Source organism: Phocoena phocoena, chromosome 2 (genome assembly GCF_963924675.1).
Source record: "Phocoena phocoena chromosome 2, mPhoPho1.1, whole genome shotgun sequence".
Classification (NCBI taxonomy): Eukaryota; Metazoa; Chordata; class Mammalia; order Artiodactyla; family Phocoenidae; genus Phocoena; species Phocoena phocoena.
Genome location: NC_089220.1, coordinates 53744 through 189757, shown reverse-complemented (window position 1 = coordinate 189757; position 136014 = coordinate 53744). Strand labels below are relative to the sequence as shown.

General features: G+C 60.7%; 5 protein-coding genes across 7 annotated transcripts; all 5 read left to right on the top strand.

Annotated features, from left to right (window-relative positions):
* Positions 1-28231: 28231 nt before the first annotated feature.
* Positions 28232-65617, top strand: MTA1 (metastasis associated 1). The gene is made up of 22 exons (XM_065872968.1): positions 28232-28271; positions 42226-42293; positions 46808-46901; positions 50041-50091; positions 50488-50614; positions 50827-50890; positions 53224-53341; positions 56349-56451; positions 57240-57339; positions 57868-58056; positions 59392-59466; positions 59599-59657; positions 60050-60165; positions 60407-60612; positions 60653-60842; positions 60937-61026; positions 61974-62126; positions 62257-62292; positions 64074-64085; positions 64907-64938; positions 65227-65378; positions 65467-65617. The coding sequence occupies exons 1-22, from the start codon at positions 28244-28246 to the stop codon at positions 65615-65617; spliced, it is 2214 nt and encodes a 737-aa protein (XP_065729040.1). The 5' UTR covers positions 28232-28243.
* Positions 65618-70116: 4499 nt separating this feature from the next.
* Positions 70117-75308, top strand: CRIP2 (cysteine rich protein 2). 2 transcript variants are annotated; one of them, XM_065871005.1, is made up of 8 exons: positions 70117-70202; positions 73155-73249; positions 73331-73388; positions 73745-73885; positions 73968-74036; positions 74116-74210; positions 74530-74587; positions 74670-75308. In XM_065871005.1, the coding sequence occupies exons 1-8, from the start codon at positions 70160-70162 to the stop codon at positions 74735-74737; spliced, it is 627 nt and encodes a 208-aa protein (XP_065727077.1). In that variant the 5' UTR covers positions 70117-70159; the 3' UTR covers positions 74738-75308. The 2 variants fall into 2 exon arrangements, with proteins under 2 accessions (XP_065727077.1, XP_065727078.1); XM_065871006.1 differs by lacking the exon at positions 73745-73885 and having other exon boundaries at positions 70160-70202; positions 73331-73398; positions 73975-74036; positions 74670-74737.
* A 6998-nt stretch (positions 75309-82306) lies between these two features.
* On the top strand, positions 82307-84041 carry LOC136118985 (cysteine-rich protein 1). Its single transcript, XM_065872365.1, has 5 exons — positions 82307-82539; positions 83443-83537; positions 83609-83666; positions 83747-83793; positions 83918-84041. The coding sequence occupies exons 1-4, from the start codon at positions 82500-82502 to the stop codon at positions 83785-83787; spliced, it is 234 nt and encodes a 77-aa protein (XP_065728437.1). The 5' UTR covers positions 82307-82499; the 3' UTR covers positions 83788-83793; positions 83918-84041.
* Positions 84042-87125: 3084 nt separating this feature from the next.
* TEDC1 (tubulin epsilon and delta complex 1) lies at positions 87126-95130 on the top strand. 2 transcript variants are annotated; one of them, XM_065872563.1, is made up of 8 exons: positions 87126-87272; positions 87370-87448; positions 87756-87958; positions 88250-88405; positions 89451-89549; positions 92743-92829; positions 93300-93467; positions 94801-95130. In XM_065872563.1, exons 1-8 carry the CDS (start codon positions 87126-87128, stop codon positions 95128-95130), a joined length of 1269 nt encoding a protein of 422 aa, XP_065728635.1. The 2 variants fall into 2 exon arrangements, with proteins under 2 accessions (XP_065728635.1, XP_065728636.1); XM_065872564.1 differs by lacking the exon at positions 89451-89549.
* Positions 95131-112386: 17256 nt separating this feature from the next.
* On the top strand, positions 112387-113343 carry TMEM121 (transmembrane protein 121). Its single transcript, XM_065872950.1, has one exon. It carries the CDS (start codon positions 112387-112389, stop codon positions 113341-113343), a length of 957 nt encoding a protein of 318 aa, XP_065729022.1.
* The last annotated feature ends 22671 nt before the right edge of the window (positions 113344-136014 follow it).

Sequence of the window (136014 nt, the reverse complement as noted above, 5' to 3'; positions counted from 1 at the left end):
CATGGAGTGGAGAGGGGCCGGCTGCCGTCTTCACGCATGGTCGTGCGGGCGGGGGGCGCAGAGCCTGGACCTTGGGGTGTGGCCCGGGGGCGTCGAGGTGAGGGGTCGGGCGTCACAGCGGTCGGGAGGAGGGGGACGGGGAGAGCTGGGGGGGGGCCCTTCTTTCTCGTCTGGTCGTTCCGCGCCTTCAGTGCGCCCCGCAGGCAGGGTCTTGAGGAGACGCACCTGGGCCGTCTGGGGGCACACGCAAGGAGCTGGAGCCGCGGTGGGAGAGGGGGCGTCCCTGGGGGAGCCTGCAGGAGGCCGAGCAGGGCGGCGGCCCAGCTGCTCCGGCCTGGCTTGACCATGTGGAGAAGAATGGCTGTAGGAGCTGGGGACCCAGGACACCCAAGGGGGTCGACCCTGCTGGGTGTCCCTGGCTGAGGCCCACCCAGCACTGTCTGGGCAGTGGCTGGAAGATGAGCCCCGCAGATCCTGACGCGGCCTCCCTCTGCCCGAAGGCCCAGGTAGCCGTGGGCACCTACCCCCAGAGCCCCAGAGGTGCAGGCGAGCCCCCCAAGGGGCTGGAGATGGACAGCGGGAAGCGTTTGTTTAAGGCCTTCCTGGGGAAGATGCCAGAGTCGCAGCCGTCCCAAGAGAACGGGCAGCCCTCGGCTCCACCAAGCCCAGCGGTGGCCCGGGGCCCGCCCGGGGCCCCGAGCAGCAGTCGGCAGGTGCTGCAGACTCGGGACCGGGTAAGCTGAAGCGGGCCGTGGCCTCTGGGCCCCCGGGCTCCTCTCTGGAAACCCCGGAGACTGGCCGGGGAGGTGTGGGTGGAGAGGGGCCTCTCGCGCTGAGGGAGGGCCGAACAGCGTCTCATAGGAAGCAGGTGCTGGGTTGGGGGCCCTGCAGAGCGTCAGCCTTCTCTTCCCAGAGCCCTGGGTGGGCACCAAGGTGGGCGTGGCCCCTCCTGTCCCCCACAGCTGTGGGCTCTGCCCCTCTGCCGGCCAACCCAACCCCGGGCACCACCGAGCGGAGGGATCCCAGTCAGGGGGAGCTCTGCCCCCAGAGCAGGGACGGTGTCTTGCTGACCGGGAAGGCGGGCAGTCGGCAGGGGGACCTGTCAACCGGAGTCTGGCCAAAATGTTTCTGGAGGCTTTGCTTTGAGACAGCCGCAGTCTGGAGGGGTGGGCAGTGGGTGGGCAGCTGCTCGGTCCCCGTGCAGCGGTGAGGGGACAGGACACAGCTGCTCTGGCCCCGGGGGCGCTTCACAAGCAACAGAAGCCACGCCCCCAGGAGTTCTGTATTGTTCCCTGGGCGTCAGGATCCGGGCTGTGGCAGGCCAGGCTCCGTGGAGCCCGTGGAGCTGTGCGCTTCGACCCGTCTGCGTGGGTGTTCCCGAGGTCAAAGGTTTACGTGAAAAGGTGGTGGAGAAGGAAAGCGGGCTCCAGGTGCCCTACCAGCTGTGCCCTTGCCGGAAACCAGCCGCCCCTCAGCTTCCATGAGGCCGACATCTCAGGATGGGCCAGCTAGGACATAGAACACACAAGCGTGTACCTGTCGGGGGCAAGGACTCCTCGGGAGGGGCCGGGGCATGGGGCCATCCCACCGCGCACCTGCCCATGGAGGGGCCGGGTGGCTCCTGGGCAGGGGCGACCTGCCAAGTTTGCAGTTCCGGGAGGTGGGGGCCCCCGTGGGTAAGGGGGGTGTGGGGATGAGGCTGGGAGGCAGGACGTGGCACAGAGGAGAGGGGCTTCTGGGGCGGTGGGGAAGGGGTGCAGACCCCTCTCCGCAGACTCCCAGCTTTCTGACTTGGGGGCACAGAGTCCCTGCAGTGTCCCCCACACCCTGGCCGCTCCTCCGGTGTCATCCTGCTTCTTCCCTCCACTGCTGCCAGCCCTTGGGCGATGTCAGCCACTTGCCGTGGCCTTGACGGGCACACCAGGCTGCTGTCTCTCTGTCCTGCAGGGTGTCCATCCTCTTTGTCCCCGCCTGGTGCACCCTCGGCACGGAAGGCTCTTCCCAGGGGTCTCCCCACACCTGGGCCTTGTCAGGCATCGTCTTTCAGGGACAAGCCCGGCTGGCACAGCTTGGCCCTACCAGTCCCTTGGTCCCTGCCCTTTCCAGCCCGAGTCCCACGAGAGCCGCCCTCATCTGTAGTGGTCACTGCAGGGTCCCAGCGCCCCACATGGTGGGGACACGTGCTCACAGAAGGGCAGCGACCTCAGGCTGAGGCCTAGGTCTAAGAAGACCTACCCTGACAAGGGTCTGCAGACGTGCAGCCTCACACAGAAAGCTGGGCAAACCTGGGCCTCTCTGCTTCTGAGGAGTCCCACCGAAACGACTGCAGAGGGCTCTGAGGAAGGCAAGAACCCACAGGGCAGAATTGGGCTGGAGGGCCGACCAACAGGAGGTGGCAGCCACATTCCAGTGGGTGGCCACAGAGTGGGCAGAGCTGGAGAGTCAGCTCCCAGCTGCATGGTTCAGGCCGCAGAAACAGGAAGCTGCCCCAGCTACCAAGCCCCAGTCTGCCCGCATTGATATCAACTATCAGTCCCTGCTTTCTTTTTCTTTTCTTTTCTTTTTTTAAAATTTATTTAGTTTTGGCTGTGTTGGGTTTTCGTTGCTGCGTGCAGGCTTTCTCTAGTTGTGGCGAGCGGGGGCTGCTCTTCGTTGCGGTGCACGGACTTCTCATTGGGGTGACTTCTCTTGTTGCGGAGCACAGACTCTAGGCACGCGGGCTCAGTAGCTGTGGCTCACGGGCTCTAGAGCACAGGCTCAGTAGTTGTGGCGCACGGGCTTAGTTGCATGTGGGATCTTCCCAGACCAGGGCTCGAACCTGTGTCCCCTGCATTGGCAGGAGGATTCTGAACCACTGCGCCACCAGGGAAGCCCCAGTCCCCGCTTTAAACACGAATTAACAGCCAAGGGCACCAGACATTCGGGGAAGATCTCTGTCATGAAGGAGAACAAAACACCTGGAAAAAAAGGAGTCAGAAGGACCACAGTGCCAGGCAGAGCAGAGCAGAGCTGGAGATGTGTCACCATCCGCGAGGTGACCTGCGCCATCTTGGAAACATTGGCCCACGCAGCCGAGCAAGAGGGGCGGAGAACGTGAGCAGCTGCGGAGGAGGTGACGCCAGCATCACGGGAGACACGTGACTGCGCCCCGCCAGCACAGGAGAGTGGACTGGAGTCCGTCCACAGCAGAGGGTTTGGGAAGAGGGTGCAGACAACTGCTCGGAAATCTGTAGTCTTTATAGATGTAAACAGACTCTAGAAGATAAATGAGTGAAAAAGGCACATTTGACAACAGGAATAAACTTAACAGGAAATAGTGCAAACCTGTTTGAGAGAAACTTTAAAACACTCCAGGGCGTTACCAAGAGACTTGGCGGTGGGAAGACACCATGTTCTTGGAGAGGAAGACTCACCAGCACAGAGGGTTCTCCCCAGGCGCTTCACAGCTCAGCGTCATCGACGATTAAAATTGCTAAACGCTCATCTTCCCTTGGCAATTTGGAAAACTGGTCAAATAGAAAAATAAGCAAGAATAGGTTCAGCTCTCACATGAATTCATATCACAAAGCTTCGATTATCAAGGCGATAGTGTCCTGTCATGTGATGCATGAACCACAGTGTGGAACAGGAAATGTGAAAACTGACCCACATGCCTGCAGACACTTAGTGTGGGCTGAAGATGGCACCTCAGATCCGTGGCTGTTGGGGAGAGGAGGCGGTGGTTTTGATTGACGCTGGGACGCTGTGCAGCTGCCTAGAAGAAAGTACGTTGTAGCCACACCTGTCACAGAGTACCAGGATGAGCATACCTGTCACAGAGTACCAGGATGAACATACCTGTCACAGAGTACCAGGATGAGCATACCTGTCACAGAGTACCAGGATGAGCATACCTGTCACAGAGTACCAGGATGAGCATACCTGTCACAGAGTACCAGGATGAGCATACCTGTCACAGAGTACCAGGATGAGCATACCTGTCACAGAGTACCAGGATGAGCATACCTGTCACAGAGTACTAGGATGAGCATACCTGTCACAGAGTACCAGGATGAGCATTTTAAATGTAGAAGAAGAAAACCATAAAAGTACGACAAGAAACCCTGGGCAGATCCCTTTATAACCGTGGAGTAGGGGCAGCCTTTCTAACCAAGCCTCAAAGTCCAGAAGCCATAAAAGCAAAGAGAGATACATTTAACCACATGAGAGAAACAAACAAACAAAAACCCTCCATCAAGGCAAAATATACACCATGAGCAAAGTCAAAATAACTGACACGGGCCCTTCTGCCACATGAAGACACAGCAAGAAGATGGCTATCTATGAACAAGGAAGCAGACCCTTACCAGATATCGAATATTCTGGAGCCTTGATGTTGGAATTCCCACCTCCAGAACTGTATAAGCTAGGTTGTTTGTGAATTACAACCTCACAATGGAAAATGAAGCAGCCTGGTTAATGTCCAACTCCAAATACCAACTCCTCCATCACCACACTTCTGCGAGTTCTCTGCGGCCAGCCTACCCACCAGCCATATCTCCTTGGGGAAGATTTGTTGAAGTTAAAATGAATGGCTCAGAACTACATTTATCAACATGGATAAACCTCACATAATGCTGAATGAAGATAGCAAGTTGCCCAAGCACGTGTTCAATTGTGATACCGTATGTAAAGTTCAAAAATATGGAAAACATACGGTATATAGTTAAGGGATACCTATATCTAATAAGTTTATGAAAACATGCATAGGAGTAAACTACACCAAGTTCAAGATAATGGTTCCTTCTTTAGACCAGGAGAGAGGAGTGATAACCTGGGAAGGGGGTATAGAAGGAACAATATTTGATCCTTGAAATGCCAAGCGTGTTCTGCCAGACCAGCAGCAGCATTTGGTAACTTGTTAGACACGTAGAACCTCAGCCATCACTCCAGACCCACCGAATCAGAGTCTGCATTTTCACAAGATCCCCAGGTGGCTCACGCCTATAGTAAAATTTGACGAGCACTGTTTTTGGTGGAACTGCAGTATTACTGTTAACTGTCTCAAGTGTGAAACTGATGAGTATGGCTGTGTCAAAATGCCTTAATTCTTAGGAGATGCATGTTGGAGTGTTCAGGGGCAAAGTGACATTGCTGTCTGCAACTTACATTCGAAACGTTCAGAAAATAAAAGTAGTTGAGATGAAGTAAAGGTGGCAAGATGCTAACAACTGGTAAATTGAGGTGAGGGGTGTACAAATGTTTATTGCGCTATTTTCATCTTTTATGTAGATTATACATTTTCACTATTTCAAATGTAGTATATGTTTAATGGAATTGCTTTGGATTTAAAAATCTACTTGGGGGGAAATTGACATCTTGACAATATCGAATTTCCTCATCTATGAACATGGTATGTCACCCCACATGTTCAGGTTTTCTTCTGTGTTCTTCAGCAATGTTGAACAGTTTTCTTCATATAGATTTTATTCATTTATTTTAAATTTACACTTACTCCTAGATATTTGACCGCTTTATTGTCACAACTGTGAATGGATTTTTCTGTTACATTTCTATCTGTCGCCAGTATATAGAAAGCTACTTATTTCAGAATATTTATTTTCTAATTTGTTATTATACTACACTCTTATTTTTCTAATAATTTACCAGCTCGTTTTCTTTTTTTTAAAAAAAAACCAAGTTAACCTTTTTTTAAATATTTATTTATTTTATTCATTTTTGGCTGTGTTGGGTCTCTTCGCTGTGGCATGCGGGATCTTTCGTTGTGGTGCACAGGCTTCTCTCTAGTTGTGGCGTGCGGGTTCCAAGCCACGTGGGCTCTGTGGTTGTGGCGTGCGAGCTCCAAGGCACGTGGGCTCTGTGGTTGTGGTGTGCGGGTTCCAGAGCACGTGGGCACGGTGATTTGAGGCACGCAGGCTCTCCAGTCGTGGCGCGGGCTTAGTTGCCCCACAACATGTGGGATCTTAGTTCCCTGACCAGGGATTGAACCCGTGTCTCTTGCATTGTAAGGTGGATTCTTTACCACTGGACCATCAGGGAAGTCCTCTCCCAGTTCATTTTCTTGAAATTTTTAGGAAGACAATGATAACATCTGAAAATAGTGAAAAGTTTGTCTCTTCTAATATTTTTAGAATTGTCTTTAGTTGGCCTACTAAATTGATTTCCTGCATGATTTAAATAGCAGTGATGGTGAGTATCATTGTCTTCCTGACTTTAATGGGATGGCTGCTAGTGTTTCACTGTTAATCTAATTTAATGTTGCTTTTAGTTTCTCTTATATTCTTTTTGTTGTAATACGCTAATAACTTGTATTGAATTAGAAATGCTTGTTAAATTCTATTATGTCCCCTTTTGACATCTTCGGAAATGACTTCATTGTTTTTTCTCTTATAATTTATGAATATAATAAACTTTTTGTAATACACGATATTTGCATCTCGGAAATAAAAAATAATAATAATTGACAAGGTTGCCAAGACTGTTCAACGGCAGAAGGCGTTTTTTTTGTTTTTGGGGCTTTTTTGCCCTCGCCACATGGCTTGTGGGACCTTAGTTCCCTGACCAGGGATCGAAGCCGGGCCCTTGGCAGCGAGAGCACAGGGTCCTACCCACTAGACCGCCAGGGAATTCCCTGTCTTTTCAACAAACGGTGCTGGGAATACTGGATATCTACAAGCAAAAAAATGAAGTTTGACTCTTACCTAATGCCACGTAAAAAAATTAACTCAGAATGGCTCAAAGACGTAGACGTAAGAACTAAACCTATAAAACTCCTAGAAGAAAACAGGGGGAAACATCCTGACGCTGGATTTGGCAATGACGTCTTGGATATGACACCAGTGGCACAGGCGACAAAAGTAAAAATAGATGAATTGGGCTTCATCAAAATTAAAAACTTTTGATCAGGGGCTTCCCTGGTGGCGCAGTGGTTGAGAGTCTGCCTGCCAATGCAAGGGACACGGGTTCAAGCCCTGGTCTGGGAAGATCCCACGTGTCACGGAGCAGCTGGGCCCGTGAGCCACAAATACTGAGCTCTGCGCGTCTGGAGCCTGTGCTCCGCAGCAAGAGAGGCCACGACAGTGAGAGGCCCGCGCACCGTGATGAAGAGTGGCCCCCGCTTGCCACAACTAGAGAAAGCCCTCGCACAGAAACGAAGACCCAACACAGCCAAAAATAAATAAATGAATAAATAAATTAAAAAAAAAAAACAAAAAAACCAAAACTTTTGATCATCAAAGGACACTGCTAACAGAGGGAAAAGGCAGCACGTGGAATGGGAGAAAGCATAATCGAGTCCTGAACAACTCGAGGGTTGGGGCACCGACCCCCTGCCCAGCAGTCAAAAATCTGAGTAGAACTTTATAGTTGGCCCTCTGTATTTGAAGTTCCACATCCTAACCCTAACCACTGCCAGTCCGCGGCCTGCTAGGAACGGGGGCCGCACAGCAGGAAGTGAGCAGTGGGTGAGGGAGCGAAGCTTCATCTGCCACGCCCCATCACTGGCGTTACTACCTGAACCATCCCCCCTCCCCACCCCGAGGGCAAAATTGTCTTCCACGAAAGCGGTCCCTGGTGCCAAAAAGGTTGGGGACCGCTGCTCTAGTACACATTTATTGAGAAAAACCCATGTATGAGCAGACCCATGCAGTTCAAAGCCATGTTGTTCAAGAGTCAACTGTATTTGCAAACCCATATCTGCTGAGGGATTAATATCCTTAATATATAGAGAACTCCTAAAACTCAACAACAGCAACAAAACCGATAACTCGATTCAAAAATGGCCAAAGGACTTGAATAGACACTTCTCCAAAGATCCACAAATGGTCAGCAAGTACATGAAAAGATGCTCAACTACATTAGTTCTAGGGCAACGCAAGTCAAAACCGCGGTGAGATAGCACTTCACACCTATTAGGATGTGGCTATAATGATAATTTAGAAAAAAAGAACAAGTGCCGGTGAGGGTGTGGAGAAGTCAGACCTCTGGCACGCTGCTGGGTGGGATGTAAATGGCACAGTCACCACGGGAGACAGAATGGAGGTTCCTCAAAAAGTTAAGCATAGATTCATCATATGATCCAGCAATTCCAATTCTGAGTAGAAAAAGAATCCAAGGCAGAGGCACGAACAGGTACTCGTAGATCCATGTTCACAGTAGCACTATTCACAATAGCCAAAAGGTAGAAGCAAACCAAGTGTTCATTGACGGCTGAGTGTGGTAAAAACAAACGATGGGAGTATAACTCCGCCCTAAAAGGGAAAGACCTTTCGACACATGACACAACGTGGATGGACCCCGAGGACATGATGCTGAGTGAAATAAGCCAGGCCCAGAAGGACAGACACTGTATGGGCCACTCATTAGGCCCCTAGAGGGGTCAGATTTAGAGGCAAAGTAGAAGTTCGGGTGCCAGGGGCTGGAGGAGGGGCGGGGAGTGAGTTTAATGCGGACAGAGTCTCAGTTTGGGGAAATGGAAAGTTCTGGAGATGATGTTGGTGGTGGTCGTACAACAATGTGAATGTGTTTATGCTAGTGAGCTGTACGCTTAAAAATGGTCAAAATGGTACATTTTACGTTATGTGCATTTTATCCCAGTAAAAAAACTATGTAAAAAGGGAAGAAAAAAAAGAAGGAACGGGAGATCCCTTGATGGAACGGGGCGAGGCAAAACAAATTCCAGGTCCCGGAAGTGGAGCTTCCTGTAATGAGTAGGGTCTGGCCTGGTCCCGGAGGAAGGGCTGGTGAGCACGGCTGGTCCTGGGTTAACCGAGGACACAGCCCCGAGAGGCTCAGATGAATCGCAGGTGAGCGCGGAAGTAGGGCTAGAGGCCCGGAGGGGCACTTCAGAACAAGTTCCAGGAGGACAGGGGAGAGGCTGAGCAAGGCCACGCTGGGCCTGGTGCTCCAGCCGCTGGCCCTGCAGGGCTCGGGCCAGTCTGGGCTGGACACCCTAGGCGGCCGGGAACAGTGGGTTGCACTGGAAACAGCGTGCACGCCAGTCACCTTCCTGAGGAAGCCCCAGGCCCATCCACGTCCCAACACCCACACCGGACAGAGTGCCAGTGTGAGGCCCAGAGGGGCACCTTACACACACATGCACACACACACACACCACAGACATCATGCACCACACACACGCCACACGCATGCCTGCAAGAGAGGCAGATGGTCCCCAGAATGCACAGTCCCTTCGCAGAACGGGAGTCCCCACTGGCTAGAAAGAAAACTAAAAGGTATTTGATGTCAGGGACATAAATGAGGTTCAACTGACAAAAACATGAGAGGCCAGAGTTCTGGCCAAGATGCGGGGCGCAGAGCCAGCACCCCTGCTGGTGGGAGCTCTGGGGCGGCCCCAGGCAGCGCCTGGAGAAGGCGAGACGCCAGCTGCCCCGCAGGAGCCCACGTGTCCAGCCTGCTGTCCCCACAGTGGGGGTGGTGAGGTAATCGGGGCTGTTGGTTCAGGTGAGGGCAGCACAGCAGTGACAGCTGATGGACTAGCCCCTGCAGGTCCACGGGGAAATGTCTCAAAAGCAGGTTAAGGGAGAAGCACGCGGAAGAGCACTCCGCACCCCGTGGCCCCGGTTACCTGCGTCAGAGACCAGCCTGGTGCCTCGCGTGGTTTGTGGCCACATCTGCTGGTGGCAGGACCGGAAAGCGGGGAGCAAACCTGGGCTCCCAGCTCACCTCCCTCACTGGGGGTGGAGAGAGGAGCCTTGCACGAGACCATATCAATACGTTTTATTTCTTGGGGGAAAAGATCGGAAGCAAGTACGGCATTGTTCATTTTGGGTAGTGGATTCCTGGGTTTTTTCATGTATTTTCTTTTGCGTTTTTCTCTCGTGGTTACCATTAGTTTTAAGCTAAACTGTGCCTAAGGCCGGGCTAAGGTGGGACAGCCCTTCCACGGAGGGGGCCTTGTGTGCAGGCCCGGGGGCTGGCTGCAGGGACTCCTCCGTGGTGGGCACAGCCCTCCCCTTGCCTGGGGTGACCCAGGAGTGCCCCAAACACAGCTGAGGCCAGTGGGACCCGAGCCCCCAGGGCCAGCGCCCACAGGCGGCGGGAGGCCTTCGCCGTGGGGTCTCGCCACGTGAGGAGCAAAGCAAGGACCCCGAACGGTGATGATCGGAATCCGTGTTACAAATTGATCTTCGAAAACCTGAAGAGACTGATAACAAAGGAAATTCTAAAGTGGGCCTGGATCTGCCCTAAGGAAGGATTTGTGGGTGGGCATCCCCAAGCAACTAAGAAACGAGTCCTCCCCGTCGACGAGGTTCACGCTGCCCAGGGCATCCCCCTGACACCAGTGCTGCGTGGGGAGGAGGGAAAGAGAAAAGGAACGGAGGGGTGCGCCATCTAACTGAAGCACAGGTCGAAAAGTCCTGAACGTGCAGGAGGTTAATCGAACCAAGCAGCAAACTGCACGACCACGAAGGGTCACCCCGTCCAGGACAGCAGGGCCTCTGCTCCTCACAGCTCTGTCCCCAGCGCCAGGAGGGTGCACGGCACGTCGGATGAACATACATTGAGGGGACGTCCCTGGTGGCGCAGTGGTTAAGAATCCGCCTGCCGACGCAGGGGACACGGGCTCGAGCCCTGGTCCGGGAAGATCCCACATGCCGCAGAGCAACTAAGCCCGTGAGCCACAACTACTGAGACCTCGTGCCACAACTACTGAAGCCTGCGCGCCTAGAGCCCGTGCTCCGCACCAAGAGAAGCCACCGCAATGAGAAGCCTGCGCACCACAACGAAGACACAAGGCAGCCAAAAATAAATAAATAATAAAATTAAAAAAATAAAAACCAAAAGCTGTTGATTCTTAACAAGGTAGGAAGAAATGGACACTTCTGTAACATGGCGAAGGGGAGCATCAAGAGCGCACAGTGGATGTGTTTCCTGAGGCGTCAAGCAGCGGGCAGGGCATCGCCATGATGATGAGACAGCGCGTGGAGCCTGCTCAGAGTCAGGAGAATGAAATGAGCCACGCATACCTGGAGCAGTCACCGTGTGTAGCCAGCATACTGTCTACCTAGAAAATCCACGCAGGACAATGAAAAGACCACTAATGAAAGAGGAAGGTTGGATACATGATCACCATTCAAAACTTAATAGTTTCCAGTGCACTAAAAATAACCAACCAGGAAATGTAGTAGCAAAAAGGATCCATTCACTTTAGCAACAGGGACTACGATGTCCTAGAAATAACTGTGTCTCGTCTGATGCCTATGTGAAGAACACTATAAAATGTGACAAATGGCAGAGAATTCCTAAGGGGAAAGTTGTATCATATTATCGGGTGGGAAGATTTAGTGTTTTAAACCTGCCGGATTTTCCCAAAATAAATAATTCACGGCAATCCTAATTAGAAAAAAAAAATGTTTTTCGTGAGTCTCGAAAATGTTATCTTAAAGGTACACAGCGTTTCTGGTAGTGTATTAGTTATCTGTGAGTGCATAACAAAAGTCTCCAGATTTCAGCAGCTCAGAACGATAATAAATATTTTTGTCCCAGTTTCTATAGGTCAGGAGTTTGGGAGCCGCTTAGCTGTGTGGCTCTGGCTCGGGGTCTCTCGTGAGGTTATTCCAAGACGCCAGTCAGAGCTGCAGTCATCCGGAAGCAGTCATCCGGAAGCTTGAAGAAGGCTGGAGATCGTGGTCCCCTCGAGTGGCTGGCGAGTCAGTGTTCTAGATCCCCGGCACTGGTTAAGAAGCCGGTGGAGATGGTTGTCAACCTCAGGCTCAGGTGGGCTTGGTGGGTTTTGATTACACCACAAGACTAGGAAGAGAACTGCCTCTGAACAAGCGGAGGGGGAGTGGGCTAGAAACAGCACCTGATCGAGCCAGAAGAGGAAGACAGAGAAAGACCCTAAAATAGGCAAGACCAGCAAAGCAGGAGACGCGGCAGAAGGGGAATTAGCACTGTCGGTTAACTCGGGTTAAAGGCAGCTGTTGTCAGAGTGGGTTGCAAACCACACAGCCCCTCGACACGCACGTGGAAGGGTGCGGAGAGAAGGGTGGAATATTCCCACAAGTGGGAGGGGGCATACTGTCAACAGCCTGGCATTAGTTCAGCGGTGCTCAGCTGCCACCAGCGTCCCGTGGGCTCTGGGGTCAGGGCGGGTGGACGCCCCTCCACACACAGCAAGGCGGCCTGGTGGGCGCCCTCCAGGGAGTGGAGCAGCAGGCGGGGCGCCCCTGCAGTGAGGGCAAAAGAAGACAGCGCATTTCTGCAGAGTGACAGCATAACTTGAAAAACTAGAGATCTTTTCATTTTTTACTTGCCAAAGAAGCCATGCAAGAGTTTTTTGTTTGTTTGTTTGTTTGTTTAAATATTTATTTATTTAGGCTGCGCCGGGTCTTAGTTGTGGCACTCGGGATCTTCGTTGCGGCACGCGGGATCATTAGTTGCGGCATGTGGGATCTAGTTCCCTGACCAGGGATTGAACCCAGGCCCCCTGCGCTGGGAGCGTAGAGTCTCACCCAGTGGACCGCCAGGGAAGTCCCCAGGCAAGAGTTTTAAAAAAGAAGAGCAGGGCCTCCCTTGCCTGCTCTGAGCAGTGCATGTTGTGTGGCACTGGGGCAGAAGCTGGCGAGGAGACTTATGACCTGCACAAACAGTCCAGAAATGGACCCTGGTTTAAATCTGGGAATTTAATTTCCGAGATTCTGCAGAGCAGTGGGAAACAGACTTCTCAATGAATGGTGTTGGGGTGATTGGCTACCCATTTAGAAGATCGTAAAGTAGATCCCCACCACTCATCACACACACACACACACACACACACACACGCGCGCGCGCACGCACGCGCTAAACATTAAAACCAAACCACAGAAGCACAGGGAGAATGTAGCAGCGTTTAGAATCCGAGTGGGAAATGCCCATTTTAGGCCAAATCCATAAAGGAAAATCCTGACAAATCTGACTGCTGTTTTTAAAGGCTAGTACAATCAAAGACACAAAAGTGTTACAGGACACTCTGGAAGAAAATACGTCTAATATATTAGAACATACAAATGTTCACCAACCGGAATCTGTGAAGAGATGCTTAATAGCAAAGAGAAAACAGTTTTTAAAACTGAGCAGAAAAGTGTGTCAAGTCTATGGACTTATAGTTCATAAAGGAGAAACGAAATGGGTGCTAAATGTGAAAAGATTGGCCAAAATGACAAAGAGAGACCCGGGCTGTTTGGCGGGGCTAACGGCGGACTCGGAGGGCTCACGCCAGGGAGTGCTCCCCGGGGCTTCCACTGCCAGTGTCCTCATCCTCACGGTGAGACACAGCGCACCCCGCCTCTGCAGGAGACCCTCCAACACTAGCAGATGGAGAAAATGAGGTCCAAAGAATGGAGTGATTTGCGAAGGAATTGAGTCAATGCAGTATGTGGAAGTCAACAAAAACTGATCAACGTAGTGCGATATTTGAAGACTCAGTGATATTTGGAAATTTCTGGCAAGGTTTCCGAAGCACTTCTTTTTCCATCCAAGATAAAGCCTCTTAGCCAGGCCAAAACATTAAACTTTGCTTGATGCAAAATCATTTGCTGGAGAGAAAGCGACACGGGGAAATTGATTGCATTTTGTGTAAAATAATTACCTTAACGTAGCATCTCCTGTATGCAGTGTTCACTTGGAAACAGAAATGGCTGTCAGAATGGCTCTGCCTCGGTTTGTTAGCGTCAGCTTGACCCAACTTAGTATTTGCCACATGCGGAAACCAGTGTCCAACAAAGACTCTGGCATCCGTCTGGGGCACTGGGCTTGCATCTCAGCCCACCTCTGCTTTGCTTCACTGAACAGATTTAGGTGGCTGGGTCATGACTGTGTTCTGCTTTAGATCAATGACATTTCTGGACACAGAGAAAGCATGAATTAATTAAAGTTTCTAGGTAGCTAGTATGGGCTAGGAGTTCTGCTAGGTGACTGGGTTAAAATGTACCTCTGTTCCCAGGAAGTCCTCAGCCTGGTTAGGGAGGCAGGCACAGTTACAATTAAGGCAGTGAGTGCTGCCGTACACACATACAAAGGGGATGGGATAGCGGGGCTATCTGGTAGAGCCTAGCAGCAGAGAGGAGAGCAAAGATGTGCTTCCAGAGTCTTAAAGGATGAGTAGAAGTTAGCCTGATGAGGGCCCGAGAGGGGGATGACATGGCAAGTGGGCAAAGAACTCCAGGGAGAGGCCAGTGAATGGTTTTGAACAAGGAAGTGATTGGTGCTCCAGGAAGATTGTTTCTGTTTTCAATATCTGTAACTCTGTTTCTGTTTTGTAAATACGTTCATTTATATGGTTAGCAAAGGGGAAACGTGTTGGCGGGAGGGATAAGTCAGGAGCTTGGGGTGAACGTACACACACTACTATATACAAGGTAGATAACAATCAAGGACCTGCTGTAGAGCACAGGGAACTCTACTCAATATCCTGTGATAACCTATGTGAAAAAGGATGAACATATGTATGGCTGCCTCGCTTTGCTGTGCACCTGGAACTAACACAACATTGTAAATCAAGCATGCTCTAGTAAAACTAAAATTAAAAAGGGAAAAAACGTGATAAAGACAGATCTGTGTGGAGTTGGGGAGGACACAAGGGAAGCAGTAGCTCTGTTTTACTGGCTTTGCAAAGAACCGGTTTGTGATCATTGCCCACTGTTTTTCCACTTTAATTTATCCACCAGCCTTTCCTGATTCTGTCTTTAAACTTTCCGTGAACTGCTTTTGTTGTTGTTTTCCTAGCTCCTTGCATTGTTTGCTTTGTGCCTCGTTCCAGGGCTGTTTTCTAATTTTCCAGCGTTTAAAGCTATCGCGTGTCTTCAGAGGGCGGCTTTGGCCACCCTCTTGGCTGGTGGGAGTCCTCCCTGGCCCCTCCGGGGACTGGGTTTCCCTTCCACTCCCCCATCTGCGCCCACAGGAGCACCTTGTTCTGGTTTCCAGTCGGGCCCACGGGGGAGTCTGTTCTGCCCGTGGCCTGGAGCCCAGCCGGTGTGCACGATGGTTCCTCTTGCTGGTGAGAACGTGGGTCCCCTGTGCGCGCTCTCTGTTAGGTCACTCTACTTAATTGCTTCAATCTGTTTGTAAAATTTTGTGCCAGTTTTATTACCACTTGCGGGCACATAATTGGGAACAGCAGCCCTGCCTGGCCCCGCGGGTCATGGCCCAGCTGCCCGCATCTGCCGGCTCCCCCCACAGGGACCGCGGGCCGCACCTGCCCCGAAGACACCTCCCCCTCCCCGGACCCGGAGTCGGCTCATCCTTTTACCTCAATCTGCTGCGAATGTCTGCTCCCCAGTGACCCCCTGGAAGCCTGCCGACAGCTGAATGTGGGGAAGTTTCCCTCAAAGTGACGAGGTTACCCTTCTCCCACCGCTTCTCTTTTTCCCTGGAGGTAATAATCGCGCCCTCCTGCCCCTTCTTCTTCATTTTCTGTGCACTGATTATCGATTCTTTCCCAAACTTTCCAGGGGAACTGTGACACTCGGCTCACAAACGACCCGACCCCTCAGGTCTGGGGGTTCCACCGCCCCTGCCCCTGTGCCACCCTGTGCCTGCCTCATCCAGGGACCCTCCCTGCCGCTCCTGGTTGGGACCCCAGTTCCTGGGCCCTGAGCGTCCCTCCCGCCGGCTCCCCCCTTGTCTGCTGGAGCCCCTCATCTCGCAGCTCCTCAGAAGGCCCTGAAGATACTCAATTTCCTGAGACTTTAAAGTTCTGAACATATCTTTATTCTGCCTGCACACTTGAGCGATACTTTGGTTGGGTGAAAATTCTCGGTGGCAAATAATTTTCTTTCAGGATTTTAGGCCGTTGTTGCATTGCTTCCACCTTGCAGTGGGGCTGCTTGGTGCCCTGGGCCCTGCGGACTTCTCCTCCTTGGCACGTGCCCTGCTTTTAAGTCTCTGGCAGTCAGGCTGTTTCTCCTCCTGCCCTGGTTCTGAAATATCACCACACTGTCCTCTGGTGCCAGTCTGTTCCCCTTCTCGGTCCTGTGTGAGCCCCTTCAACCTGGAGCCTTGTTCCCTTCGTGGCGTGTGTGCGCGTGTGTGTGTTTATCTTCTCTGCTCTGTCTCTTTCTGGAAACTCTGTAGTTGGATGTGGGCCCGTGCGATTGACTCTCTTTCCGGAAACTCTGTAGTTGGATGTTGGCCCGTGCGATTGACTCTCTTTCCGGAAACTCTGTAGTTGGATGTGGGCCCGTGCGATTGACTCTCTTTCTGGAAACTCTGTAGTTGGATGTTGGCCCGTGCGATTGACTCTCTTTCTGGAACCTCTGTTAGTTGGATGTGGGCCCGTGCGATTGACTCTCTTTCTGGAAACTCTGTTAGTTGGATGTTGGCCCGTGCGATTGACTCTCTTTCTGGAAACTCTGTAGTTGGATGTTGGGCCCGTGCGATTGACTCTTTCTGGAACCTCTGTTAGTTGGATGTGGGCCCGTGCGATTGACACTCTTTCTGGAAACTCTGTAGTTGGATGTTGGGCCCGTGCGATTGACTCTCTTTCTGGAAACTCTGTTAGTTGGATGTGGGCCCGTGCGATTGACTCTCTTTCTGGAAACTCTGTTAGTTGGATGTTGGCCCGTGCAATTGACTCTTTCTGGAACCTCTGTTAGTTGGATGTTGGCCGGTGCAATTGACTCTCTTTCTGGAAACTCTGTTAGTTGGATGTTGGCCCGTGCGATTGACTCTTTCTGGAAACTCTGTTAGTTGGATGTTGGCCCGTGCGATTGACTCTCTTTCTGGAACCTCTGTTAGTTGGATGTTGGCCCGTGCGATTGACTCTCTTTCTGGAAACTCTGTTAGTTGGATGTTGGCCCGTGCGATTGACTCTCTTTCTGGAAACTCTGTTAGTTGGATGTGGGCCCGTGCGATTGACTCTCTTTCTGGAAACTCTGTTAGTTGGATGTTGGGCCCGTGCGATTGACTCTCTTTCTGGAACCTCTGTTAGTTGGATGTTGGCCCATGCGATTGACTCTCTTTCTGGAACCTCTGTTAGTTGGATGTGGGCCCGTGCGATTGACTCTTTCTGGAACCTCTGTTAGTTGGATGTGGGCCCGTGTGATTGACTCTCTTTCTGGAAACTCTGTTAGTTGGATGTGGGCCCGTGCGATTGACTCTCTTTCCGGAAACTCTTTTAGTTGGATGTTGGCCCGTGCAATTGACTCTTTCTGGAACCTCTGTTAGTTGGATGTTGGCCGGTGCAATTGACTCTCTTTCTGGAAACTCTGTTAGTTGGATGTTGGCCCGTGCGATTGACTCTCTTTCTGGAAACTCTGTAGTTGGATGTTGGCCCGTGCGATTGACTCTCTTTCCGGAAACTCTGTAGTTGGATGTTGGGCCCGTGCGATTGACTCTTTCTGGAACCTCTGTTAGTTGGATGTGGGCCCGTGCGATTGACTCTCTCTCTGGAAACTCTGTTAGTTGGATGTTGGCCCATGCGATTGACTCTCTTTCTGGAAACTCTGTTAGTTGGATGTTGGCCCGTGCGATTGACTCTCTTTCTGGAACCTCTGTTAGTTGGATGTGGGCCCGTGCAATTGACTCTCTTTCTGGAAACTCTGTCAGTTGGATGTGGGCCCGTGCGATTGACTCTCTTTCTGGAAACTCTGTCAGTTGGATGTGGGCCCGTGCGATTGACTCTCTTTCTGGAACCTCTGTCAGTTGGATGTGGGCCCGTGCGATTGACTCTCTTTCTGGAAACTCTGTCAGTTGGATGTGGGCCCGTGCGATTGACTCTCTTTCTGGAAACTCTGTAGTTGGATGTTGGCCCGTGCGATTGACTGTTTCTGGAAACTCTGTTAGTTGGATGTTGGCCCGTGCGATTGACTCTCTTTCTGGAAACTCTGTTAGTTGGATGTTGGCCTGTGCGATTGACTCTCTTTCTGGAAACTCTGTAGTTGGATGTTGGCCCGTGCGATTGACTGTTTCTGGAAACTCTGTTAGTTGGATGTTGGCCCGTGCGATTGACTCTCTTTCTGGAAACTCTGTTAGTTGGATGTTGGCCCGTGCGATTGACTCTCTTTCTGGAAACTCTGTTAGTTGGATGTTGGCCCGTGCGATTGACTCTCTTTCTGGAACCTCTGTTAGTTGGATGTTGGCCCGTGCGATTGACTCTTTCTGGAAACTCTGTTAGTTGGATGTTGGCCCGTGCGATTGACTCTCTTTCTGGAAACTCTGTTAGTTGGATGTTGGCCCGTGCGATTGACTGTTTCTGGAAACTCTGTTAGTTGGATGTTGGCCCGTGCGATTGACTCTCTTTCTGGAAACTCTGTTAGTTGGATGTTGGCCCGTGCGATTGACTCTCTTTCTGGAAACTCTGTTAGTTGGATGTTGGCCCGTGCGATTGACTCTCTTTCTGGAAACTCTGTTAGTTGGATGTTGGCCCGTGTGATTGACTTTCCCATTTTCTCATACTTTGTTACCTTGCCTTTTTGGGCTTTGCTGCCCGTCCTGCTATTATTAGCATTTGCTGTAATGATGCCCTGTGACAAACAACTCCAAAATTTCCATGATTCACAACAGTAAACTTTTGTTTTTCTGTTCGCAGGTTGTGTGTCTTCCATGCCGCTTACCCTCAGAGGTCTTCCCAGGGAAGCCTGTGCTCGGGTGGACACAGAATCTCAGGAGGCCCACTCAGACTACACTGGGAATGCATGTGCTCTGTCAGCATCCCGTGGACCTGCCCAGCATCAGTGAGGCAGGAAAATATACTCTAGTGGGAACCGGCGTGACGTCACATGTTAAAGGGGAGGTGCTGGATTCGATTACAGGAAGGGAGTGACGAACTAGGGTCAACAGCCTACCCCAGCACCTGCTATAGAAGTTTAAATTCTGACGTCACATTTTTAACTCGAAAGAGCTCATCCCCGTTCTCTGAACAGCCCTTCTTCACGTCATCCTCTTCTTGTTTCATAGGTACATTGGATCCCCCCGTTCTCCGAACAGCCCTTCTTCACGTCATCCTCTTCTTGTTTCATAGGTACATTGGATCCCCCCGTTCTCTGAACAGCCCTTCTTCACGTCATCCTCTTCTTGTTTCATAGGTACATTGGATCCCCCTGTTCTCTGAACAGCCCTTCTTCACGTCATCCTCTTCTTGTTTCATAGGTACATTGGATCCCCCTGTTCTCTGAACAGCCCTTCTTCACGTCATCCTCTTCTTGTTTCATAGGTACATTGGATCCCCCCGTTCTCTGAACAGCCCTTCTTCACGTCATCCTCTTGTTTCATAGGCACATTGGATCCCCCTGTTCTCTGAACAGCCCTTCTTCACGTCATCCTCTTCTTGTTTCATAGGTACATTGGATCCCCGAGAACAGCAGTTACAGGGGGAGGTGGCCGCTTCCTTCCGCTCCCTGTAACAGCCCCCTGTCCTCTGAGTTCCCTCTGCCCAGGTTGGTGGTTTGGCCTCTGTGTTTCACACTGGAGACGTTCTCAGGTTGGGGGCGGGGCCGCTCTTGGTCTACACTGAAGAGTGGGGCACGCAGGGCTGGCTGAAGGCTCCGTGTGCCGGGGCCGCCTCACCAGCGGTCACGCTCTTTGTGGGGCGATCGGGCAGGTTTGGGCTGCTCCGCATTGGGCACCCCCCTCTCTTGGTGTCTGTAGGCCTCTTCTCTGGGGCTGGCCTTTCTCCCCAGAAAGGACCCCTCCCCTCTCCTGCGCAGAAGGGGAGCTTAGCCAGGCTGCCACCGTTCTTCGTGCAGAGTGGGAAGAGGGGCTGGGGGCTTCACTTTCTTTGTCTTAAACAACAGAAATGTACTGTCTCGCAGTCTGGAGGCAAGAAGTTCAAAATCAAAGCGTCAGCAGGGCTGGTTCCCTCTGAGGGCTGCGAGGGAAGGGTCTCTTCCAGGCCTCTCTCCTTGACTTGTAGACAGCCGTCTTCTCACATCATCTTCCTTCTGTGCATGTTTCTGGGTCCAAGTATCCACTTTTTTTTGGGGGGGGGCATCCTAGCCATTTTGAAGTGTACGGTTCAGTAGTGTTAAGTATATTTGCATCGTTGTGAACCCATCTCCAGAACTTTTCCAGCTTGCAAACCCGAAGCAGCACCTCGCCCTCGCCCAGCCCTGGCAGCCATCAGTCCGTGTTCTGACTCTACGGATCTGATGACCCTAGGTAACTCGTATGAGTGGGCTACAACAGCGGTCCCCAACCTTTTTGGTGCAGGTACCGGTTTCATGGAAGACAGTTTCTCCACCGACGGGGGGGCCGTGGGGGGCATGGTTCAGGCAGTAATGAGAGCGATGGGGAGGGGCGGATGAAGCTCCACTCGCTCGCCTCCTGCTGTGCAGCCTGTGGCGGGGGTGGGGGGAGCCGGGGATCCCTGGACTAAACAATATTTGTGTTTTCTGTGACTGGCTCGTTTCACTACACGTACTGCAGCCTGTGCCAGAACGTCCTTCCTTTTTAAGGCTGGATAATATTCCATTGTGTGGACGGACCACATCAGGCTTATTCATTCACCCGTTGATGGACGTTTGGGTCGCAGCCACTTTTTGGCTACGGTGCATAATGTGCTGTGAGCGTGAGTACAGAAATATCTCTCTGAGACTTGCTTTCAGTTCCTTTGGATGTATACCCAGAAGTGGGATTGTTGGATCATATGGTAGTTTTATTTTTAATTTTTTGAGGAATGGAGACTGAGTTTGTCTTAATCCTCTCTTTATTTTTAGCATGGCACCCTTCCCTGCCCCCCATGGCACTCCAGAGGGTGACCTCCTGGCTTCCCCCAGGGAGGCAATGGGATGGCTCCCTGGCTGGGCAGAGCAGGAGAGGCTCTGAGGGTCTTTCACGGACAGCCCGCCTGGGAAGTTCTCCCTGGGGGGAGGGTTCCTGCAGGGGTGCAACGCACTTCTGGTCTTTCCCAGTTAGGAACCGCTTTCCAGCCTCTGCCGACAGCCCTCTAACACCCGTGCCTCACTGCCTGTTCCTGTGTCCCTATGGACACCTGCGCGATATTTTCCACCCTACGCCTCTTTATGGTCATTTTAGAGGGGCCTGGGGAGGAGGTTGACCTTTGGGTCCGCCTTTCTTGAGGCGGCCGCAGTCTGGCGGCCTGTTCTGGGGCCTCCCCAGAGTGTGGGCCAGCTCTGCCCGGCCAGGACCGGGCAGCAGCCGGAGGGCCACGACCTCCGCGGTAATGGCCCCCAGCATCCAGGGGGCCGACCCGTGCATGGGAAGGCAGGGCAGGTGCCGGCCGGGGTGCCCAGGGGCCGAGCCGCCGGGCACGGCCACGGAAGGCCCCAGGACCAGAGGCTGAGGACCTGCCTGCCCGCCGGCACTGGGGAGGCTGAGCACACAGCACTTTGGAAGCGTCCCCCTCCGCGAGGCGGGTGCGGGACCCCCAGGCGCGGCCGGCGCGGACCCCTGCCCTGTCCCCGCAGGTGTGCGAGCCGCAGGGGAGCAGGCCCCCGAGCCGCCGCTGGAACGTCAGCATAGACGAGCGCTGGAGGCTGGCCGTGCTGGGTGGCGGCGAGAGGCCGGGCCTCGCCGGGGCGACCCTCTCCTACAGGGTGCGCGGGGCGGGGTGCGCCGAGGGTTCGGTCATGCCCCGCCCCGCCCTGTTCGCCCCGCCCCCTGACCCCGCCGTCCACGCAGGACCTCGCGCAGATCGTGGCCCAGCTGGTGTCCCAGGACGAGGACAAGGACGTGCTCTTCCCCCATCCACCGAGGTCCGCCGAGTCCAGCAGCGCCTTCCAAGCTTTCCTGGTCCGGAGCGCGCCTTTCTGGCACAACGTGACTCTGGAGGCCCAGGCCTCGAGGTCGCCGCCCTCCTAATAGACGACTCAGCCCTGCGTGTCCGTCTTCGGTGCCTTTCCTGTGGGTTCTGGGGAGGCGGCCTGCCAGGTCTGGGGCGCACGGCCCCTGCGCCCTCCCCAGTGCCCACCAGAGAGTCATGACCAGCCCAGGGATGAGAAAACAGGCCTGGGAGGACGTCTGGCTGCCCTCTCCTCAGAACACTCACCCCTGAGGCCTTGGAGACCACCTCCAGTTGGGGTGACTTGCCCCAGCCCAATCTCCAAGAGGCCACCTGGCGGGGCCTGAGGGACAGAGCAGAGTGGCCCTCCAAGATGGCCCTCTGGGCTGCCAGGAAAGGCTGCCCACGCCCCCCAGGGGCCGTCACCCGGGGGACAGGCCACTGTGGGCGGCCTGGGAGGGGTGTGAGGCCTTGGCAGTCCCCCCTTCGGGGCCTGGTTCATGGATAGCCCCTTAGCTGGCCTGGGTGGAAGGGGTCTGGGCTGGGGAGCCTAGCCCCTTGGGGAGCTGGGTGCCTGCCTGCAGGGGGCAGCGAGGTGGGACCAGCGATCTTCCGGGAGCGGGGAGGTTCTGGTCATGAACTGCTTGGTACTGGTGCCCGCCCAGCCCAGGAGCACTGCCTCTCCAGGAGGCCCCCAGGGGCACGTGTAACTCGGGGGTGATGCCGTGATGGGGAGAAGCCCAGAGCCTGCGGGAGCCAAGGAGGTTCCCAACACAGAGGGAGGCTTCCTGGAGGAGGTGATGCCACCCGTCTCCGCACAGGGAGCTTGTAGCGGAACAGGGCCTGAGAAGGCAGGGTGGGGCAGCTGCGAGGAGCTGGCCCTGGCCTGCCACGGTGTCTGCCTGTGCCCCGAGGTTGAGGGGTGGGTGGGTGGGTTCTGGGCTGCGGGTAACATGGGGCTGCATTTTGGGGAGACCAAGCTGGAGGGGAAGAGGAAGTGGGAGGAGGGGAAGAAGGGAGGTGATGATAGGCTCCCAGCCCGTGGGGGGCGGGGTGGAAGGAGGGCAGCAGGTGCGGTGCCATCCCCTGGACTTGGTGACTGACACTCAGGGGCTGACTGGGGGCAGCGTGTGTGGGTGGCCGTGAGGGAGGGGGGCTTTGGGCAGGATGAGGTAATCAACCCCCACCCCCAGGCCCAGGGTGAGGGCAATGCCCGGGTTTCTGTCTCCCTCCCAGAGCCAGCTGCTGAGGTGCTGCGACCCCACCTGCCCATCCTGGCCTCAGCTCAGGCCCCTCCTCCAGGAAGCCTTCCAAGATCATGCAGCTGGGCCCCCACCCCGTTCTCTCTGGGGTCCCCTGAGTGTAATCTTGTTCCAGGCCTGTGCCTTTCTCAGGATCCCTAGACCCCTAGGGTTAGTGGTGGGCCGCAGGGATGTGGGGTGGAGGCTGGGGCTGGGGGAGGTGTCCTAAGACGTGGGGGAGAAGGGTGGACGTGAGGGTAGGCTGGGCCCTGGGGGACACCACGACTCCCTCCCCCTCCTCCTTAGGGACCCTGGCGAAGTGCGGATAGGTGTCAAAGGCCAGAACCTGCTCTGGGCCAGGCTCCATGCTAGCCAGGAGGACCCCCTCCCATGCTAAAGTGCCAACAGTTAACGATAAAGGTGACAAGTGCTGTGGAGTTCTCTGCCCCAAGCGGCCTTAAAGGACTTCATGGCCAGGGCCTCACTGGGCTCACCCTGCCAGGTCTCTTGGTCTCACTTAGGGTGTCTCATGAGGCTGCAGTCAGATGGGGTGGGTCCAGGATGCTGGGCTGGCCGGCCCTCTGTCCTGCGAGTGGTCTCAGGGCCTCTCCTCTGCACCAGGTCTCCCCCTCTGGGACCACCACAGCAGCAGAAGTCGCGGGGCTCCCCTGGTGGAGCCCGTGGCCCGCTCCAGTAAGGCGTGGAGCCCCAGGACGGGTGGCAGTGCCAGAGACGGTTTCGTTGTCACCCTGGGTGTGTTGGCTTCCTATCGCTGCCCTAAAAAGTTTCCGCAGACTTAGTGTCTTCACACAAATCCATGGACGTTAAGTTCTGTAGGAGTCTGAAACGGGTCTCGCTGGGCTGAGACGAGGGCGTGGGCAGGGCAGCCTTCCTGCGGGGGCTCCAGCCTTCTCCAGCTCCTCGGGACGCCCGCACGCCTTGGCTCGGGGCCCCGTCCTCCATCTCCAAAGCCAGCAGCGCAGCACCTCGTCCTCCGCTTTTAAGGGCCCTGTGATGATGGGCCGCCTGGACACCCCAGGATAGCATTTTAAGGCCACCTGGTTAGCAACCTCAACTCCCCCCTTGCCGCGTAACCCAGCACGGCCACAAGTTTGGGGTGAAGATGTGACATGTCGGAGGGAGGGGCACTCTGGCATCGAGTGGCTGGAGGCTGGGGCCTGCGCAACATCCCAAGAGTAGAGGACGCCGCCCCCCACCCGCCCCCAGCTGAGAATGACCGGGTCCCAACGTCACCAGTGACCCAGCTGGGAGCCCCTGGAAGAGAGGAGGGTCTAAGGGGGCCTGGAAACCCGGATGAGAGGAGGGTGTCACCCAGCAGACAGGTCAGACAGCACCACTCCGGTTAGGACACTGCCCCCAGTCACTGCTGACAGTGGACACTGCAGTGTCCCTTTACTCTGCTTCCCAACCGGGAGGTCCCTTCCTGAAGTCTAGGAGGAGCAATGCACCTCCCCAGACTCACAGTGACACCCCCGGGCCGGGGGTCTGCTTAGGTTCTCCTGTGGCAGAGAGGACGGCCACCCTCCTGTGTGGTCTCCCTTGTACCCTAGCACCCGCCTGTTCTCGTGGATCAGGTGGGCTCAGAGCAGGAGCAGAGGCCACTCTGGACACCCCAGGCAGAAAGGGGAGCCCCCCAGCCCAGCCCACAGGGCACGCCCCACCCCCCCCCCACCCCCAAGGGCTGGCAGGGCGCCTGGGAGATGTGTGTAGTTCGTGCCCTACTGAGGGCCACAGACAGTCACTGCCCAGTGTTGCCGGTTGAAAAAAAATGAGTTCATTGGCTTTACAAGAACACTTGCTCACTATCCAGCAATCCAACAATAAAGTTTAAAAATCTCGCCCACAATTTCATCATCGAGAGGACCGCTGTCGACATTAGGTGGAGGTTGTTCAGATATTTCTAAAGGCCTAGGCAGAGGCGAGAGGATATATGGAAATACAGAATAGGGACTTCCCTGGCGGTCCAGTGGTTAAGACTTCGCCTTCCAATGCAGGGGGTGCGTGTTCGATCCCTGGTCGGGGAGCTAAGATCCCACATGCCTTGTGGCCAAAAAACCAAAACATAAAACAGAAGCAATATTGTAACAAATTCAAAAAAGACTTTAAAAATGGCCCACATCAAAGAAAAATCTTAAAAAACTACAGAATAAGTGTAGAATTCTTTCAAATTTTTAAAAATTTAATTTTAAGGGAAAACATGATCGCTGAAATTAGATGAACGCTTCTTCACCCCAAGTTTACAAGATTTTGCTAAGATTATTTTTAGAAGTTACAACAAACATTGAGAGATGGGTGTCACTGGGGTTTGGGTGGTGTATGTCCATCCGATGCCGGGCTTTGAACGGTGAAGGGTGCCGGCACCTCCCCTCTGGCCCCGGCCCACCTTGCAAAGTCACTCCCGTCCCCTGTGTTCCACGTGTCATGTCCGCATCCCACTGGGGGGCCGAGCTCACCGCCAGCACCTGCCCACTCAGTCTTTGTTTCAATTACATCTTTATTGGTGTCTTAAAGGTCAGCTTTCACATTTTTAAAGAACTTTATTTCTCAGGTTCTTTTAGGTTTAAAAATGTTTCCCTGAGGCCTTTAAACACGCATGAGAACTTGGCCGGGGCAGGATTCTTCAGTTTAGCTTTCTTACCCTCGCAATTTGCTCTTCAGGCTTTGAATGTTGCTGGAGAGAGCAGGGCCAACTTGGGGTTTTGTTTTTGTATGTGACATGCTTTCTCTGAAAAACACTTCTAAGAATCCCTGAAGTTCAGTAAGCAGGCGAGGTGGGTCTCCGTGTGACTTGCACCCCACCGTGGTCCTGGAGGCTCCCAGGTGACTCCAGGGGAACTTTCCTGTAGTGAGTCTCTGAGTGTTTTTTCTAACCGTGCATGGCCTCTGGCACCGTGTGCCTTCCTCTGAGGCCTCTTGCCTCCACATCTGCTGCTGCTTCTCCCATCCCTCACCAGAGGTCAGCTCAGGTCACTCGGGACTCTCCAGGCCCTGCACAAGGACGCAGCCCCGTCGAGTGGCCTCTGGGCCACTTCACCCACCGTTGGACTCCCATGGGTCCCTCCTTCACCAATGTCCCAGCCTCTCCAAACAGTGCCCCCACTATGATCACCCTGTCCCCTGACCCTCATCACTTTGTCTTCAAGGCCCGTAATGTCATGTTTATCACCTCTCCCCCGCTCCCCACTGGACCGCACAGCCGTCCCTGTTAGTCGCCCGACATCCTGCCCCTCGCTGTTTCTTGTTCTAGCGACGGCGTGATTTTGAGGAACTGTGTTTTCTCAGCTCCTAAACCTTGCTCTCGTTCTGCTGTCCCGCCATCTACTCTCTGACTTCTGATTACCGATCTCACGTTCTGTCAAGCTCCTAAGATTCCAGGGCTCCTGTGGAGTTGTCTTCTGCTTCTTCAAGTCTCTTCTGCCGCGCCTCACCCCCGCCCCCTGCTGTCCTTGAGGCCGTGGACTTGGCCACACCTTCACACACCCTCCTGGCTCTCTCCTGAATGTCTACTTCCTCTGCTACTAAATGGATGAATTCCTAAGTCTTTTTTGCAAGGTGTCTCTGGTCTGTAGGCCTGCCCCTGAGCTGGTGTAAGGGCTGGGCATTGCATGCAATCTCCCTTTTTTGTTAGTCTGGAGAGGGGAAAGCAGTGTGGAAGCCAACGGAGGAGCGGGGGCTCTGTGCTGTCTCCCGAGGGTTTATTAGACGTCACTCTGCTTTGGGAGCGGGGAGACCTGTTATTCCAGCGGCTTCCCTGAGACGCGGCCCGTGGCTTTGCTTCCGGTGGAGGTCAGCCCGGACTGCCGCTCACCCCCACGGCCCCGTCCAGGGAGGAGAACAGCCCCCGCCCTTTGTTGCTTCTCCCCGCAGCTGGCAGGCGGGCGGCCCTGCGGAAAGCTGAAAGCCCTGCCTGGGCACTTATCGGTGGTTCTTAACTAACTTTATGGTCGACTTGTTCGGTGTAGGTGGAAGGGGACTTCATGCTGCAACTTTGCTGTTCAGATGAGGAGATGCAGGCCACGAAGCTAGGACGGGGGCCTGGGGGGAGGGAGACCATTCCACCCACAGCGCCCCCGCTCGGGGAACCTGCCTAGATATCCTCAGCCCTAAGCTCCTCCCTTGCAGCCGCCGTCAATCACGGCGGAGGTGCTCGGCCGGGGGCCTCTCCTGAGCTCCACCCCTTCGCCACTCCCCTCCGTGTCTCGAAGGGATGTCCCTGAGTGGACAAGGCAGTCACCCTGGGGCCCCGACACCTCCCTCCGCTGGCCTCCTAGCAGCCAAGTTGGTCCTGGCTCCCAGCGTGGCCGGAACCCGCTTCTCTCCACCCGGGACTCCCCCCTGCACCCACTGCTTTTCCTTGCGGGGTGCGCCCAGGCCACCGCGCTCCCCACCATCCTCGGACCTTAAGCTCACACTCGGTTGCAGGTTCTGCCGGGCCTGGGGAGGACAGGCAGGTGCCTCACCCACAGGGGCCCGTCCAGACTCGCTGTACTGGGCACGCAACGCCCCCCGCCCCACCAGCCGCGGGGTCTGGGCCGTGTCAGAGAGGCCTGCGGGACCCCCGCTCTCAGGCGGGGCCTTGCAGAGGGTCCTCTGGGCACGGCCACGCGCCTCCCTTGGCCTTCTCCTCAGGCCACAGTCCACGGAGGCAGTGCCCGCACGGCGGTGGGATGGGGGCGCCGCCGCTGTCCGGGCGGGGCGTGGGGCTGGGCACTGGGGCAGGGACAAAGACCCCTGGCGTGAGCGGAGAGGGCCGGGCCGGGAGTCAAGAGGCCGCGGCTGGGCCGCTGCGCTTCAGGGAAGTGAGGGACTCGGAGGAGACCCTGCGACAGGAGGGAGGGTGGGAAGGAGGAGCGGGAAGCCCAGGAAGGACTCGGACCGGCGTGGACGGCTGGTGGGGGCCGCTGCGGGGAGGGGCTTGGGGAAGACCCCGGGGGGCGCGGGCAGACGGCTGGGAGCGCGCGGCCGCGGGTCGGGTAACCGCCCACTCGGTGGGCGGTGGCGCCCGAGGCCCCTCCCTCCTCGCGGCCGCTCCTCCTCTTCCTCTCCCGCCCGCACCGCGGCCCTCGGTCCCTGCGCTGCCTCGGCGGCCTCGGCGGCGGCGGTGGCGGCGGCGGCGGCGGCGGCGGCGGCGGCGGTGGCGGCGGCGGCGGCGGCGGCGGCAGCAGCAGCGCGGCCCCTTTAAACCGCCCGCCCGCTCGCGCCCCCGCGCCTCGCGCCCGCGCGCCTCCATTTTCCCGGCCGCCCGCGCCGAGCCCCGCGCCCAGCCCGGCCCAGCCTGCGGCCTCCGCCGCCGCCGCCGGACATGGCCGCCAACATGTACAGGGTCGGAGGTAAGGCCGCCGCCTGTCCGCCCGCCGCCGTCGCCGCCTTTATGCGCCGCGGGCCCGACCCTGCCACCCCGGGCCCCGCCGGCCCCCATCCCCCCCAGGCCCCATTCCGTCCCCCATCTCTCCTCCCCTCCCTGCCTCGGTCCCAAACCGCCTCCCCGGGCCTCGCCATACCTCCGCCCGGGCCCCCTCTTTACCCCCTGCCCGGGTCCCCCGTCGTGTCCCTCCCTCCCCCATTTTCCCTTCTTCCCCTTCCCCTCCTCCGCCCGCCTCCCCATCGGCCCAGCCCCCCCATCGGCCCACTTCTGGTCCCCTCCCTCCGCCTCTGCACCCCTCCCCCACTGCAGGCCGTCCCGGCTGGGCCGTCCTTCCCCCTCCCCCGGCAGCGCTCACCCACTCTTCTGCACCCCACCCCATCTCCTTCCCCTCCCCCCCCCTTTCTGAGCAGCCCGTTCCTCCTCCGCCACCTTTGCCTCGGCCATGCTCATCCCAACCCGAAGTGACCCCTTGGGCCGGCCCTCACGAGCCGGTGCGGGTAGTGGCCGAGCGGCGCACCAGGGAGGCGGGGGCTCTGCCCACCTGTTGGGGGCCGACCGTGTAGCCTGTTGGGCCCTGGCAGAGGAACTGTGGAAGGCTCTGAAGTCGCAGAGCATCCTTCCGGGCCAGCGACCTGGCGGGAGCCCCCGACCCCGGAGCAGAGCTGGAGCACATGGTCTGGGGGGGGCGGTGCTGGCTGCCCTCCTGGGAGCGGGAGTTTGGGGGCCGCAGGGGTGTGGAGTGCCCACCGGGGCAGGCAGGGCTGGCTCGGGTGGGGAGTGGGTCCCCTCTGGGGTGGGGAGCCCCATGCGTGGGAGCCCAGGGGCGGCTGAGAGCTACCCCTTGGGCCGGGCCTGTGCTTGGCGGCTTCCCCTAGCAGGGTTCCCTCTCCGGGTCCTCAGCAGCCTGTGGTCACCCCGAGCATGCTTTTCTAAGACACCCCCAAACTTTCTGCTGCGTCCTGTTTCCCCAGCCCAGCAGGGAGGTGCTTTGCCAGGGTGCAGAAGGGGCAGGTAGCCCCCCAGTTAGGGGGTCGCTTAGCTGGCTGAGGCCCTGGGGGGCTGGCTTCCTGGGCTGCCGTGGGTTTTCCATGGGGTTCTGAGCTGGTCCTTCACAGGGAGGTGAGGTGCCCACCCTCTCTGAGCCTGAGATGCTCACTTGCCCACCTTTGGTGGAGTGTGTCAGGGCTGAGGACGGCGCTGGCCTCGCTTACCAAGTGTCCTCTGTCCTCAGTCTGTGCTCTCTCTGGCCAGGTGACCCCGAGTGTCAGGCCAGCCTTGTCACCTTGGGCGTGCACCCCCATCTGTGCAGGGGGTCAGTGCAGTACCTGCCCGGCCGGCAGGCCCTCCCTTGCTCTCTCTGGCTCAGAGGTGGTCATGGGAATGGGGGCCTGTACCCCGTGTAGCTCAGGCCCCTGGCGGACGCCTGTGGGGAGCGGGCTGCAGTGTAGGGCCCCTTCTGGGAGGGGCCTGTTCATTTCCTGGCCTCGCCACTCCAAGCAGGAGCCGGCCGTCTGTGGGTGGAGGCGGGAGGGTCACCCCCCAGGACTGAGCCGGCTTCTCTGCCCCGGTAGCTTCGGCCTCTGCCTCACCCCGGCTGCACAGCCCAGGACTCCTGCCTCCCTTGCAGCTGCCCGTTCAGTGCTCCCCGAACCCGTGCCCTCTTGGGCCACCTTTCCGCAGTGCAGACCCCTCCTGGCCTCCTGCGCAGCCTGAGGCCCCTCTGGTCTGCCCACCCTCCAGCTCGCCTGGTGCCCCCTTGGGTTTAGCCAGCCGGAAGCCCCTCGGCAGGTGTGGTCTTACCTCCCATCCCAGGCGCTGGCCCTGCGGTCACGTCGGCACGCTGAATAAACGAAGCAGTGTCCGCAGAACGGAGGCGCCCAGCTCCTGGTTGGAGGAGGCACGGAGGCTGCAGGAGGAGGTGGCGGCGGCCGGGGCTGGAGGCCCTCAGCTGGCCCCTGCGGCACTTCCACCCGCTGCCAGGCACTTCTGCCAGCCCCTGCCTCGGTGGGTGGGACCTCCACCGTGCCTGCCTGTGGGGACTGGTTCCAAGGGGAGCTGTCCCTGCCCCATCCAGGCCGTGGATGCCCCGATCCCACTTGTGTCCACTCCTTGACATACGGGCTTTAAGCCACCTATCTGGCTGCGAAGTCAGCAGGGGCCTGGCCACCCTCAGACCTTCCCGTGCCTCAGTTTCCCCACGGTGTTGGCCAGGATCTCTGTGTCCTGCGGTGCCTCCAGGGGAGCGGTCTGCGTGTCCCCCTGAGGGTGTCCTGGAGGCCCTCGCAGGGCCTGCGTTGCAGGACTGCTTCCACTTGGACTCCCTCTTGGTCCCTGCAGTTCCGTCCCCAGTTTCTGTATGGAATCCCAAGGCGCTGCCCCATGGGTCTGCAAGGCCAGTGGTCCCGGTGGGCGGGGTGTTGGCAGGTTGGCACCCTGTCCTGAGGTGCTGCTTGCTCGGGGTTGGGGGGTGGTATCTGGATTTCTCAGGGCCCAGACAGAGGAAGGTACGCCCCTCTCTTGCTGGGGTTTGGCCCTGCCTGGGCAGCCTGCTCTGGCCTGGGGGGCACTGCAGGAGCAGAGTCTGGGAAAGCCCCCCCCTCCCCGCTGCCCCTGTTGTCTCCACTCAGGACGCTCTACCTTTTCCAAAGGTGCCAGACTCAGCCAGGAAAGTACAGGACGCCCGTTCAGTTTGGATTTCAGATAAACAGTTTCTTAGCGTAAGTTTGTACCAAATATCGCATGGGAGGGACATGCACTAGAAAGTAGTTAGCAGAGTCCAGCGTTCTCTGGGTGGCCTGCATTCTACCTGGCAGGCCGTCCCGAGGCCCTGCCAGGATGTCTGGGCGGGGCGAAGGCATGGCTGCAGCTCTGTGCCAGCTGACCGGCTGGGCGGAGTGGGTCAGCCTGGGAGGGGACAGGGCCTGGTTCTTCCCCGGGAAGTGACCCAGCCTGGGCAGAGAGTTGCTTTCGGCGGCGACAGCAAATGTGGTGGAGGAGGCCTGGACGCGGGTGGCGGGGTCAGGGTCCACGAACCCTCTTCCTCTGGGGTCTGCGCTCTGCGTGGGGAGTGGGGGCACCTGGCCAGTCTTCTGGAACCAGCCGTGGACTGAGGGCACCACGGGCACCTCTTTTTGTCTCTGTGCAGAGACGTGCTGTCATGTTTCAGGACAGAAAGCAAAAACCAACAGCTAGGAGCCACCGATACCACGGTCACTGGGGTGGTGGGTATGTTTTTAATGGGCGGGCTGCAGCCATCTCCCCTCAGGTCTCGTCTCTTTTTTTTCTTCTATCATTGTAAGAAATTAACCCCCATTCTTTTAAAAATATATTTTGATTTTTAAAAATATATTTTGAAAATGTGATAGGAACACCCTAGTCCTCCGGGCAGCTTGACAGTGTCTCCATTGCCCCTGCTGGTTTTGCCTTTGTCATCTGTATCCTGTCCTGTTGTCAGAAATGCTTCTTTGTTTGTTTAATTTTAACTTTTGACTAGGTAAGACACCCACACGCGGGAGAATGCCAGACTTGTGCGGGGCCAGCAGGGACGTTCCCACGTGGCAGGGTGGGCACCCCTGCAGTGTGCAGTGGCCTTCCCAGGACGTGTGGACGTGGGTGCTGGCATGCGGGGCCCGAAGGGTGGCTTGGGTGAGGTCGGCACAGGGGCCCCTCCTCCCAGCTGTCTCCCGCTGAAGTTCGGGGCGGGGTGAGGGTGGTGGGGTGCCCTGAGGCCCCCCCATGACCCCCAGCCTGCCTTCTCCCAAGAGTTTGATGTTCTACACGATGTCCTGTCCTCCTGCCTTCCGTCTCTCTGTCCGCCCTGCACCCCTGTCCGTCTGTCTTCAGGGAGCAGGGGGCCCGTGTCCTATAGCAGCGGGCACAGCCTTCCAGGGGCTCTGGGGTCCCCTGTGTGGACGGACGAGGGTGCTGGTGCCGTCTCCACAGCCGGGGGGGGGTCCAGGCTGACGTCGGGGTGAGGTTCCTGGGGAGGGCCTGGCGGGCGGGGCTTCCAGGGGTGGCCTCGGGGATGCTGCCCGTCGTCTTGCGCTGGCCATGCCCCTGCGGCCTCCCCGCTCCCGGTCAGTGGGACGCAGGTTGGAGCTGTACCTTCTCGTGGGACGCCTGCTCTCCCGGCCCTGCAGCGCCCTGATCCTCTCCTGGCTGCGATTCTTGGGCTGCCTGAGGAGATGACCCTTCTGAGCAGCTGGTCTGCTCCGTCTCCCCTACTTCAAACTGCTTAGTGGTTCCTGCGGTGGGGGGTCAACTCCCAGCATCTTCGGGGCCCCACGATCCGGCCCCGCCCTTGGGTGGCTCCCCATCGCCCCCCGACTGGGTCCTGGCCCTCTTGTCGCTGTGCGGGGGTCCCAGCTGGGCACGGGCCCCTGAGATGGAGGCCCAGGTTCCTCTGGGTGACGCGTGTGACGGTGGTGACCGGAGGTGGGGACTGCTTGCCTCGGGAGCGAGGGGCGTGGCTGCGGCACCCCTGGAGGGCAGGCCCGCCACTTCCCTGCCTTCTGCAAGGCAGGGGTCCAGGCGGCCACACTGGCTCCCCGAGGGTCCGTCTGTGGGCGTCGGGGAGAGTGGGCTCCTCGGGCTGCCCGGGCGGGGCTCCCCTGGGGGTCGCAGGAGGTCGCCTCTCAGAGGCGACCGCACCCCGTGGGAGGGGACTGGGCTCAGCTCAGGGCCGCGGGGGGACGTGCTCCAGTGAACTCAGCCGTGGGCACCGGCCGGGCTCTCCCTGGCGTACGGGTGAGGACGGCTCTGTCCCTCCGTCTGTAGAGATGTGCGGGACACCTGCTGTGCTCAGGCCTGGGACCTGGCCTCTGGCGCCCGCGTGACTGGCCATCAGCCTCCACCCTGTGCTCCAGCCCCTGGAGGGAGGCCGGGCCCCATGGTCATCGGCCACTTGCCCCTCCAATCAGGGTCCGGCCTCCGTCCAGTGGGGTGTGTACGCCGGAGGCCTGGCTGGGGAGCTGGAGCCGCTGGGGCGAGGACAGAGGAGCGGAGGGGGCCTGCGTGCAGGCGTCCTGGCTCTGGGCTTGGGGGTGCCCAGGTGTAGCAGGTGAAAGCGGACATGGTCCCGCAGGGTCAGGAGTCTGGCTTCCTTCGGCGCCCCGCCGTTCCCGCCGCGGGGTCCCCAGCCCCAGGGGACCTGGTGGGAGGCGGTTCTGGAGGGATGCTGACAGGGGTCTGGCGCCCCTCCTGGGGTGTGCGCCCATGTTCTTGTGGGGCCTCTGTCCCCGCTGGCTCCCCTCGCGCGGCCTCCTGGCTGTGACCAGCCCGCCCACTTGCTCAGCGGACACATCCTGTCCAGCCCCATCACTCCTCACGGATTGTCTCTGCGAATCCGCCATCTCCCTAAGGTTGATGTGTAACGAGTGGAGCCACAAGGGATGGGTCCCCCGGCCTGTTTAGGACCATGCCACTTGAGCTTTTTTTTTTTTTTTTTTTTTTTTTTTTTTTTTTTTTTTTTGCGGTACGCTGGCCTCTCACTGCTGTGGCCTCTCCCGTTACGGAGCACAGGCTCCAGACGCGCAGGCTCAGCGGCCATGGCTCACGGGCCCAGCTGCTCCGCGGCATGTGGGATCTTCCCGGACCGGGGCGCGAACCCGTGTCCCCTGCATCGGCAGGCGGACTCTCAACCACTGCGCCACCAGGGAAGCCCCACTTGAGCTTTTAGTTGGAGATTTCGGTGTGTCAAGTGCCCCTCAGCATAGCCATGAAGTGCGTCCGGTATCCCTAAGCGCAGGGAGGCTACGGGCCCAGCACTCATGAATGGACGATGTGATACGTACCGGATACGGTGTCTTTAAATGGATACTCACGGAGGACAGGTTATGTGTCGATCTGCTGGTGAAAAGGTGGCGCGAGGCTGGCGGGACCCTGACGCTGGGCTCCCCGTGGGGCGATGGCTCAGTTCAGGATGATTCTGTGTTAGTGGTGACATTGGGGTACATCATTACTGAGACAAATGGGAACGTCCTGTGTGTATTTTTTACATTTAAATTTGGGTCTATTGAAGTACACTTTTCAGCGCCCTTTTACGTGTGCGGTTCTTTGAGCTGGGCAGACGCTTCCTCGTGTGTCGTCCTAAGCAGGCCAGGAGGGGAGGTGAGCGGTTAGACTGCTTCCGCGACCCGAGTGTCCCTCTTGCCTTCCGTAGTCAGCCCGCCTGCCCCCACGCCGGCTCTGGCAGCCCTGAGCTGTCCTTGCCTTCCGTAGTCAGCCCGCCTGCCCCCACGCCGGCTCTGGCAGCCCTGAGCTTCATGGGCTGCAGCGCGTTCAGGACTTGTCCTCGTGTCGGTGGCTCATCCGCTGCTTGCTGGATAGGTTTCATCGAATGGACGTACCGAGGCGTATTCAGCAGTGAAGGGACATTGGGGCCGGCTCGGTCCCTCAGGCTGCTGTAACGAGGCGTGAGCCGCTGGGGGCCGGTCAACAACAGATGCCAACTTCTTGCAGTTCTGAAGGCTGCGGGCCCCAGGTCAAGGCTCCAGCAGCCTCGATGTCTGGGGAGCTCCGTGGGGTCTCCTGTAAGGGCACTAATCCCACTCCGGGCCCCACCTAAGCACCTCCCAAAGGCCCTGCCTCCAGATACCATGGCTTTGGGGTTAGGATTTCAGCGTGACTTTTGGAAGGACCTGATGTTCAGATCACAGCTGGGCCATTGCCAGGTTTTTTTCTTACATATAATTTTTTATTTATTTTATTTATTTTTGACCGCGTTGGGTCTTGGTTGCTGCGCGTGGGCTTTCTTTAGTTGCGGCGCATGGGCTTCTCATTGCCGTGGCTTCTCTTGTTGCGGAGCACGGACTCTAGGCACGTGGGCTTCGGTAGTTGTGGCTCCCGGGCTCTGGAGCACAGGCTCAGTAGTTGTGGTGCATACGGGCTTAGTTGCTCCATGGCATGTGGGATCTTCCCGGACCAGGGCTCGAACCCGTGTCCCCTGCATTGGCAGGCGGATTCTTAACCGCTGTGCCACCGGGGAAGCCCCTATTTCCAGTTTTGGTGGTTGAGTGAAGCCGACCGTGAGCACCTGTGCTCAGCTTGGAGTGTGAACGTTTGTTCTTATGGGTGTTTCTCGCGGGTGAAAGTGCCCAGGGGTGGGGTCGCCTGGCGGAGCCGCCTGTCCGCAGTGCAGCCTCCTTACTTTCCAAGGCGGCGGCATTATTTTCCTGTGCTCCCGGCAGCGATGCTGAGGGCCCTGGGTCCTCTGCACAGGAGTCTGACTGGCACACACGGCATCCCACTAGAGTTTTTTTTGTTTTTTGTTTTTTTTTAATTTTTATTTTTTTAACATCTTTATTGGGGTATAATTGCTTTACAGTGGTGTGTTAGTTTCTGCTTTATAACAAAGTGAATGAGTTATACATATACATATGTTCCCATATGTCTTCCCTCTTGCGTCTCCCTCCCTCCCACCTCACTAGAGTTTTGATTCACGTTTCCCTAAGCATCCGTGCTGCTGGCCCCCTTTCCGCCTGTTTATTTGCCGTTCCTGTGCCTTTGCTCAGGCGTCTGGACAAATCCTTTGCCCGGTTTTTAAAATTGGAAAGAAGCTTACTGTTGAGTTGTGAGAGTTTCTTTTGTATTCTGGATTTCAGTTCTTTACGAGATATGTATTTTGCAAATTTTCTCTTTTACAAGAGAGAAGTGTATGAAGTCTGCCTACCCCAAGGTCACAAAGATTTTATCCTGTTTTCTTGTAGAATTTTTATAGTTCCAGGTTTTACTTGCAAGTGTAGGACCCATTTTGAGTTCATTGTTTCGTGTGTGGTAGAGGTGATGGTTCTCGGGTCCTTCCCCTTTTGCGTGTGGACGTCCAGTTGTCCATCTCCACCTGTTAACCTCTTGACCGCCGCCTCCACCTGTAGGCACCTTGGTCCAACCCGTTTGCCGTGGTGCCCTTTGTTCCTCCTCTCTTTTCCATTGATGCGGCCATGCCTGTGCCAGTCCACGCCGTCTGGATTACTGTAACTTCACGGCAAATCTGGATCAGGCAGGAATCCTCCGACTTTTGTCCTTTTTCTTTTTCTTTTTGGTCGTGCCATGCAGCTTGTGGGATCTTAGTTCCCTGGCCAGGGGCTGAACCGGGCCCTCAGCAGTGAGCGTGCAGGGCCCTAACCACTGGACCGCCGGGAATCCCCTGACTGTCCTTTTTCCACATTGCGTAGCCTATTCTGGCGTCTCGGATTTCCCACGTAAAGTGTAGGATCGGCTTATTGGTTTCTACAGAAAAAAAACTGTGGAGTCTCGATTGGGATCACATTGAAAGTATGGTTGAGATCAGTTTGGGGGAGAATTGGCATCTTCACCAGGATTGAGTCCTCTGCTACAGGGACTGGCAGGCTGCGGCCCACTGCCTGTTCTCGTGTGACTCATGAGCTAAGAATGGTTCCTACATTTTTAAACGGTTGAGGAAAAAAAAATCAAAAGAAGAATACTTTAGGACACATGAAAATTCCATGAAATTCAAATCTCAGTGCCCATAAATAAAGTCGTGTTGGAACGAGCCGTGCTTGTGCGTTTGCGTTTGTCCTCACTGCTCTGGGGCCTCAGTACGGTCGAGCGGTGGTGAGGTCACCTCACTTGCTCACCTGCCCACCTGCGGTGCCATCATTGCGAATCACACCTACGTGTCGTAACTCACCGGCTCGGAGCCCTGTCTGCATCCCCGTCCCCGCCGAGCGAGCAGGGCACCCGGGCTTGGGAGGTGGTGGCTGGAGGGGCATGAGCGCTGTGCCGAAGGGACGCAGTGTGTGTGGGTGCAGCCGCAGGGCTCTTTCACGGAAGTTCGCGAACCGGACAAGAGCCTCCAACAGGGTCTGCTTATCGGCCGGGCAGGCGAAGCCGGTTACTGGTGGTGACGTCATTCAGTCGTGTCGGTGGCAGCTGGCCGAGGAGCAGCCTTTGGGAGGCTGGTTGCCCAGGTTGAGGGGCTGGGAGTGGGCACGGGGTGCGCGGGATGGGCTCCCCACGAGGAGACCGGCCTCTGTGAAGAGTCCGCCTGGACCCGGCACAGCCGAGATGTTCAAAGACATGGGGAAAATGCCAGCCTCGTGCCGACTGAAGGGGGCTCTACTAGGATGCTGTGTCTGCCCGGCTGGGCTCAGGGAGCCGGGGGGACGTCGTTTCCGGTGCGGCCGCCAGGGCGTTGCGGGATAGGTCAGCCTGGATCGGAGCCCTCCCAGCACAGCAGCGTCCAGTCTGTGAGGCCTGATGGCGCGGAGAGGCGCGGAGCTGGCATCCCGCTCGTTGCACTGGGTCATCCATCCTCTCCTGTCCTTGGACATCGGGCTTCCTGGTGCTCAGCCTTTGGACTCAGGCTGATGCTCGCCACTGGCTCCGGTCCCCAACTTGCAGACGGCAGATCATCTGACCTCTCATCCTCCAGACCCACGTGAGCTGACTCGTAGGACGAACCGCCATGTGCGCGAACAGAATTTGGTGTACGGGGCAGAACGGCTTGGCTGGACACCTGGACAAAGCTTGTTAACACGTCAGGTGCCTGGAGCCCCCTGTCCGTCGGGCTGCTTGTCAGCAGGCGTTTGTGCACAATGTTGAGTCTCATGCTTCATCCAACCTGTTGTGTCAACGGTGAGCTGCTTGACCTCGAGGAGTTAGCCGCCATCAGTTCTGTGAATTTTTATCAGAAGTGGAAGCTGAGGACTTCCCTGGTGGTGCAGTGGTTAAGAATCCGCCTGCCAGTGCAGGGGACACCGGTTTGACCCCTGGTCCAGGAAGATCCCACATGCTGCGGAGCAGCTACGCCCATGCACTGCAACTACTGAGCTCGCGTGCTGCAACTACTGAAGCCCGCACGCCTAGACCTAGGCTGTGCTACACAATAAGAGAAGCCGCTGCTCGCCGCAACTAGAGAAAGCCTGTGCGCAGCAGTGAAGACCCAACACAGCCAAAATAAAAGGTGGAAGCTGAATATCTTGACTTGCCCTACCATTGCAGCAGCTTGAGGGCGTAGCAGTGGTTAAATTTTACTGTGATTTCTTAAACTTGGGGCAGAAATTAGAATTTTTCAGAATGAGAAGAACACTCAACCACGAGTATCAAACACTGAGTGCCTTTGGAAATTCGTTTTTGCTGCATACTTGATAGTGGTCCTTTATGAATTCATCTGAAAATTGCATGAAATGGCACTTCCTGCAAACTTACACTGTGGTACATACATCTTGGTGATGACTGACGTTGTTTGAATCCCAAACTGCTTTATACGGTTTCTTACCGTCAGATGTTAAAACGAGAAATGGGATCTCCATTCCGACCCAGATTTGCATCGGGCATGTTTTCTGCGTTCAGACCACAGTCCCCGCAGTGTGTTCTGGGCCGCGGTGCGCGTGCGAAGGAGGTTTCTGTGTTTCAGAAGCCACGTAGCTGCCTTGAGGAGCTGCCCCACCATCTGTACTGTGTCACCTGCTGCAGTTCTGGGTCAGCAAAGCCGTCACACTCATGGCTGAGTTTAGTACAACAAAAGGATATACACCAGAATCAGCAGAGGTAAAAAGGTCAAGGCTTCCAGCTGGCCTCTCCCAGGGCCACAGGTGGTGAGACCACACGCAGCTCGGTGTCCAGGCTGTTTATCCAGGTCGGTCACGTAGCCATGACTGACCGTCAGCGTGGCTGGCCTTAGCATCCAGCCCTCCGGAGGTCAGGTTGATCTCTGGCCCACCACAGATCACACTGTTGGCGTGGTCTGTGTAGCCCGTGCCCCCAGGTGGGCAAAGGCTCCCATCAGGCAGGACCCTCCAGGGGCTTTGGGGCAACCTCCCAGGAGCAGGTCAGGGGCCACACCTTCCTTTGGACGTGCAGGGTGTGGATGACCCAGGCCTGCTGGGTTCACCCTTCACTGCACAAATGCTGAAAGGGAAAGGTCGAGAGAAATCTCAGAGAGTCCAGTATGAGTGTGCTCAATTAAAATTTCATGCTTGCAGATGGATATCGTTTGGGTGCTTTTTATGCAGAAAGACATAGAGGCCGCGTCACAGGTCAGCATTAACAGGGACGTTGCGATGGGTTTTCGTGATCCAGAACGTGAACTTGAGCCCCGATGAAGCAAATTGTCCTCCCCCAAAGCAGAATTCCTTAGTAGACCAGGATTATCACAAAAAAGTATACTCAATTATTATTGTTTGGATTTTAATTTCATTGGCAGAATGTTTGTGGAAATGTATTACGTTAATACCCAAGCGATATCTTTGGTTTAGCCTCTTGTCGTGCGAAGCCTGAAGTATTTACGCTCTGGCCCTGTACTGAAAAAGGTTGACGGTCTGTGTTTTGATTCATGATGTCTATGTTGCGATTTATTTAGATTTTGTTGGTTTTTCTCAGTAGTGTTTTGTAGTTTTCAGCATACAGATCTTGGCACAGAGCTTTTGATCTTTAGAGATCTGTAGCTTGTTAAGTTAGTACTTCAGTACTTGTGTGAGCTATTGTAAATGGAACTTTTAATACACTATTTTTGTCTCCTGTGAGCTTGCTAAACCCGCACTCGTTTGTTTTTCTTTTTTAAGTGCAAGCAGGTTTATGGAGAGGGCAACACGTGCCATAGGCAGAATGCAGTCCATCTCAAGGCAAGAGCGGCCCCTCATTCATTAGTTTTAATAGCTTTTTGTAAACTCTGGGAATTTCTCTGTGGACAGTCATGTCCTCTGCATCTAGAGAGTTTTCTCTCTTCCTTTCCAGTCTGTACGCCTTTCATGTGTTCATTTGTTCTCCTCGTGGCACCGACCAGGACCTGTGGGTGAGCAGCAGTGCAGGGGATCGACTCCCGTGCCCTCTTCCGGCTTTAGGGGAGGGCACCGTGTTTTCATCAGTAAACGGGACTTCACTGTAGGTTTTTGGTAAACGCCTGCTAGCAGGCGAGGATGTTCCCTTAAATTCCTAGTTTGCATCAGAGGTTTTTTGTTTTTTAACAAATTTATTTATTTATTTTTGGCTGCGTTGGGTCTTCATTGCGGTGCGTGGGCTTCTCATTGCGGTGGATTCTCTTGCGGAGCACGGGCTCTAGGTGCATGGGCTTCAGTAGTTGTGGTGCATGGGCTCTCGAGCGCAGGCTCCGTAGCTGTGGCTCGCGGGCTCTCGAGCGCAGCCTCAGTAGTTGTGGCGCACGGGCTTAGTTGCTCCGCGGCATGTGGGATCTTCCCAGACCAGGGCACGAACCCGTGTCCCCTGCGTTGGCAGGCGGGTTCTCAACCACTGCGCCACCAGGGAAGCCCCTGTGTCAGAGTTTTTATCAGGCATTGTGTAGGTTTCGTCAGCTCTTCTGCATCTGTTGAGATGGTTTTTCTGCTTCATTCCACTGCTGTGATTTCGACTTGTCCCCAGGTGTGACTCCCAGTGGTCAAGGGGCGTTGTCCCCTTGCTGGGCGGCCAGCTTCCATGTGCAGAGGTCGTGCTGAGAAGCTGTGCTCCGAGTTGGTGAGGGGCACTGCTCTGTGGTCTCTCGCGGTGTCCGGCCTCCTGAGCCACCGGGGGCTCCCTGCTCTAGTGCTTTCTGGGAGAGTTCGTGTGGACTGTGTTCAGCCTCCCTTCCGTGTTCGGTGCGATTCACCAGCGATGCTGTCTGGGCCGGGGAGGGGCTGGGGCTTCTCCCCTCCCTTCATTCTCCCTTTGGAAGGCGGTTGCCTCTGCGCTCCGTCCTCTTCGCGGGTGCAGGGGAGGCTCGCGTCTCCTCCCGCTGCTGCTGCCTCTCCCCCTCCTGCCTCTTTCTTTGTTCCCCACCTACCAAAGCACGAGTTACAGGCTGTGAAGCCCAGTCCTCAGAAGCTCAGGGCAGCTGCCGGCAGGTGTGTAAGTGCCGCCCGGGCACAAGACGCCCAGTCCCCCGAGCCCCCCGCCGCCCCGTGTCCAGGGCACCTTTCCTGGCGCTGCCGGGACTCTGTCGCTGGACGCAGACCTGCTGTCTGCCTGTCTGCCACCCCCTACCCTCCCAGGGGAGCGTTTGGGTGGTTTCCAGTTCCTGACACGCAGGAGTAATTATTTCAGGTTTAATTTGCTCTTTATCTAGTTTCTTAGAATGAAAGCTTGGATGATTGATTTGAGACCTTTTTATAAAAACTGCTTAGTTGAGATAAAATCTACGTGTGATAAAACCCACTCATTTGGAGTGTACGGTCCAGTGAGGTGCAGTGTGGCCGCAGTCGCCCTGAAACAAGCTCGTGCCGGCCAGCCCCTCCCGCAGGCCTCTCTTTGTCCAGCCAGCCTCCGGGCACATCCCTCCTGTGATCCCTCTGGGGTCTTCACCTCCGTCCGGGGGCACCTGGGCCGTGTCCACGTGCAGGCCTCAGCGGACTCCAGCCAGGACAGCCTCTCGATCAGCCGTCCCCTGCGGGGCTGGTCTCGCGGCTGTCCTGGGCTTTCCCGGGTGGACCCCGGGGCCCCCCTGAGCCAGAGCCCCGCTCGCCCTTGGGGGTGTTGGGGAAATGGAGAGCACGTGTGGTTTTTCTGTGAGGGGAGCCTGTGCTGGCTTGAGGTCTGGGGGACCCGGCAGGGCGGCAGCACCCTCGGGACCCTGCTCCCCTGGGCCCCCGACCTCGTGCCGCCCTGGCGAGCTCCGTTTCTCCTCCACCGGGAAGCCCCGGCCTCCGTTCAGCTCTTTTGTCTTTGGAGGAGAGGTGGTGGGACGCCGGGGGATGTGCATGGGGGGGGTGACCGGGGCCTGGCAGCCTCCGTGCCGACGTGGTCTCTGGGGCCGGCCGTAGCAGTGCCTGTGACCGTCCTTCCCGCCCTGGCGGTACCGCTCTTGGGGCCCCCTCCGGGCCGGCTGCAGCCCCCCGTGGCCCCCCACCACCCCCACCTGAGCCTGGCCCCCGCCTGCCACCGCAGATGCAGCCAGGCCGCGGGCGAGCGGGGGGCCGGCTCCCAGGCTGGCGGACTCGCGAGGCTGATGCGCTCTCGCCCGTTTGCAGACTACGTCTACTTCGAGAACTCCTCCAGCAACCCGTACCTGATCCGGAGGATCGAGGAGCTCAACAAGGTAGCGTGTGGCCCCGTCCCTGCTGGGGGGCGGGGGTGCCCCTCCCCGGAGAGCCCATCCCTGAGGGTCCCTGGTAGGGTGTTAGGAGAGGGTCTGGGTTGGATGGTTCCAGCTGAGGAGTGAAGGAAGCCGCCTGGGCGCCCACAGCCCAAAGGTCCCCTGCCCGTCTCCCTCCTCTCTCGCCCCACGTCTGCCGAGCGTCCTGGGCAGGCGCTTATGAGTGGATTAGGGGGTGGGGCCCCCGGAGCCCTCCTGGGCCTGGTGGGGCATGGTGGGTGTGGGCTCACAGGTTCAGAATGGCCTCTTTGGTCAGAGGAGTGGGTGCTGTCCCGTGCAGACCCCCAAGCCCGGTGGGGGAAGCCCCTCCACGTCTCCTGCCGCCCTCCTTAGTTGGAGGCGTTGGCGGGGACACTGGGGGAGAGGGCATCGGTGTGACCCTCCTCCGAGGCCACGGCTGCGGCCACGGCGGTGCCCGGTCAGCAGGCCCCTTAGCTCTGCCCCTTCTCTCTCCCCTGGTTCCTGCAGAAGGGCGGCTGTGGAGCCCCGCCCTGGAGCAGCCCCCGTCCCGGAAGCACTGCTGTCACTCGTGTTGGCTAGGGGCCACCTTGTACCTCCGTGTGGCCAGCAGGGGAGGGTCTGCTTTCCTGGACCTCAGGCCTTGGGGCAGTGCAGCCGATTCTCAGGACCAGGTGGGGTGGGGCGGGAAGGTCAGGGTGCCGGTCTCCCAAGGATCAGACTAGCCGTGGCGGCACCCCGACCCTAAGGCCGTGCCTGCTGGGACCAGGAGATGGGCGGCGTGCCCGTGCCCCGAAGCCTCAGCCCCGGCCTGGGCGTATCAATGACCGGGGCTGGGGGCGGTGGCCGGATGTCCCGTGAGGCCACCACACTGCTGGAACCGGTACGCTGGCGGGCGCCTCCCCCAAGCCCTGCTTACCGCCCACTGGAGCCGTGGGGCGGGAGGGTGCACCCCGTGCCCGCTGCTGCGATGGGAGCAGGTGTCTGTCCCCCCCCACCCCTTGCGGATCACTGGAGGCGTGGCTGGGGGCCAGGCCTCTGCGTGGAGCCGTCCTGGTAGGCGGGGCCATGGCAGCCAGTGGTCGCAGGGTGGCCACGGTGCCCTCACTCTGGCCGCGACACGCCACGTGTGTGAGGGAGAGGCAGTGCCGCCCCGTGAGGGTGGACGCAAGTGTGGGCACCAGGAAGCTCTGCCTGGTGGGGTGGTGGAAAGGGGCGTGGGTCCAAAGCACTGGAGAGCACAGATGTCTGCTGTGGCCCTCAGGGTCCTCGGAGCCCTGCACCCCTGCTGGCCTCCCCTCCCACCCCACGGGGCATGGGGGCTCCGTCCCGGCTGGAGAGGTGGGCACAGCCCAGGCAATTGTAGTTCAGGCAGGGGCTGAAAACGGCGTCAGTTTGAGGGCTCTCCCCTGACGGCCCCAGGATGCTGGGCAGCCCCGTGTGCAGAAGGAAGTGGGGGGGGGTGCTCTCTGGGGGCAGATCTGAGCTGCTGGCGTCGCGTCCCCGCAAAACGCCTGCTCTCAGCCTGCGACCTGGACGGAGCAGGGAGGACGGCTTCCACCGTGAGATCCATCGAAAGAAACCGAGGAGAGAGCTGATGAGGGCGCAGAGGAAAACTGAGGCCAGACGAGCCAGGGGCATCCTCAGAGAGACGTGGCAGCTGCTGTGACTGGGGAGACTCAGGAGTGAGAAGAGGCTCCTGGAAGTCAGTAGCAGAAACTGGGACGAAAACACAGAGAGAAAACTCAGAAAAGTAGAGAGTCCTCCAACGGCCCAACGTCCAGTTAGTAGGAATCAGAGGAGACGAGGTCCCTGCAAGCAGAGGAGTGGCCTGAGAAAATGCCCCCACCCCAAGGTCCTCCAGAGCCACAGCCCCGTCCAGCCCCCAGGACAGCGGGCGCCCCAGCGGAGGGCACCCTGCGGGCCGCTGACCAGTCCCCATGCCACCCGCCCAGAGCAGCGGGGTCCTGGCGGGGCCCTGGAGCGGACCCTGGAGTGAGCACTGAGGGGTCAGGAGGAAGGGGCGCATGTAGACTGGGGCAGGGGGCTCGGGGTTGCTCTGCGCTTTGTCTCTTTTCTGTAAATGAAAACAAGTCTAAAATGAGTTTTCTTGGCAAAGCCCAGCTCTTTTGAGCCCCTTGGAGCCCCTCTACTGGGCCGTGCCCAACACCAGTTCCCCCAGCCCTCCCGGGACTCTGGGCTTTCATGAGCTTTCAAAGTAACTGTCGAGTTTTCTTCTTAGAACTTTGATTGGATATATATGGCATTTACGTTGTTTTCACGAAGAGTTAAATCTTTACACTGCTGGAGAAAATTGCCGTTGTGAAAGCACAGGAAAAGTTTGGCGGGGGGGTGAGAACGGGGGTGTGTGGAGGGGGGCGCGGAGGGCAGACCTTCGGGACGGGTGTCAGGGAGGCGGCGTGGGGACCAGGCCCCGTGCGGGCCGGCTGGGTGCCAGCCAGGCAGGAGAGGCCCAGAGGGGACCAGAGGACGGGCTGAGGCCTCCCGGGAAGCCTCTGTCGTGGGATTAGAAGCCAGGTTTTAGGGAGGCAGGTTGGACCGTGGGGCGTGGGAGTCTCCGAAAAGTCCAGCAAAGGATGAAAGGCAGACGCTGCTGACCCCAGTGGGACATCTCCCCGCATCCCACGTTGTCCTCCAGCAGGGTCCTCCTGGGGGGCCAAGGACCCCACTCCGCCTGCTCCCGAGCCGTAGCCACCCCCAGCCTGTGGGAAGGCCCCCTGCCGTCCTGCCCTCGCTCCCGGGCCGCTGAGCCGGCCTCCGTGGAGACAGGAGACGGGCGAGGGTGCCCTGCAGTCGCCCCAGCTTTCCTCCCACAGGCCCTTTGGGACCCCAGCCCGGGGGGCGATGCAGGCAGGTGCAGGAGACATGTGGGGGGTGTGAGGGGCTAGGCAGCAGGGGTCCGGGCAGAGCACCGGAGGGAAGAGCGCTCTGGAGCCCTGGGTCTCCAGGGTCCGGCCCAAGCCAGGCTCGCAGAGCTGAGGTTGTACAGAACAAAGCACAACCCCAGGGGGTGCACGTTCTCGGGGGCCCCTGGGAGGGGCTGCACCTGGTGTGGATCCAGGAGGGGGCATTGCTGCGACTCCACAGGCCCGCTGGGGGGCAGCCTCCGTGGCTCAGAGACTCGGACAAAGCCCTGAAGACGCAAGGCCCAGGTGCTCCCGGAGGCCGGGACCGTGGCTGCCACGGGACGCTCTCGCGTGGTCCTTCTAGACTCTGTCCGGTTGCTTCTGTGGGCCTGACACGGTGCCAGATCGTCTCCGTCCTGTTGAAGGCCCCTCGTCGTTCCAAGCTCAGCGGACAGTCTCCAGGACCATTTCTACGAGGCGCTTTTTGGTCTGGGAATCCCATCTTGCAAAACTCTGGGCACCCTTGAGCACTGCAGATGTTTACGGGTCTGACACAGCCATACTGACAAGCTGACAAGTCGTGCTTCTAAAAACCCAGTCTTCACATGCTGAAGACGGACGCGTCATCTTCAGGCCCTCTCACGCTCACTTGTTTTGATACTTGATCTCAGCTTTCCTGGAAGAATTCTTCATGCCCTTTCTATTCCTTCGTGGACTGGAGTGAGGATGGTTTTCATCAGCGTGCACTCTGCAGTTTTGTGATGAACCTGTAAAGCAGCGGAGTTGATAGCACTTTTAACTTACGCTCAGTGACGTGAAAAATTCCGAAGGCTTTTTCTTGGGAAAAATTCCTGGTCTAATGGAATTTAATAACTAAAAGGGAAGTACTTTTCATAAAGATAATTTTTGTTTAATGTTATAAATGCTGCTGTGCTAAACTCTACAAAGATGAGAATTGTGATAAAATCCTTGCATTATTATTAAAAATTTTGTAAACTCGTCAGTTAAGAAAAAACAGGTTCTCGGTATGAGGTTACCGCCCCGCGGGCCTCACGGGGTCCTTGCTGCTGCTCGTTCTGTCCGCGTTCGTTGGACGCCTCGCAAGCCCGGGTGGTCCCGGGCAGCAGCTGCCGAGTGGAGGTCAGTCCTGGCCGCTGCCGCCCCATCCTGGGGCCGGGCCGACGCTTAGCCCCGCCGCACTGCCCTGCCTCTTGGAGGCGGGTCCAGGCCTCAGGGCCGCGCCTCTCGGGTGCTGCCCAGGTTTCTGCTTGTGGCGGGTGACGGAGGCCCGCAGTCGTTGTCCTTGATCACACCCCCTCTGGTGCCCGAAAGGAAGGGGCAGCTCCCGAGGCCAAGGCAGAGCTGGCCTTTCTGGTGGCCGGGGTCCACCTGGTGTCGTCAGGCGGCTCGGGATAGGACAGGAGTGGGGGGTGCAGACTCGGTCTAGGTCTGGTGTGCGTCCCCTCCGTCAGTCAGGGCTGCCGCTGCCCTCCAGGGCCCTCCCTGGGGCACGGGCTCCGCATGACGAGCCCGTCCCTGGTCACACCTGAGGCCCCGTCTGGGGAACACCCCTGCGGGGAGCCGCAGGCCCGCGGGGGCATGCGTTCCTTAGACCCTGCCTTGCTGTTGCAGACGGCCAACGGGAACGTGGAGGCCAAGGTGGTGTGCTTCTACCGAAGGCGGGACATCTCCAGCACGCTCATCGCCCTGGCCGACAAGCACGCCAGTGAGTCTCCCAGCCCAGCCCTCCAGCCCCGCCACCTCAGCCTCCGGGCGGGTGTAGACTGAAGTCCATGCATGTCCCTGGGGCCTCCTTCCTTCTCTGAGAAGCGACCCTGGCCGTGCTTGTCCTAGGGTGTGGCTGCTCTCATCTACCTGAGGAGTTTAATTGGGGGACTTTGCAGATCCTTGGATGGACCACTCCTTGGATGGCACAGGGAGCGCTGGGCCCTGGGCTCCAGGCCTGTGGGGGGAGGGGCAGGGCCGCTGGCGCTCTTGTCCAGGACAGGCCTCTGCGCCACGCAGGGTGGACGCAGGCTGTGCGGCCGACCCTGAGGGAGCAGCCGGTTCTTTGCCGGCCTCGTCTGGCCTCACGGGAGGATGGGATCCCACCTTTGGGTTTTGGCCTCTGTCCGCAGCGTCCCTGTGGCACGCCAGTGGTGGGCCCTGAGGCTGTGCCCAGAGGGGACAGAGATGGGATGCAGTGCCTCTCAGCCTCGCACCCTAAAGCCTGTGCCCACCACCCCTGCACTCTGGCCTCCCGGTGCCGAGGAAAAGAGGAAAAGAGCCGGGGTCTTGGGGGTGCACAGCTGCGTGGCCCAGTGGAGTGGTCTGTGTGGTCGTTGGCCCTGCAGGTGTCAGCACGCGGGCTCCCGTTCATGCTGTCAGGACGCTGACGGGGGCCTTGGGGGTGGCCCTGGCGGTAGAGGATCTCCTCCCCGTGTCTGCTGCTCAGCCCAGAGCGACTGCAGCCCCTGCCCCTCGGCACACGGCGCGCTGTGTCCACGGGCCCAGGCTCCGCTGCTCTCAGGCCCCCGGGGGGAGCTTGGCCAGCTGTTAGGCCCTGAGACCCGTGGGAGGAGGGGGTCCTGCAGAAGTGTTGGAGCTGGCAGGGTGGGCAGAGGCCCTGCGGTGCCGGCGGGGCTTCTGCATGCAGGGAAAGCTCCTTGCCGGGGACTTAGAGCCAAGCTGCAGGGAACACGTGTCACGCGCACGGGGTGTGCTGCTCTGAGGAGGCCACCCGCTCCCACCAGCTCACCGCCTCTCAGTGCGGGGCCTCGGCTGTTTTCTCAGGAGCCTGTACTGGCTGCTCAGTCTCGCGGTGGTTTGTGCAGAAACCACGTTTCTCGGGGTTGACTCTCCTGGCGTGCACATCTGTGAGCTCGCTGCAGCTGGGGCGAGGCTGGCCCACCTCGCTGCCCAGGGCCTCGCCCAGTGTCAGGGCATGGGTGTAGGGACACTCTGGGGGCCCTTCTGGCAGGAGGGGTAGAGACCCAGGGGAGCCCACTGCACGGTCAGATTAGCTGCTCGAGTTTCTTCTGGGCCCGGGGGCCTGAGGGACAAGCTTCCGCCCTGCCCCTACCAGGACATCCAGCCCCTGGTGCCGCACAGATGCCCTGGGGCCACACAGACCTCCCCGGAACGGTAGAGCCCTTGCTGGGGTCTCCAGGCCACATTCTGCTCCGCCACGGCCCTGTCTCGAGGTGTGTGGCCCCCTCCCACAGAGCTGTCCTCCTGAGACCAAGGCCTTGCCCGAGGGGACAGTGGGCACAGGTGACAGGTCCTCCCTGGAACCCCCCAGAACCAGCTGCAGGGGCTCGGGAGAGCCAGTAGGGTGTGTGAGCTGAGCTGGGGTAGGGTGGGAGCCCAGAGCCTAACTGGGCCTTGTGGGGAAGGCCCCCCAGCTCTGAGCCCAGGGCCCGGGCACCCTGGATCCCAGAGGGAGGGGCTTTTATGCCAGGGGCCATGTCTTGGGTTCCTAGAGGCCAAGTGCCACAGCCCACGCTCGTTTGAGGGTCCGCTGGGAACAGGGCCTGGGGGCTGTGGGGAGGCTCTCTCCTAGTCTCCCGGGGGCTGGAGGTTGGCCTGGCCCAAACCCTGGCCACCCCTGAGGCCTTAAGCGTGGCCCTGGGGTGTGCGTTCCTGGGTCCCTCCTCACCGTTGCTGATGGCAGGGAGCCCTGGTGGGCTGGGGGTCTCAGAGCCACTGTGAGCTAGTTTCAGGACAGGGAGGGGCGGTGCCTGCAGACCCGGAATGGATGCCCAAGGGCCTGTCGCGGGCAGGGGCCAGGGTGGCTGCCCCCGGCCCGGTCCCTAGCCGTGCTGCGGGGCCAGCGGGGCCATCACCGGACAGGCGTGAGCAGGGTAAGGTGTGGGGGTGGTGGGCCGGCTTCCGGGTGCTGGTGACGTCCCCGGGAGTGGGCAGGGAGGTGCCGAGGCCAGGCTCCCATCGCCCACAGCCCGGGCAGACCGGCCCTGCCCCTCTTCCCCCAGCGCCCCCGCCCCTAGCCCTGACCTCCGTCTGAGCTGCCGCAACCAGGGTTTTTTTTGGGGGGGGGGGCGTGTCCCCTGCCCAGGGGCACCAGGACTCCTTGCAGCCACCACAGGAGGGCAGCAGAGGGCCAGGGGCCTTATGGTGGCCCAGAGCCTGGGGGGGCTGGGCTCCACGCCCCTACCTTTGGGTCTTGGGGCAGAGGATGGGTTTCGCCATGCGTCTGGCTTCCCCCACCCCACTGTGCACGACCACTCCAGCCCCAGGGCTGCACGTGCTAGGGTCCACATCGTGGAGACCTTCCACAGCCCCACCGCATGCCAGTTTCGAGTTTCAGGCTTTCCCTGTGCCCATTGATGGCACAGCCCTAGAGGTGTGGCCGAGGCCCCCCTGGTCACCATCCGCAGGCAGGAAGCACGCGCTGCTGACTGGCCTTGGGACATGTCCCCCACCCCCCCCCCCACGCTGTGGCTCGGCCGTGTTCCCCCTCCCCCACGCTGTGGCTCGGCCGTGTCCCCCGCCCCCCCCCCCACGCTGTGGCTCGGCCGTGTCCCCTGCCCCGTCCTTGCTTCTCCCGACTTCGTAGGGGCAGGTGTGTTCTGTGTGCAGGTAGCGGGGCCTCACTGCCCAGGCTTGTCTGGGGCTCTGCTTGGAGAGCCTTGGGCAGCGTGGGCGTGGGGTTGGCAGGAGCTGAGGTCAGCTGGTAGGGATGTCCAAAGGCTCAGGTGTTCTCTGTCTTTGGCTGGGTGGTCCGCGGCCCCCTTGTCCATCCTGCTTCCTGGCCTCACAGCCCTCAGTCCAGGCCGGGCAGGGAGTGAGTGGCGCGGCACGCTGTCGCTGACCCGCCATCTGGGTGCTGTCTGTCTGTTACACAGCCCTATCGGTCTGCTATAAAACCGGATCGGGGGCCGACAACGGCGAGGAAGGTAAGAGCCGCCCCTGCGGGAAGGTCCTGAGGTCTGTGCGCCGGGCTGCCCGCGTGCCCGCGCCTGTGCGCCCTGCTGCGAGGCAGGCCTGAGGGGTCCCTGGCGCAGGGAGGGCTGCGGGGCGTGGTGGGTCCTGCCCCCCGTCCTGGACGTGCAGCAGCTGCTGTCTCGCTTTCCCTTCTTTCTCTGACGTGCTGCTTCCCAGGCCAGCACAGGACATTGTCCTCCTTCCTGCTCAGATGCCCGGGGCTTCTGGGGTGCGCTGCGGGGACCTACACTGCCACTTGCCCCGGGTCCAGCGTGGGGAGGGGCCTGTGCAGCCAGCGGGTGGGCCTTTGTCCGGCCGCCTGAGCGTGTGTCTCCGGGACCAGCTCACAGGAGCTCTGTGTTCTTCAGGTGAAACAGAGGAGGAAATGGAGAACCCAGAAATGGCAGACCTGCCTGAGAAGCTCAAGCACCAGCTGAGGCATCGAGAGCTCTTCCTCTCCAGACAGCTGGAGTCACTGCCCGCCACCCACATCAGGTGCCCGGGGGCCGGGGGCGGGCACGAGGGAGTCCCGCCACCCACTTCAGGGGGCCGGGGGCAGGCACGAGGGAGTCCCGCCACCCACGTCAGGTGCCCGGGGGCCGGGCACGGGCACGAGGGAGTCCCGCCACCCACGTCAGGTGCCCGGGGGCGGGGTGCGGCACGAGGGAGTCCGCCCAGCCCCCCTGACGCGCGCCCTTACCTTGTAGAGGGAAGTGCAGCGTCACTTTGCTCAACGAGACTGAGTCCCTCAAGTCCTACCTGGAACGGGAGGTGAGGCCCGACGCCGTGGGCTGGGGGCTGGGGGGTGGGGGCAGAGGCGGATCCTGGCTCCGCTGATCTGGTCTGGGTGGGCATTGCTGCTCCCACCTCGCGCTGGGCTCGGGCCCTTCCCTGCCCGTGGCACCCTGAGGCCAGGCGCTGTCACGGCCCTTCCCGGTGTCCCGTGCAGTCCCCACTCCTCGCGTCTCCAGAGTGAGGGCCCAAAGTGGGCGCGACGGCTCCCGGGGGTCTGCTCTCCCCCCCACCCCTCAACCCCCAGGAGGGGCACGACTCATCCTGGAGGGGACGATGGGACCCGTGCTAGCCGCTGTGGTCGCTATCAGGCTTTCCCAGCGGGCGTGTGGCCCTACTGCAGTCCGGGCCACCGTCTCCAGTCTTCGCTGGGTTGACTCACGACTGTGTTGGCCAGGCAACCAGAGGGTTTCTGAGTTTAGGAAACCAAAACCGTCAGTGCTGCCAGGGTCTGGGGCCAGGGCACCGACCTCCTCATCCCAGACCAGGGTGGGAGGGGAGCCACGGCGGCCGGTGCCTGGGCCTTGCTGTGACACCCGAGCTGCTCGCCCTGAGCCCGCGGTGACACCCAGGGCGGGTGGTGCTTGTTGCGGGCTGTCCGTGCTGCCTGCCCAGCGCCCCTCCCCCGAGGCGGAACAACTGAAAACGTCCCCAGAGGGTGCACGCGTGAGTCCTGGGAGCAGCAAGAAGCGTGTTTGGGGACGATGGCAGGCCAGCGGGGTCAGGAGCGGCGCGGGCACGGGTGTTACCTAGTGGGACAGGTCCCGGCGTAAGGGAGCTCCTGGGGCCAGGCGAGGAGTGGTTGTGGGTCCGGGGTCCCCTCCCTGCGTGTCCGCACGCACTGCGGGCTCCCCTGGGACCTGTGTGCGGCCACCCCGCAGCTCCTAGCAGGAGTGTCATCGTCTGTGGGCGACGCTTGCTCTCAGCCACAGTCCCCTCTCCCCGAGGCAGGGCCCGGCTCTTCCTGGGGGCCCAGAGGGGCAAGGTGGGCGGGGGGCCGGACCGTGGACCGTGGCGACAGCAGTCCGGCGAGGGAGGGCAAGCCCGGTGCCGTGGCCTCGCCGAGGCCTGACTCCATCGGGTGTTGGAGCACCGCCAGGAGGACGCTGCCTGGAGTCGGCGCTGAAGAGCCCCCAGGGCAGCCCGGGCCCCAGGGAGCCGCCGCGTGCCTGCCCACGGGACAGAGCAGGGGCCGCGACCCCCAGGCGTGCGTCCACTGGGGGCTGTTGTCTGCAGTTTAGAAAGACCCCTGAGTGACAGCCACACAGAGGTGGTGACGCGGAGGGACGGCCGTGAGCAAAACGGCGTCTGTGAGCCACTTGGTGTCCGGCAGTGGCGAGCGCGTGGGCCCCGTTCGGGGACCTGTGTGTCTCCTGGGCGCACGCCTCGTGGTTTCTGCTTCTCTCGCTCACCTGTCTAGGGGTGGGTGGCTCTTAGCCTGAGACGGCAGGCAGCCCACTGGGACGGCCTCCTCTCCCCGGGCAAGAATCGACTGACGGCGCCCAGGCCCGCCCCGTCCTGCTCGGGGCTCAGGGAGCCGCAGCCTGCACGGACCCGCACCCGGAGGAGCCCTTGGCTCCGACGCAGGAGCTGTCCGCCGCCCGGGGAGCAGGGGCCGCGAGAAGCAACCACAAGGGACTAAGAAAGGCGGCACGGGGACACGGGGCCAGGTAGCAGTCCTGGCACGGGGTGCCGCGACCCTCGGTGTACACGGGGAGACCCCCGGGGTCGGCAGGCTGGTTTCTGCAGAGCAGCCCAAGCCAGCTAAACGCAGCTTCTGAGAAGCAGCTTCGGCACGTGGAGTGCCAGGCAGCGAAGGGCCAGGAAGGCCGGACTGTGCCAGTTCCAGCCGGAACAGCCTGGGCGCGGGCGTGCGGGGTGAAGACAGGCTCCGAGGCTGAGGGCCGCAGGCTGCTGCTCCGCTGACAGCTCTGGGCACCGAGTCCAGAACATTCTGTAACGTAACCCCCTTTGTGTACGTCTCCTGTGACAACTGCACGAAAACGGCACCATCTTCTCAAAGGACGTGCCCGGAATCTGTCACATTCGTTCCCAGATGCCTTAGGATTTTTGTTGCTGTTAAATGCTCTTATAAACTCAGTTTTCAAACTGTTGCTGCTGGTGGGCATGTGGCAGTTTGGGGAACTGGTCCTACAGCTGCCTCACCTGCGCTCTCAAGCCTGCTGACCTGTCAGCTCTCTGTGTCTCCGAGCAGATCACTGTCCCCCCGACGGGCGCCCCTCCCGTCTGCTGACCTCCGAGTGTGGCCGAGGGTGCTGTGTATTGACGCCGCCCCGTGTGCTGTTTTCCAGGACTTCTTCTTCTACTCTCTCGTCTATGACCCCCAGCAGAAGACCCTCTTGGCTGACAAGGGGGAGATCCGTGTCGGGAACCGGTACCAGGCGGACATCACCGACCTGCTGAAAGAAGGTAAAGTGGGCCGGGGGGCTGGCGGGGAGGGCGGGGGCCTCTGGGTGTTGGGATGGGGCGGCAAGCCCCAGGACCCCCAGCAGGAGGGGTCGTCGGACCCTCTCTGGCACCTGGAGATTTTGTTTCCTTCCGTCAGTTGTTTTCATAACCTTTTCGAAGCCCTTTTTCTCTCCCAAAAACTCGTTTGAATGGACCTGCCTCTTTCACTGACTTCTAGCGGGTGGTGCCGTCCACGAGGCTGAGGTGCATGGGGACGCAGTGCCAGCTCCCCTGCCCTTCAGTCTTTCAGCAGCCCGGGGGTCATGGGCGGGCTTGACCCCCAGCTTCTCAGCCCGTTCTGTCCCCGACCAAGCTGCCCAGGCAGGAACGTGGACCCGCGGTGACCAGCAAGGCCGGTGCTGTCTGGCTTGGGGCGCCGTTTGGCGGGCTTCCTTCTGGGGCCATGTGGCTGAGCCCGGGCCTCTTGGGTGGTGGCCACACTCAGGCAGCTCAGGTTGACCGGGAGCGCGGCGGGGTCCGGGCCTCGTGGCACCCGCCACCTCCCCTCCCCCGCTTCCTTCCTGCGCGGCCCCGTAGTGGCTGTGCGGCAGGCCCGACAGCTGACCCGCGCACTTGCTCGCCCGGGACGGCGCTCTCTTCGGAGCCTGTGCTCCTGCGGAGCTGGTCCCCTGTGTGCAGGGTCATCCCCGCGTGGCGCCCAGGTGTCCCTAAGGAGCGCGGTGTCCTCCTGGCGAGCGTCCCCAGCACCTGTGGGGCTGCGGGTTGGGCTTGGCTCCCCTGTGGTCTGTGCCTCGGTTTCCCCTGTGCTGTAGAAATGCCGGACGTCCCTTCTTTCCATGGCTGCTGCTCCTTTCGGGGATGCAACTCCTGATCCCCGGAAGCTGGTCCGCTTTCAGCCTGTGTGCGTGTTTCCTGCTGCACACACACGCGCACGAGCGCACGCGCCACACCTCCCACGCGTGTGCATCTTACACACACACACACACAGTTGCCTCCCCCGTTGGTTGGTCTTGGTCTCTGTCTCTGTCTTATGGGGGTTCCTGCCACCAGTCGGATGTGAGGAGGAGGGCTAACGGGAAGCACCTGGTGGGGGCGGTTCCCTCTGTTCATGGGTGTCCGGCTCCGTCCCCGGTGGGGCGAGGCCGCCCTTCCCGCCAGCCCTGGCGCTCTGCCCTGTGGTCCTGCCCTGGGGCCGCTCGCGTCACTCGTGGGGGCCCCCGCACTTGCGCAGAGTCAGATGCGCTGGCCCAGCTGGTCTCCTGGTGCAGCCCGTCCTCCTGCTGGGCGGGGTGCGCCTGGCACCCAGGCCCCGCTCCAGGGATGGGCATCCTCCAGTGGCCCCATGGGGCCTCCTGGTCTACACCATCCCAGCCAGCCTGGCTGAGGATAAAGGGCCACATCCAGTGGGAAACAGGAGAGGCCACACGGCGGCCACAGGAGAACACTGAGTGGCTGGAACGTCCGAGAACCTTGCTTTCTGGCCAGCCCTGGGTGCTTGGCGGGAGGATGCGTCTCTGGGTGCCCCGGGGAAGCCCTGCCTGCAGCCCCAGGGCCAGGGGCGGCATCCCTACAGCCCTTCCTCCTCCCGACCCCTGGGCTGCTGGGGCGAGGTGGGGTCGGCCTAGGCCTCAGTTCCCTGTTCTCGTCCTGGAGCCTGGACCCTTCCCGGCGGGTGAAGCTGTGCCCCTGCCTTGGACACGTGAGACGTCTGCAGGGTGCACCAGCGGGCAGCTGGGGCCACAGCTGGGGCCACAGCTAGCTGTGCCCGTGGCTCTGGGCTCAGTTGCCCGGCAGTCGCTGGGGGCTGGTCGCGGCCTGCAGACCTTGGATCCAGGAGTGGGGGCCCTGCCTTCCTTGGTACCCACTGTCCCTGGGGAGGGCTCTCCGTGCCGAGTCACCACCAGGAAGGAGCCTACCCACGACACCGGGAAAATCCCACCTGTGCTCGTCCTACAGATGCAGCCCCCAGGACCCTGACCCCTCAGATCTCTTCGTTCCCACCCCCGGGTCGGTCTGCAGTGCAGGGCTTCTCTCCTGTGAGCCTCCGGCCCGGCACCGTCCCCTGGAGCCTAGCAGGGCCTGACCTTCCCCAGGGCGAGGGAGCACGTGTTTCCTTGGTGACTTCCGGCCGTGCCTGGCCCTGCGTGACCGCGCTCGCACAGGGCTCCCGCGGGCTTGCTGAGTGCCGTGAGGGGTCCTGCCCTGGGTCTGGAAGTTGGTCGCCACGGAGGGCAACAGAGGCTGAGAGGGTCTGCAGACGTGCAGGCGGAGTGCCTGAGCTGAGCGGGGTTGTGACCTCGGGGCAGGCGTTCTCTGGACCCTCGTGCTGGCCTCGTCTGCTCCTTGCTGCCTGGAGCACGTGACAGGTGGCGCTTGGCATGGGCAGCTGCCCAGGAGAGAAGCCCTCCTGGCCGGGCCCTGAGCCCCATGCCCACCGCATACAGGGTGAGGAGTGGGGCTCCTGCCTGCAGAGGGAAGAGGCCCCAAGACGGAGGCTTTTGACGCCGAGGGCGCCCTTGGGTGGCAGGCGTGGGTCCGCACTGAGTTGACATCAGTGTCCTCGTTGTGGCGGGGCTGCCGCTGGGGGCTGGGCGCAGCCGCGCCCCACCCCGCAGAGCCTCAGAGGAAAGAGCTGATTGATCAGGTCCGAGCCGCTGCGCCCCTCTGTCCAGCTGGCTGTGCTCCCTGGGCCCTCCCGACGGCACCTCTTCAAGCTCCTCGACGGGGGCCGCGGGCTGCCAGCCCCAGGCGCCCACTGTTTCCAGAGGTGAAGGCCGTCGTGTGTGGAGCGTGCCCTGGAGCTCCGGGCCCGACCGCCCCGTGCGTGCGCGCCTGCCCACGTGTGTGCGCACGCGCGCTGTCGCCTCGTCCCTGGGCTCACGCGCCCTCCCAGCCCGCTCCCCGCCTCAGCGGCCTGGTCCCTCGTCCAACCCTGGGCTCCAGACGGAGCCGCGGGGGTCTTCTCACGGCCGCGGTGTTCTCACCGCGCGGTGTTTCGTCCTCCTAGGCGAGGAGGACGGCCGAGACCAGGCCAAGCTGGAGACCAAGGTGTGGGAGGTTCACAACCCGCTGGTGGACAAGCAGATCGACCAGTTCCTGGTGGTGGCCCGGTAAGTTCTGGGCTGGGGCGGCCACGTCCTGCCTGACCCCCGGGCACAAGCCGGCACGGGGCCTGAGCCACTGCCCCACCCCTGCGGTGGGCGTCGGGACGCCTGTCCTACAGGGCATCCCCCAGTGAAGGGCCTGGGAGGTTAGAGGGTCCGGGGCCCTGCTCTGTTGAGACCCCCTCGTGGCTCCTAGGGAGGCCTGCAGGGTGGGGCCTGGCCCTTCCCTGAAGGTGGAGCCGGCTCTGGGGGGCTGCTGGGTCCCTGGGTCCAGGAGGCAGCCCGACCCGTGGACCTCAGGGGCCGCCCACCAGCCGAGGCCAAGTAAGCCGGCCGCAGATGGGGGCTCTTTCCCCGGACGGTAGGGCGGGACAGAGGTGCTTGCTCGTCCGGCTCCGGGACCGGGCAGATGTGGCCTGGAGGCGTGGGGCCTCCTGGGCACAAAGGGGCAGCCCTCCGAGGAGCAGCTTCTGCCCAGGCCGGCCCCCCAGGGGTCCCTGGGCTGGGACAGCAGGAGGGGAGCTCCTGCGAGCACAGGGGGGCTACACGCCCAGAAGGCGCCTGGGCCGGGTGCCGTCGGAAACAGTGTAGGAATGGGGTCCTGAGCCTCAGGACCTGAAGGCTGTCTTTTGTAAGAAGAGGTCTGCAAAGTCTCAGAAACGACGTCCCCGCGCTCCAGACCACAGTGTTCTGTCCCGAGACAGCCGAGTCTGGACGCCTCTGCGTGTCTGGCTTGGTCCGGCCGCGCCTCCTGCTTGTCCGCTCCAGTGGTCAGCGTCTCTCCTCCTCCCCAGCTCCGTGGGCACCTTTGCACGCGCCCTGGACTGCAGCAGCTCTGTCCGGCAGCCCAGCCTGCACATGAGCGCCGCGGCCGCCTCTCGGGACATCACCCTGGTAAGTGAGAGGGCCACCGGGCCTCAGATCAGCACCCGCTCCCCGGGTGGCACGGCGCAGGGCTCTCACTGCCCCGTGTGGTGACCCTGTCTCATGCTGGTGAGAGGCTGCCGGCCGGCACGTGGTCAGGCCCTACTGGGCCCTTGCTGGGCTGCGGCCGCACGTCCTCAGCCCGCCCTTCTCTTTCCACACTTGCCACCTCAGAGGCAGAGGCATCTCCCAGAGGACGGCTCGTGCCCTAGGCCGGCCCCTCCTGCCCAGGGCACTTTGGCCCTGGGGCCAGTCACCCACCGTCTGCTGGCTGAGCCACCCCCTCCTGGAGTCCCGCCCCTGCCGAAGTGGGCCTGGGAGCACACCTGCTCCCCTCTTCTGCTCCGAGCAGCTTGGCCTCTCCCTGTGCTCTCCCCAGAGGCCCCCCCGCCCGAGACTGGAGACTGTCCTCATCCCCTCCCGTGCGGCCCGGGTGTGCGGGGCGGGGCGGGGCCGCTGCAGCTCTGGGGCCCGGGCGACCCGCCTCTCCCACCGCAGTTCCACGCCATGGACACGCTGCACAGGAGCCTGTACGATGTCGCCAAGGCCATCTCGGCCCTGGTGCCGCAGGGCGGGCCCGTCCTCTGCAGGGACGAGATGGAAGAGTGGTCGGCCTCGGAGGCCAGCCTTTTCGAGGAGGCTCTGGAGAAGTACGGGAAGGATTTCACTGACATTCAGCAAGACTTTGTGAGTACCGGGGCGCAGGTTCAGGGCCCTGCTGTGCCCGCCGGGCCGCCGTTTTTCCCTCCCCTTGTCTGTTAGTGGCTCCGGAGGAAACGCCCAAGGCCGCCTGCCGGGGCCTGGGCTGTGCCACCAAGGCGAGGGTCCGTGCTGGTGTCGCTGGGGTCCTCGCCGGGCCTTGTTTGACTTGGTTCGTTTGGCTGTGTTGGTTGTTCTTAAGTGGCCGAGCGTCTCCGTGTACGTCCTTACTTTGTGTTCTTTGCAAGCGTCCACCAGTGAGCCTGTGGGGATTCCAGCACCGGCAGGGCCTGTGCCCTCAGGGGCCCCTCCTGCCCTTACAGCCCCTGAAATACACTTGAACTCATCTGAAAGGAGGCCAACTGGTGGTCACTCAGAAGAGCGCGCCGGTGCAGAGAGGGCGGCAGGGGCGGCCGGGCCGGCCTGACCGCGAGCGCCTAGGAGGGGCCGGGATGCAGCGGCCTCGCCGGCATCTGACTCTGAGCAGCACCTCTTCAGTAACGGACGAGGCTGATGCCACAGGACCCACGTCGGAAGGCAGACGGCACTACTGAGGGTGGAGAAGCAGTGTCGGTCCCCAGAGGCCATCAGAGGGACCCGCGCGGCCCCTGGTGCCGTGGACACAGGCCGAGCCCAGACAGCCGGTCCCCTGTGCGAGGCAGATACGCGGAACGCACTGAAAACCTAAGCAGAGCAGCAAGGCCTCCTCACAGGGAAACAAGCGCAGCGAGGAGGCGGGCGGGACATAAAGCGCTCAGCTCGCCACGCCTCCCGCACGTCCCGTCCCGGGCCCGGTGCGCGCAGAGTCCGAATTGTCGACGCGCCCGGGCAGACGTCCTGGGAGAATCCGCGCCGCGGGACGCGCCTGAGACGGGCCCGGAGGTGGCGTGGAAACGCAGGGGGCGGGGTGGCAGCGGCAAGACTCTGACGGCCACCCTGGACTCACAGGCAGCCAGTGGAGCCCAGAGGTGGCGCCCGCACAGCGGGGGAGCAGAGTGATCGCGAGGACGTACCGGGGGAAGCGTTGCAGCCCACGGTCGTGGGTGGGGCTGGTGTCTGGGCGTCCAGCGCCTTGCGCGAGGCACGGCGGGGCCGCTAACCCCACCCAGGAGGGGGCCCCCACCACCGACCGAGCAGGGCAGAGGTGCCGGAACCGGGGAGGAAGCTTTTGCGTTGAATGGAGTGTGCCTGAGAGGGAGAGAGAGAGGGCGAGGCCCGAGAGGGGCCCTGACGCGGGCTTGGGGGAGGCTCGCCCACTCCTGGGTGGGGTTAGCGGCCCCGCCATGCCCCCGCCCGCCCCCTGACGTGCCCCTCTCCCCCCAGCTCCCCTGGAAGTCGCTCACCAGCATCATCGAGTACTACTACATGTGGAAGACCACCGACAGATACGTGCAGCAGGTGAGGGCCCGGCCTGGGCGGGGGCCGAGGGGTCCTGTGGGAACTTAGGGTTAGGGGGCAGCGTGGGGACTGGGGGATCCCCTCTCCAGACCCACCTGCTGGCTGCCCTGACCCTTTGTTCTGTGTTTGAAGAAACGCTTGAAAGCAGCTGAAGCGGAGAGCAAGTTAAAGCAAGTTTATATCCCCAACTAGTAAGTACGCCCCCCACGGCGCCGTCCCCGCGTCCCACGTGGCCCCGTGGTGCCGTCCTGGCTGAGTCCTAGAGAGAGTCGGGGGCCTGTCATCGAAGCCCGTGGTGGCCCGGGGGCAGAGGTGGGGGCAGCATAGGGTATCACGACTGGACCCCGCCCGGCCTGGGGTTCAACTCTGAGCTGAGCTAAGCGCAGGCAGATGGAGCTGGGGTGTCGACAAGGTGGGAGCTGCTTCTAGAACTCGAGGGGAGAAAGATCACACACCCTCAGGCAGGGGTCAGCGTCTGCCCTGTGGCCAGGCAGGTCTGGACTGGGGCTGCCGGGCCCCAGAGCCGCGCGCCCAGGGCTTGGTGGTCCCGTGACGTCTCCCCTCTCTCCCTTCCTTACCCAAGTAACAAGCCAAACCCGAACCAGATCAGCGTCAATAACGTCAAGGCAGGCGTGGTGAACGGTGCCGGGGCGCCAGGCCAGAGCCCTGGGGCCGGCCGGGCCTGCGAGAGCTGTTACAGTAAGTGCCCCGCCCGGCATCTGGGTGCCCCTAGCCCACAGCCCTGGGCGCCCCTGCACTGCCCTGGGGCCCAGCCTGGGGGCGGTGGCCACGCCCTGCCGGGGAAGCCCTCTCTGGGAGCACCGGGTGCCCGGGCCCACAGGGTGGGGGGTGGGCGCGGGCGGGCGACAGCTGTGTAATGCTCTCTGCCGTCACTGGTTCTGCTTAAGAATCCGTCTATTTCCAACTTTGTTGTCCGTAGCCACCCAGTCTTACCAGTGGTATTCTTGGGGTCCCCCTAACATGCAGTGTCGCCTCTGCGCGTCTTGTTGGACATATTGGAAGAAATATGGTGGCTTGAAAATGCCAACCCGGTTAGATGGAGAGAGGCCAGGACCCAACCGCAGTAACATGGTAAGTCGGTCCCCCCCACCCTGCCCCAGCGCACGCCCCGCGGTCCGGCCCGCGGTCATGGCGCTGTGTTGGGGCGGCTCGCCCCCTTCCGCAGAGCCCCCACGGCATCCCAGCCCGGAGCAGTGGGAGCCCCAAGTTTGCCATGAAGACGAGACAGGCCTTCTACCTGCACACCACCAAGCTCACGCGGATCGCCCGGCGCCTGTGCCGTGAGATCCTGCGCCCGTGGCATGCCGCCCGGCACCCCTACATGCCCATCAACAGTGCGGCCATCAAGGCTGAGTGTGAGCGTCCCTGCGGGAGGGGCGCTGGCGGGGCTGCTGGGGACGGGGTGTGCAGCCCCCGTGGGAGCTCTTACCCAGGCCTCGCACCCCACAGGCACGGCACGGCTGCCCGGAGCCTCTCAGAGCCCGCTGGTGCTAAAGCAGGCCGCGCGGAAGCCCCTGGAGGCCGTCCTGCGGCACCTCGGTGAGCCTGCTCTCCTCCAGCGCAGCCCCGGCCCCCGGCTGCCGCATCCCTCACCCCCCCGGGGTCCCAGCCTCTCCCCAGCCTGCTCCCCTCGCCCCTGCAGTCCCCAGGGGTCTGGGTCGGGTGCACCGGCTCTTGCGATGCCTCTGAGCCTGGATCGGCGTCTCCCGCGGGGCCCCAGGGCAGGGTCACGGCTGGGTGGGAGACATGCACGCCTAGGCAGCAGCCTGTAGGGAGGGGCCTCGTGGCCTGGGGAGCCTGCGCACTTCGGCCCCGCCCGGCTTGTTCCTGGGACTCAGCCAGGGGCTTGGGCGAGGGGGGGCGGCGGCCCTTGGCTTGGCTGGGCGTGGCTGGGTGGACTCGGTCCCCCCAGCGGTGGGGGCGGCATTCCCTTCGTGAGGGACGTTCCAGAACCGTGAGCCAGGCGCGCTCCCAGCAGACACAGGTGGCTTTGGCTGCACTTGCCGTCTGGAGGCTCGGTCCTGGGGCTGGCCTCGCCCCGGCCCATGGGAGGAGGTGGTCTCTGTTCCCTGCGAGCCCCCCAGGGCTGTGGGGCCTTGGCAGGTGTGAGCCCGTGCCTTCCAGGCCGGCGCTCGTGGGCTCGTCCTCTGCCAGCCAGCTGGGCCGTTAAAACTCATCGTCTGGCTAGTGGCCAGCCCTGTGCCGTCAGCTCCGGTGACCGCTGAGTGGACCCGCTCGTTTATGGGTGTCTGGAGCCTGTAAGCTGCCGGTGGTCACCGGTGTTGCGGCCCTTCGGCCAGGGCTGAGGAGCCAAGGAGCCCGGCCCCAGCAGCTGTCCCCGCTCGCAGGATGCCCGGGGGTGCCGGACTGCGGTGCCCTCCCGGGCCCTGGTCGCCATGGGCCTGGGCTCTGGCAGCCCACAGTCGGGCGGCAGGGCTGCTGCCGAGGGCCCGCAGTGCGCCCACCTGCCCGCGTTGCCTCTGCAGAGACCCACCCCCGCCCCCCGAAGCCCGACCCCGTGAAGAGCGTGTCCGGCGTGCTCGGCGGCCTGACCCCGGCCAAGTCGGCCCCCGTCATCAACAACGGCTCCCCTACCATCCTGGGCAAGAGGAGCTATGAGCAGCACAACGGGGTGGACGGTGAGTCCGGCGGGGCCTTGGGCTTGGCCAGCACGGCCTGTGGCCCCGGGGCACCCGACCCTGGCCCCCGCCGCGCCCGCGCCCGCTGACCGTGTGTTCTCTCCTCTCTCCTGCCGCCGGGCGCTGCCAGGCAACGTGAAGAAGCGCCTCTTGATGCCCAGTAGGGGTAAGGCCCAGCCCTCCGCGCGTGCCTGTGTGTGCTGTGCTCACGCGTGCGCGGCGGACGGCTCAGGGCACGTCCAAGGGCAGTCCACGCGGGCTGGGCCGCACCCTGCTGCCCCGGCTCCTCCCAATTCACCTGTCGCTCGGCAAAGACCGGAGCGCTGCCCCTCGGGCCCCCAGCTCGCCCAACGCTGCCTCCTGCCCCGGGGCCTCCGGCTCGCGGGCCACCCCTCCTTCCGGGCCCAGCGCCGGTCAGTGGACTGTCCTCGCTCCGGCGGCCCTGGTGCCCCCGCCGCCCACCTGTACCGTCTGCTGTCGTGCTGCGACTGTCCGCGTGCCGCCAGCCTCAGCTTGCGTGGCCGCCTGCGCTGTGCTTGCAACCCTGCCTGTGCCCCTGCCCCAGTAGGGGGCTTTGGGACCCTGGTCTCCTTGGGGGGCAGGTGGGACAGAGCTGTGGCATGGCCGGCATGGCTGGGTGGGGGTCGGCGAGGCCCGGGTGGACGCTCAGGTCAGGGCCCCGCATGGAGGCGCGCCCAGGGCTGAGGGTCCCAGGGCTGAGGGTCCCAGAGCTGAGGCAGCAGTAGTGCCCTCTCCTGAGCGAGGTGGGATGCTCGTGGGGTGTGTGCTAGGGCAGCCCTCTGTGGGACCCTCCTGCCGTCGGCGCCTCTGGAATGTGGCTCCTCTCACCTGCCCAGGGCCCGGCTTCTGCCCCCTCAGCTGGTGGTGGGGTGTTCGTGGGCTGGGGCTGCTCTAGGAGGGTGTAGCCACTGTGGCAGTGTGGGATGTGTCAGACCTGGGTGTCCCAGGGCCCCCCAGGGGTCTGCCTGCGGCCGGACCCGTGTGTGTGTTGTGGGGGGGAGGTGAACAGGGAAGCAGCTGAAGGGAAGAATGTGGCAAGTGCACTCGGAGCCCCTCCTGCCAGCCCCTCGTGATGGCAAGGTCGGGTCGGGTGTGGGTACCCCAGTTCCATGGGGCAGCCAGCATGGACACGTCCGGAGCCCTCCCCAAGCTCAGGACTGGAGGACTACTGGCCCCAGGGGTCTGGCCGAGGCTTGGCTGTCCTGGGATCTGTGGGAGGTGGGCCGGACGTGGGGACACGGGAGGTAGCAGCGGCCACCCGGCCCAGCCCTGTCCCCTGGACGCTCCCTCTCTCTGCTGAGGGTCAGCCGGTGGTACTGGTGCCGGGTCCTGCCATCTCAGCCCATCTGGACACAGGCTCTCGCCTGCACCAGGCCCCGCCCCCCCGCCCTGGCTGCCTCACCCACGACCCTGTGGTCCCAGCAGCGGGGCTGGCTGCTCGCCTGCCCCTGCGACAGGTGCCCTGGGGATGGTCTGATCACACCCACAGGAGGGGGTGGGGGCCGTGTGCTCACCAGCAGGCAGCTTTGGGCTTTGTGGTCTGACCTGTGAAAAGGCCGTTGGTTAGCGGGAGGGATGAGATCGTTTTGCTTGTGTCGGGTTTTCCGAGATCGATGTGCTTCCAGACCTATCTGCTTCAGCCCCAGCGTGCAGATCCCGGGTGGGGATGTCGGGGGCTGCGCACGAGCCCTGGGAGGAGGCCACAGCTGGCTTCCTGGGGTGCTGTGGGGCAGCGGGGGCAGCAGCGGGTGGCGGGAGCTGGGTCTGGGCGAGGCCCGGCCTCTGGCACCGGTGGGGCCTTAATGGGCTGACAGGCCCGCGGATGCATCTGCGGCTGCATCCGCCCTCTGGGCCTGCCGCACGCACGCGCTCCCCTGTAACGCTGACCGTGTGCTTTCTTTCCTCCGCCACCCATCCCTCTGGTAGGCACCTACCTGGGTAAGTAGCACGGGGCCTCGAGGGCTGCAGGCCGGGTGCCACGGCCCCTCCCTCTGCCCTGCCGGGGTCGGGGTACTCCAAGTTAGGAGGCGGTTTGCAAAGGGGAGGGCTGGACAGCTCTTCTCTGCTCGTCAGGAGACGAACCGTGGCCAAGGGGCACTTTGGGGAGGAGCTGGTCCCGGGAGGCCTCTGGCAGGACGCAGGTGGTGGGGACCAGCCCTCATGGGTGCGTGCTCCCACGGCCGCCCACAGGCTCGCCCCACGTGTGTCTGGGAGCCACAGGTCTCGGGCGCCGGTTGGGAGTGTGGACTGAGACCTGGGACGGCGTCTTTCCCCAGTCGCTGGCAGCTGCTTGTGGCTCCAGACCCCCGGCCATGGGGTGGAAGCGCTGGAACCCTGGCCAGAGCCTGGCCTACTGGCCACTCGTAGGAGCTTCTATCAGCTCCTCCCTGGGTGGCTGGCCCCAGGGTTTGCGATGGGGGCTGGGGGCCCCTCGGGAGGAAGCCCAGGGTGGCCCGGCCTCCTGGGGTCTGAGTGGTGCTGCCCGGGGAGTGGCCGCCTTGCAGAGGGGCTCCCCGGCGCCACTGTATTTATACCCACTGTAGACCAGGCCCCGGTTGTCGCGGCCCAGTCAAGGGAGCGAGCTCAGATCCGAGACTCCGGGTCCCCACCCAGAGAGCGCCACCTGGGTGTGGGCTGTGGCTCTGGGGGGACCTGGGCCCAGGTCTCCTGCGTCTCGGCTGCGGGTCCTCAGCGAGTGTGTCGAGTGCAGGACGTGCCTTGCCTCGGACCTCACAGCCTGTTCTCCTCCCTCTTGTCAGGTTTGGCGAATCACGGACAGACCAGGCACATGGTGAGAGGGAGGGCCCCCGTCCTCCACACTCGTACACGCGTGTGTTCCCACAGCTCCCGCGGGCCTTCGGGGGAGGCCCCCCAGCCCTGCCAGGCACTGCACGGGAGCATCTGGGAGGCCCAGTGGGACCAGAGGAGGGGCAGGCGGCGGGTCTCCATGGGCCTTGGAGGGCCCCCTCCCCTCCTGGGGTGGCCAAACCTCCATGCTCCCCGCTGGGACCGCCACCTCGGGCTTTCTGGGTGCCCACGTGGAGGCCCCGGGCTGACCCCTGGCGCCTCCCCACCGCAGGGACCAAGCCGGAACCTGCTGCTCAACGGGAAGGCGTACCCCACCAAGGTGCGGCTGATCCGGGGGGGCTCCCTGCCCCCCGTCAAGCGGCGGCGGATGAACTGGATCGACGCCCCCGATGACGTGTTCTACATGGCCACCGAGGAGACCAGGTGGGGCCTCCAGGGCCAGCGGCGGGCAGGGGGCAGGGGCTACCGTGTCCGTGTCTCTCGTCCGCGTCACTCGGTGTCTCGATCACAGGAAGATCCGCAAGCTGCTCTCGTCCTCCGAGACCAAGCGCGCGGCCCGCAGGCCCTACAAGCCCATCGCCCTGCGCCCCAGCCAGACCCTGCCGCTGCGGCCGGCCCCGCCAGCGCCCGTCAACGACGAGCCCATCGTCATCGAGGACTAGGCGCCGCCCGCCTGCCCGCAAGGCCCTCCAGCCGCAGACCGCGCCCGCCCGCCACCCGCCCGCCGCCCCGCCGCCCGGTTTCAGTAGTGCCCCCGCCCGCCCGCCCCCCCCCCCGCCCCCCCCCCTGCAGAGAGACTGCTCCTCGGCCCCCAGCGGGGGGGAAGCGCCACCTAACTTACTCCAGGGCCACCGAGGAGTCACCTTTTTAGCTTGTGTTTACTTTTTGGCCGGAGCGGAGCTGAGGGGCCGCCCCTGCGCTCGCCCTGCGACGCGGGCCTGCGGGCCGGCCGGGAGTTTCCTTGTGTTCTGTTGAAGGTGCCATTTTAAATTTTATTTTTATTACTTTTTTTGTAGATGAATTTAAGCTCTGTAACTTACACCTGGAATGTTAGGATCGGCGTGGCCAGTGGCCAGCCGAGCTGCCTGGTGGGGTTGGCCCCTTGTCTTTTCAAGTAATTTTCATATTAAAAAAAAACAAAGAAAAAAAACTCATAAAAACAAAAAATCCAACTAGCCCTTTCCGTGTCTTTTGTCCCCAGTCCTCTCCCTGTCTTGGGCCCACCTCACCCTCAGGGCAGAGCCGGTGCTCCCAGCCTGGGCTCCCCCGGCCCGCCACGGGGGAGGACGCTCAGGGAGAGGCACTGGAGAGCAGCGCGTGGCAGGCCTGGCCCGCATACCTGCCTCCCGGAGGCCCTGGCCCGATGCCCACCACCTGGCCCTGGGAGCAGGGAGAGGTCCAGCCAGGGCTCACTGGTGCTTACTCGGTGGCGGGGGGGGGGGTGGGGTGGGGGGGTGGTGGTGGAGCGGAGACCCCCTGTGTCTGTTCAAGGCAGGGGGTGGTCTGGACCTGGCCTGGGACCCAGACAGGCAGGTGCCTGGCTTCCGTCGGGGCAGCCAGCATAGCTGGGTCAGCCGGCCGGCCAGCCTGCTCCTGGCAGAGCCCTGCCCCAGCTGTCTGCGGGTTTTTGCCAGGAACTGCAGGGCCACCCCTAGCAGGTGTGGAGTTTCCACAGGGAGAGTTTGCTCAGATTTCAGCAAGTCCGCTCTCAGACATCCTGCCTCGGCTGGCCCCCTGCACAGCCGCTCCGGGCCCAGGGGACAGGTGTGGCCAGGCCGCTGTGGGGAGGGGTCTGGGAGCCACGCTAACCTCCGCCAGCCGAGGGGGTCAGCGAGGCCCTCCCCAAGGGGCTCCCCTCCCTGAGCTCTGCCTCCTGTGCCTCCAGCCCCACTGTGACGCGTGGGCATCTCAGCTGGGGAACTGAAATAGAAACCACCCTGCTCCCTCACTGGAGACAGATAAGGGGCGTCCTGGCCTTCCAGGACCCAGCTGCAGGGCCCCGCAGGGTGGCGGGCCAGGGTGTCAGAGGAGTGGCTGTGGCGCCCGCCCCCCCCCCCCCCCCCCCCCGCCCACCCACAGCCAATTCTAACCTGCGGTCCTGGCACCACCCCTTGCTGCCCCTGCTGCCCCAGGGCTTCGTTGCAGTGTCAGCTGAGGTGCGGTGCGGGGGTGGGGGTGGGGGGCGGGATGAGGCCGGGCTGGTGACCTTGAGAAAGACACTAGCTTCCTCCAGGGCCTTTTCCAGTCCTGGGGCCTGAGGATGGGGTGGGGTGGGGTGGGATGGGGACGGAAGGGGAGGGTTCTCCCCAGGCCCGGGTACTGACTTCCCCTTCCCCCAACCTGGCCCTCCCCCCAGGCTGGTCGAGATCGCTGTCCCAAGGACAGGCAGGCCCTGCGGAGAGCCAGGAGACGGGGGTCCCCCGCCCCCACCCCAGCACTGTGCTGGCAGGGCCCGGGCTGGGTGTCCGCCTCTCCGCTGCTTGGGGGTCAGAGGCGAGGCTTAGCGGCGGGGTGGGAGGCGGGTGTGGGCGGGGGGAGCAAGGTCTTGGGTGCCCAGGAGTGTTTGCCAGCTTTGGTCTGTTCTCGTGGGCCTGGCAGGGGGCTGTAGCCGTCTCTTCCACAACCCCCAGGGCCAGGGCCATCTTAGGGGGACAAGAGTCCCCACAAGGGACTCAGCCTGGACGCCTGCCCACCGCTGGGCGCAGCCCTGGGGGCCCTGTGGGAGAGCGAGACTGGGCTCCTGCGTGTGCCATTTGCCAGCGCTGCGGCCCTAGGGGAGGGGCCTGCCTGGCCACGTCGGGGCGGGCCCTGCCTGCTTCCCGCGAACTGGCCTGCTCGCCAGGAGCTGGCCCGGCCTGCGCCTGCCCCACGGCCTGCTCGCCAGGAGCGGGCCCGGCCCGCTTCCCGCGAACTTACCGTCCTCACCCAGCCCCACGGCCTGCGCCTGCCCCACGGCCTGCTCGCCAGGAGCTGGCCCGGCCTGCGCCTGCCCCATGGCCTGCGCCTGCCCCAGTCTCTAGCCCTCAGTGGCCTCAGAGGCAGGTACCGCTGCTCTGTGTCCCGCGATCTGTGCCCCTTCCCGCCAGGCCCACAGCAGCCCCGGTGCCATCAGCCCAGGCACTGCAGCTGGGCGGCAGGGCACCTGCGCTGCCCCACTCTCCCCTCCCTGGCTCCAGGGCATCTGGCCAGGGCCCAGTGCCATTCCTTTGCTCCACCCCCATTCACTCTCCAAGCTGGGCGACACCAGAGCCCAACCAGTCCGCCCTCCACAGCAGTCCTGCAAATTTCAGGGGCGGGGTGGAGTCACGGAGGCTGATGCCCCGGGGGTCCCCGGGGGCTCCCAAGCTACAGAGGAGGTGGTAACAGGTGCCAAGTGGGGGGCAGTGGGCCCATGAATTATTCAGAGACACCGGACACCCAGCCTGAGCCAGGAGCGGGTTGTGAATGACTGACCTGCAGGCCACCTTGTCCAAGAAGGGGGGCCTGCTGAGGCCTCCCCTCTGGTCTCTGCCCTGGCTGGCTCGGGGCCAGAGCCCGCGTGCGAAGGGAGAGGGGGCCGGCCGGGCTGGTCAGTTAGGCCTGAGGGGGGCCACATGTTTCTGGGCTGTTGTCCTCACTCACGGAAATGGCACTGGCTGAAGGGTGTGAGTGCAAATGGGTGGGGGCACCGCTGGGAGCAGGGCCGCGGCAGGGCTGCCATGAAACTGCCCTGTGAGACCGGCTCACCCAACCACTGTGAACACGCTGGCTGGCACCAGGGGCCAGGAGAGCCGCCGGACGCCACCAGGCAGAGGAAATGGGCAGTGGGGGGCAGACCTCAGTGTCCAGCACAGAGCCTCAAAGACAGGGCAGGGGGTGAGGGGGCTGGAGCCCGCTGCCCAGACTGGGCCTAGTCGTCTGGGCTTGGGGGGGGTCTGTCCATCTGCCAGACTTGAGGCTCAGCTGGGGGTGGCGGTCCAGAGGAGAGCCCATGAGGAGGCAGAGCCCCTGGGAGGTGGCCCCAGCGTCCTCCAGGCCCCCCAGACCCCTGGGTTAGGGCCGGGTCCTGCATGGCTCCAGGTGCAGGTAGGGAGGGTGGGAGTGGTCAGGCACGGTAGGTAGGTCCCTGTTGGCAGGAGGGCTGTGGACCCCGGGGAGAGACCCCGAATGCTGGCAGAGCCCTAGCTCCCCGGCCCTCCCGGAGGGTGCTTTGGCGCCACCAAGCTGGAGGTCAGAGGCCCTGGGCCCTAAGCTAGTGGGGTCCGGACGAGGGATGCCCGTGGCGGGAGCCGGGGGAGGGGATAGGGGTAGAAGCTGACGGCAGGGTCCGCCCATTTGGCCGGCCACAGCACCCGCGAAAGGGGCACTCCAGGGGCCCCAACATCTTCTCTCCCTCCTCTCCTCCCCTCCCTACCGCCCTCGGGTGGGAGAGCTCGGGGAGGACAACTTCAGAGCCTGCCCCACAGCCCCGCGGGTCCCCTCGGTGCCAGGCACCCCCTCCCCAACCCCCTTCCAGCAGTTTCTCTCGCGCTGTTTTTGGAAGTGGCAGGCGCCCTGCCCTCCACCCGCGGGGCCTTCGGCACCACTGACAGTGTTAGGCGGGGCCGGGGCCGGGACCGGGCCTGGACCGGTGGCGCGCCCGCCCGGAATCCCGCTCCTATCCCACCGCAAGGCCGTTGCTATAGAAACCGAGCAACAAAGGGAAGCGGGGTGGCGGCGCGCGGCAGGGTGGGGTAGGGTTCCCTTGGGGACCCGGGCTCCAGGACCGGGCAGGGCGGGCCGGTCCGCCGTCGGGGAGTCAGTCTGCTTGTCCTGACACCGCCCTTCCGGGCCGAGGCCCTCGCTGGCCAGGACGCCCCCAGTCGAGGGGGCCGCGGACTCCCAGCCCCACCCGCGGCCCGGCTGGCTGCCCCGACGTTGCCATGGAAACAGGCGAGGACAGGGCGGGCCTGGGTAGAGGCCACCTCGCGCGCGCGACCCATGGGCGCCCGGCGGGTCCAGTCGCCCCCCATCCGCCCCTGCAGGTGCGCCCCCGCCCCCGCGGCGCCCGGACCCCGAGGGCGGGCTCCCGACGCCCCGCCCCGGACGCAGACCAATGGGAGCACAGACAGCCGGTCGGGCGGGGCTGGCGGGGCGGGCGCAGCGGCGGCGGCGGCGGCGGCGGCGGCGGCGGCGGGGAGACGGGCGCGGGCGGAGGACACGGACTGAACGGGAGCGCACCGACCATGGCCTCCAAGTGCCCCAAGTGCGACAAGACCGTGTACTTCGGTGAGTGCCCGGGCCCGGCCAGCACCCCGCCGCCCTTCTCGGTCCAGGATGCGCGGCCCCGACCCGGCTCGCCGCGCTGCCCACGCGGGTGCGGCTGAAGGGCGGAGCGGCGACAAGCTGGGGGCGGCCACGCCCGAACCCCGAAGTGGACGATGGGGGTGGGGCGGGGGCCCGAGGCCCGGCGGGTGGGGGGCGCGTGGTACCCCCGAGAATACGCCCGGGCTTGGGGGAGAGCCCTGGGTTCGCGGGCGCATCGCGGTTCTCCCGGCGGTGCCGAGCGGGGCGGGGTCGGGCGGGGCAGCAAGCTCCGGGCGCTTCTCGCGCGCTCCTGTCCCTCTCGGCCGTTTCGCGCGGTCCCCAGTCCCGCCTTCCGCGGACACGTGGCCGGGCTGGCGTGGCCTCGACCCCGTGACCCCCAACCCCCACCCCGACCTCTGCCCACGCGGGGCTGGGCTCTGTCTGGACTCAGTCCACGCGGGGGCAACCTTGGCCTCTACCTCCTGCGTGTCCCAGCGCGCGCCTTTCCTTGGCTCACGTCCCCCCAGGACTTTCCCGGGGGTGGGGTGACAAGCGAGTCCCCACAAGCAGGAGAGGACGCTGGAGCCCAGGTGGCCAGGCCCCCTGCTTCCTCAAGGTCAGAACAGTGGCATTCAGGAGGAGGTAGCTGGGTAGAAGGGGGTCCTCTCTGCCAGGATGCCCCCTGGGTTGGCGGCACCTGCCCCACCCACCCCCCAGCACTGGCTCACCCACTCTCTGGCGCTCCGACCCTGTTGTCTGGCTCACCCACTCTCGCTCATCCTGGCTGATCCGACTTTGCCAGGGCGGCGAAGTCCCTGCCCACCGAGCCTCCCACCAACGCCCACACAGACAGACTTGGTGGCACAAGCCAGGATGGCCAGAAGGGCAGGGAGAGACAGGGACAGACAGGGGATCCGATCCTTCTGTTGTCATCCTAAGGGCAGTGGTCCGGGTCTGGACTGGGGACAGGCCGAGGTGAAGATGGCCACTTGGCTTCCCAGCAGGCCAGAGCGGGAGGAGGAGGCCGGAGGAGGCCGATGTTGTTTGCTGTTCCCAGAGGGGAGGGACCGGATTTGGCCTGGAGTGCTTCTGGGCTGGCTGGAAGCCGAGGGGCTTCCGGATGCCTCCCCAGGAGTCCGCCCAGCCCTCTGTCCCCATCCCAGACAGGGCTCATCCTGTAAGGCTCAGGGTGGGGGCCAGCGCCAGGGTCCTCCTGCCAGCCCCGCTGCCCGCAACTTTGCTCCCAGTCAGGCTAGCTCAGGACCGGGCCGACAGTCCCGTGGACAGCCCGGAAAAGCGCTTCTGCCTGCTTGGGCAGCCGCCGGCTCCCAGTAGAAAACAAAGGCGGCTCAGACTCGGCTGGCTTCTGTCCTGGTCTGGAGGCCCTGGTGGAGGAAAGGGCCGGGGGCCGGGGGCCGGGGGCCAAACCCTCCCACCCCCAATCAGGCTTCACCCCAGCAGTCTACACCCCAAGCGTGTGCACAGTGCAACCTGGGCCAGGATACCCCAGGGTGACCTCAGGGACACCGAGCCTTTGTGTCCCCGACAACCGAGCAGCCGGGTGAGGGCCGGTTCCCTTCCGAGCCATTAGACTCAGTCGATTCTGCCTTCCCAACTTGGGCCGGTAATGTGTGGCCGTCGACCTGGCCAGTGGGTCTGAGGGTCACTCCCCTGCCCCCAGGTGGCCACATCCTACAAACCAGCCAGTGGTTCTGGCAGCCCTGAGCTGCAGCTGCCTCGGCCGCCGCTGGCCAGAAGGAGAACTGGGAGAGGATCCGAGCCCGCCTTGGGCTCAGCCAGCTCCCATCTGCCCTGGCATGGACCTGGGGGGAGGCCTGGCCAGCCTGCGTCCCAGCCTCCTTGGTGCAGTGGCCAGAGGGATCTAAGCTTGTGCTGCCCCTGGCCGGGGCCAGCAGGTTCCCCCAGGGCCGTGGGGAGACATCGCTCAGGGCTCCGAACCTGGGCCACCAGGGGGACTCACTGCCCTCCAGCAGCACCCACAGGCCTCCTGGGGCTCGGGGTGCCCCTGGCCAGGCCCTCTCTCCCTGCTCTGCTGGGTCTTGGGGGAGGCCTGGTCCAGGTGGGGGCCCCTCTGTGAGGGGGACCAGAGGAGCCACTGGTCCTTGGCCTCTTCTTGGGGCTTGGCCAGATTCTGCCAGGGTGGAAGGGGCCCAGCCCACCTGACCGCCCCCCCTCCTCCCCGATGCCTCTGGCCGGGCCCCTTTCCCGTTGGAATTCCAACTCAGCTCCGGCCTTTCTTCCTGCCCTCTTCTCCGCCCTTTTCCTGCTGTGCTCCCCTGGGGAAGCCTCAGCTTCCGTCCACTGGGAGGTGGCCCAGCAGCCCCAGCTTGGGGCAGGGGACAGGGAGGGGCCCCAACGTGACCCTCAGCAGCTGGTCTCAGACCTTGAGTGCCAAAGCAGCAGCCAGAGGCAGGAGGTGGAGGGGGCGCTCTCAGAGCTTAAGGAGAGGAAGCCAAATATAGACAGGCAGGCGTCCTGTCCCACGGGTGTCCCATGGTGGCGACAGGGACTGGCCTCTCGCAGGGGTTCTGGAGGCTTGGGGCCACCCTTCAGCGGGGGCGCTCTGCCAGCTCCATTAGGGCCTGATTGGAGGGTTTGGGGGTGTGTGTGAGGGAGGGGCAGGTGTCCTGGTGAGGGGATTGGCAGGTGCTTGAGCTGGGACCCCGTCCAGGTTCCCTGCTGCAGCCCGTGACCCAGGGTGATGAGGGTGCCTGAGACCAGAGGGAGAGCAGGGCCCCCGGGGAGCAGAAGGGGGTTACGGTGGGGGAGCAGGCAGGTGCCACGTGGCTCCTGGGTGGGGATGAAGGGGACCGGCGCAGAGGCTGCCCAGGAGCGGGGGGGACAGCGGGGGCAGCAGGCGGCTGAGCGCGGGAAGGCAGGAGGGCGCCGGCCCTGACACCCCTCCCGCCCCAGCTGAGAAGGTGAGCTCCCTGGGCAAAGACTGGCACAGATTCTGCCTCAGGTGCGAGCACTGCAGCAAGACGCTGACGCCAGGGGGCCACGCCGAGGTGAGCCCCTCCCCCGGGCAGGGAGGGGGGGCCGGGGAGCCCAGGCCAGGTCCCCGCCCTCACGCCCTGCCCTCTGCCTAGCATGACGGGAAGCCCTTCTGCCACAAGCCCTGCTATGCCACGTTGTTCGGACCCAAAGGTGAGCCTGGGTGGGGCGCCACGGCGTGTGATCTGCTCCAGCGCTGGGGGACATGGCCAGTGCCGATCCTCGGCCCAGCAGAGACTTGGGGCTGGCCTGGCGGGACGCTGTGGACCCTTGGATTCCCCCGGCCCCCTTGTCTCCTTCCCCGTGCTGGCCCCTCCCGTCCTTGAAGGACCAGCATCCTCCGTGCCTTTCCCGGAAATCTGCAGCCCACGGGTGCCCTCTGGGTGGGGGTCCTGACTCCACAGTGGGCCATGGAGGACCCTTTTCTGAGAAGTTGGGGGGTGGCTGTGAGGGCTGGGTGGTGGGCGAGCCCACTGGCCACCCCCCCTACCGTGCCTACCATCTCACAGGGGTGAATATCGGAGGTGCCGGCTCCTACATCTACGAGAAGCCCTCTGCCGAGAAACCGCAGGTCACTGGCCCCATCGAGGTCCCCGTGGCCCGAGCTGAGGAGCGGAAGGCCAGCGGACCCCCGAAGGGGCCCAGCAAAGGTGGGCTGGGCTGAGTTTCCGGGGGCGGGGGGGGCGGGGCGTCGGAGCCGCTGTGCCCCGTCCTGACTCCTCCCCCTCCCAGCCTCCAGCGTCACCACGTTCACCGGGGAACCCAACATGTGTCCTCGCTGCAACAAGAGAGTCTACTTTGGTGAGTGGCCGCGCCCACCCCCAGCCTGGGAGGTCTCCGCCAGGGGGGGCCCCGACCTCACCACCTCTCCCGTCCCCAGCCGAGAAGGTGACGTCTCTGGGCAAGGACTGGCACCGGCCGTGCCTGCGCTGTGAGCGCTGCGGGAAGACGCTGACCCCAGGCGGGCACGCGGAGGTGAGAGGGGCGCTGGCTGGACGGTTGGGGGCGGGGCGCGCAGCTGCCGGGACGGGAGGCGGGGGAGGGGGGTGCCGGGCGGTGGGCGTTGCCCCCTGGTGGCCAGCCTCGTGGCTCGCGTGCGCGCAGCGCTGCGTGGCGTGGCGTGGCGTGGCGTGGCGGCGCTGTCCTCCCCTCCAGCTCCCCCAAGGTGAGACGACCTGGCCAAGGCTTTGAGAACTCGAGGGTTCAGGGAGACCCGGAGGAAGCCACCAGGGGGAGTGGGGCGTGTGGACTCCGTTGCCCTCGCTTCTCACCCCCGCCCCCATCTCGTCCCTAGCACGACGGCCAGCCCTACTGCCACAAGCCCTGCTACGGAATACTTTTCGGACCCAAGGGTGAGTGTGGCCAGGAGGGTCTGGGATGCGGAGTCTCCCTTCCTCCACCCCTCCCCTACCACCCTTGCCCCTCTCCCCACAGGGGTGAACACCGGAGCTGTTGGCAGCTACATCTATGACAAGGACCCCGAGGGCAAGGTTCAGCCCTAGGCCCCCAGGCCCTTCTGCAGGGCATTGGCCCGCCTGCGCAGGCCCCTGGCCAGGGGCCCACTGCTTGGCTACGAGGGGAGAGTGACCGCCGCCCAGTCCCACCTCAGCACCTGCGAGTCCAGGGCCTGCGTGTTGGGGAGGAAGCCCCTGAGCTGACTCCAGAGCCCTGCCCACCAACCCTGTCTCTCTGGGTGTGTCTGCCTTTGTGTCCCCAGCCACCCGTCACCCCCTTTTGTGTCCTCCTGGCCCCCCGTGTCCCCATGTCTGTATCTCATGGCCCACACGTCCCTGAATGTCCCTGTGGCCTGGGTGGGTCTTTCTGAGGTGGCCGCCCCACGCTCCCCCTCCTGCTGCCCGAGTCCTGCCCACAGTGTTATTTATGCCCCCCCCCCCGCCCGTGACAGCCACAGCCACACCCCTCACAGTGTCCCAAGGGTGGAGGGACATCCCTGCCAGGAGCCCTCTGCCCGCCTCCCACCCTGCCTCGCAAGCGCCCGCCCACCGCCCTCATGTGGCTCACATTCGACTGCCGGGCGTCCTGCTGTCAATGAAAGGTTTGAGGATCGCACAACCCCGCATTGTGTCTGTGTCTGTGGCATGGGTGTGAAGCCGAGATAGCGTCCCTTCGTCCGGGGGTCGTCTTCCCAACGGCGGTGGTCGTGGCTGGGAGGCGGGGAGGCGCTGATTTAGGCTGTGGTGCCGACACTGAGGTGGGCTGGGCCCCTGAGAGGGACCAGACTAGCTGGATGTGGGGAGGGTGGGAGGCATCCGGGGGTGGGGTCCTGGTCCCCAGACATAGGCACCAAAACCAGGGGGTCCTCTGATCCATCAGAGACCCAGAGGGAGAGGTCAGCCTCGGGAAAGAGCAGAGGGCATGGCATGTGGAGGGAGAGGGGGCAGGTGACCAGAGGAGGGGTCCTCTGCAGGGGGAGAAGCCGGTGAAGGGTGGTCAGGGACGAGGTGGGCCTTCAGCCCAGGAGGAGCCTGGAAGTACAGAGGGTTTAGGGGGAGTGAGGCTGAGCGTGGTCGGCCGGCCCCGGCATTGGTGGGAGCCCAGGGACAGAATGTGGGCAGTCTGAAGGAGGGGCCTAGGGGCTCCTGCCTGAACAGCATTCCTGCATCTGGGCTTGCAGTGTTGACGGAGTCACCTCTGGCCTCCCCAGGCTGTCCAGGCTCTGCCTTTGCAACCAGGAACTCTGAGTAGCTGGGAGGAGGGCTCTCCTAGTCTGCTTTCCCTTTACCTGCTGGCTCCCGGGCAGCCCACCAGAGGGCGCCCCTTCTCTTCCACGCTGGGCGCGGGGGGCAGAACCCTCGGAGACCTGCCCTCCAGTGCTCAGCCCTGCCCTGGCCTGCTCCCAGCACCCCACCCCCAGATGCCTCGCCCTCCCCGAGCCAGAAGCATCCTCCGGGCCTGCTCAGTCTGGGCCCGTGTCCCCAGCACCATAGGCAGCCGGCTCCCCACGTGCCCTGCCCCCAGGGACAGCTCCCAGCGCCCCAGCCCGTGGCACAGGCCCGTGCCTGGCCCGCCCTCCAGTACGCGGGCCCAGACACAGCTGAGCCTGGGTGCCCGGCTCATTGTCCCTCGAGCAGCCATCCGTGTCCATGGGGTGGAGGGCCGGCTCCTGGTGTCTGCAGTGCCAAGCCGCCCTCCTCCTGGCCAGTCCAGGCGCCCAGCGTGGGCGGCAGCGTCTCCTCGTACCTGGCCGGCGCCTGGAGCGCAGCCAAGATGTGCAGGGTGGGTCGGCCTGCCCTGGGGGTGGGAGGCGCTGGAGCAGGTGCCCCAAGGGCGCCCAGTTCCCACCCCAGGCAGAGGGGAGGTTCGGGCAAGCACGCTCGGAGGAGGGGCTGGGACAACACCCCTCCACATTCCCACCTCCCTCCCGCCAGCACGAGGCTCCTTGGTTGGGGGGTCGTTTGGGGGAGAACTTAGGCTTCCCTGAGCACCCCCAGGCCCGCCCTCGCTGAGGGCTCCCGGTGTCGGATGGGAAATTCCTGTTGTCCGGCCGGTTAGGGGCTGCTGAGTGCACAGCCGGGACCCCTCCTCCAGGAGGCTCCAGGGGAAACTGCGTAGGGGAAGACTTGATCTGCGGCACGCCCTTCCCCAAAACCCGGGGAAGGGCGGGGCCTATTCTCGTGTGAAGGCCCGCCCTGGCGGGGTGGGGCGAGGGCTGCCGGGGTCGCCTGGAGGGAGGATCGGCCCGGCCCTGCCAGGGACGCAGTGCCCTCCCACTGCCGGGTTCTGGCCCGGGAGGGCGCGTTCCACTTCCTGCGTGCGGAGCGGGTCGCGCCTCCGTGTTTGTTTCCGCGGGGTTGTCATGGAAATCGGGGCGGGGCCGCTACCGTCTGTCTCTGCGCGGTCGCTGGGTGTCGTCGGTGGGGGCCGCGGGTGGCCCTGCGCTGCCGGGGCTCCCTTGGTGACACTAGCTCCAGGAAGCCTCCCCACAAGCCAGGTGTTTCCTCGGGCGCCCCTGCAAGACGCAGGGGAGGCCTGTACGGTGTGCCGCCTTCTCCACCTCCCCGCCCCCCGCCCCGCCTCCACCCCCACCCCTCCAGCCCGGTCCCAGCCAGTTGAGGCGGCCCTGAAATGCCATCTAACCACCTCTGTTCCATCCAGAACCCCAGGGCTGGGCACAGCGCCCGGGCCTCCTCCACCATCCTGCTCCCCAGCTGTACCCCACCTCCCACCGGTCCAGTCTTCCCCACTTCCTTGCCAGGACCCTCCAAGACCCACCCTGCACCCCATTTCAGACCTGGGCCCTAGCTGGTACCCCCACCCTCCATCTCTGTGGGGACTGCAGCTCCCTCGGCCCCCACTTCCCTGAGGCCCAGAATCCCCTGCCCTAGACCCCCAGCCCCTCTCCCTCCACCTTCCCCTGGGCCAGTGACCCACCAGTGCCAGCCCTCTGCTGTTGGAGGCTCCCCTGGGGACCCCACCCAGCTAGGCTAGCCTGGCTGAGCTTCTCTAGGCCTGAGGGAGCATGACCTTTTTCCAAGCACCAGCGCACTGGTCACGGGCTGTGGCCCCCTGGGTGCTAAGGGTCAGGAAGTCACCTAGTGCCTGTGACCCCGGCTCTGGGCCTCTGGGAGCTGGGACAGGCAAGGACTGGCGGGAGACCGGGGCGGCCAGGTGTGGGCAGCACGTTTTCTCAGGGCCCAGCTGGCTGCAGGGGTGGGTTTGTGGCCATGAACGTGCCCAGTTGCTGGACTGAGGAGGCTGGAGTTTGAGGCGGTGCTGCATGGGCCTTGGCTCCAGGCCACAGAGATTCCTGGAACCAGGCTCAGCCTGGGGTGGGGGGAGGGGGAGGGCAGGGCGGGCTGAGGGAACTCAAGGTTGTAGGTGCCCCCATCCCTCCACCCCAGCCCCTCTGCATCCCACGCCTGCTTCCAGCAGAGGAGGAGGGGGGTCTTCTCCTACCCTGACCAGGCTGTGGCCTGGTGGACAGGATCAGCGTCCTTCTGGGAAAGCACAGAGTCCGTTCCCTTCCCCAGCCCCAGGGCCGCCTGGGGCAGGACCTCGGGCCAGACAAGGGGCCCCGGGAGACAAGCTGTTAAAAATAGGCCCTGGGAATGTCTGAGTCTCCAGGACTCAGCCTCAGCCGGGCCTGGGGGAAGGGCAGGGAGGGGTGGACTCTGGGTGCAGGAAGCCAGCTCTGGCCCAGGGCTCAGCAGTGGTCCTGGAGCACATGTTGGCCCTGCAGGGCATCTGGGTGCAGGAACACCAGACAGGCCCTGCTGGCCTCCAGCCCTAGCAGGGGACATCCTTACACCTGTCCACACTGAGGAGGGGGCCCAGAGACTGGGGCGCTGGGCACTGGGTGGGGGCTTTGAGAATGGTAGGGAAGAGGCCAGAGGCAAGTGCCACAGTGTATGGCGTTGGGGGGGTCCGGGGGGGGGGGCGGTCTGTCCAGCCCTGAGGGGCAGAGCTCTCCTGGTGGATTCCTCAGCAGTCACTGGGGCCCAGCCCTGCCTTCACCAATTCTCCCGGCGCCTGGAGCCCAGGCAAGCCCTGCCCTGGGGCCCCAGCCTGGCCCTCTCCATCCAGAATTCTGCGGCAGGGCAGGGTCCTGCCCGGTTCCCATCTGGGTCTCCAGCTGAGCCTGGGTGGAGCTTCAGCAGGCGAGGAGGGCGCGGGAGTGCGCAGAGAGACGGTGAGCGTGCGGAGGTGGCCTTGGCCAGGCAGCCAGAACTCCGCAGTGACCTCCCCCCCGGTCTCAGGGCCCTGGATGCCCTTAGGCTGGCTTGGGGCAGGGTGGACATTCTGGGCACAGAGCAGCCTGGGGCAAGTAGCCGTCCTGGCCGCTGTCCCTCACACTCCAGACGCAGCCCCTGTGCCTCCAGCCAGTGCTGGGAGGGAGAAGAGCGCAGGGCCATGGTGCTGGTCGCGCCAGGGCGGGCCGCATCTTGGGGTGTGCGAGGTGCTCCACTCTGTACCTCCCATGGGTTTGTGCAGCAAATGCCACTAGGGCCCCAAAAGAGGAAGGAAAGGGGGGGAGGACCAGGCAAGGCAGATCTGGGCCTTGAACTGGACCGGTGGTCCCGAGTCTGGTTGACCTTGGGCCAGGCCATTGCCACTCCCCCACAAGTGCATCCTGGGCAGGTGAGCCCAAGGAAGCAAGAAGCCTGTTCCTGGAGGGACTGTCAGGGCCCTGATGGGCACCCAGTCAAGCCTCAGATGGGGGTGTGCCTGGCCATAGAGTCTAGGGGGCTGAAGGATCTGTCCACCCACCACAGTCCCCCAGTGCTGGGGGGTCTGCAGCTGGAGGGGTCCCCACCGCCACAGGTGGGCAGGACAGACAGGGAGCTGGGGGAGTTGAAGGGGCACGTCAGTCTGTGACTGAAACTTTGGGACGGTTCCAGGCAGTGTGTGTGTGTGTGTGTGTGTGTGTGTGTGTGTGTGTGTGTGTCTCTGTGTGTCTGTGTGTCTGGAAAAACCGTGCTATGTAGCAACCAGAGGGCAACGCCCATGGCCCTCGGTCCCCCCCGGCATCCTCCCCACAGGGCCCCGTGCTGTGACCATGGCAATGGCAATAACAGCGGGGAAGGCCAAGAAGAGATTCATCACCCTGCTTTTCAAGGGGGGGGCTCTCAGCTCCCCCCACCCCCAGGGTCAGGCGGGCTTGGAGTCCCAGTGTTGGTGGTATGGAGGCGTCATCCCTGGGGCCAGGTGTGTGGAGGGCAGACAAGCTGGCTCACAGTCCCACCTGGCCCGGAGCCCTGAGTGGGCTGGGGGTGTGGGCCGGGCAGAAACATGGGAAGGCAGCTGCTCAGAGAAGGGCCTCGTGCACGCATGCCCCGAGAGACACCCTGATGGATACGCCCACCCAGGAAGGCACTGGGACACACGCGTGCGCATCCAGGCAACCTGTCGGTCACTGTCCCCCTCCAGCTCATCATCCCGGTGGAGTTGACCTCTGCCCGGCACACCCACTTGGGGCAGCCTTCTCAGGGATCTGCAAGGCGGTGCGTGCAACACGTGTGGCCTGATGCCCAGGATCTGCTGTGACAGACGCCCACCTACCCCAGAGTGTCCTGCCCTGTGCCCCCCCCACGCGGTCCTCTCCATCACCAGGGGTCTTTGCCCTTCCTCCCCTCTCGCTGCTTCTACCTGTCTGCATTTCCTAGCTGTGTCTGTGTCTCCGTGTGCCCCGTCCACCCCCCCACCCCCCGGCACTCTCCTGCTTTCTTTCCTGCCCACCTTGCTCTCTGGATCATGGAGCCAGGAGATGAGGGAAGCCAGGACCACCTCCTGTTCCTGGCCTGGCCTGGTGGCATCAGGCGCAGGCCAGGGAGACACCAAGGGCCGGGTGGGGGTGGTGGGGAGGTCGGGCCGGTGGTGTCGGCTCCAGAAACCATGATGAGGTGCCCCTGTGCCAGGCAGAGAGGGTGCTGAGGCTCCGGGCCCGGAGCAGGCTGGGCTGGGGCTCCACCAGTGCAGGGCAGGGCGTGCACCGCCTCCTGAGGGCAGCGGGCAGCTGGGCACCGGCGCTACCCACCTTGTGGACCCCGGGGCTTGCACAGCTCCGGGGGTGGGGGCAGAACTATGGCCTCAGAGAGGGGGTCCCAGGGAGGTGGGAGTGACCGGAGAGCGGTGTGGTGGGCCCGCCGCGGGAGTGTGGGGTCCAGCGGGCCGTCCTCACCAAGGCTGGGGTGCGGGCGGCCTCCCTGACCCTTGAAGGCTGGGAGCTCTCACCGCCACTCCGACCCGGGCCTGGTGGGGCGCCGTTGGGGTGGAGGCAGCCACAGCTTCCACTCCTGGTCCCGTTGCCAGACTCTGGGCTGGGGGGGGGGGGCGGGGGGCTGCTCGCAGCAGGTGGTGAGGGTGAGGGCGTCACTGGGTGGGGAGGCCGGAACTCCTGGGCCCTGTCAGAGGGTGGTCTTCAGCACCCTCCATGGGGACAGGGCCTGGACAGGCCCAGAGATGACGTTTTGTTTGGCGAGATGGGTGTGTTGAGGGCACATGAGGACGCTGATAAAGCTTCAGGGTGTAGGATGGAGACACGGCTAGGGAGGTGGCCTGGGTGACAGTGATGGAGGAGGGTTGGCCCAGGCAGAGTCCTACAGGGCACAGAGCACTGGGACCCCACCCAGGCCTCCACCTCAGCCTGGGCTAAGGGGCAGATGGGAGGCCGGCCAGCCGCCTTCCCTCGAGGGCCGCACCCCCTTGAGATGCAGGCCTCTCCGCTGGTCGGCAGAGGCTGGCCTAGGACCCCGCAGCCCGCCAGAGAGCCAGCCCCCTAGGTCTTCCCCCATTCCTGGGGCGGGTGGGGTCCGCGGTCTCTGCCTGGCACGGCGGAGGCTCCAGGGCCGCTCCCGCTTTCCTTGGACGAACGACTTGGACCGCTCTGCACTCGGCGCTTCCCGCAGAGATAAAGCCCCCTCCCCCGCTGGCCCCGGCATCTCCCAGACAGACTGGGCCGGCCTGGGCGTCGCCGCATCCACTTCCCACCACAGAACCCCCAGCCCCTGCAGCCGATGGCTGTCCCCGTGGAGAAAAGGGATGCCCCGTCGCGGAGTCCCCTCTTCTGAATTCCCTGGGGACGTTCCCGCTGCGGTCCGATGGACTTCCAGGGGCGGGTCTGAGGTGGGGCGCGTGAGAGAGACCGGTATGTCCCTCGGGGGTGGGGAACTGGGGCGGGGCGGAGCGGGGCGGTCCTCCTGGCCCCGCGCGTGATGGAGGCCGCGGGGAGTTCCTGGGGGAGGGCTACCAGGCTGAGACTCCCCTGGCAGGTGTCCCCAAACCTCCATCGGGGGAAGGGGACACGCTGGTTTGCATCTCTTTGCATTTTAGAGGTGACCGGTTCCCTCCCTGGCTCCGGCATATCTGGGGCTGGGGGTGGGGTGCTCCCTCCTGCTCTTGGGGAGCCCACTGCCCCAGATCCTGGACCCGGCGAGTCCAGAGTCCAGGGCGAGGGGCGGGGCTCCTCCGGGTGCTCCAGCCCCGCCCCTTCAGTGAGTCCCCACTTCAGTGATCCTCCAGTTGGGGACTGGAGGATCTCCTGCACTGCTCGGATCACGCTCTGTCGTCGGCTAGGCCCGGGTCGTACCCCAAAGCGGGCGTGGACCAGATGACCTTTCTCGGTCTGCTGGCTTGGGTCCGAGGCCTCCGGGCCCAAGTCCAGGGCTCAGGGGGCGGGGCGCTAGGGGCGGGTCCCAAAGGGGCGGGGTCCCGGGGTGCTTGAAAGGCGAGGACCTGGCGCGCCCCACCCAGTCCCGCGCTCCGCTCTGCTCCCGCTCAACCACCCGACCCGGACCCGGCGCCACCATGCCCAAGTGCCCCAAGTGCAACAAGGAGGTGTACTTTGGTGAGCGCACTCCACCCCCACCCTCCCCGGCTCGAACTGTGGGTCCCTGAGCCGTCCCACGCGGAAGCGCGGCCCAGGGTCCCCGCCGCGGGGCCGCTCAGGTGGGCCGGGGGCGCAGGGGGACTTGGGGCACCGCCTCGGGGCGACGCCTCAGCCTTGCCCGCGGCCGCCTGGATGTGCGGGTCGGGAACCCTGCGTCGGACGGCCCTCCATCTCTGTGCCCCGCTGTCTCTCCGGGTCCCTCTGGGCCTCCCGTCTCTGAGTCTGCCCGTCTCTGGGTCTCCCGTCTCCGGGTTCCGCTCTCTAGCCTCCTCTCGCGCGCGCCCTGGGCGGGGACCCCGAGGGGTAGGAAGGAACGCGGGGCTCTGGCCGCCCCTCCCAGCGCTAAGTAGAAACAGACGCGGAAACCGGCGTCCCGGGCGCGAGACCAGGCGCGCTCAGATCCCGGGCGCCGCCTTCCTGTCCCGCGCCCCGGGGCCCACCCAGGGGAAGGGCAGGAGGAGGTGGGAAGTCCCCCCGCTTCGCCACGGGGAAGGGCGCCCCTTAGGCCCCACCGCCGTCACCGGTGCAGAGGCGGAGGGCTCAACCCGGTAGCCGGCCCGGGTCCCGACCCGAGGCCCCCTCGCCTTCTCCTGCAGCCCCACCCAAGCCCTCAGGGGCGCGCTCAGGACCGGCGCCCACCCCCGCTAGTTGGGCGGGACTGGTTGGGGACTGGAGGTGCCCCTCTCCCCCCCCGTGGGGCACAGGTGCCGCTGAGACCTTGGGTGGGCCACCGGGCATGCGTGGGCGAGGCCTTGAGCAGAGGTGGCTGGAGAAGGCGCTGTGCGAGCAGGTGGGTGTGCCCCGTGTCCCAGGAGCAGTGTCTCACCTCACGGGGCTGGGGGCATGTCTGTCCCTCTGCAGCTGAGCGGGTGACCTCCCTGGGGAAGGACTGGCATCGCCCTTGCCTGAAGTGTGAGAAATGTGGAAAGACGCTGACCTCGGGGTCTCACGCCGAGGTAGGTGGGGCCTGGAGGGAGGCGGGGGCATGGGGGAGGGGTGACAGGCCCTCATGCGCCTCTCTCTGCAGCATGAAGGCAAGCCCTATTGCAACCACCCCTGCTACGCGGCCATGTTCGGCCCCAAAGGTATGCTCCCCGCAGCCCCCACCTGACCCTGACCTCCACAGCCCCTGGCCACCCCTAACCCGCCCACTGCTTCTCCGCAGGCTTCGGGCGCGGTGGGGCAGAGAGCCACACTTTCAAGTAAACCCAGGTACACCCCCGTCCCCCTCGCCCTGCCCAGCCCAGCCAGCCCTGAGAGTGGGGTCCCCCACCCTGAGTGCGGTCCGACCACTCCTGGGGCTTGCACTCACCTCTGTCCCTGTCTCTCTGCACAGGTTTTGGAGACCCCATCCCTGGCTGCCCGCCGGGCCGCTGCCCCTCGAGGCCGATGGCAGGCCCTCCCCACAGGCACCTGGGGCTCCCCTGTAGACCCTCAGGCCCTCAATAAACCCGGACACTTGCAAGACCTACTTGTGTGTGCGCTTCACTGGGGGAACAGTGCGGGGGGCTGCAGCCTGCCGGGCACTTGCTCTTCCTGCTGCAGCCAGCCTTGCTGCCCACTGCCCTGGTGGGGGTGGGGGTACTCTGCCAGGGAGCCACCCTGGACAGCCCCGCGTTCAGCCCTGCAGATGCCCCAGCCCTCCTCTGCAGCTCTGGGATTGGTCAGCGGGAACATGAGGCTGCGGGGTGAATCCGCTGAGCTGGTTCCGTTTTTGAGAAGCTTTGGGGAGCTGTGGTGGGGAGCCCTCTCCTGCCCTCCCCACTTCCTGCTGCTCCTCCCTTGTCCCCATCCCCCATCGCCACCCTGCCGGACTGGGCCAGCCGTGCATCCACCCAGACACCTCATCTGCCCCCGCGCCATGCCCAGGGACTAGCAGGTGGCCAGCTGCCCGATGGGGACTTTGAGGTGAGGACTGGATGGGCGGCAACGGCTAGGGGCTTTCTGAAAACTCCTGTTTCCGTTCAGGGAGCAGCTGCAGACTGGGCCACCCTCAGAGCCCTTGCCGTTCCCCCCACTGGCCACTCACACTCCGGTCCTGGCAGACAGCCACTGTCCCAGGGCTCGGCTGATCTAAAGAGCCCAGAGAGGTCATCTCAGCTTTGCAAATGGCCTCAGCCCTGCCCCATGGCTTGGCTGGGGGTCCGGCAGGCCTGAGCTGGACAGGCGTGGGGGGCCCCAGGGTGGTGTGTGGGGTCACGTGCGCGCGTGCGTGCGTGTATGTGCGCGTGAGATTTGTGTGATTCATAGAGTTCCAAGGGGTGGGAGCAGCAGGAAGTGGGGAGGGCAGGAGTGCTTCTGGGGACAGATGCAATTCAGCGGGGGAGGCGGGAGCAGAGGATACTAAGTGAGGCCCGGTTTCTCAGTGGTGGGGTGCGGAGGGTGGAGGTGTCATCTGGGGGCCCAGCAGCTAAGGGCTTGTGGCCAGAGCAGGCACAGAGGGGGGAGTGGGTGCACCGGAAGGTTCGCGCCGAGCTGCTGGGAGGTGGCCCTGAAAAGGCAGCAGAAACCCCTGGCCCCTCTGCCACCGCGTGGCTCAGTCTGGGTGTGGGGGGCAGACTTGGAGTGAGCGCTTAGAGCGCTGGGGCCCACAGGGAGAGTGGGTCAGCCAGGCCTCAGGCTGGGGAGGAAGGCACTCCGAGCAGAAGGCCCAGCAGGTGCAAAGGCCGGAGAGGGAAAGGGCTCATCGGGTTCCAGACCCAATGCATCAGGAACCATATTGGGCGAAGGCTCCGGGGTGCTATGGCAGGCCTTAGCAGCATGGCCTCTGAGCTGTGGAGACAGAAGGCAGGGCCAGACTGGAGGCCTGTGCTGGTCCCAGCCCCAGCTCAGGAGGGGACTGGAGGGGACTGAAGGTGAGGTGAGGGGCAGACAGCAATACCCCCGTGCCCGTGGGGGAGGAGGGCTCTCGGGAGGTAAGCTGCCCTGGCACTTGTCAGGTGGCCACTGAGACAGCCTCCTGGGGTGGGGGTGCCCGGGTCAGAGGCCAAGTTCTGGAGAATGGGTTAGTTCTGGGGGGACACAGGGAGTGAGCAGCTGCTGTGCCTGAGACGGCAGGGGCGGGCAAAGGTGAACACCAGGCAGAAGGTGGGGCGTCAGGCGTGACCGCGCTTCCTGTGGGCTTGGCGAGGGCTGGAGGGGGGCTTGTCTGGGGAGCACTTGGGATCCACGGAGGCCTGCTTCCTTTCTCTTCATCACTTCTCTTTCCCTTCTTCTCTCCTTCCTTCACTCTGTCCTCTTTACAGCTTTATTGGGGTATAATTTCATACCGTAAAACTCACCTATGCACATTCGATGCTTTTTAACCAGTTCACAGAGTTCTGCAACCGTCACCACAACCCAGTTCTAAACCATTCTCCTTAACCACAGAAATTCCCTCATGCTCATCTGCTGCCACTCCCCAGTCCGGGTCTCTTTCCAGGCCACCACGGGCCTGCCTCCTGTCTCTGTACACTTGCTTTTCTGGACACTTCCTATAGATGAAAGGCACGGACAACATCGTGTTTTGCATCTGCCCTCCTCTGTGTCTGCGCTTCCCGGCACTTTGACCCGCCATCAGTGGTGCCGAGGGGGTTCCGTCCTAGGGCTGACTGCCCACCTGGCGGCCTTTTGGGTTGTTTCGGTTTGGCTGTTATGAACAGAGCTGCCTTGAACGTCCGTGAGTGGGAACACGAGTCCTCACAGGTTCCGGGCACTGGAACTGTGGGGTCGTCTGGTAGACAAGTCTAGCTCTGAAAGAACCGCCAAACTGCTTTCCAAAGTGGCTGTGCGGATACTCCTTTGAAGACTGTCTCTTTAACGGCAGGAAGGAGAGGCTGAAGGTGCAGGGCAGAGGGAGGCCGGGGTGGGGTGGGGATGGGGTAGGGGGTAACGGGGGCTAGCCGGACAGATGATGGACTGGACGGGGAGGGGCCAGGCGGGGTATGCAGGCGTAGGTTTGAAGGGGGAGAGAGTCGCCGGCCGTCCGGGAGGAGCACCCGCCCGCGCGCTGCGGGGTTGAGCCGTCGGGGTACGTCCCCCGGTACCCGGGCGCTGGCCCCTGCGTCTCCGGCCTGGTACGCGCTGCGGGGTCCCAGGGCTTCCGGAGGCCAGAGAGGGCTTCCGGAGGCGGAGGGTCGCTCCCGCGTGTCGGTGGCGCCTCTCGGCCGCAGGGGGCACCCCGAGCGCCGCCGCTGACCCTCCGGCGGTTGCTAGGCTGCCATTTGGTGCAAGGGGCTGATTGGTGGGGTCCGGATGAGGAGAGTCAGGTGTCGCCGCGATTGAGTCGCGGAGGGCGGACCCCGCGAGGCTCTCAACGCCGATGGGTCCCCGATGCACCGGAAATGCCTCCGCACCGGACAGAACAGACAGCACTCAAACGCCGGGGGCACCGCTCATTGGGCAGGAGCTAGAGGCGCGTCTCAGCCTACTCGGTGGTTGGGCGCGGGCCCAGCAGAGGCGGCACCTGAACGGTGACTGGGCGCGGGGACGCAGCTCTCGCGGGGATTGGTCGCGGGGACGCGGCGGCGGCGGCGCGCAATCTGAGACAGGCGGGCGGAGGTTGCATGGGGCGGCGGCGGCGGCGTCGCCGGGTGGACCCGGCGGACGCGGCCCGGGCCCTGCCCGAGGCCATCGCCGCGTTGAGTCAGACTCTGCCCGCCGGACCCAGCCCCGAGACCTTCCGCCGCGCCAAGTTCGACCGTCCGGAGGCGGTGAGGCCAGCAGGGCAGGCGGCTGGGGCCAGTAGGGCTCCGGGAGGAGGCAGGGACGCCGCCAGCCCCGCTGACCGTCGCTCTTTGATCCTCGCAGGCCCCCGCGCTCTGGCGGCTGCTCTTCCGCGTGCTCTCGCCGCAGCTGGCCGACGGCGCCTCAGCCTCATTCTCCCCGGGTAAGGCCCGCCTTCCTGTAAGGCCCGCCTGGTAAGGCTCTAGCCCCGCCCACCCAGAGAGCCCCGCCCACTGCACGACCACGGGACAGCCCTCCGTAAGGCCCCGCCCACTTCCCCTCCTCCCCGATGAGACACCCCGTCCCCCCGCGTGAGCCCCTCCCCTTCCCGCCTCCAGGTTAGGTCCCAATGCTCCTGCTAGTCCCTTCCAAGCATGGTCTCTGCTCGGCGTCCCGCGGGGGTCCCTTAGGAGTCTGGGTAGCGTCACCTCCAGTGGGTGTCCCTCCTGAGCTGGCGTCTCCTACCGCAGAGGCCCAGGTCCGCTCTGTGAAGTTGGCGCTGCGCACCCAGGGCTACCCTAGGCGGGCCCTGGCACAGCTCCCGGACGACGGCTCCCAGGGCGGCCGCGAGCTGCTGCTGGCCCTGGCCTGGCTCCTGGCCCGCGGGCCCCTGCCCGAGCGGCTGCTGACCCAGAACCGCGTGCAGCTGGGAGACGAGATGCCCGTGTGCGAGGTGGGTGAGGGATGAGTGTGAGCCGCGCCCAGCCCGGGCGGGAATCCTGGGTGTGGGCACCGGACCGGCGGGGTCAGCCCTGTGGGGGTCAGTGTTGCTGCCCCAAATGCCCGGGTGAGCACACGGAGGCAGGTGAGGGCCGGGGACGTGCCCACAGGCTCCTGACCCAGCTCTTCCTGGGGCCCCCCCGGGATCTCTTGGCTCTCACTCCCAGGGGCTTCCTTTCCCTTTCCCCTTCGTGGTCTCTGCCTGGGGTGTGAGAGCAGTGCGTGTCCCTTGCCCCCTCCCCAGTGCGAGGCCCTGGCCAGCCCTGGCCCTCCTGCCCCCAGTGTGGAAGCAGACGGCTGTGTGGACATCCGCCACCTGCAGTGGCTGATGGGAAAGCTGCGGTTCCGGTGGCGAAACCTGATGGCCAGTCAGCAGGAGCAGTGCGCCCTCCTGGGCAAGGTAGTGCCACGCATGCGTTGTCCACCCAGGGGCAGTTGTCCTCTGTGCTATAGAGGCCTGTCCAGCATTCCCATCTCAGGCTGGCGCCCAGCCTTTGGCTGAATGTGGGCCTTCCCAGGCCTGGCTGGGAGCTGACCTGTTGGGCACAGCCTGGGGTGGCCCAGAGCCTGACCCTAGGGCTGGCTCCAGGTTGTCCAGGAGGGGGCCTAGAGCAGGTGTTGCTGGACATCTATGGGGCAGGGAATCAGGGGGGCAGGGAGCCTGCAGGGTCGACCTTCCTGTCCCCAGAACTCCCTAGAAGCTTCAGACTATGTCACTGAGCACCGAAGTGGGCCCTGGGGAGCCACTGCTGCCTGAAGACGAGGTGGCGAGGAAGGCACCCCTCCCACCGCGTCCTGGGTGTGGGCTCACGGGCGGTGGGCAGCTCCTGCGGGCTTCCGAAGGCTGGTAGGGCTCAGCTGTCGGGGCACAGGTGTCCCCACAGGTCCAGTGCATGGTCTGGGCTGAGCGGTGGCTGGGCAGGTGGCCCAGGGCTCGCACCAGCGCAGGGCTCTCTGGTGCTGGAACACCCCGCCTTGTGCTCTGCCCCTGGGAGAGGGTCTTTTGCTCAGCTAGCGTTTCCTGGGACCCCTCACTGCCTCTTGTCTGGGCTCCAGCTGCTCGTCTGTGTGGGACATGCCCACCAGTTAGCCTCCCTGCTGCCTTCAGGCCTCACCTTGCTGGGGTGCCCTCCCTGTGTCTGTGTCCCTGCCACTGGCCTCACTGTTTCCGCCACCACATGGGCCTCGCACTTGATGAGCTGAGGGGGAAGCAGGGGCGCCCCACTCTACCTATACTGCACCCCTGGGAGCTGGGTGGGGTGCCCCTCCCTCTGCATGGGCCTCCTGGTGGGTACTGGGCCCTGGGCCAGCCTCCCAGCAGTGCTGACTACTCTCCTGGGCCCGACCCTCTCTGAACCGTTTCCTTATCTGTAAGGTCCTTGCCTAGCGCTGGCGGTGGGGAGGCGCCCACCTTCTCAGCCTGGGGTCTGCACTGCCTGTTTCAGATCCACTCATATACCCGTGGCTGCCACAGCGACCGCAGCCTTGGCCACCTGTCTGTCACCGAAACGGAGCTGCTCAGAGACCCGGAGGGTGGCCGTCAGGTGAGGGCTGGTGGGACCAAGGTGGGCGTGGCCCAAGGTGAGAAGGAACCTGGGAGGGTGGGGGACCCAGACAGCAGACCAGCTTTGAGCTGTGGGTGTTAGCCAAGCTCACCATCTTTTAAAAAAGTATTTATTTATCTATTTATCTATCTATCTGTTTATTTATTTATTTATGGCCACGTTGGGTCTTTGTTGCTGCATGCAGGCTTTCTCTACTTGTGGCGAGTGGGGGCTGGCTACTCTTTATTGCGGTGCGCGGGCTTCTCATTTCAGTGGCTTCTCTTGCTGCGGAGCTCTAGGTGCGCGGGCTTCAGTAGTTGTGGAACGCAGGCTCAGTAGTTGTGGCGCACGGGCTTAGTTGCTGCGCGGACCAGGGCTTGAACCCACATCCCCTGCATTGGCAGGTGGATTCTTTTTTTTTTTTTTTTTTTTTTTTTATGCGTTACGTGGGCCTCTCACTGTTGTGGCCTCTCCCGTTGCGGAGGACAGGCTCCGGACGCGCAGGCTCAGCGGCCATGGCTCACGGGCCCAGCCACTCCGCGGCATGTGGGATCTTCCCAGACCGGGGCACGAACCCGTGTCCCCTGCATCGGCAGGCGGACTCTCAACCACTGCGCCACCAGGGAAGCCCGGCAGGTGGATTCTTAACCACTGCACCAGCAGGAAGTTCCTTTCTTTTTTTTTTTTTTTTTTTTTTTAAATATTTATTTTATTCATTTGGCTGTGCTGGGTCTTAGTTGCGGCATGTGAGACCTTTGTTGCGGCGTGCAGGATCTTCACTGCGGCACGCGGACCCTTAGTTGTGGCATGTGGACTCTTTAGTTGCAGCATGCGGGATCTAGTTCCCCGACGAGGGATTGAGCCTGGGCCCCCTGCTTTGGGAGCACAGAGTCTTACCCACTGGACCACCAGGGAAGTCCCCAAGCTCACCCCCTTGCCTATGTAGGAGACACGTGCAACCTCAGGGCCTCTCTTGCCCCCAGAGCAGCCAGTGCTGCTGTGTGTGCACGTGGCTGGGTACACTTTGGGCAGTGGGAAGAACACAGGTGTCTGGGCCGGGCTGGCAGCCAGCAAGGGGGGCCACTGGAATTAAGGAAGACTGTTCAAGGGTCCGAGCTGACGGTGTGGGTACCTTGAGCTTGGGCATGTGTCACCTGTTGATGGGGAGGTGGGGGTTGGCGCTGCCCCACACTCTACTGACCTTCTTTTCAGGAGCCCCCATCCATCATCACTGTTTCCTTCCCTTGGGCTCACCTTGCCAGTGGGTCCTGGGACAGGCCCAGGGCTGGCCATTACTTGTGCTGGGCCCTGGCCTGCCCAGAGTGTGAGGCTGGCAGTGCCTGGCCCTGGGACACTTGGCTGGGTAGGAGGGCTGAGGCTCAGGGCAGGCCCAGCAGATCCCGCCTGTAGACCCGCATGCTCCTTGGGGTCTGTGTCCCCACCGTGGGGTCAGGGCGGCCACCTGGGGGTGCCTGCCCGGCCTGCGTTCCTGGCTTTACCTGGACGAGGCCGTGCTTGGCCCTGGAGGTGCTGAGGCAGCTTCTGGGCGTACTGAGATGCCCTTGGCTCTGTTCCCTTTCAGGGGTGACTCAGCGAGGCGGAGGCCTCCTGCCCCTGGTCCCCTCCCTGGTCTGAGTAGAGCAGAGGCTGTGCCGGCTCCAGCCTGGTGCTGCCTGGGACCCCAGCCTCTGTGGGGGGCCTGGGCAGGTACGACTCCCCTCCTCCTGGAGGGTGGTGCATGTTGGTGCCCCAGGACTGAAAACGGTGTGGCCAGGTGGATGGGGACAGTTGGCTTCCTTCCAAGGATTCTGGATGAGAAGCTGGTGGCAGCCTGGACCAGCTGACCTGAAGGGGCTGCGCTCTTGGGATGGGTCCCATGAGCTTCTGGAATGATCTCTTGTTGCCGTGTCAGTGGCCAGGCATGCTGTGGAGTGGCTGGGCAGCATCCTTGGTTACTGGCTGGGCCTGTAGTCTTATATTGTGGCTTGGGACGCGGGGGTGTGGACACCCTCTGGGACTGTTCTTGGGAGCTGAGTAAGCTGCTCTTCTCACGGGCCAGCAGGTGTGTGTAGTGGGGGCGGGGGTGTGTGTGTGGTGTGGGCATGTGGGCTCCGCCCTCCCATGTCCGCAGCCCTCCCCCAGACCACAGGGCGATTCTCACCGCAGGCCTGCCTTCCCTGCTCCCCTGGCCGTGGGCTGGGCCCTTGGCCTGGTGCTCAAGGCTGCCCCCGTCTGGCCCCCTGGCCCGGGAGCCCCTTGTCCAACCACGTGCATCCCCTGGTTGCCTGGCAGGCACGCTGGTGCGCATGGCTCGGGCACCAGCCTCTGTGAGTGGAGGCCTGGCAGGGCTCTTGTCTGGCCATTTGTCCCGGCCCCAGAGCACACTCCTGGCTCCCTTCTAGAAGGAGCGGTGCCGGAGGCTGGGTCACTGTGCTGGCTGCTGTGTTCAGAGAGGAGCACAGCGGGTGCTGGCCTGGGCCGTCCCATTGGGGCCCATCTGTCTCTCCGCAGCTTGCCGTGGGCCCTTGGGGTGGACCGTGCCTGGCCTTGCCCCTGTCCAGCTTCCTGAGGCCGCAGTGGCCTAAGCAGGCGGGACGGGAGCACGTGCCCGTGCACCGGACTGCGGGGTCCGCAGGTGCGGGGCTGTTCGGGCCGTGCCTGCAGGGAGGGGCTGGGGGGTCTGCGCGGCTGTGTTCTCCACCCTGGCCCCTGGTCTGTCCTCCGTCGCCTCCAAGCTGGGCGCCGTGCAGCCCCTGCCCTGCCTTTGGGCTCCAGGGGACTACAGGGAGGGATTCCCAGAACCCGCCAGTCTCCCCCATCCGGGGCGTCCCCGTACACCCGAAGCCTCCGGGTTGCAGCCCTCAGTCAGCGGGGGATGTGGGGTGGAGTCCCAAGTGAGGGGGCACCAGGACTCAGCCGCCGACGCTGCGGGACCCACGCTTGTGGGGGGCTGGCGGATCACTGGTGTGGTCAGAGGCCTGGTAGGCTTGGCCTGCGTGTGCTGGAGGTGAGGCTGCCCTGCCGTGCCGCGCCCTGTCCTGCCGTGCCGTGCCTTGCCCTGCAGGGAGGTGGCTCAGGCCGCAGGTGGGCCGGGTGAGCCAAGGCGACTGAGCCAGAGGCGGTGGGCAGGGTGTGCAGGGTCCGAGGCGCACTGGGTTCTCTGACTCTGCGGCCTTACTGGTTTGCGTTGCAGCTGCTGCAGAGGCTGGAGAGGGAGAACGCACGGCTGCAGGCGGCCCTCGAGTGGCGGCGCCGGGAGCTGGTCTTCTGGCGGTGGATGGTCAGGAAGCCGTTCCACCCACCTCCCGTCCCTCCCCTCCCCTCCCCTCCCCTCCCCTCCCCTGGTCTGACCACAGCAGCCCTGGGGTGGCGGTGGGGTCTTCTCATTTTCCACACAGGAAGAGAAGTCTCAGGGAAGCCCCCCACACCCAGCCCTGAAGCTGGTTTCACACCCAGGCCTGTGGGTTTTGTGTGTGTGGCTCTTTCCAGATGTCTGTCTGTCCCATCACCACCCTTCCCAGCTCCTGGGGAGGCCCAGACTTCTCAGGGGTCTTGGCCTTCCGGAAGCCTGGCCTTTGTGCCTCCCTGGCCTCCAGGCCCACCAGGGTGACGGTCACTGTCCAGCTTGTTCTGTGACCCGGGGGCGGGAAGTGACCCTGGGCCTCTGTCCCTACCGGCTGGGGAGCTGGGCCTCTGGTTGTGAGGCCTGGGCCTGCCGCCCACCCTCTCACTTGGGGTCCCTCTCTGCAGGACACGGTCCTGGGCGCCTGCCCCCCTGAGGCCTCACAGCCCACGTTTCTGCCCAGGATCCCCACGCCAGGGACTGGAGCGTTGGAGCCCCTGGTGCGGGAGCTGCAGGCCCTGCAGGGAGAGCTGCGAGAGGCGGTGGAGGCCCGGCGGGCGGCCTGGGAGGCCGGGGTGAGGACTTGGGGCCCTGGCTCGGGTTGTGCTCGGTGGGGGGCTCCCACGGTGGGACTTGCACCATTTGGTCTGTTTGCAAGGGGGGTGGGCTCACCTGCCAGACTCGGCTGCCGCCCCACCCTGGCCACCCTGATGGAGGTCTGTTCGTTATCCCAGGGCAGTTCTGGTGTCGTCCCTGCTGGCTTCCGCTCACACCATGTGGCCTTTTGGACCTGCTGGTGGACATATGTGTCCCCCAACCCCACCTGGGCGCCACCCTCCTCTCTCCATGAGCTGGACCGGGCGAGCACCGGGTTTGTGGCTGTGAACAGTGGGCCACGTGCGCTGCATTGATTTCCTTTTTCTGAAGCATCTTAGAGTAAACTGCAGGCGTGGTTTTCCCCTCAGATACCCCTGGGGAGCATGGGTGTTTCCTGGGGGCCTGCAGCGTGGCTCGTTCAGGCCCTGCACGGCCACGTCTCCTCCGGCCGGGCCAAGCTGGAGCCCTCTGCCCTCTTGGGCAGTGGCAGCTGAAGCAACGGTGACGTTTGCAGGCGGTTTCTCACAAGAAGTGGGGCCGGTGCTTGTCCGGGCTCAGCGCTCTTCATGCTTCCTTGTTGCGAACCACGGAGCAGTGCCCATTGAGGGTCGGGGTCAGGGTCAGGGTCAGGGCAGTTCCCTGGGGACACCGAGGGCACAGCCTCTTTGCGCTCCCTGCTGCCTGCAGGGTCTCTGGGATGGGCCTGCCCTGGGGGCCAGAGGTGTCCTCACCAGGTCGTGTCCTCGGCCTGGCTTCCCCTTAGCCTGGCGTCCCCTTAGCCTGGCATCCCCTTGGGTCAGGGCCACCCCATGCCACCCCTCTGCGAGGGCGGTGGGAAAGTGGGAAGCCGATAGAGCAGAGGACATGCTGACCCCGCCTGGAGTGGTGGGTGGGGTTGGGGGTGGGTGCCCCGAGGGTGTGCACTCTGGGCTCTGAGCAGACCCTGCAGGACTTGGCCTGCTGGGGGCAGCCAGGCCCACTCCCCCTGCAATACCGTGGTGCAAGATCCGGGCCTGCAGCTGGGTGGTCCTGAGGGCTCAGGCCCTGCAGGGCTGTCGGGGGTGATCGAGCTGCTGGCCCTTTCCCCGGGGCCCCACGGCCTCTGGCTTAGGGCTCAGATGCTCGGTGCGGGTGACAGAGCCTGGAGGAGCCGGGCCTTAGAGCTGGCGCTGGAGCTGCTCCTCTTTGGGCACTGGGAGGGGCCGCAGGACTGCTGGCGGCCGGGGCAGGGCTCAGGGAGAGCCGAGGCCCTGAGCCAGGGTCCTGGTGAGACTGGTCACCCTCGGCTCACTTGCCACGTCCCCTGTGCAGGTCGGAGGCCGTGGGCCTGAGTGGAGCGCCGCGAGGACGGCCTTGCGGGAGGCCGTGGGACAGGACCTGGCCGCTCTGCGGCAGGCCTGCGAGCGAGGCGGCAGCTGCAGCCTGGCCCAGCCCCACGGGCCCCACCGGCTGGTGAGGACTGAGGCTGGGGTGGCCGGGGGCCCAGGCCTGCGGGCCCCTGAAGTGATTGAGGCGCTGAGGAGCCAGGAGGCCCGCCTGGAGGTGGTGCTGCGCCAGCTCCAGGGCCAGTGTCGGCAGGAGCTGGCCAGGCTGGTGGGAGCCCCGCCCGGCCCCGTCTGGATCCTGCCACCTGGACGCTGACGTTCCCTGCTCCCGGGGGCACCCCCCTCAGCCTGGCTGGGCCTTGGAGGGGCAGATTCCAGGCCAGGTAACTGCAGGGGTGACACAGACACAGCCCCGGTGGTGCAGGCACACTGGGCCCTGGGCCCCGGGTCCCCACTTTGGGCAGTACCCAGCCCCGCGGCCTGCAGTGCTGGGGGCAGGCCCATTGTGGTGGCCGTGGGCATTCAGGATCTGGAGAAGACCCAGAAATAAATTGTGGAGGCCTCCTTGCAGGGCTGAGGCTCCAGCTGTCCCTCTGCCACCCTCCCGGGTCTCTGTCTGGGGAGGGGATGCTCCCCTCAGGCCCAGGGCGAGGGGTCCCTGGGCAGTGGTGGCTGAGGCTGGTCTGGTCTAGGGCTGCCCAGGTGCTGGACGGACAGGCATGGCCTGCAGCACAGGGTGGGCGTGAGGGCCCCGGGAACGCAGTGTTCTGGAGGCACCCTTGGAGCACCCTCACCCTGGGCTCCCTTTGTACACCCCACCTGGGCCACGCCTGTGCCTGGTGTGCGTGTGCGTGTGCGTGTGCGTGTGCGTGTGTGTGTGTGTCTGTGTTGGGCAGGGACGCCTGATGGGAACCTTGGGTAGTGGGGGGACTCTGCTCCGTTTCTGGGGGTGGTGCCCGGGGGGGGAGGGGGAGGCCACTGTGGACAGAGGGGGCTTTGTTCCCGAGACTGCTCGGGGAGCTGGGCTCCGCCCTGACAAAGAGCCATCTGTGTTGGGAGGATGTGCCCCCAGCCTGCCAGAACAGGCTCCTCTCCTTCCCAGGAGGCTAGGCTTCTTGGCACCTGCCCCGTCTCCCTTCCGCCAGTGGACATGGCCTCAGCCCGGCCTCCCTTGCCGGGCTCCCCTCTCCCCCAGGGCGCTCCACCCGGACCTGGTGCCGCCAGCTTAGGCCCCAGGGCCCAGCCACAACGCCTTCTCACTGGCCTTTGCTGTCCGCTTGGGGAGTGCTGGCTCACGCCCAGGGGCACTGGCCCCTCTGGGCCATTCTGGGCCTCCTTTGTCCCGGGTTGGGGCACACCTGTGGCGCCTCTGCGCTGGCCTCGGGAGCACTGACCAGACCGGGGTCGAGCCGGCGCCCCTTCCGGAGTGCCCCTTGACCCTCTCCTCACAGGCTGGCCCCAGAGAGCCTCTGGCCTGAGCCCCTCCCTCCAAGGCCCGGCCCCCCTCTCCTAGCCCCTCTTATGGGCTCCCTGCTTGTTCCAGTCGGGTCCAGGGCACACGGGACTCAGGCCCCCGCCTGCGGCCCTCGAGTGTTTAAAGGCGCTTCTGGACCCCCTGCTGCCGTCCTCCTGACTGCCCCACGGGGCAGGTCCACTGAGGATTCCCTGAAGCCGGGATGGCCACTGGCCCTCGGGAACTTACATTTTAGAAACTCAAATGCAAACTGCGTTACGGAGCTGTCACTTCAGACTGATCTGTAGATTCAGTACAATTCAATCAAAACCACAAGCGTGTCTGTGTGTCTGTGGGACCTGGGCTGGTGATTCTGAAACACGAGGTGGAACCGGCCCGAGAGGCCAAGCTGGGGGTGAGTGGAGCCGTCCGCGGTGACCCCGCGAGCCAGGAGCTTTCCAAGGCTGCAGGGGGCAGGCGTGGGCCCTGGGGTCTGGCTCCTACTGTTGCCGTGATAAGTTAGCGCTTGTAAGTTAGTGGCTCACGGCCCTGACCCTGCCTTCTGTGGGACTGAGGTCTGGTGGGCAGGCAGGAGGCCCCGGGGAGAATCCACTGTGGACCTCAGGCCTCACGAGGGCTGTCATCTCCAACGCTCCCCAGCCCCGCAGCCCCGCGGCCACTGCAGTCCCCTCTGCATGTGACGGGACAGGTTCACAGGCTCAGACCCTGCCCACCGACCCCAGACCCACGGGACAGATGGGGTGTGGGGCAGCGTGGGCCCACGCGTGCACTGGAGCCTGGCCTGGCTGCATGTGTGAGGACTGCACACGGGGGCTGCAGGGTTCCCCACCGACCCACAGACACAGCCCTGCAGGAGGTGAGGATGCCAGCTCCCCTCTGGAGTGGCTTCCTAAGACCACACATCAAGACTAGGAACCTGTTCATTAAGAGACACTGTAAAGACCGCGGAAAGGCAAGGCTGAGCAAGTGGGAGTTTATCGCAACACCTGTAGCCCGTGAAGAACTGGTGTGGAGCAGATGGGGCCGTCAGCCCAGGGGCAGACACCGCGGAGAAGAGGAAACGGGAACTCAGATAAGTCAAACTAACCAGGGACGTGCAGGCGCGCTGTGCGGCCGCAGGTGGGCGGGGCACCGGGAAGGGGTGGGGCTGGATTCGAACTACCCCCGGGAAGCACACGGGCGCGTCTTGTGAGAGGCCCCCAACCCCCTCGGAGTCGCGGGGTCAGGAGCGGATGTGGGAGGTCCCTGCCGTCCGCCAAGGGGGGGTGGGTGAGGGGGTGACGGGGACAGCCGGCTGGCCACGCTGCAGCGGCCTCCTGGGATCCGGAGTCAAAAACCCTCAGTCTTCTAGAAAACACAGGCATGTCGCAGAAGACGACACACAGGGAGGTCTTAAAACAGCCATGACTGGGGTAGGGAAGGGATTCTCACCTGTGGGTAAGCTCAGGACAGCGGGGCTGCCTTGCGGAGCTCTGTGGTCGTGGGCTTACTAACGGTTCCCACTCGCCCCCAGGGCACCTGTCCTTTGGGTGTGTCAACCACGACGTCAGGAATCGAGGAGCCGGTCCAGGTGCCTTCCCGCGTCACCTCCACCTCCACGGTCCTTTTGGTGCCCTACCCCACTACCCACTGGCCGGCCTCCCCCTCCCTTGTCCTTATCTGCATTGGTCGACCTTGGCTTGACCTTGGCTTGGGGGGTGTGGCTGGCTGGTCAGGACTGAGGCCGCCCGGGGCCCACCTGCAGCCTGAGGGGTACTCCCCGTGGCCTGCTGAAGTTCACGTTTGGGTGGACGGGAGCATCTCTCAGCGGCATTTAGGAGACAATCCCTGTTGGCGGGCACAGTCGACGACCTTGGTCCGTAGGCCCCCGGCACCCGTGTCCTTGCCTGTGGGTGTGGCTGGTGGCCATGAAGTTGTGCCTCTCGAGCTCCGGGGCCCCCAACTGGGTCCTGGGTGCTGAGTGCAGCTGGGCGCCGGCCTCTCTGTCCTTCTTGGCTGAGCTGGGCTGTTCCTCCTCTCATCCATCAGCCAGGATTCCCGAGGTGCCCAACGTGTGTCAGCCCCGGGGCTGGGTGCAGGGTCTGGGGGAGAGCAAACACCATAAACGAATATGCATCAAGGGGTGATGGCCCTGGCCGTGCGGGGTCAGGGCACGAGGTGACAGAGGGTGGTGGTCAGAGGAGGCCTGCCCAGACAGTACAGGAGGGGAGGAGAGGGTGCTGAGTGTCCCGCCCAGGAGGGTGGTCCAGGCAAAGGAAATGGCGTGCTTATGCTTATGCGGGGGCTGCATGGGGGGCATCCGGGAGGGGGTAGGACATGAGCTCAGAGGTGGGGTCGCAGAGGGGCAGGGGCTGCAGGCTTTTGTGCCCCAGGTCAGGATTTCGGAGTTTCTTCTGAGCGGGGTCGGGGCACCGTTCAGGGCCAGGTCCCGTCTTCGTTCCAAAAGGCCCCGTCTGCCCCTGGCGGGAGAGCTTCTGGGGTTCAGTGAGAAGGCGGTGAGGGGTGTTGGGCTGGGCCCGTGTGGACTCTGGTGGATTTGGGGCCTGGGATCTGTTGCTCTCTTGGCTGTGGGGCTTGTGAGCTGGTGGCTCCTCTTTTAAGTTGTTTTTCTTCTTACCGTCTTCATTTACAATTCCCAAGTTTTTTCCTTCCCTTTTAGGGACAATTTTTTAAAATTGTGGTAAAAAACACATAACATTAAGTTTGCCATCTTAACCATTTTTTAAACATTGAAATACAGTTGATTTATAATACTGTGTTAGTTTTGGGTATACAGCAAAGTGATTCACACACACACACACACATATATATATATTTTTATATGTATATATTTTTCTGATTCTTTTCCATTATAGGTTATTACAACATATTGAATATAGTGTCCTGTGCTGTACAGTAAATCCTTGTTGCCTTTTATCTAGATTGGGGTGGTCATTTCATGGTTAAATAAATTTGTCAAAACGCAAAAAAAAAAAAATCCTTGTTACCTATTTTATGTATAGTAGGACTGTATCTATGAATCCCAGGCTCCTATATCCTTCCCCACCTCCTTTCCCCTTTGGAAACCGTAAGTTTGTTTCCTATGTCTGTGAGTGTGTTTCTGTTCTGTAAATACATCCATGTGTATTAGTTGTTTCCACATATAAATGACGTCATGTCATATTTCTCTTCGCCTGACTTGCGTCCCCGAGTGTGATGACCTCTAATCGCATCCACGCCCCTGGAAACGGCATGCTTTCATTCTCTCTTCTGCCATCCTGACCGTTTTTAAGTGCACAGCTCGACAGTGTTAAAATAGTCACAGCTGCGCCACAGATCTCCAGAACTTCTTACACAGCACAGAAACTCTGTCCCCACTAAACACTAATCCCCCCTCCCCCAGCCCCGGGCCCCCACCATCCTTTCCGTTTCTGTGAATCTGACTCTTCTGGGAACCTCACATGAGTGGACTCACACAGGATCTGTCCTTTTGTGACTGCCTTATTTCACTGAGATTAAGGCCTCGAGGTTCATCCGTGTTGTAGCAGGCGTCAGGATTTCCTGCCTCTTTAAGGCTGAGTAATAGACCTCCATAGGCTTACCCCCTCATCTTTCAGTGGACATTTGGGTTACTTGCAGCTCTTGGCTGTTGTGAAGAACATGCTATGATGAATGTGGGTGTGCAGGCATTCCTGTTTTTAGTTCAGTTTTAGAGGATCTCTGGGTCATCGAGAGCCAGGCATGGCTTGATGGAGACAGCCGTGCAGTCCGCAGAGCCCCTGGGAGGTGAGCCAGGGGCAGGGACCAGATGGGGCACCCTGGCTCGTCTCCCTTGGGAGGAAGGTCGCGGTGACTGCTAGCTCCCCCTAAAGTTGTTTCTTGGGTCTGATTGTTTTGGCAGCTAGCATTGCCCTAACTCAGGGTTCCTGCACTTTCTCAGCTCATGGCGCTTGCAATGAATGGCTCAGTAATTTTTTTCACAGCACCTCTTGGTCCAGAGAAATACTTAACACTTCTGTGTATTGTGGCCAAAGAGCTTAATAAGTGTTTAGGTACTAACAACTTAGTAGCAGTTTAGAAAACAAACCCAAAACCCCAAACAAACCAATAACACATGAATTGAAAAAAACCTTAATTCTTAGAAACTACAATTACTTATCAATAGGATATCTGAAACTGTTAGACTCTACACACTTTTTCAAACCTTAATCACATTGGACACTGCCACCTGCATTACCTGATCCATGTGGATTTTTGCCTGGTGTTTGCTTTTTTATTTCAGCAACTGCTGTTAAACCAGCTTTGCAAAGAGATATCTTAGAAAGGAAAGCAGTGCAATCCAATATGGAAACTCTGAGTTCAGTCGAATTATTCACAATGTGTCTGGCATGCTCTATATCCCGTGTTTCCCTCAAAAATGGAAAATACCCTGTAGTGCCCCTGAGAATTCATTGTAGCACCCTGGGGTGCCTCGGCACACACACAGTTTGGGAACTGTGGCCCTAATCAACTCAAGTCTTTGTGTTTCCCTATTCTGTTTCTTTCCGCTTTGTATTGTGTTTTATTGTATTTTATTTATTTTACTTTATTTTTTTTTGTCGAGTGGTTTGTGGGATCTTAGTTCCCTGACCAGGCATTGAACCCGTGCCCTCAGGAGTGAAAGTCCAGAGCCCTAACCACTGGACCGCCAGGGAATTCCCTGTATTGTGTGTTTAAAGCTCCATCCTCGAAGCTGTCTGTACAGCTCTTCGCTGCTTCTGCCCAGCGGATAAGGTCCCAGATTCACTACATTTACCATTTCCTACACGTGGACACCCTGGCTGCCTCACAAAAGCCCCTGCTCTTGGGTGGACCTGTGGGAGCAGGGCTTTGGGGTGCACACCTGGAGCAGACCAGTGAGTTCTCCAGGTGGTCGGTTGGATGTTCCAGTCCATGGTCCCACCAGTTCCTACATCCTCGGTCCCTGTGACCCTCCCTCAGCATGTCCTAGCTTCTGCAGGTTTACTTGACATTTCTCTAATCATTGAATTTGACCATCTTTTCATGCACTTGCTTAGTTTTGGGGGCCTTCCTCTTCTGTAACTGGCTGGTCATATCCTTTAATTGTTGGTGTTTGGGGGCGGCTGACTTTCAAAAATTGCTTTGCAGAAGTTCCTTGAAAATTCGAGAATCCGTCATTGGTTTTTTTTTTTTTTTTTTTTTTTTTTTTTTGTGGTACGCGGGCCTCTCACTGCTACGGCCTCTCCCATTGCGGAGCACAGGCTCCGGACGTGCAGGCTCAGCGGCCATGGCCCACGGGCCCAGCCTATCCGCGGCATGTGGGATCCTCCCGGACCAGGGCACGAACCCCTGTCCCCTGCATCGGCAGGCGGACTCTCAACCACTGTGCCACCAGGGAAGCCCCCTTCATTGGTTTTACACGTTATAAATATCTTCTGCGTTCTGTCATCTGTCTAAAAGTTTGCTCACGGTTTCCCTTTGTTGAATAGAAAATTTAAAGTTTGTTTTAATTGATTCATCATGTTTTTGCCTCTTGCTTTTTACAATTAATATTTGAAGACATGCTTCCCTCTCTTGTGTCATATTCTCCTACGTTTCCTTCTGTCAGTTTTTTCTTCAACGTTTAGGTCTTCACTCCATTCAGAGTCCACCTCTGTGTGTGGTGTCAGGCAGGAATCCAGGTCTCTTCCACGTGGTGAGCCAGTTTCCAACACCGTCTACACACAGACGTATCCTGTCCTCGTTGATCTGGGCCTTCTCCATATTCAGCTCCCATCTATCCCGACCTCCCTTCTGTTCCACTGGTCAGTTCATGTACCAATACTACGCTGCTTTTATCACCGTGTGTTTCATCAGGGTCCAACCAGAGGAGCAGAACCAGTAGGGGTTCTATATGAAGAGATTTATTGCCTACTGTTGCTGGTGTAGGAAGATACTGTGATGATGGTAGTTTCATTTTGGCCGCCTTGCTAACGCTTCTTCTCAGTCTTCAAGGGCATGTAGCTAAGGTTCTCCATTAAGTATGGTGCTTGCTGTGCTCTTTCGGTACATAACTTATTACAGCTTTTTTTTTTTTAAAGATTTATTATTTATTTATCTTATTTTTACTTTTGGCTTGTTGGGTCTTAGTTGCGGCGTGCAGGATCTTTCGTTGCGGCGTGCAGGCTCTTTGCTGCCGTGCGTGGGTTTCTCTGTAGTTGCGGTGCACAGGCTCCAGGGCACGTGGGCTCTGTAGTTTGTGACACGCGGGCTTAGTTGCCTCGCGGCATGTGGGATCCTAGTTCCCTGACCAGGGATTGAACTCACGTCCCCTGCATTGTAAGGCGGATTCTTTACCACTGGATCACCAGGGAAGTCCCAATTCTTTATAGGTTTTAGAAAGTTTCCTTCCACTCTTATTTTCCTAGGAGCTGTTTTAGAATCATAACTATTAAGTGCTTTGTCTTTATTAATCAAGACAATCATATGATTTTCTCCTTTACTTTATTGTAATGAATTACATTATATTAACACATCAACACCCTTTCCCAAGTCAAACCATCCTTGCATTCCTGTGAGAAGTCCTATTTGATCATACTATAACTTTTAAATATACAGTTGGTTTTGGTTAGCTAAAATTTTATTTAGAACATTCATATCTATGCTTGAAGTGAAATAAGGTCTATAATTTTCTTTCTTTTCTTCATATGTTCCTTATTATGTTTTGGAATCAAGATTACATTGGTCTCATCACAGCCTTTGCCACCTATTTTCTGGAAGAACTTGTTAAGTTAGGAATTAACTGTTCCTTGAAACTTGAATTTTACAGAGCAAAAGTTTTTGATTTTGATGAAGTCCAGTTTATCAATTTATTGTTTATGGAGTGTGCTTTTGGTGTCATGTTTGTTTGTTTGTTTTTGACCGGCACCAGGTCCTGAAGATTTCCGTTTACATTACCTTCTAAAAGTTTTATAGTTTTACATTTAGGTGTATGATCCATTTTGAGTTAATTTTTGTATGAGATTTGAGGTTTAGGTTGAGGGTTTTTGTTTTTGTTTGCATACGGATGTCCGATTTAGTGAAAGTACTATCCCTTCTCTGTTGACTCACCTTCACACCTTAGTTAGAGCTAATTGGTCACATTCAACAAACAAGGAATAGAAAGGAACTTCCTCAACCTGATGAAAGGAATCTACCCAAACTCCACAGTTGACATAATACTTAATGGTGAAATATTGAAAGCTTTCCCCCAAGATCAGGAACAAGGCAAGGATGTTTACTCTTGTCTCTTCTGTTCAACATTATATTGGAGGTTCCAGCCAGGGCAATTAAGCAAGTAAAAAAAAAAAAAAAACGGCATCCAGGTTGGAAATGAAGAAGTAGAACTATATTTGCAGATGACAAGAACTTGTATATAGAAAATCCTGAGGAATCCACAAAAAAATATTAGGATTAATATATGAGTTCAGCAAGGCTGCAGGATACAAGATCAATATGCAAAAGGCCATTGTATTTCTATGCACTAGCAGTGAATAATCCAAAAATGAAGTTAAGGAAAACAATTTCACTTACAACAGCATCAAAAAGAATAGACTAGGAATAAATTTAACCAAATGTTGGGTAAAATTTGTCCTCTAAATACTACAAAACACAGGTGAAGGAAATTAAAGAAGGTCTAAATAAATGGAAAAGACATCTTACGTTTATCACCAAATTGATCTATAGATTCAATGCAGTCCCTATCAAAACCTCAGATGGCTTTTTTCAAAAGTGACGAACTGATCCTAAAATCACATGGAAATGCAAGGGATACAGAATAGCCAAAACAATCTCAAAAAAGAACAACATAGTTGGAGGATTCACACTTCTCAATCTCAAAACTTACCACAAGCTACAGTAATCAAGACAGTGTGCAGTTATACGGCAGAAACTAACACACCATTGTAAAGCAATTATACTCCAATAAAGATGTTAAAAAAAAAAAGAATCCGCCTGCCAATGCAGGGTACACGGGTTCGAGCCCTGGTCCAGGAAGATCCTACATGCCGCAGAGCAACTAAGCCTGTGTGCCACAACTACTGAGCCCGTGCTCTAGAGCCCACGAGCCACAACTACTGAAGCCCGCGTGCCTGGAGCCCGTGCTCCGCAACAAGAGAAGCCACCGCAATGAGAAGCCCACGCACCGCAACCAAGAGTAGCCCCCGCTCGCCGCAACTAGAGAAAGCCCGCGCACAGCAACAAAGACCCAACACAGCCAAAAAAAAAAAAAATAATAAGTAAATAAGTTTATATTAAAAAAATAATAAAGTAGCACACCCCACCCGAAGCATTCTTTATCACATTCATACCTCCTAAAATTATCTATAAAATTATTGTTTATTTGAAAAAAAAAAAAAAGACAGTGTGCGGGACTTCCCTGGTAGTCCAGTGGCTAGGACTCCATGCTCCCAATGCAGGGGGCCCGGGTTCAAACCCTGGTCAGGGAACTAGACCCCACATGCCACAACTAAGAGTTTGCATGCCGCAACTAAAGATCCTGTGTGCCGCAACTAAGACCCGGCACAGCCAAAATAAATAAATAAATATAAAAAAAGAAAAGACAGTGTGGTCCTGTAATAAGAGTAGACATATAGACCAATGGAACAGAATTGAGAATCCAGAAATAAACCCTTGCATTTGTGGTCAATTGATTTTTGAAAGGGTGCCAAGACAATTCAGTGGGAAAGGGAAGTCTTTTCAACAAACGGTACTGGGACAACTGGATATGCAAAAGAATGAAATTTTTATATGCAAAGGAAGTAAACTGGATCCTGTATTAGTTTCTTAGGGCTGCTGTAATAAATGACCACAAACTGGACGGCTTATAATAGAAATTTGTTCTCTCACAGTTCTGCGGGCTAGAGGTCTGAGATCAAGGTGCTGGCGGGGGTGGTTCCTTCTGGGCGCTCTGAGTGAGAATTTGCTCCTGCTTCCGGTGGTGGCCAGCAAGCCTTGGCATTCCTTGGTTTGCAGCTGCATCACTCCAAGGGCTGCCTCTGTCATCACATGATCTTCTTTCCTCTGTGTATGTGTCTGTGTCTTCAAATCTCTCTTTCCTTGTAAGGACACTAGTCATTGGATTTAGGGCCCACCCTACTCCAATATGACCTCAATTTAAGCTGATTACATCTGCGAAGACTCTATTTCCAAATAAGGTCCCACTCACAGGTACTGGGACTTCAGCATATCTTTTGGGGCACCATAATTTAACCCATAACAGATCCCTTTCTTACAGCATACATAAAATTTAACTAAAAATGGATCATAGACCTAAACGTAAAACCTAAACCTATAAAATTCTTAGAAGAAAACATGGGGGAAAATCTTTATGACTAGGGTTAGGCAAAACCTTCTTAGATATGATACCGAAAGCACCAGCAACAAATGATGAGATAGATAAACAACTTCATCAAAAGGTTTTTTTTTTTTTTTAATATTTATTTATTTACTTTGGCTGCGCTGGGTCTTAGTTGCGGTACGTGGGATCTTCGTTGCGGCATGTGTCATCAAAAGTTTTTAAGCTCCAGAGGACACCATCAAAAAAATTGAAAAGACAACCCACAGAATTGGAGAAAATATTTTCAAATGACATATCTGGTAAGAGACTTGTATCCAAAACATAAAAAGAATTCCTTCTTACAACTCAACAATAAAAGGACCATAACGCAATGGAAAAATGTGTAAAGAATTTGAACAGACATTTTCCGCATATAAATCCTGTATGTGTCTTGTTAGATTTATACGCAAGTATTTAATTTTGGGGGGAGCTAAAGTAAATGTTATTGCTTTAAAAATTTTGGTTTTCAGTTGTTTGCTTCCAGGAGAAGCAGGATTGAAGTCGTTTTGACCTTGTATCCTGCAACCTTGCTAACCTCACTTATTAGTACTCAGATTTTTTTTTTTTGGTAGAACTTTTGGGATTTTCTACATAGACTTTCATGCCATCTACGAATAGAGTGAGTCTTATTTCTCCCCTTCTATTCTGTATGTCATTTATTTAGTTTTCTTATTTTATTGCATTGGCTAGGACTGCCAGTACAATAGCGGATAGTAATGGATAGAGTGGACATCTTTGCCTTGTTTCTGATCTTAGGGCAAAACACCCAGTCCTTCATTATTAACTATCATGTTAGTTGTAGTTTGGTTTTGTCTCTTTTTTTCTTTCTTTTTAGATACGCTTTATTAAATCTAGTAAAATTTCTCCTATTTCTGGTTTGCTGAGAGTATTTATCATGGATGGATATTGAATTCTGTTAAATGCTTTCTGTGCATGAATTGATATGACCACACGGTTTCTTCTTTAGATCGTTAATATGGTGGATCACACTGATTTATGTTCACATGTTGAACCAGCCTTGTTTTCCTGAGATAACCTCCCTTTGGTTGTGGTATTCCTTTGTTTTTATTTTTTATGTTGCTTGCTTCTATCTGCTAATATTTTGTTGAGAATATTTGTGACATGATGGCGTTGGATTTTCTTTTCCCTTGTGGGTTGGATTTTCCTGGCTCTTCATATGCAGAGTCATTTTGGATTGTATTCTGCACATTCAAACGGTATGTTATGAATATCTGGTCTTGTTTAAATCCTATTGAGAATGGTGATATTTTTGTTTTAGCATGCAATCAACCCAGTTGGGTTCAGGCAGAAAATTCCAAATAGCCTTCTGTGGGTAGTGGTTTCAATGTCAGTACTGTTTTCAGAGGCTCTGCAGTGTTGTTTGAACCCGTCCCGTGCAGGCACTGCCCAGCGGCCAGTGTGGGACTCGTGCAGTGCTGTGCACTGTAGTTCAGTCCTCGGACTCAGGGGGACACTTGGGACTGGACCCGGGCACACGTGGCTTGGGGTGGAGCCCAAAAGTCATGAACAGCTTCGCGGGTTGCCTTCTGGAGCCCCTCCTCCGGCATGCCTCCGTTACTTTCGGGCTCCCTGGGGCTCCCCTTTCCAGTCCTCTGGCAGAAGTTGGGGGCTTTAGTCACCCCACCCTCCTGCACACTCCCCCTGACTGTGCCTGCCATCTTGGGAAAGAGAGAAGGGCCTGGCTCTCCCCGTCTGCTCGAGGCAACTGGGTCCCACCCCCTGGGACCACGTCTCCTCTGACTGGAGAGGAGAGTCTTCTCCCTAAAACTCTGATGCCTTGACTGCAGCCTGGGTGGAGGTAGAATTGCCCAGGTGCCCCGAAGCAGTAAACGGAACCCCCCCTCTCAATCTCTCTTCTCCCAGTCTCTCTTCTTTCCCTCCCTGAGCCAGAACTAGGGGGCCCCTCCTGGAGCTCTCTGTCCCTGCCATGTCCCCACGTCTGGCTTCTGGACCAGGCAGAGTCCAGCCTGGGGATATGGGGGAAGATCCAGAAACTCACCACCAGGTTGGTGGTGCTCCACGTTCTCGTCCTCCCCCGAGTCTCCTCAGGCTTCAGCGCCCTCAGTGCCTCATGCATTACCTTCTTTTTACAGCTGCGCTCAGCGAATGAGACAGGGTTTATCCCATCTCACCTCAAACGGAACCCAGGAGACATAAAAGAAAAAGACAACAGGGACTTCCCTGGCGATCCAGTGGTTAAGATTCGGCGCTCCCACTGCCAAGGGCCTAGGTTCAATCCCTGGTCAGAGAACTAAGATCCCACAAGCCGTGTGGCCCCCCCCCCCCCCGCCAAAAAATATATGTGTGTGTGTGTGTGTGTATATATATATGTGTGTGTGTGTGTGTATATATATGTGTGTGTATATATATATATATATATATATATAAATCCTTGGTCTCGATTGGGCAACTCTTACTGTCCTGCCACATTTGGTTTCTCTTTATTGAAGTGAGTGTGTGTGTAGAAATAAATGTACATTGTATTGTGGACCACTTAGGGTAAACTACAGGTGCCCTGACAATTCACCTGGTCACTTCATCACACGTGGCTCCAGAAGGACGGTCTCCTGGGCGCAGTCCTCACACAGAGACCCCCTCGGCAGTCCCTCAGCGCGCGTTTGCACCCCTGCCTCCCTCCCAATAGGACACTTGTGATGACAGTGGCCCACCTGATAACCTGGATGATCCCAGATCTCAAGGCCCTTAAGTTAACGACATCCTCCGGAGGGAGCCGGCCCACGTCCCAAGGGCTCTGGGCCTGGCGCTAGCCGGTGACACACAGATAAGGGGATTGAGACGCAAGAACTGGGTGCCGGGGTGGCGATGGGGTGTGTGGTGTTTGGAACACTGACCCAGGCAAGCAGGACGGGGGTTAAAGATCGGGCCTTCCCAGCAGCCCTTAGGTGAGGTGGGGAGGGCAGAGGGAGAGAGGAGATGGGCAGGGTGTCCTGGGGGCAGCCCCTCCCTGAGAGCGGAGGGTGGAGGGAGGGAGCAGGCCGTGTGGGCTGTGGTGTGGGCTCATGGGGCCCTGGAGGTGCTTCCGGCCCTCCTCTGCCTCCTGGGCCTGCTAGGGTGGTTGTGGCAGGTGGTTGCTGGTGGTGCCCGCTGGCCAGACGGAACCTGTGCTCCCTGGGCCTCCTCCCTCCATGCTGCAGGAAGTGGCCTTGCTACCCAGGCCCTTTGTCCCTGGAGGCCTCCTGGGGAAGGTATACCATCCCTGGGTCTGGGGCCCCTCCCTGGGCAGTGAGGCAGCTTTTGGGTCCTGACTACACTTCTTCCCGTGAGAGCAAGTGTGTGAGTGGCTATGGGGGCTGGTAACCCCCAGTCAGCCGTCCTGAGGGCTCAGCCCAAGAGCATCTCAGCACCTCACGTGTGCCTCTCATGGACGGCCCAGGGCGGCGGGCCTGCTACCCTCACTCCCTGCTGGCCCCGGTGCACCCCTGGCCGGCCCCCGGTGCTGGTGGAGGGCGGCAGATCCCGTCACCTGCACAGACTCAGCCACCTGTGTGGAACCAGGCACATGTGGGGCCTCGGTGCAAGCCGACCAGGTGCGAGGGATCCGGGGTGTCCCTTCACCCTCTGACCTGGTCTCCTCCTGTCAGAGGCAGCAGGCAGGCAGCCGGTGCGGTCCCCTCCTCCATCCTGGGGTGGGCATGGCTGGCATGTTGGGGGCAGTGCTCAGTGAGGACAGGGTGGGGACTCCGGTGGGGGGAAGGAAGCCCGAGCCTCCAAACCCTAGCGTGCTCCCTGGATGGCTGGAGAAGAGGATGAGGGCTGCCCAGTGGCCCTGCTCTGCGCCCTCAGATAAGAACCGGGAAGGCTGGAGAAACCCAGGATGCAGGGCTTCTCTGGGACGCGGCGCCGTGTCCCCAAACGAGGTCCCGGGGGGGCCACCTGCAGATAGTCGGCGGGCAGCCCGGCCCCCACGTCGGGGCTAGCTCCGCGGGTAAGGCACAGGGTCCCGCAGGCCGCCTGTCGCAGGCGATCGGGGTCACACTGGTGGGTGGCCCGGGTACGGGCTGCGGTGGAATTTCAGGGTGTGAGCGGAACTGAGGCGCCCGCGGGGCGATTCTCCGGCTGTTGGGTGAGGACGGTGGACAGGAGACTTCCCGGGCTTGCGCGTGGACCCTGGGGGCGTCAGGCTGCCCAGTGTCATAGGTCCCGGGGGCCGTTGCTGCGCAGTGCCGTCGCCCTGGCAACTGGCGCTGCGGAGGGGGCGGGGTCGCGGGGACCCCCATCGCCGTCAGGCGGGCGCAGGCGGCCGGGAGCGCGGGGCGGGGCCTCTGGCCGGGGGTGGGGCGCGCGCGCGGGCTGGGGGCGCAGCTGAGCGCGGAAGAGCGCGGCCTCGGCCCCGCGCACCTACGGGCTCCGCAGAGTCGGCCCGGGCACGGCGCAGCATCTGGCCGGCGGCGGGTAAGTGAGGGCAGGGCGCGCGGGCAGGGCGCGCGGGCTGGGGCTCCCGGTGAACCCCGACTCTCCGGCCGCAGGGGCGGCGGGATGCAGGGGCGGCGCTGCAGGGGTGAGGCCTGGCGGGGGAGCGGGCGGTGGGGTCAGAGGAGCGGAGACGCAGCTGCGGGAGCGGCCCAACCCCTTCACCGCCCTCTGTCCGATCGGGCTGGGGCCGGGGGAGGGCGGCCCTTTTCTCCCCCGCTGCCACCGCTTGTGGGCACTGAGGGACGGTTGGGGCTGGAGGGCGTGTGAGGCGCCGGGGAGGAGGCGGGCAGTGAAGGGCCCGGAGGCTCCGGAGTCTGTGAGGTCCGGGCAGTGGGGCGTGCAGGAGGCACCGGGCCGGGCCCGGGCCGGCCAGGGCAGCGGGGCCAGTCCCCAGGGAGAGGCCCGGCAGGGTGTGGGGGAGGGGTGGCCAGGCCCTGGCGCTGGCTGCCTGGGGCAGGGGCCGGGGCTCCCTCTGTGACGGGGTCTGTCCCGGCACCCTCAGCCCTCCGCGCATGTTTGATGAGTGAGTGAGCCGTGGTATGGGTGGGGAGGAAGGGGTTAGTGGTGCAGCGGCTGTTTGGCTAGTTGGCCAAGGGCTGGGATGAAGGAAATTCCCAGGCCGCTGCTGCAGCCACAGGAGGCCCAGGTGTGTGTGTGTGTGTGTGTGTGTGTGTGTGTGTGGCGGGGGGGCGGGGAGGGTGGGCTTCGTGGGTCAAGCGTGTCCACTCAGTGGCGGCGGACACAGGGTGTGTGTGTGAGGGGGGAGCAGCAGCTCACGGAAGTGTGGAGGCAGGGGCATAATAGGCCGATGACCCTCCCGAGGCACCTACTACTCGACGCGGCCGAGCTCAGAGTGGTTGGGGGCCCTGGATGTGGCGGCAGGGACTCCTGGGAGGTGGGTGCTGGGTGGGGCAGCACTGCAGTGAGGGCAGGGGTGGAGGTGCCGACTTGGAAGGGGACCTCCTTCCCCAGGCAGTGGGGGCTGCGGTATCACCAGGGGCAGGCTGGGCACTGGCTCCACAGTCACACGTGACATTAAATTTTATGTCCTTGTCTAGACAGGGCAGTAAACAGAGCCCTGGGGCCAGGGGTGCTGTGGGAGGGACAGGAGGGATGGGGAGACTGGCTGGGAGTGAGCCTGCAAGTGACTTTCGGGTGGGTGAGGGCGCAGGGCCTCCATCGTCCCCCAGGTGTGAACGGGCACAGGTGTGGGGACCCGCAGCCTGCGGCGGAACTCTGACCAGCACAGCCATGACAACCAGTGCCAGGGGTGTGAGAGGGGTGCAGGGGGCCGTGGAACCCAAAGCAGGCCCAGGTGGGCGTTAGCCGAGGGAGGGCTTCCTGAGATTGCCCCCAAGGGCAGGGGGGAGGGAGTGGCAGGGGGACCACCCCTTCATGGTGAGCAGGGCGGCGTGGGTGAGCTGGCGCCGGGGCTGGGGGAATGTACACGGCAGGAGACGCAGCCAGGGCAGTAGGGAGCCACGATGGGAGCAGGGCAGAGACTGGTCCACACGCCCTGTGAACGGTGGACCGGAGGGGAGACTGAGTCTGCCGAGGCAGGGAGGGAAGATGCAGGGGCTGCGAGGCAGGGGTTGGGAAACACGGAGAGGCTTTTGGGATGGAATCCGCAGGCCTGGATGACTCTCAGTCCTGGATCGGGAAACCTGTCCAGAGCTCCGGCTCCTCCGGCCTTCCCTGAGCGCGCAGAGCGGAGAGCGCGGGCCCGCCTCCCGCCCAGCGCGGCGCCGGGAGCGAGGACGCCCGAGCTCCCGCGGGAACGGCCACGGGACGGAAACCCGGGCCTGCGGTGCAGGCCGCCAGAGCCGGAGGGACGGCGGCGTGGGCCCAGCAGGGACAAACCTCCGGGTCCCCGGGGACGCGCGCGCGGCGGGGAGAAGCCACTTCCGTTCCATTTCCTCCCCGGCGGTGGCGGGAACGAGGTCTCGGGTCTCAGGTGGGGCTGCGGCGCCCCCTGGAGGCCCCGCTCTGGCTCGCGGCCCCCCGTGCGCACATCGGCGCGTGCGTGCGGCCGAGGCCTGGGGCCCCGAGTGGGGACAGCGCCCCTCGCGGGAAGCACGTCGCCGGGGTGGGAGAGGCCGCCCCCTCCGCATCCTGACTCTGTCTGCTCTGATCTCCTCAGATTCTGAGCTCGCCAGCCGGGAGCTGCGGCGCCCTCGGGGCGGCTGGACAGGCCCCGCGCCATGCCCGAGGGCTGAGCAGCGCCGCCGCCGCCGCCGCCGCCGCCGCCGGGCCTCGTCCCGCCTAGCGTGGGACTGCGCGCGCCCAGGTCGGGGCCCCGGCGGCCGACCATGGTGCTGCCGCCCCCGGACCGGCGCCACGTGTGCCTGACCACGCTGGTGATCATGGGCAGCATGGCGGTCATGGACGCGTACCTGGTGGAGCAGAACCAGGGCCCGCGCAAGATCGGCGTGTGCATCATCGTGTTGGTGGGCGACGTGTGCTTCCTGCTGGTGTTGCGCTACGTGGCCGTGTGGGTAGGCGCCGAGGTGCGCACGGCCAAGCGCGGCTACGCCATGATTCTCTGGTTCCTCTACATCTTCGTGCTGGAGATCAAGCTCTACTTCATCTTCCAGAACTACAAGGCGGCGCGGCGCGGCGCGGCCGACCCGCTGGCGCGCAAGGCGCTGACGCTGCTGCTGTCGGTGTGCGTGCCCGGCCTCTTCCTGCTGCTCGTGGCGCTAGACCGCATGGAGTACGTGCGCACCTTCCGGAAGCGCGAGGACCTGCGCGGCCGCCTCTTCTGGGTGGCGCTGGACCTGCTGGACCTGTTGGACATGCAGGCCAGCCTGTGGGAGCCGCCGCGCAGCGCGCTGCCGCTCTGGGCCGAGGGCCTCACCTTCTTCTACTGCTACATGCTGCTGCTGGTTCTGCCGTGCGTGGCGCTCAGCGAGGTCAGCATGCAGGGCGAGCACATCGCGCCGCAGCGCATGATGCTCTACCCGGTGCTCAGCCTCGCCACCGTCAACGTGGTGGCCGCGCTGGCGCGCGCCGCCAACATGGCGCTCTTCCGCGACAGCCGCGTCTCGGCCATCTTCGTGGGCAAGAACGTGGTGGCGCTCGCCACCAAGGCCTGCACCTTTCTGGAGTACCGCCGCCAGGTGCGCGACTTCCCACCACCCGCGCTGGCTCTGGAGCTGCAGCCCCCGGCCCCCCAGCGCAACTCGGTGCCGCCGCACGCGCCGCTGCACGGCCAGCCGGGCCGCCCCCACGGGCCCTCACCCACGCGAGACGCCCTGGACACGTGACAGGGGCCGCCCGAGGGCGCTGAGACGCGTGGCTGCAGGCGCACGGTTTGCATGGGACGGGGTGGGGGCGGGCTCCCGACGGGGCTAGGTGCTGAGAGTGCCCGAACCCGGGCGGGGGGGGGGGGGGGCGGGCGACCCCCGGCCGCTTCTTCATCTCAGGAATCCTTCGGACCACGGACCTCAGCCCCTGCTCGGCCGGTCCGCCCAGCGTGGGCGCCCGTGTGTACGGCCTGAGCCAGAGCGGGAAGGGTCCCACCTCCGCCTGCTGGGGGCCTGGGTGGGAAGGGAGGACAGAGTGGGCGGAGGTCTCTTCCCCTGGGGTCCCTGGGTGGGGGCCTCTGGCTCAGAGTTTGGGACTAAGGAGCCCTCTGTCGTTTTAAAGACTCTCGTTTACAGTTTTGTATGGAACGTGGCACTGCTCTGCCTGTTTGATGTGTCCAGTCTCTTGATAGCTGCGGAGGGGCGTCTGAGGGGCGGGGTGTGAGCGAGTGACGGTGGGCGGCTGGGCCGGTCCACTTCTGTCCTGTCCTGGTCTCTCTGAGCAGTCAGACGGGGACGGCAGGGAGGACCCGTGGGAGAGTGGGTCTGAGGGGCCCTAGGGTCCCGCTCCCTCCCCCGACGGTCTGTTTTGGGTTCCTGCCTCTTCCCGGAGGAGCCCCTTGCTGGCCCTTGGGTCTCCGCCTAGCGATGGGGCCGTTGCTGTGGGGTTGCCTTGGCTGTGAGGCCCCGTGTCCCGGTGTCAGAGGCGGGAACTTGGCGCACTCCCAGGGCAGAGAAGACGGCTCTGGGCTCACGGAGCCCCAGGCTCACCCGTCCTCCTGGGCGTCAGCGCTTGTCCGCGCCTCCTACTTCTGCCTCCACTGGCCTCCACGGCCCTGCGGCGCCAGGCACACTGGTCCTGACTTGGTTTAATGGGCCATGTGCCCTGCCCCCCGACTTTGAGGGCCTCCGAATGAGGCCCAGGCCGGCACCCACCGTTTTCATGACCGGGGCTGTTGTCTGGCTCGTGGCCCGAGGTGTCTGCCCTCTGGGTTTGCCTTGGGAACAAGATGGGGACGTCCCAGCCTGCCCTTCCCTGGCTTCCTGAGGTGGTCTCTGATGGCCAGAAGTGACAGCAGCGCCACCCAGCTGCTCCCTGTCTGTCATCACCTCACTCATCAGCTCACAGCTCCTGTCATCTCAAAAACAGCTTCCCAATTCGGGAAGGAGAGGGCGGGGACTCCTCCTTGCGGCTTCCCCTGTTGGTAGGCAAGTCCCTCTCAGAAGCCCCCCGCGTGGGCCCCTCAGGGGCCCTGGGCCAGAACTGGTTCCGTGACGGCCGTGTTCTGAGGGCCGGCCTTGGGGGTGGGGTACTTGCCTCGCTGGGTCTGGGGTCTGACAGCCCGGGATGCCAGTGGAAGACGAGGCCCCTGGGTTTGAGGCCGAGGACCTTGCCCTCTTTCCCAGAGTGAGGGGCCTCCGCGTCCCTTCCTCCTCCTGGAGTGGGGGCTCAGACGCACCTCACCTGCTGTGGTGGCACCAGGCAGAGTCTGCCCCTGCACGACGCAGCTCGGTCCCTCAAGACGAAAACACATTCGAACTCCTGACCCGTCTTCTTCCGTTCCAAAGCACGTTCACTTTTTCTGTAGGAAAATAGCTTCATCATAGTAAAAACCCAACTTGGCAAAATCGAACTCCCTCATATTAGGTTAATAGCTAAACTTCACATTATCCGATTCATTTTTTTTTTTTTTTTTATGCGGTACGCGGGCCTCTCACTGTTGGGGCCTCTCCCGTTGCGGAGCACAGGCTCCGGACGCGCAGGCTCAGCGGCCACGGCTCACGGGCCCAGCCACTCCACAGCATGTGGGATCTTCCCGGACCGGGGCACGAACCCGCGTCCCCTGCATCGGCAGGTGGACTCCCAACCACGGCACCACCAGGGAAGCCCTATCCGATTCATTTTGTCCAGTAACGTGGTGGAGACCCAGTTAGTGATAAGCCCAGAACAGAAGCCACCACCGTCATCGCCCCTGTTAGGATGGCCGCCACGTCGTCTGCTCTCTGGGGACCCTTTTGCCGATGGCCCAGGTGGAGGAGGGATGGGACACTGCAGTGTTGCACGGCCTCTCGTGGCTGAAGCGTGAGTGGCTTAATCTGTGGCAAAAACAAGGTAACTGCCAGTTCACTGGAGAAAGACCAAGGAGAAGACCCCGCAGTCAGAGGGTCTGAGGCTGGGCGCTGCCCGAGGGCTTCAGACTGGCGGTGGGCGCTCACGTGTGTCAGCTGCGTCAGTATGCAGGGCGCCCGGGGCGGACTTCTCCCAGGGAGACAGCTGCAGGTGGGGTCGCACCAGGGGGCTGAGAGCAGAACGGCAGCGGTTCGGAGCGGGTGTGTTGGTCAGGGTTCTGTGGAGAGACAGAGCCAGTGGGAGAGATACGGAACAGAAGAGACCCTTTATGAGGGGTTGGCTCACGCAACCGTGGAGGCCGAGCGGGCCCATGACCTGCCACCTGCGGGCTGGGGACCAGGAGGACGGCGCTGTCGTTCAGTCTGAGTCCGAAGGTCCACGGAGCAGGAGTGTGGATGTCTGAGGGCAGGAGAAGATGGATGTCCCAGCTCAGGCAGGGGCGAACCCACCTCCCGTCCCCCCCTCCCCGCTCCTCTCTCCAGGCCTCCAGGATTGGGTGAGGACCGCTGCACGGGGAAGGCCATCTGCTTACACCCTCACCGACACACCCAGAAATAGCCTCACATGCTGCCTGGGCTCTTGTGGCCCAGCCCGCCCGACACGTCAAATTAAGTGTCACAGGTGGGGGCGAGGCTTGGACAGCCGAGGGGTGGGAGGAATGGCAGAGAGGGGGCTGGGGGGATGGGGAGGGAGGTCAAGACAGGTGAGGAAGACGCCTGCTGGGTTTGCAGGCAGGGCATTGCCGTGGACGCCCAGTGGCTGCCCCGTGGCTGCCCCGTGGCCACTCCTTCATGGTGACCAGACCAGAATTTGCTTGGGGGTCGCCCTGTGCCTATTAGCCCAGTAGAATCGACTCCTTCTTCACTGGTGCTGGGTCACGGAGGAAGGCCTGCTGACCTGACTGTGGACTCGTCTATGTCCCCCCAGGGAGGCACGAAACTGGAGAGGAGGGTGGTTAGATGACATGGATGTTCGTGTCACTCCCACGTGAGTCTGGAAGGTTGTCCAGGCTGCTGGTCCATCCCAGCCCATCGGGGACCCACGTCCCTCCCATCTCCCGCCTCCTCTGTGAGCTCTGATGCTCCGTGCAGGTTCTCAGCCGAGGCACAGACAGGGCGCTGAAGACCTCGAAAGGGGACGCTTGTAGGATCTCTTTGCGTGGTTCTCAGAAGCTGGCACAAGACACCTGGCTCACACCCCACTGTCCTGAATTTGGACATGTAGGTCCACAGGGAAAGGGTGCCCGGGTGTCCAGATGAAATTCTTCTGCTGTGAAGGAACGGGGGCCACTTATATCTCCAAAAGAGCAGCAGCACCTTTGAACTTTACTAGGTTTTTTCAGTATTTTTTCCCTCTAAGGTATCTGTCCTCACTCACGTTCTCACTAGCGGAGTACGAGTGTTGCGGCTTCTCCACCCCTGATGCAGGTGGTAGCGTTAGTCTCGCCCACGTGATGGGGCTGGGATAGCGAGTTACCTCCACGTTTCCTTGATTATTCACGAGGTTTATCATCTTCTCACATCTCCGTGGAGCATTCGTGGTCCCTCTTCCGTGAATTTTGCATATTCTGTTTTTCTATCCGATTGTCTTTCTCTTATTAGTTCGGAGGCATCCTGTGTAGCTTCTGGTCACAGTCTTCTTTTTTTGGCCACACCGTGTGGCCTGTGGGATCTCCTCTGACCAGAGATCGAACCCTGGAAGCGCAGAGTCTTAACCAATGGACTACCAGGGAAGACCCACAGTCTTCTTTTTAAATGGACAACAAGTGCAGAGAATTGGAGGGATCGTCACCTTCGGTTCATGATATGCTCCCTTCACTGGTCCACGCTGGATGTCGTTATTTACACAGTCGGTTCTTTAATCTGTTACTTTAAATCATGGAGGCACCTGCAAACCCACCACCCAAACCGAAGCTGAAATCTCGACAATGACTGCGTTTCACCGAGGGCCCCCACCTGTCCCTGCCGCGTTCACGGGAGGCACCTTCACCCTGAGACCTGGGAGCGCCTTTCCTTTGTTTCCATTTTGTGCAGATTTATCAAATCGATGTGCATTTCTGAATGCATATTTTGGTTTCAGTTTTTAATGTTATGGAAAGGGTGTCATGCTATATATATTCTTCTTTGGAGATACGTTTCCCTCCATGTTTTACTAAGATTTATCCATACTTTCGCGTGTCTGGTAATTCATTCTGTGCCAGTGAAGGACCCTTATGTGAATGTTCCACGCTGTCCCATCCCGTCCCCATCGATGGATATTTGGATTTTCCAGGTTACTGCCACCGTGAGCCGTGCTGCTGTGACTGCTCCTGTGTGTGCATCTCTCATATGTGCAAAGGAGTTTCCCTGGGGTATGTACTAAGGAATAAAACTGCTGGGACACAGGTAAGGGGCTGTAAACCTTCTCCAGGTGATGCCACACGGCTTTCCAACAGGGCTGAGTCGAGTAAGCCCTGCAGCATCTCCCACGCTTGGTGCTTTTGCATCCAGCGTGGCTGTTAACGTTTTCACATCAGCCTGATCCCTGCTGCTTTGTCTGCGATCTTTGCTTTTTCTCTGCAAGTTTGTAGAGTTGGTCTTTGATAGTCTTGAATCCCCTGCGACGTGTCCAAGTGTGGAGTCCTGCATCTCACCCTCATCTTCCTAAGTCCTGGGGACCGAGGGGAGGTGTCAGGTTTGGGAAAGCCATTGCCACTAACTCTGCTGGCTGAAGCATCTGTTGGTTTTGGGCGTAGATGGTTTGTTGGAACCTCACAGGCAATTGTGTCACTTTGCTGTACTTCTGTCACCTTTGCCGTGCACATTTTCATGCTAACTTGGTAACAGGTTTGGTTTTCCCGGTTCCTTTGTTACCGTGTTTCTCTTTATCACGTCATCCTTTTTGACTTAGTTCCATTCTGCCTGATAGAATTGTGCCACCAGCTTTGCTTTGGTTTGTGTTTTCATGGTGTATGTTTTCCCACCCTTTATTCTCAAACCCTCTGCTGTGGACTGAATGTCTGTGTCCCACCCCTCCCCCCACCAACCGCCCAAATCCACTTGTTGAAGCCCTGCCCCAGCGGGATTGTATTTGGAGGTGGGACCGTTGGGAGTTGATTAAGGTTAGAAGAGGTCATGAGGGTGGGGGTCCTATGATGGGATTAGTGCCCTGATAAGAGGGAGGGACCATGGCTCTCCCCACCACGTGAGGACACAGCGGCCGTCTGCAAGCCAGGAAGAGGGTCCTCGTCAGGACCTGGCCGCGCTGGCACCTTGATCTGGGACTTGCAGCCTCCAGGACTGGGAGACATAAATGTCTGCTGTTTGAAGCCCCCAGTCTGTGGTGCTTTGTTATAGTGACCCCGAGCTGACTAAGACACTCAGCACGGTCTTGTTTCAAAAGTGGACTTTGTTGTTTACGTGCTATGTGGAAATCTCTGCTTGAAAAGATGAGCTTAATCCATATTCATTTACTGTGAATTCTGTTATATTTGGACCTCTTTCTACCATCTCATTTTATGTGTTTGTCATCTTTTTTTTTTTTCCTTAAGCCCTCTCTCCTCTCCATCCCCGGTCTTTTGGATCAGTCACATTTTCCACCATACTTTTTATCTTCTGCAGGTTTGGCAAGTAGAATTAAAAAAAAATTCTTTTGTAATTCACCATTGAATGTTTTTTAAGGGTAGTACATTTTATTCACTGACTTTAAAATTGTGGTAAAATATACATAACATAAAATTGACCATTGTTAACCTCTTTTAGGTGAACAGCTTGGTGGCATTAAGTACACTCGTATGGTTGTGAGACCACCAACACCTTCCATCCCCAGAACTGTTCTCACCTTGTAAAACTGAAACTCTGTCCCCGTTAAACAGTCCCTCCCACCCCCTCCGCCAGCCCCGGGCCCCCACCATCCTTTCTGTTTCTGTGAATTTGACCCTGCTAGGGAACTCGTATGAGTGGAATCACACGGGATTTGTCCTTTTGTGACTGGTTTGTTTCATTCAATGCCCTCCAGGTTCATCCACGTTGAGGCCTGTGTCAGGATTTCCATCCTTATTAAGGCTGAGTAATATTCCATCTTATTAATGGACATTGCACTATAGAAAGTTCTGTGCACTTAACTTGAAATTTTTCTTTCTTTTTTAAAAAATGTGTTACTGGAGTAGAGTTGATTTACAATGTTGTGTTAATTTCAGGTGTACAGCAAGGTGATTCATACATATGTATATCTCCATTCTTTTTCAGATTCTTTTCCCACCTAGGTTATTACAGAATATTGAGTTCCCCGTGCTGTACAGCAGGTCCTTGTTAGTTATCTGTTTTATACAGAGGAGTGTGTTTATGTCCATCCCAATCTCCTAATTTATCACTTCCCCCACGTTTCCCCTTTGGTAACCGTAGTTTGATTTTGAGGTCTGTGAGTCTGTTTCTGTTTTGTAAATAAGTTCATTTTTATTAGATTGTACATGTAAGCGCTATCATTTGCTATTTCTGTTTCTCTGTCTGACTTACTTCACTCAGTTTGATCATCTCCAGGTCCATCCATGTTGCTGCAAATGGCACTGTTTTGTTCTTTTTTATGGCTGTGTGATACTCCATCATACGAACAGACTGAGCACTATTGCATGTTCTGTGCACTTAACTTGAACTTGTTCTAACAGGTTTACAGTGAGTGTCTCCGTCCTTCCCTGTGGAGCATCAACATGTTAGCCTCTAATTCCCCTTGGACCCCTCTCCCCTCGACTACTTGTTGTCTAGACTTTGGGTTTACTTTTTTATTTTATTTTCTTTTCTGCAGTACGCGGGCCTCTCACTGTTGTGGCCTCTCCCGTCGCGGAGCACAGGCTCCGGACGTGCAGGCTCAGCGGCCACGGCTCACGGGCCCAGCCGCTCTGTGGCATGTGGGATCCTCCCGGACCGGGGCACGAACCTGTGTCCCCTGCATCGACAGGCGGACTCCCAACCACGGCGCCACCAGGGAAGCCCCGGGTTTTCTTTTAAAATGCAAAATGCCGTGTTCTTTCACTGTGAGTTGCTAATTAATTTTATCCACCGGGTCCACCTGGCCTCCTGAGGAAGAACGTTCTGAGGTTCCTCCCCGGGCTGCCAGCCATCCTGGGGCCACATCCCCACGCCGGCCGAGCATCCCTGCTGGAAAGAAGGCCCCTTCTTCACACTTCTCCTCCTGCTGGAATGTGCGCGTGGTGGCGGGTTGGAGAGCCGTGGGGTCACCTGCACCCACCCGCCCACCCGCCACATGTCTGACTTGGTCGGTGGAGGGCGGTGTGAACTCTGCTCGCCATGGACTCTGCTCACGTGAGCCATGCCGGTGACTTTTCCTTGTGGTCACACAGCTGAATTTTGTCATAGTGGACCCGAAACCGGTTTGGAGCGGAAGTTCTCTCAGCCCTCGTGTGTCTGGACATGTGTCTTCTTGCTCCATTTAAGTGACACTTCGTGGCAGTTAAGTCTGCCGGGTCCCGTGTCCCTGGCCTTCCTGTACTAACAGGCTGGAAATGGACGTCTCCAAGCCCCACCCTCTTAGCCGTGTGACAGTTCTGGCCAAAAGGATGAAGGTGGATGTCGCTTCCCAAGTTCAGAAGTGACTCAAAGTGGTTTCTTGACCTTGCACATCTGGGCCAGATATCCTCTGCTGTCTGTCCCCTGGTCCTCTGCTCTTGGACGTGCCCCCCATCCTGCCGCCCCCAGGTACTGAGTGTTTCTGGTGCTGCAGTGGAAGGTGGGCTGCTGTGTGTTTCCCCTGCTGCTGACTTAGATTTCAGCTTTGACTGGATCACCGGGTCTCCGCCGTTTCAGATCTTGGCTGTGGCGCTCCAAGCCGGGCGACCTGGGCACCTGACTTCTGTTTCCTGGTCTGTAAGCTGGGGTCCTGCGAGGATCAAACCAGGTGACCCTGTAACCCACCCAGGACAGGGCCTGGCGCGTGGAAGCAGCCGGGTAGGTGTTTGCCTTCCTTGTCCGTATTCTTATTCTAATGGGATTTTGGGAGAGTACGTTTGTAAGTGCACAGGATCAATCCTTTATGTTTCACTGGAAGTCTCAATAAAAAGCTCCACCTTTCATTAAATTGAGAAGAAATATTGCAGCTGAAATAATAAATACACTGTGGAAGGGACGGAGCATAGAAGTGTACGTGATAACACTTGCTTTGGCTAAACCTGGGTGGAGAAACCAGATCTCTTGCCGAAATTGGTCCTGCAGGATTTCACTAGGGAAAGTTGTTCTTGACAATCATCATGGCCGGGAAAGGACACTCAGTGACAGAAGACACAGTGGTGATGTTTCATCCAGTTGAACCTTGGCCCGTGAATCAAGCCTTCACTGTAAAATTTATGTGGAAAAAATTCTTTATTCACTTTTTATGAAATGAGGCAGAAAACGGAGGACCTCGGGAATGGTTTGCCCACAGCGGAGCTCGGGGACCTTCCACCCACCTCACGGCTGTTCGCCCCAGGAAACGTGTTCTTCCTGGGGGTTGATGGGCCTCGGTGCTCACACGGTGCTGAAAGCTCACGAATGCCTTGCAGGCCGACTGCAGGTTATTGCAGGAGACTGCTGGTTCCCCACCCGAGGGGTCGCACACCTGCGCTGGGCTGTGGCCTGCAGGGGACACTGCAGCGCGGGGCGTGAGGGCTCGGCCCCTGTGTCTGTGGCGCCGAGGATGGGCCGACTTTCACTTCCTAGGAGGAGAGGCTGTGCACCTGCGGGGAGACAGGTGTCACGCCTATGGATGGCAGCGTGGGTGCAGGGGAGAGCAGGGCGGGTGGGGCTGTGTCAGGGCCTCCCCAGCAAGTGACGTCATGCTAGGACTTGATCATGAGCAGGATTGGCTGCGGGGAGAGGAGGGACGTTTATCCTGGCAGGTGGGATGCCCCCAGAGCTCACCTGCCCCAGAGCCCACCTGGCTGGGGTGGGGCTGGCAGGTCGTGCAGTGGCGCAGGATGGCCACCAGGGGGAGCCCGAGCCCCAGCTCTGCCCGGCGGCCCCTCCCGCTCGCACGGAGAGCCCCGCCAGAAGGTGTGTGTCCAGGTGGAGGGACGCCCGTTGGCCTCTGCAGGAACGCATCACAACATCACTTCGCACCGAAAAGATTTCAAGGAATTCTAACGCGTGCGTCCGGCATGGAGGAACTCTGTAAGGGCACGTTTCAGTCTCAAAGTGATATTGTGGGATTAGCTCTGTGAGGTTTAGGCGTCAAACTGCTCACTGAACCCAGCTTCTGAGAGATAGGTCTGAAGAGGGACCAGCTTTGGGATCGATCCAGGTGATCACAGTTTTAAGTTTAATGTGTCAGGACAGCTGACACACCTGCCGTGTCCACACCTGCCAACACAGGTGCCCAGGCACAGGGCCCGGCTCCCCACAGCGCAGGGCCCCCAGGTGTGCCTGGCGCCCGGTGTGACCCTTCCTGTATGGTTGTTCCAAGGACCCCAAAGCTCACCTGCGCCGAAAGGACGTGGGGCGAGGATGGGGTCCAGGATGCACACGCTCTCTGGGCCCCAGGGTGAACCCCGACACCCTCCTCCAGGTGTTGCTGGCCATGCCCTCTGCCCCCTGCCCCCTGCCCTCTGCCCCTGCCTGCCCAGGGGCCCCAGGTCTGGGCAGAGCCTCCTGCAGGCCGAGTGCATGCGATGCTGCTGGCGGCCACACAGGGGCAGCAGAGCTCAGCGTGTTCAGGGACCGGATGTCCAGCTCACGGGGCCGCCCTGGGCCCTGAGGTCGGGAGTGGCCAGAGGGGACGCCTGCACGGAGGCCAGCCCCAGGCTCAGCCGAGCCCGGCCCTAGGTCCCCTGACCCCAGCCCCAGGTTCAGCCTGGACCCTGTCCCCAGCGGGCCGAGCTTACTGGCAGTAGGTCACCCCTTGGTCCTGGGTCATCGGGACTGAGGTGGCTGCACCTGTGGTGAGTGTCCACGCCGAGTGCAGCGTTTGGAGAACTCAGGGGACGCTGGGCCCTGGACAGTGAGACTGGTGCTTGGGGGACAGGACGAGGGCGCCCCCTCCTGGCCCCCTGTTCTTGCACCTCTGTGGTGGGGGTCCTGGGGGTTCTGGCAGGAGGGGGCGCCTGGTGCCTGCCAGGGGAGGGAGCCGGGGCCCGCGGGGGGCCGCTCGGGTCTCCGGGATGGTGGCGGCGGGGCTGGGTTTGTGGGGAGGGGCTGTGAGGGACCCGTATTGGAGGTGGATGCTCTGGGCGACCTCCTGGAGCCATTTCTCAAGCTTTCGCATCTGCACACACGGGTGGGGGGTTTGTCCCTCGCGCGGGCCAACAATTTGAGGTGAAACTTTGCCAGTGGTTTTGGGACAGCAGCAGTGAGTGATACCTTTAGTGCTGATGCGGCTGCTAACATGACACTCAGGCTAGATTTGCATCCAGGGAAAGGAGGATCCTTCCCACCTCCGTGGAGGTTCCAGCTGAGGTCTGGGACGCGTGCTGGCTCACGGGCTGAGTCACAGACAGCCCAGCCAGGGCCCGACTGACCGCCCAGCACTGCTGGTCCTTCCAGGGGTGTGGTCAGGGGTTCACGCTCAGCTGGCATTCTTGTCTCCTTGGGACATTGAAGGGTCACTTGAAGGCGGTAGCTGGTGTCTGGGCTGCTCCCAAACCTGGGCCGGGTCTCAGTGTCCCCCCCACCCCGAATGGTCTTTCCAGTTGGGAGCTGGACCTCTCACTCGGAGGCTCAGGCCTCCCACTGTCCCTTTTTATTTTATTTATTTAAGATTTATTTTTCTTGAGGTAACATTAGTTTATAATATTATATGTTTCATATGTACAACATATTTCTACTTCTGTACACCCTGCAGCGTGCTCGCCACCAAAAATTTAGTTTCCACCCATCACCATACAGTTAGCGCCCTTTACCCATTTTGCCCTCCCCGCCCCTCCCGCTCTGGTAACCGCTGCTCTGCTCACTGACCCAATGGGTGCTCATAGCATGCTCTTCAGTCTCCACGTATTTGTGAGTTTTCCAGCTTTCTTCTTGTAATGTATTTCTTTTCTTTTTTTTAGAAAAATCATTTATTTATTTTTGGCTGTGTTGGGTCTTTGTTGCTGCACGTGGCCTTTCTCTAGTTGCAGTGAGCAGGGGCTACTCTTTGTTGCGGTGTGCGGGCTTCTCATTGCGGTGGCTTCTCTTGTTGCAGAGCACGGGCTCTAAGTGCGTGGGCTCAGTAGCTGTGGCGCGTGGGCTCTAGAGCGCAGGCTCAGTAGTTGTGACGCACCGGCTTAGCTGCTCCGCGGCGTGTGGGATCTTCCCGGACCGGGGCACGAACCCGCGTCCCCTGCATCGGCACGCGGACTCCCAACCACTGCGCCACCAGGGAATCCCGTGGCAGGCGGATTCTTAACCACTGCGTCACTAGGGAAGTCCTGTAGCGTATTTCTAATTTCATACTAGTGTGATTGGAAAAGATGCTTGATAGGGTTTCAGTCTTGTTAAATTTATTGAGACTTGTTTTGTGTCCTAACACATGATCTATCCTTGAGAATATACTATGTGTGCTTGAGAAGAATGTGTGTTCTGCTGCATTTGGATGGAATGTTCTGTCCAAATCTATCAAATCCATCTGGTCTAATGTTTCATTAAAGCCACAGTCTCCTTGTTGACTTTCTGTCTGGAAGATCTGTCCACGGATGTAAGTGGGGTGTGAAAGTCCCCTACTATTATTGTGTTGCTGTCAATTCCTCCCTTTAGGTCTGTTAATAATTGCTTATGTATATTGATGCTTCTATGTTAGGGGCATATATATTATTAACTTTATGTCTTCTTGATCAACTCTCCCCTTTATCATTAGAGTCCATCGTTGTCCCTTGTTACCTTTTGGCTTGAGGTCTCTTCTGTCTGATATGAGTGTAGCTCCACCCGCTTTCCTCTGGCTGCCATTTTCTTGGGGTTTCATCTTCCGTCCCTTCTCTTTGAGCCTCTGTGTGTTTGTGGAGCTGAGCGGGGTGTCCTGGAGGCAGCATGGAACTGGCTCTTGGTTTCTAACCCATCCAGGTTCTCTCTGTCTTTTGACTGGTGATGTCAATCCATTTATATTTAGGGTGATTATTGATAAGTGAGAACACAGGGCTGCCATTTCATCTTTTGTTTTCTAGTTGCTCAATACCTCCATTCCTTTCTTCCCTTGTGTTTCTCTCTGCCATTTTTGTTTGGGTTTTTCTAGGATACTTTTCTCATTTTCTTCTTTTTTGTGTTTCTTGCCTCTGCTCTAGATGTATGTTTTGTGGCCACCATAAATTTGTATAAAGCGTCTCATAGATAAAATAGTCCTCTTTCTGCTGACAACGTCTATTTTCATTTGCCTAGACAGGTTCTGTCCTCTTCACCATGTATTTTTGTTGCCTCAAATTACCCCTTTTAAATATTATGAGTTTGTTATGAAGTTGAAGTGGCTATAGTTATTTTTTTGCTTCCCCCCTTTAAACTTTATGCTATAATAAAATGTTTACTTAATTGTTTTTAACATCTTTATTGGGATATATGTATATGTATAGCTGATTCACTCTGTTATAATAAAATGTTTAAAAGCCTATTCTGGGGGCTTCCCTGGTGGCGCAGTGGTTGAGAGTCCGCCTGCCAATGCAGGGGACACGGGTTCGTGCCCCGGTCCGGGAAGATCCCACATGCCGCGGAGTGGCTGGGCCCGTGAGCCATGGCCGCTGAGCGTTCGCGTCCAGAGCCTGTGCTCCGCAACGGGAGAGGCCAAAACAGTGAGAGGCCCGTGTACCACAAAAAAAAAAAAAAAAAAAAAAAAAAAAAAAAAAAAAAAAAGCCTATTCTGGGACTTCCCTGCTGGTACAGTGGTTAAGAATCCACCTGCCAATGCAGGGGACACGGATTCAAGCCCTGGTCTGGGAAGATCCCACATGCCGCGGAGCAACTAAGCCTGTGCGCCACAACTACTGAGCCTGAGCTCTAGAGCCCACGAGCCACGACTACTGAGCCCACGTGCCACAACTGAAGCCTGCGTGCCTAGAGCCTGTGCTTGGCAACAAGAGAAGTCCCCGCTCGCCACAACTACAGAAAGCCCGTGCGCAGCAACGAAGATCCAATGCAGCCAAACATTAAATAAATAAATAAATGAATAAATGAATAAATAAAGCAAGCTTATTCTGCTAAAGAGCTGCATTTCCAATTCTGTCTGTTCTTCCCTTTATTCAGTTTTGTGTGCTTTTGCCTTTTTGTTTCTGGTAGAAGAGCTCCTTCCAACACCTCTTGTAAGGCAGGTCTAGCGGTGAAGGACTCTCTCAGGTCTGTTTGTCTGGGAAAGCCTTTATTTCTCCTTCATATCTGAATGGTAGCTTTGCTGGGTAGAGGAGAGTTGGGTGACAGTTTTTATCTTTCAGTCTTTTGAGAATGTCATTGCACTCTCTCCTGGCTGGTAGGGTTTCTGCTGAGAAATCTGCTGGTAGCCTAAGGGGGGTTCCTTGGTAGGTGGCCATCTATTTTTCCTGGCTGCCTTTCAAATTCTTAGTCATTGGCTTTTGACGATTTTAATATAAGGTGTTTTGGAGAAGGTCTTTTCGCATTGAGGTGATTCAGTGTTCTCTTAGCTTCACGGACTTGCATATCCAGTTCCTCCCCAGGTTTGGGCAGTTCTCAGCTATCATTTCTTTCTTTCTTTTTCTATTTCTTTTCTTTTTTTTCTTTTGGCCATGTGGCGTGGCTTGCGGGATCTTAGTTCCCTGACCAGGGATTGAACACAGGCCCATGGCACTGAAAGCCCTGAGTCTTAACCACTGGACCAGCAGGGAATTCCCAGCTATTATTTCTTTAAATAAACTATCTCTTGTCCCTCTGGGACACCCATCACCCTAACATTGCCCTTCCTATCTGAGTCAGATAGAGCTCATGGAATTTCTTCATTTTTAATATCTTAATTCTCTTTCCTTTTCTACTTGTGTCATTTCTAGATTTCTACCTCTCAGTTCACTAATTCTCTCTTCCACATGGTCTGCTCTACTTCCAATGCTTTCTAATGCGTTTTTCATCTCATTGATTGAATTCTTAAGCTGCAGAATTTCTGTTTGTTTCTTTTTTAGAATTTCAGTCTCTTTGGTAAAGTATTTCTTCTGTTCATTAAATTCACTTCAGAGCTGACTGAAGTGCCCTTCTGATTTTCCTACAGCTTGTTGAGTGCGTGACAGCTATGTGCATTGGCTGTCATTTAGCCCGCAATACTGCGTGACTTTAAGTTTGGTTTCTGGAGAACTGCCACTTCTCTTTGTGGTACAGGGTCCTGGCTTCTCCCCGGCGCTGAGTGGGGGATTCCTCCCCCGGCACCTTGGAAGTGGTGACAGGTTCGAAATTAGAGGCCTTTCCTTTGTCTTCCAGCAGGTGGCGCCATCACACAGGTTTTCGGCTTCTCCACCTGCGCTCCTCCGGCTATGCTTGGGAATCTTCACCTTCCGCCCTCCGCCGCCTCTGTCGGGGGGTGTCGCCCGAGCCCCCGTCATTGCTTCTTGTGGCTCCGGAGTCGCTGGTGCCCTGATGCTACCAGTGTCGCTGGCGTCACCACCTGGTTCCCCGGGGAAGATGAGCTTTGCCTTCCTGTCCGGGGTCCGCTGAGTCCCAGGCCCCCAGCCGCGGGGGAGGGAGATGGTGGCGGTCCGGTTAGAGCTGGCACCTCTTCCGCGTCTGGTGTTGTGAGGTTCACAGGCTCTGCTGCTGCGGTGAGGCGGGGGCTGCAGGGACGGGGTCGCAGGCCCCATTGCTGTTGCTGCCCGGTTACCTGTGGCCGCAGGTGCCGCTGCAGCCGGGATGCAGAGACTTGTGCTCCGCCTCGCCTGCGGCCCCGGTTCCCTGGGCCGAGGCCGCGATTCAGGCACCGCCTCCCCTGTTGCCCCGGGTCGGCCTCCCCTCTGTGTTCCCGCCCGCCCTCCTAGACGTGCAGGGGTGTGGCATTCTGTCGTGCCCCCGTGTGTCGGGCAGAGGCACGTCTGTTAGTTGTGGATGTTTCACTGGTTATGGAACGAAGGGCAGGGACCCAGGCCACTTTCCCTGTCCCTCGTTGCTGACCTCTCCCACTGTCCCTGGACGGCCAGGCCGGCACAGCGTCCTCTGGCTGTTCTCCGCTGTGGACGGCAGTCACAGCCAGCCTGGTCCCTGCAAGGGGCACGATGACCCCCACATCCCCTCCCCCCCATCTGGCCGCCTTGAACCCTCGGCAAAGGGTTCCGTCCAAGTCTCGATGCTTTTGTCGGAAATCCCAGCTGCAAGGACGGACCCGAGGAAGACAGGGCACGTTTGTCCACACTGAGATCCCTTCAGTCCTACAGAAACTCTGCAGAAGCATCACCTCGCTCCTACTCTCCTTCTTTAGTTTCCACACGCGGAGCCATTTGACCACACACGGGGACCCTCCCTCCCCCCCATATGTCCTTATCATTGTTCCTAGGGCCTCTCGGTGGGTGGGGCTAGGACATGTATGTGTGTGAGCACACGCACACTTACACACACACACTCCACACACGTGTTCACGTCCAAGCCTGTGCCTCTTGGTCTGCCCGAGACGCCCCCCTGCCTTGGCGGGACCAAGTCTCTGGAGCCAGGGTCCGGCGGGGCGTGCAATGACTCAGCACGGCCACAAGGGGCTGTGTTCTAGGGAAATCATATGATGGGCGTAACACGCAAAGGTGTATGGAATGTTATGCACACACACGATTCAGGGCGTGGTAGTGAAGAGAACACACAGGTACCTACAGGGCAGCCTGAGAAATTGAACACGAGGGGCACCAGTCCTGCCAAGAAGCAGAGGCCAGTGAGTGGCAGCTCCCTGCCCCCAAATCAGCTCTGCAGGATCTATAAAGACAGTTGGTTCTAGCAGGAACCAACCTGGAGAGGCCACGAACCCCACACTCCAGGGGGCGGTACCCTCCGCCCGCGTGAGGGGGGAACATCTCCGTAAATTGTTGGGGTTCTTCTTCAGGGAGAGCTGTCTCTTCTCCCCCCTTTTTATTTTTCATCAATTTTTCACTTCTATCAGTGAATCCATTATGTACTGATATCAGTGTGGACTCACGGGTATTTATTTTACACTTTGGGGTCTAATGCAATACCCAGACGGTGGGCGGGGTGCCAGGAGGCGCTGCCCTGTGACCTCTCTCCCGGGTCTGGGAAACCGCCTGGTCTGGGGCGTGTGCGATGGCGCAGGACGGCCACCAGGAGGCACCCGAGCCTCGCCGTGTGGTCGCTGCGGGGGCTGGATGGTGTGTAGGGGCCGCGGCCGCTCAGGCGGATCTGCCAGTGTGATCCGAACTACTGAGTCCTGACCAGCAGCCACGGCTGAGCCTGCCCTGCCCGGTGTGCTTGGCTGCCTCCTTCTAAAATCGTCTCTTTTCCACTGAGTGTTCACCTCAGTGTGTCAGGAACTGCATTTTGCTGTTATGTAACATTATGCACTGAACTGTGTCCCCCCACCCAGTTCAAATGTTGAAGCCCTCACCTCCAGGACCTCAGAATGTGACTGCACTCGGAGACGGGGCCTTTAGAGAGGTGATCAGGTAGAAGTGGGGTTACTAGGGTGGGCCCTGATCCAGTCTGGCTGGTGGCCTCATAAGAAGATGACATTAGGACACAGACACGCACAGAGGGTGCCCACGTGAGGGCACGGGAGAAGACGGCGTCTCCACGCTACGGAGGGAGGCCTCAGGAGACGCCGAGTGCTGACACCTTGATCTTGGACCTCTGGCCTCCAGGACAGGGAGAGAGAATCTGTGGTTTCTGTGCTCAGTGTGCAGTGCTAATGGCAGCAGCCCACGCGGACTAGAACATGTCCCTGTGTGGGGTCTGCTGGGGTTCTCCAGCGTGCTGCGCCCGGTCTCTCAGCTCTTTTGGACAATTCTGGGCCCTTGCCTCTCCGTGCGCCCACTTCTTCTTTGGAAGATGAGTCCGTGGTGTGTCCAGGGCACTTGGCGTTGCTGTCCGTGTCCTCTCTCTCAGCCTCTCTGTGCTGCCTTACGTTGTGTCTAACTCTTCCTCCATCACAAATTCTCGCTCCAGCTGTTTTGATTCCACTGTCAAACACCACCTTTTTCAGTTCTAGGACCTCTTTTCAAATCTATTGGTTTCTTGGACACTTTTGTCTTACTTCGTCAGACTTGGATACATTCTTCAATTAAAAAAAAGCCCCTTCAGCCCACACCCTGCATGTTCTGAGTCTGATGGTTCTGATAACCGGCACTTCCTGGGGTCTTACTCTGTGGTTCCTTGTTTCACCGATTCTCGTTTGAGGTGGCTTCTTGTTTTTGCTTCATTATGATTTGCTCTGCTTGTTAGTGGGCTTCCGTTCCCAGATCTCTATCTTGAGCCTTCTCTGAGGCTGAAGTCTCAGTGCCCCAAGTAGGCAGTCCCCTGGCGGATCCCCCAGCAGGACCAGCCATGTCGATGGCTGTCAGGACATTTAGGGTCCCTGGAGCTTGAGTCCCGGCTCCTACCAGCCTGGGGCTGTGGGGAGCTGGGAGGGGCCTTCCCCTCACAAGAGCCCTGGCAGAGCTGGACCGACTGTTATCCTTGTTGCCTCCCTCTGGGTGTGGGTTTCCCAGTTCATCCCCGGGGGCCTGGCTTGCAGGGGTGTCTGTCTGCCTTGACTCCCCAGACTGATGGGCCCTGGCCTGGCTCCTCTCCCTGATCCATGCAGACCCCCTACACTAACCCTGGCCACAGAGCAGTGCCCGCCTCAGCACCCACCCCCTTACTCTCTGGCCATCTCTGCCATCCATTCAGAAATCCCCCCGACGCTGATACAGACTGTGACCCACCCAGGTCCCAGACCCATGCCCAGGCTTGGTCCTGCCCTGTCGCAGATGGGCACTGGGCCTGGGTCTGGGTAACAACCCCCGGAGTAGTGCTGGGGCAATGCCTTGGGGTGGGGGTGGGAGCTTCCCGCCACCCAGGCAGAAGAACTGGTGAGTCTCTGAGCAGCTTGAGGAACCTGCTCACTTGGCCCAGAACCGAGTCCTGGCCCGGCCCCAAGTGCAACCCTGAACCCCAGCCCTGGTGAAGCTCCGGGGGGACCCCTGACCCTCTCCCAGGCTGCCCACGTGTTGCCCACAGAGCCACGGCTCAGAGCCCCGAGGTTGTGGGGAGGGGTCTGGTGACCCAGCAATGGCAGAACTGCAAAGGTGCAGGCTGCACCAGGGGGTGCCCAGCCTCGCTCTGTGGTCCCTGTGGGGACAACCCTGGTCTGGGAGGAGACAGGGCCTCACAGCCGGTATGTCCAGATGTCCTCCTAGGGGACACCCGGGAGTGAACGCCTGCCTGGGACCTGCTGCACGTGACCTTGGGACAGGCTGCAGAATGGGGCCTGGGAGGTCACCCGTGGGGCATGTGGGACGTGTCCTCACAACCTGCAGTGATAATACAGCAGCCCCAGCCAAGCAGGGAGTAGCGTGTGATCCTCAGGCCTTGCCCTCGCCCCTGGGCTGGGCCTGCAGCCCTCAGGACAGCTGACACACCTGCCGTGTCCACACCTGCCAACACAGGTGCCCAGGCACAGGGCCCGGCTCCCCACAGCGCAGGGCCCCCAGGTGTGCCTGGCGCCCGGTGTGACCCTTCCTGTATGGTTGTTCCAAGGACCCCAAAGCTCACCTGCGCCGAAAGGACGTGGGGCGAGGATGGGGTCCAGGATGCACACGCTCTCTGGGCCCCAGGGTGAACCCCGACACCCTCCTCCAGGTGTTGCTGGCCATGCCCTCTGCCCCCTGCCCCCTGCCCTCTGCCCCTGCCTGCCCAGGGGCCCCAGGTCTGGGCAGAGCCTCCTGCAGGCCGAGTGCATGCGATGCTGCTGGCGGCCACACAGGGGCAGCAGAGCTCAGCGTGTTCAGGGACCGGATGTCCAGCTCACGGGGCCGCCCTGGGCCCTGAGGTCGGGAGTGGCCAGAGGGGACGCCTGCACGGAGGCCAGCCCCAGGCTCAGCCGAGCCCGGCCCTAGGTCCCCTGACCCCAGCCCCAGGTTCAGCCTGGACCCTGTCCCCAGCGGGCCGAGCTTACTGGCAGTAGGTCACCCCTTGGTCCTGGGTCATCGGGACTGAGGTGGCTGCACCTGTGGTGAGTGTCCACGCCGAGTGCAGCGTTTGGAGAACTCAGGGGACGCTGGGCCCTGGACAGTGAGACTGGTGCTTGGGGGACAGGACGAGGGCGCCCCCTCCTGGCCCCCTGTTCTTGCACCTCTGTGGTGGGGGTCCTGGGGGTTCTGGCAGGAGGGGGCGCCTGGTGCCTGCCAGGGGAGGGAGCCGGGGGCCGCTCGGGTCTCTGGGATGGTGGCGGCGGGGCTGGGTTTGTGGGGAGGGGCTGTGAGGGACCCATACTGGAGGTGGGTGCGCCCGGCGACCTCCTGGAGCCGTCTCTCCAGCCTTCGGTCTGCACGCACGGGGGGGGGCGGGGGGCTGCGGCCTTGGTCTGTGTGTGTTGTGTGTCTCTGCAGATGCGCCCATCCCAAGCCCTGCCCTGCACAAGGCACCCGGGTTCTATGCACCTCAGAGCCCCCAGCCTCCCCATGGGTTACAGCTTGATGGGGAGAGCCACTCTTTGTCTAGGTTTTGCCCGTTTGCTGCCCGTCCTTCTGGGCTGGCCACCACCAATGCTGAGGGAAGGTGCCCTGTAAGCCCAGGAAGTGAAACACCAAAGGGAAAAGCCACGGTGGGCGCTGTTTCCATCAGCAGGGCACAGCGACCCCCTGAACGGGCTTGCTGGTGAAAACCACTAAAATGCTGGACTTAAGAAACCTAAAATGCTCACTTTTCTAAAGCAAGGTGACCTGGCCAGAGGAGAGGGCTGGTGGGGGGAGGGGGCGGCAGGCGGCAGGACCAGGGGCTCCGCAGAGGGCCGGCGTGGGCGGTCCAAGCAGCCCCGGTGGCGGAGCCTGCAGAGGGCCGTTGTCCGCGCCCGGCTTTGTGAACGTCTTTCTGGGGAGACTTGCACGCCCGCTTTGGGAGCAGGGCTCCCCGTGAATCCTAAAAGCAGGCAAGCGGGCCCGTGGAGAGGCCGGCCCTGCAGGGTCCCGAGGTCGCGGCCCCGCCGGCGGGCGGAGGCCCTGCAGCAGCAGAGGCTCGGGGTCGCGGCGCCTCCCAGCCCTGCCGCCCGACGGCGCCCCTTCTCCGAGACACCCCTCTCCCGTGACCCCCCTGCTCTCCCCGCGCGCACCCCCCTCCGGTCCCGCCCAGCTCCCCGCGTCCCCTTTGGGACGCCTCTGGGCCCCGTCGCCTCCCCCACTGCACCCCCCAGCCCCTAGCCCGCCGGATTTGGGAGTGAGGTGGGGCGGTGCCCGAGACCTCCGCGGGGGCGGCTCATCGTGTTCCAGGAGGTGACGTGGGACTCGCGCAGAAGATGGAGGGGGCTGCTCTGTACCTGAGCGCCCCTCCCCAGCCGGGACCCTCCAGAGCCCCCCGGGCCTTGTCCCCTTCACTTCAGCGAGACTGTGTCACCAGCGTGGGCAGCGTGTTTGCAGCATATGGTGTGGTTTCCAAGTTTTATCAGAGCAGTATTACAAATTAACATTTTTACCACTGAGAGAAAAACACAAAATAACATAATTGTCCGAAACCATGCAGGAGAGTCTGGGGTGAGCCCAGGTGAGGGACCCTAGTTTAATTACAGGACCTGGTCCCTCCCCAGCCAGTCCTTGGGGGTGCCCCGCGGTTCCAGCATCCCCTGGCCCCTCCCGACCAGACCCCCGCCCCAGACTCTCTGGGGGGGCAGTGGCGGCGCCTGAGGGCCGGGGGGAGGTCCCAGGAAGTGAGCACCCCCATGATGACTGAAACCTCCTTTCCAGCCATGATATGCCCAGTCTCGGGATCCATGGGGCTTGGGGCAATGGAGGGGAGGGGAGCCCCGAGGGGCCTTCTGCCATGGGCACAGGGGAGCCCGGGAGGAGGGAGAGCCTGTCACCCACCGCCCCTGGGGGACCCTCCTAAGAGGTGGCCTCGGCTTCCCCACCCCAGACCCTCCCGCTCGCTCGCCCGCCCCTCCCTCTCCATGGTCCCTCCCTGGCCCCCAGAGCCCCTGTCCTTCCCTTTTCTGGGCACCAAACTCGCTGAAGGGTGCCCACACGGCCTGCCCCTCCCACTCCCCTCTGCTCTTCCTTTTCTCTTAAAGAAAAAAACATTTTTATTGTGAAATGTGGTATTCGGACAGAAGATTGCCCCAAACCAAGAAACGCCCTAGGGCCACTGCCAGCCCCCCGTGCTCCCACCCCAGGCAGCAGGGGTGCCCGCCCTGAAGGCCCCTTCCTCCCAAGGGCACCCAGCCTTGTAGGCGTCACTTTCCCGTGAGGACTCGTGCTCCTGTTGAGTCCCCCAGAGCATGGGGGCTCGGGGGCTCAGGGTCCCAGTGCGGCCAGCTCAGCCACGGCCTGGGCCTAGCCACCTGGGGGGGCACGCTGTCCTGGGGCCCCGGGGGGTCAGGACCGCCCTAGCTGTGGCAGCAGGCAGGGGCACTGGGTGACCAGCAGGCTTCCTGGAGGAGCGTCCAGGCTGGACCGTGGGCTCTGCGTGAGGAGGGTGGTGACCACGTCTGCCCCCGCTGGGCTTGGCCTGGGCCATGGCTCCACGCGCAGACCCTGCCCTGAGACGCCCTCCACAGCGGGTGTGGGAGCCAGGGTGCTGAGGGTAGCTGGAGGGAGGGTGGCCATGGAGGAGGGCAGTGCCTGCCCAGGATTCACCCCGAGAGTGCTGGGGCCACGGGCAGCCGTGGCTTCTAGAACAATCTCCAAGGTGCAGATGGTATGAGGGTTGGTGCAGGGCCACCGAGGGGTGCAGGGCCTAGCGGTGGGTGGACGAAGGTTCAGGGTCCAAGGGGACAAGGCCAGGTCAGCTGGACCACGAGCCCTGGGTGCTCAGACGCGACAGGCAAGGTGCGGCCCCCCAGGGGACTGCCAGCCAGCTTCCTGTTTGTGTGTGTGAGAGTGAGTGTGTGCTCACGCCTGAGCTACCGCCGCACCCTGGTCCTGACCACACGCGTGTGCATGCCTGTCTCCTGTGTTGGTGGCACATGCCGGGTGTCTGAGGGGCTCTGGGTGGGCTGTGTGCACACCACGTGTGTCAGGGACCCCAGCCCCGGGCTCAGTCACGATGAGGTGTGTCCCCTTCTGAATGGACGTCACTGTGCAGAGACCGGGTCCCGAGTCCCCTGAATGCAGCCCCGGCGCAAAGGGCAGTGCCTGAGACAGGCCTGGGGTCTCCGGGCTGAGCAGGGCTCACACGGCCTCCCAGCCCCCTCACCTGTGGCCATGATGACTGACTGTGTCCATCTGAGTCTGTGTGAGCCTGTGAGCCTGTGTGAATCTGTGTGAATCAGCGTGTCTTTGAGAGCCTGTGAGACTGTTCACACCTGTGTGCCTGTGTGGCCTTGTGAGCCTGTGTGAGGCTCTGTGCCTGTGTGAGTCTGTGTGATTCTGTGAGGCTGTTTGAGTCTTTGTGCCTGTGTGACTTTGTGTCAGTCTGTGTGCCTGTGTGAGTCTGTGTGAGCCTGTGTGAGCCTGTGTCAGACTGTGAGAGCCTGGG

Excerpts from the sequence above, each read along its gene's own strand:
- MTA1 (XM_065872968.1), top strand. The coding sequence starts at position 28,244 with ATGGCCGCCAACATGTACAGGGTCGGAG. Across the intron at positions 46,902-50,040 it reads CCTGGCCGACAAGCACGCCA|CCCTATCGGTCTGCTATAAA; the intron begins GTGAGTCTCCCA and ends TCTGTTACACAG. Across the intron at positions 57,340-57,867 it reads CCTCTCGGGACATCACCCTG|TTCCACGCCATGGACACGCT; the intron begins GTAAGTGAGAGG and ends CTCCCACCGCAG.
- CRIP2 (XM_065871005.1), top strand. The coding sequence starts at position 70,160 with ATGGCCTCCAAGTGCCCCAAGTGCGACAAGACCGTGTACTTCG. Across the intron at positions 73,250-73,330 it reads CGCCAGGGGGCCACGCCGAG|CATGACGGGAAGCCCTTCTG; the intron begins GTGAGCCCCTCC and ends CCCTCTGCCTAG. Across the intron at positions 74,037-74,115 it reads CAACAAGAGAGTCTACTTTG|CCGAGAAGGTGACGTCTCTG; the intron begins GTGAGTGGCCGC and ends TCCCGTCCCCAG.
- LOC136118985 (XM_065872365.1), top strand. The coding sequence starts at position 82,500 with ATGCCCAAGTGCCCCAAGTGCAACAAGGAGGTGTACTTTG. Across the intron at positions 82,540-83,442 it reads CAACAAGGAGGTGTACTTTG|CTGAGCGGGTGACCTCCCTG; the intron begins GTGAGCGCACTC and ends GTCCCTCTGCAG. Across the intron at positions 83,667-83,746 it reads GGCCATGTTCGGCCCCAAAG|GCTTCGGGCGCGGTGGGGCA; the intron begins GTATGCTCCCCG and ends GCTTCTCCGCAG.
- TEDC1 (XM_065872563.1), top strand. The coding sequence starts at position 87,126 with ATGGGGCGGCGGCGGCGGCGTCGCCGGGTGGACCCGGCGGACGCGGCC. Across the intron at positions 92,830-93,299 it reads TGGTCTTCTGGCGGTGGATG|GACACGGTCCTGGGCGCCTG; the intron begins GTCAGGAAGCCG and ends CCCTCTCTGCAG. Across the intron at positions 93,468-94,800 it reads GGGCGGCCTGGGAGGCCGGG|GTCGGAGGCCGTGGGCCTGA; the intron begins GTGAGGACTTGG and ends TCCCCTGTGCAG.
- TMEM121 (XM_065872950.1), top strand. The coding sequence starts at position 112,387 with ATGGTGCTGCCGCCCCCGGACCGGCGCCACGTGTGCCTGACCACGCTG.